The 144,179-nt window shown below is 40.4% G+C and overlaps 1 protein-coding gene across 3 annotated transcripts; it reads right to left on the reverse strand.

Moving 5' to 3' along the window:
* Positions 1 to 6,413: 6,413 nt before the first annotated feature.
* ERG (ETS transcription factor ERG) lies at positions 6,414 to 113,291 on the reverse strand (the record flags this gene model as incomplete). 3 transcript variants are annotated; one of them, XM_080613145.1, is made up of 10 exons in its annotated part: positions 6,414 to 7,859; positions 10,654 to 10,701; positions 12,588 to 12,644; positions 13,009 to 13,077; positions 17,920 to 17,991; positions 20,112 to 20,192; positions 21,138 to 21,341; positions 24,287 to 24,438; positions 38,385 to 38,602; positions 113,241 to 113,291. In XM_080613145.1, the coding sequence occupies 10 exons, from the start codon at positions 113,277 to 113,279 to the stop codon at positions 7,339 to 7,341; spliced, it is 1,461 nt and encodes a 486-aa protein (XP_080469271.1). In that variant the 3' UTR covers positions 6,414 to 7,338. The 3 variants fall into 3 exon arrangements, with proteins under 3 accessions (XP_080469271.1, XP_080469269.1, XP_080469270.1); XM_080613143.1 differs by lacking the exon at positions 113,241 to 113,291 and adding an exon at positions 69,043 to 69,769; XM_080613144.1 differs by lacking the exon at positions 17,920 to 17,991 and having other exon boundaries at positions 113,241 to 113,279.
* Between the last annotated feature and the right edge of the window lie 30,888 nt (positions 113,292 to 144,179).

Here is a 144,179-nt window from a genome sequence, read left to right on the forward strand (position 1 = left end):
CAATCTGCATTTTCACACCTGTTTTGAGAATCAAGCCCTGCTGTGCTCCAATGGCTTTGTGGTACTTTCTTCAGTTCTGATTTTCTGTCTTGTCCTTGGAAACTGGTGGTGGGAAGCTTACAACTTGCTTACAACCATACAGAGCTACTTACAACTTTTCCATAGTTGTACCCAGCAGTCATTCAGGGCAACAGGAGACACTTCAGTCCCTTAGGGAGCCAGGCTATGAGCCTATGTGTCAGGATATGATCCCATTGGAATGTGCAAGCACCTTCTACACATTTCCTGGATTTACCCTCAGAACATGTTAGAAGAAAAAATACAATCCTACCCTCCCTCCTTGAAGAAAGAGCTGAAATGGAAAATGTTCAGCTAGTCTTGGTTGAAAATACAGCCTCTTCCAGCATTTATTAGTCTTGTGTATTTAAAGATATGAGCACTTCAAAGCAACATCTGTTAGTCATGATCTCTATTTACCATATCCAGCACAACAGGATCCGACTCATGGCTGGGTCATATGAACGCCATTCTCATCCCAGGAAACTGAAATATACTGATGTGTCAGACTAGTGTTTCTGGGAACCAGACAGCATGGGGTGATTTTTCAACCATAAAACAAATGAATATTTTGACTTTCGCCTTTCTCTTTTTCCTTCCTCTTGTATTTTGACTACAGTAACTCAGGTGAACATACCCCCCCCAAACCTTAAGGGAAAAGGAATATTATTTTTAACCACCATTTCAGTGGTCAGTGCTGTTGCAGATGTACTGGAGGGCTTCACAAGCTCTCCAGCACTTCTTCAGAAGGCTGTACGAAGGCGGACCTCGACACCCTATATGATTCCCGGAAGTCCTGAGCTCATGCCTCAGGCAACTAAGGGTCTACATGGCTTGTTTGCTGATACAAACAGTTAATTTTGCAAAAATTGTATGAAAGAATTGAGTGAAAGACCTGTCTAAAACTTAATACTTGTCTTTCATTTCCTTTTAGGGCTGCTTTGAAGCCCAAAAGTACCATTGCAATCTTTCACTCAAGTGCCTGTGCTTGTTTTAAGAACCCTGTATCTGTTTTCTGCTGAGCAGCTTTCGATTTTCCATAATGAAGAAAACTGGAAATGCATAGGCACTGTTTTTGGCAGTATTACTCATGATTATCTAGTATTAAGAGCATCACACTACTGGGTGCTCTGTGGATGTGAATTTTCTGTCTGAAGCAGCTTTCAGCCTGCCTGGGACACAGACAGAAAAAGTCCAGAATAAACACTGCGCATTTGGGTGAAATGAGCTGAAGGAATTGGCACAGCCAGTTCAAAACAGTAGTTTGGAAAAACATCCCTAGTGGCGTGTTGGTGGAGAGATCTGAGGAAGGGATGGTTTTCAGGTCATGAGAAAGATGCTGCTCCAAAGGACATGGATGTTGGGTCAGAGCTGAAGAGATGAAGGGTTTTTTTAGCTGCTCAAGGAAGACCTTTCAGCCAGGTGAGGCTACAAGCACATTAGGTACTTGAGTGGGGTGAGCGGCAGACTCCAGAGGGAAGGAAGTGGCAGGCAGAGAAATCATAGATGGAATTCGTTTAGGCAGCAGGAGACATCTGGGCTGCCTGTGTGCACACAGAAAAAAAAAAAAAAGAAAGAAAAAAAAAAGAAGAAAAATAAAAAGGGCCCATTAACAATTATCAGAGAAGAAGAGGGGTAAGTTTGTGAAGTGGAATACGTCTAAGCTTGGCTAACATCCAGTCAAAGGGAGCGTGATAACAAACTACAAATATTTGGAAAGCTGTAAACATGAAGGCAGGCTGGAAACTCCGGACTGTGATGCATGGGGAGTGTAATCAGAAGAAATTGCAAAATACAAAAATAGCAGGAACACAAAAAAGCTTTGATGACGACATGTATTGACCTCTGTGTTAAGGGAATGGGTGGAAATACCCTCGAGTTGAGACCTTTTCAAATGAGAATAAGGTTAAAGAAACATCAGTAACTACACAATAGAAAATAATTCCGTAATAGCGAGGGGCATGGATGAGGTTTCTCAAGTGGCCTTCCTCACAACTTCTCCTAGGATTGTACATAGGAAACTGTTCTGTCCCTTACTCTTTTATAAAATATATATGGCCCAATATTCTGGCACACAAACCACGAAATTTTCCAAGCGTTGGTCTGAGAAGTCCTCACTCCACTGATTTAAAAGTACATCTCAGGGCAATTCCTAGCCTAAACCATCCTGTCTGTTTTCTTCAGTCTTCTTGAAAATATGTGCATTTTTAAACAATGAAAGCCATTACATTTTGAAACAATTTTCCACATTCTGATTGGCTTAATATCCTCATTTACCAGCTCACCAAGTACTTCCCCTTCTTCAACAAGGTCTCGCTGGGTCATGCCTCTGATGTAATCCCAGCTGCCAGTGCCTTGAAGGAGTGGTCACAGCACCCTGAGGGCAGTGATGGAGCAAAGCCACTTCAGAGGTTGCAGCTGAAGGTTGGAAACAAGTAGGGAGCCAGGACAGCCTTCTGAGCAGCCTCATCTGCTTGATGAAAATGGTGTGGCTTACTCAGACTTCATTTTCATGTTTTCTCTTGCCAGATTCCTGGTGTGACCCTCTCGTGTGGTCTGCACAGAGGTCAAGATATAACCAGAGGAGGAGAGAAGTGAGGGAGTGCACAGCCAAGAGCTTCATGCCTTGACCTGTTGTGTGTATATGCAGTCATTATGGAGGGAGGGCCACAGTGCTAATTAACCAAGGAGAAGACTTCATGGACTTTTTAGCCCTTGCCTCCCTTGGTGTAATGCCAAGTGCTAGAGGGTAGCCTTCTCTGAACTGTAAAGTCTGTGAGCTCTTAGCAGAGGTCTTATGAGGAAGGGCTCTTTGAACAGCCCAGCACAGTGAGGGATGTGACAATTCCAGTGAGCCCCCACAGTAGCAACTCATCTCCTTAAGTACGGATGCAAGGGCATGGAGTTTCTGCTGTGAAGATATCAGAAGGCTCCCTCCACAGACCAGATAGGGAATGAAGCACTTGTGTTGCATCAGGAGGCAGTTAAAATTTAGGCATGAGTTACCTGAATCCTTTGGATAGATGAGGCACCAATCTGACTTACTAGTGATTTAGGTAAGCAGAGACTATTCTCAGGGCCATTCCCCTGATGTGACCAAAACTTGAAAAGATGGCACAGAAAAAGGTCATGGGATCATTAAGCATACAGCATAAGGTAGAGTGGTTTTCTTACCTTCCTTTTATGCATCTGCAAATAACAATTCTGGTGTAAGAAACAGTCTGAGCAAGAAGAGTTTGCAGAAAAAGAAGTCCAAATCACTGCTGATCCCTGTGTTTCTGTGAGCAGTTTAAAAAGCGTGTGGTGTTTGAGGTACCCAATCTGGAGTCTTCTGAATGAGGAAAGTGTGGGGAATGAAGGAGTTCAGTACAGTTGGTGCTTTGCTGTTCTAATCTCTCTCTGAGTCCCTTAAGATTCACAAGCCTTTCAAAAGCATTTTGTATATACTTACCAAACCCAATTTTATATCAGGGGAAATATTGAGAACAGTGATATTTGAGGTTCCTAATTTAACTTTTAAAACTTTTCTCACCTTCGCTTCCCATGTTAGCGTAGCTTCTCAGGCAGATATGTATTTCTTGGTGAAAGATAACTACCCATGTATATCTCTAAATTTCAGGAAAAATAAAGCTTCTACTTTCAAAGCAGTCCTCAGTGTGCTGCAATAAGGTATGAGACTTATGACCAACTTGTGCAAATGTGGACTCATCAGGGCCACATTGTCCATGCATCCAGGTGTTTAAATGGCGAACAGATGGCATGTTCAGCTGAGCTCTTGGGGCCTAGCTGAGCCTTACATGAATGGCTCTCATGGTATGGACAGAGAGTTGCTCATCTTCCTTGAGCATTTTGTCTGTACTGGGTCCATCCCTTGTCATGGTCTGCACCAGCCCTAAAATTCTGGCCTCACTCTGGTCTTCTTAGCACCTAGTGGCAGGCCCAGATTGGGTAGCAGGCTGTGAGCAGCAGAAACACTACCAGCAGAAATAAACCACTGCCTGTTTTAACTCTGCCAGTGCCCTGAGACACTGGGATGGTCCTTGCCCTCCAGCAGGAAGACCCTGTGGGGTAACTGCTGCCCATGGGGTAAGGAAGGCCCTGCAAGTAGCAGAGCCATCCATTTCAATGCAGCAGCTGTAGGGTCTCTCCATCTTTCACCCTCCTCTTCATCCTTATGGTTGCAAAATCCAGGTTTTCCAAGGCTCCTGTAAAACTGTGAGCTGGTCCTGGGGAAAGATATAGTTCTAAGACAGGTGTCCTGGACTGGTTCACCTATGAGCAATCCATGGGCTACTGTACGATTTTGCTCTTCATCATGAGGGGTCTGCACCACACTATCTGCTGTGATGCCACCTCGGTCCCAGGATTTGGACCCTTTCTTTTAATGTCAGGATGTTGTTCATTGCACATGATAGCAGCCAGGCAACACAATCTGGAAATCCTGCAGTCAGCTCTATGAGCACTGAGGATGCTTTGGAGGCCTCCAGACATGTTCTTGCCAATCTAAACAAAGATGGTTGTTTTATCTGGATTTTTAAGTGTTTAATTAAAAGACGGTTCAACAATACACTTACCGTTTTTGAGTTGGAAGTGCACATGAAGTATATAGCAAGCATGTGTAGAGGTATTTCCACTGAAAGGCAAACTATTATTCTGATAGCCAGCATGTAGGTGTGCCTGCCATAACTTTCTAAACAGTGACTAACCTTTTCCAAGAGTTCAGTTTTTCTAACCTTTCCATAAGTTTTTATTTTTTAAGAGATATAGACCCTACAGTGCTTATTTCCTATCACAAGGCTTAACGATGCCACTGCTCAGGTCTCAAACATTAGTAATATAATCCTATGTTTATAAACTGCCACCAAGACACCCGTAACACGGGAGTCTGGCAAGTAGGCTCCCATTGCACAGCACTGATTAATGCTCCACAGAACGGATACGCGGAACACTTGTAATAAAACTTGAAACCACACCCATTTTGTCTGAAAAAAAGAGACAAAAGAACAGCAAAAAAGCGGGATACAGTTGGAGGTCTGAGCTGTCTGGGGTCTCTGCAGTAAAATGCTGCCTGCTGTGGAGAGTCACTCATAAATGTCAGTGCTGATTTCCCAGACCAGTTCTTCAGCTGGTGTTGCAAAAAAAAATGGAGTCATGCCATTAGTCACCAGATGTAGTTTTGGGGCCCTGGGTACAGAATGGGAAGCCTCTAAATCTAGAAGAGAAAGAAAACATCCTGCCCTTTGTAAACAGTCAGGATGGACTGCAATGACAAATTAATAAGCTACCATACACTCCATTCTAAAGTGAGGAATAATGGAAGTTATTCATTATTCACTTTATTTACTAATAATCATACAGTATGTATTAATAGCAAGGGGGCATGGTAATTGAACATATGATTCAGTATGAAAATACATCTCAGGCTGAGATTATACTGCATAATCTGATGGCAACAAAAGATAATTTCTGGGTATCATCAGTATTCTTCCTAGAGGCCTCCTTTAGACTTCATTTTCAAACTTGGCCATGAAGTTATCAAAGAATTGGGCATGGTTGCAATCTCTGGGCAAAAGAAGCTCAGGACAGGAATGGGAAGGCACTGTTAGAGAAGGGTGGCAAGTATTTTAGCAGAACTGTCTGGAAAAGAAGATAACACAGCACCTGTCCACTTTGAACTTAGGCTAAGCATTGTTATTTGGTCCTACATTTTTAATGATTGCCAGATTTGGTAAAACAGTTTTTTAAAACAAATATTTTAACATGTTGAGTAGGAGATCTGATAGCCATGTCAGGAACTAAAAACGGAAATGCAAATGCAAACTACAGTGTCAATCTGAATTGCCATGCTAGGCCAAGCTTATTTTATTACATACATTCTGCATCCTAAGTACTAATATGTTCATAATGTAAACATTAAGCATACAGAGTTAAAATTCAAGGCCACAATATTTTTGATTGTCCCTTTTTTGTGTCTTTGGTTGGCCGAGATCAACTCGTAGTGTATAAATGCATAAGTTATATAATAATTATATAAAAAGGAAAAAATAACATTGACTTGTATACTTCATTCTGACAAACGCACAGCGTTCGCGACTCAATAAAGAAAAACTGGCGCCCGCCTAACAAAAATACTTCGATGATTTCTGATTTTGGCAGTCAGGGGTTGTCTCTTGCTTTAACCAATAGAAAACAAACTCCCTTAATAACAATGAGGTTCTAACTGGTAACTTTTTAAATATCAGACACAATTCCAGTTTTACTTTTTTAAAAAAAGAGATGCATATTTTGATTTCTGAATTCTTCTGCTTTTCTCTTTTTCCACCTTTTTTTTATTACTATAAAATCAAGTTTGTTCCTCCTGTAATACTGGGAATGGTATGATACTGAGCAATATGTTTCAGAAGTCCAAACAAGTTTTTCTTCATAGTCCCAACACTACTAAGTTTTCAGTCTTTTCAGTTTCAACTGGTAAAGAAGTTTCTTTTCTCGCATTGTCACCACCTTCGTCCTCCTCTTTCTCCTTTCTGCTTCCTCTGTCAGGTGCAGGCCTCTGATCTACAATCATACACTTGCCCTTCAGCACATTCTCATTTCCAATGTTTGGCTCAGGGTTCCTGTAATACTGTTAAGGAATCTTAAAGTTTGGGTTGTCTTCACAGTTTGAGTAGCTGCTAACACTCTCATGAATGGAATTAATTTTATTTTAACTAAAACAATGCCGTTATATCCCAAATCAGCTTCCACAGTAAACCAATCTCTTTGGTTGATATGTTTCCATTTTTTAAATACAGGTAGGGTTTTTTCCCCCTTGTTTTTACCTTCCCCCTCCCTCTTTTGTAATGTTTCATATATTGTATGTTAGGTCACTATAGACTTATCCTTATATTGCTGTAGTATTGTCCCAGTTTTGCACTAGCAAGATATCCAACTTTACACGTAAGCTTATCAACTTTTTAAGACCACTAGCTTTCGTAGGTTTTCCTCATCATTTCATGCTTTTACCTACAATAGTCTATTGTTGTTTGGTCCACAGAGTCGATGCCCATATACATTACATTTTAGTATCTTAATACTTCTTGAATATCTCCTTTAAATCCCTACTACAAAGAGTCTTATTTTTTTAATGTTTGTTTTTTTTTTTTTTCCTAGCCAACCCTTCACTTGTCTCTTTAGGCACTTTTAATTCATGGACTCCAATAGAGTTCATTGCAATTCATCAGGGACTGTATCCCAGCAAGAAGTGTCTTTGTTTGCTTTTTCTGATGTTTCTTTTTTCTCCACTTAGTAGTAGGTGCCAAGATGAGAAGGCATATGAGCAGCTGGCAGCCTGGTATTGGGATAGATACCTCCAGTTGGTGAATTCCAGTATGGATTAGGGGTAGCAAAAAAGCTGGACGATGTTACAGGCAAAGCAGGGGGGTGGGGAGCTACAAAGTTCATCTTCTGAGGATGCGCATGGTAAGAGCTCATGTAGGGGAGGTCTGATGGGTATTTGTACATGGATGACTCTGGAGGGTGAGGCTGGAGAGCCTGAGCAATTCCGTGGAAGTCAAATTTGTAGGCGTAGCGCTTACCATGAACCTTAGTCATAATATTTTTATCATAGTAGTAGCGAAGCGCACGGCTGAGTTTGTCATAGTTCATGTTAGGCTTGCTTTTCCGCTCCCCCCAGCGCCGAGCCACTTCATCCGGGTCAGTCATCTTGAACTCGCCATTGGTGCCCTCCCAGGTGATGCAGTTGGAGTTGGAGCTGTCTGAGAGGAGTTCCAGCAGGAACTGCCATAGCTGTATCTGCCCACTTCCTGTGGGGGGGGGGGGGGGGAAACAAAAAGGAAATGTCAGGACTATAGATTAATAATGTTAATACTGCAGTTCTTACAGGCTCTCATATAGAACTCTATTAGGAAATGTTATTCTGACTTCTTACTCTGAAATAGCTGTCCTCTTTCTCCCAGTCCTGTCTCATGAAATCCTGAAGAGCAGAGATAATGGTAATGTGTCATGTTTTCCCCCATCTGAGTGGCAGAATGCCATTACATGGAGATTTGATAGTTACCTAATGTCATTCCATGTAGACAACTGATGGGGAAATAATACAGCGCTTATTTAGGAAACTAATCTCTAAAGTTCAGGACAAACAGCTTTCACTTGCGTAACATTTTGCTTGTTCTCACAGCATTATGTTGCAACTGCATGTTCTCTGCTATGGAATAAGCCTACACAAAATGGAGAAGTTTAGAGAAAGCTGGGTTCATGCCAAACCATATCATCCATTTGCAGCATTTGGGGAAATGCAGAACGGAAACTTATTAGCTTGCTGTTGCACTGCATACAACCATAGGGCAAAACATTTGCAAGAACAGTGAAAAGGTCCATAAAATACATTCTTGTTATCATTTTGTGTCAAATAAGTTTCAATTATTATTGAAGTTAAGACTTAAAACTTTTTTTTTTCTCATTCCTTTGCCAATGTCATCTTCAAAAGAAGATAATTAGTCTGCTGTCAACTTTGCAGAAGTGTGTTACCCAGAGTTATAGGAATGAAATTTGACCATTTTAGGCAGTTGAAAGTAGATTTCAAAGGGCCTTGCCACTGATATTCATGCTAAAAGCTTAGCATTTCTTAATAAAGAAGCACTGAAATGATGCAAAATACAGCTGAAGCAGCTTGCAAGGCAATCTGTTTCACAAGCACAATGTCAGCAGAATTTGCCAACCAGCTTGTATGTGCTAACATCTAAGTACATCTCTGACCAGGAATAGGTTGGGTTTCTTTTTCTTTTCCAAACCAGATATGTGGGTATAATAAACATGCTTTCCTTTAGAAAGCTTATAGTAGCGAATTATAATATCAAGCTAGAGTAGCATCTGAAATCCATTAGCAGTTTATACTTCAGTGCAACTGAAACCCATATTCTTTTAAATGATATTTATCCAAACTATCCTTAATGAATTTCTTCTGTTCCATTAACATGCATTAAGTAAACAAACAAACAAAAGAATCCATGGTATGAGCAAGGCATGCAAGTTTTAATACACAAAACATAACAAGAGGATTAGCCTTTGAAAATCAATAAACAGTTCAGCACTGGACGAAACACAACTTTTTGAATAAGCAATCCAACATATGTTCTAACATAAACACTTGCCTTCCAAATGTAATATATAGTCCTATGAAAATAAATGGTTGCTGTCAATTTCCTTTTAATGAGAGAGTAATTCCACCAATTTATAAACACAGAAAACATGTTAAAGCACAGGAATGATGGTGTGTAAGAGTTCTGTATCTAAATGTTAATAGAGTATCCTAATCCAGATCATGTTAGTGTCTTCCACAGTAATAAAGTCTACCAAACGGATGCTTGACAAAATTGTAAAAGCTGGGGTTTATGAACAAATTAAAGGGAGGCAGGCCCCCACTTCCAGTTAATATCAGCGTCACCTGGAAACCCACCGCCTTATGCCATTTGGAAAATTTTATTCTTAATGTTTAATTGCTTTCTTATGCCATGCAAACCTGTTTGGTTTAGCCTACAAATAAGCTAATCCAGAACTGTACTCGATATCACTTGGGAAAAAGTGAAAGGAAATGGCTAAGTACTTTACTTTGGCAATTTCACGTCATGAAAAACCATAGAATGGTTGTAAGAAGACATGTTGTTACTGGGGGTTTAGGAGACCTGCAATGTGGAACAAGGAACATGGTGCTCTGTGGCTGTTAAACCAAGGGAAATAGGAAGTGGATTTACAGCATCAAGCCATTATGGCAGATTATGATGTTGATTATGGTGATGTACAGCCACAGTGTGTCCTCTGGGTTCAGAGCAGAAACAGTAAATCTGCACAGCTCACAATCAGTGCTATTAACTCACCAAGAAGGTCCGCCATCTTTAGCTAAAATGTGCTACAAGTCCCTGTCCAGAGTGCACCCTGTTGCCTTCTTCTTAAAGTGGGAGAATATTTTTTAAATGTTTAACCCAATTATTCTTTGCAAATAGATTATGCTTTCCTGGCTTTCTCCCTATATAATTTATTAATCTCAATATTTTTTGTCAAGGTCATTATGGCATTGTTTTGTGTATTAACAAAATGTGGGACACATGATGCAGATTGGTAAAAGACTCATGCCCTTCTGGAGGGGTAGCTGGAGGCCAGATGGGGTATCTTACAGCACTTAACAAAATCCTGATGTTTTGGCAACTGAAGAGAAATCCTATTGATATGAGAAGTTCAAATACCTCTAATGAGGTATCTGAGTGACTGAATGTAACATCTATTTGAGAATTATTTGAATAGCTCTCTACAGAGAGCTATATTAACAATGTCTCCAATGAATATAACAGGAAATAAGATACCTAGCTTATATGTAGATGCTTACAGTAAGATACGTGACCTTCCGTGTCTTAATCTGTGACCTCAGTTCCACCACTGTTTAATTTAGAAACCTAATCCTGCAACACACTGGGTATAATCAGCTTCCACTGAGTCATACAGAAGAGTGGTAAAATCTGTCACATCATCTTCCAGGTCTGGCTTAAAACTGAAGTGGAGATACTAGCAGTGAAAGAAAATTAAATCAGCAAAATCTCTTCTCACCTGGATTTGCAAGTCTGCTGCTGGTCGGTCCAAGAATCTGATATGGATCTACAAAATTGTGAAAGAAAGATTTAAAATCATGTAGCAATGATTTCAAATATTTTAGGTGATACTTTTTATTTTTAACCTTTTAAGGAGCAGTGTAAACTGCCTGATGGGACAGCAGGTCCAACACTGAAGAAAGGGGTTCCTTTCTCAGCATTGCAATATTTGCATGTTTTGCCTTGAAATTGGGTATGCAAGTAAACAATTGCAAGGATAAACATTTGCCTTTTATACTGTATTAGTGTGCACAAGCATACAGTTGGATGCACCAACCGGTACCCTTTGATACTCTCAACTCTTGCAGTGTGTCAGGGCGTGCAGGCACAGGTGGGTAATGGGGTAAAAGTCCCCTTCAGAAAGGACAGTGGCCTCTCTTCTTGTGAGGCCACAGTTATTTTCCCACACCATTGCTAACTCTTTCTGTGCCAAAACAACCTCAAGAAGAGGGCTGAGAGTGCATGGCGAACCCAGGCAACGTGGCTGGGTCAATTCTTTGTCGCTGTAGTCTAGTAAGAGATCCCTGTATTAACTTTGCAACCAGGATTTTCAGAAGAGCCTGTGTCAGCCACCCAATGCCCACAGCATCTCAATGTTTTCCTCAAAGGATTCCATCCAGAAGTGAAAACTTAATTTCCTTCAGCACAACAGAAAAAAAGGGAAAGCTGTGGCAGAAGTACAAAAGCCAAAGTGATGGGCTGCAAGCACAGCCCAGAGCGCCTCTCTGAATGACCCTATTGCTGGGCTGCCTCATCTCTGGAAGGATGCTCTCAAATGGCTGCCCATTTTACAGCCAAGAAGATAATCAGGTTACATTCTTTATACATGTAAAAGGTTACATTCCTTATACATTTAAATAATCTGTGCAACTCACACACAGCCATTAAATGGTCCTAAGGACTTACATAAATCATCAGTATATTTCTTGAAAGATTCTCATGGTTGGAAGGCCAGATTAGATAAAACGCTATTTGGGCAAAAAGCAGCACAATACTTCCCAGGCAGCATGCATATGAGTTAATAAGATGTAGTCATGCACACAATCTTATTTAGATACGACAAAAAAATAGAATAATGATTTGAAATCCATGTGATAAAACCAGGCTCAGTCTTCTGAGCTAAGAATATCCTCCAAATCTCTTTTATTTCCCACTTCTACCCTTCTGCTGTTAAGAAAAGCTATAATTGACTCAGAATCTCTGAGGTGCTAGGAGTGCACAGTCAAATTCACAATAAAGGACTAGGTCCTACCCCATGGATTGGCTGCTTTGAAAACAGAAGATGCACCCATTTTGCAAAACCACTAGCCTACAAACATAAACTTCTGCTTTCTCCTCAGTTTCCCGATAGACTGAGAATCCTTCAAATTTTCCTGTTTAACTTCCAAAAGCCCAGTCCAAATAAATTTCTCTATGCTGTAATCCATTTTCATTTCTTTGTTCATGCACGTTTTCCAACTGCTAGCCTTCAGCTACTGTAGAGTAGATGGTCTTTTGACATCCTTACCTTCTACCTTTTATAGACCCATAGAATGGTTAGGGTTGGAAAGGACCTTAAGATCATCTAGTTATAACCCCCCTGCCATGGGCAGGGATGCCTCACACTAGACTATTGTGCTCTGTTTAACAGTTTTTTCACTCTGCAAGGTAATCAGTGCCATTAAACATCACTAAAAGCATTTGTCAGTGGTCATGGGAGACTTCATCTCAGATCCAGCTGTAGAGCCAACTCATACACATCTGGGTACTTAGTGGCTGCCAGCTGGAGATACCACTTGTGGTCTAAATCAGATGTTGCAATTTGCTTCTGGTTGGTAGATGAGAGCTGTCCTTCTCATCATGCTCAGCAAACTCCATCAGACCCCGGCATAATTCAAACAAAATAACACCCACCTAACTGAGGACGCTGGTCTTCTGTTTTGGGAACTGTTGAGGGTGATGGCTGAGTAGCTGAAAATGGAAAAACCATGTAGTTATTTTTCCAGTTTGGAAGCTGGTCACCAAACCTGTGACAGATCACAGGCCAAGGACTCCTGCTGCTCACCACTCAATGATGGTCACAATAGGATTTAGCTTTATAAAACTATAAGGTCAGGGACTTGATGAAGCCTGAGTTCAAGGAAGAATGTGGCTGCCCCAGTGACTCTACCCTGTATTGTCTATACAGAGCCAACAGGCTTTCCAGACAAGGCACAGGTAAAAATCCTTCAGAGCTGAATGCTGAGGTAGCTTCTATCACCTCACTTTAGAGTCTATCCAGGTTGCACCAGATGTGCATTAGGCCCACAGGCTAGACATCTGCAGATGCTTTTACCTTTTGACTGAGGACTGGGGTGGGTGTGACTCGTCCATGCTGATCTCCTGGCTTGCTCATAAGGCAAGTCTGCAAAAGAAAGATGCACTGGTTAATGCAGATATGGAATAAAGTTTTTACGTCCATGAGGGGCACATTTCTAGGGGACTTACAGGATTGAAAAAGATACTGAAATAAGAAGGATATTCCTTGTTAAGAACCGTTATTGTCTTTATTGCCTCCAAAAATAACAGCATCACATTGTCCTCTGCATTGCTCTTTAGAGAAGCCCATTCTTGTTAGATGTCTGAATGGAACTGAAAAAGCTGGCAAAAATACTCATACAGTCTATAATTTCCAAAGGCTCAGAGTGCTCCCTTTGGTCCCCTTCCTCAGCCTGGAGCACCAAGGAATGACACACTCTGTACATCATGGACAATTTATGCTAGAGTCTTGCAAGGAAAAGTCCCCCAAGAGGTCAGAGCTCAGATTAAGCATAAACTGTGTACCATTTCCTCCCAATATCAGCACGTAACAGTATTTTCTTTTAAGACAGATTTTAGTTTTAGAAACATAGCATGTGAAAACATCTTAAATCGTAAACATGCCTAAATGTTAAACATATATATCCATACATATATTTCTTAGAAAAAGTGGACTGCTTTTTCCCTGCTTCATCTATTTAAACATTCCTTTCTGCTTCTTGGGACAAGCTCCTTAACTTTATGTATCTAAATTTTTGTTTGCCTTTTCTTTCATCTGCTCATTACTTCTATTTCATTTCAATGCTTTAGCACATAAAATGCATAAACTAAAATAAAAGTTTTCTTCATAAAGTATATGTAATAAATTCAAATGTTTGTTTTACCCTTTGAAATCTTCTGCAATTGCCTGTGCTTTTCTATGGCCATTAATACATTAGCTAAAATTGCTGCCAAAATCAGAGACTTCTGTAGACTGCCCAGGATCTCAGGAAAGGAGCAGTACCCACCTAGTACTAAGTTGTTGTGGATGACTTTATTCTTAACAATGCTTGTGCTTTATTTTAGAAATGATATCTGGAAATTAAACCACTTATGAAGCAAAGAAAGAGTCACAGATTGGCTCTGTGAAAACAGATGTATCTCTGCCCATTCTCAAGTGCTATGAGCAAAAATATCAGTGGAAATAAAGTGTAATGTGAAATTCACAACCAAATTGCCTTTAATTTATTCAGTCTGTTTGGCTTGTGGAGCAGACTGGCACTACCAGTGCTGTCGTCTCACGGAATCTTACACTTTGAAAACTTTCGTTTTGCTGAGATATGCAATTTATCTTTGCATTGCAGTTGAGTAACTTGTGATCTTTTATCCCTGATTTCTTGAGAACTATACCACAATCTTGTCCTTCAGAAACTTGGCAAAAATAAAGTGAATTGTACAAGTGCCCATCTCTGAGCAGAATACTGGTGTGCAGGTGAATCACTGTAACATGCAGCTGTCCTGACCAGGTTGAGATTGGCACTGTTATTAGCTGTTGCAGTTACAGATAACTCATGGTCTGAGGAATTCATCTTCTGTCAAAAAAAAAATAAATAAATGTTCAGACTGACTCTGGTCATGTTTCCAGGGGGTTCTCAGTTCTGTCTGTACAGAGGGGTACAGGGCTCGGCTGTGGGATGCTTGCATGTGTCTTGTCCTGTTCTGCCATGCCTGGCCAGTACTCTACCTCCATGGCAGCCTTGCCAGGGAGATTCTGGTGACATAAGGAACCTATTTTTTCTGCCCTCCCCCCCCCCCCCCCCCCCCGAAAAATCTCCTTTGCTCTGCTCTGCATTGCTCTTCCTCTCTCCTTTTTGTAGGTCTTCAAATTGTCAGACACCTGTACAGGGAGAGGGCTGTGTGATGCCGTGTGCTTGTACTTGGTGGCACTTGCAGTCTTGAAATGTATTCGGTACAAATTTAGGACTATGAGAAAACTTTTGCCTTTCAACTCAACACATCTTCTGGTTTTCTGACTACACTCTCTTCACTGAAAGAAAAATCCAGCTATCAGCCTTTCTTGAAATAGCACCAAATTCCAACTTCATTCTTAGTTCAATATTGTGTCTTTATAAACATGTTGCTATCCTAGATAAGCAGATCTGTTCTTATTCATGAGATATTAGTTCAACATGTCCTTATCTTGGACAGATCTTTGATGGGAATGCTCCTGTTTGATGAGAGATGTAGACAAACCCATATTAAGTTTTCCTGAGCTCCAGATAGCTTCATTGTATTACTTACAGCTTGCTGAAACCTCATGTTCTGTTGTAAAGGTGACTGAAGAAATACGCCTTTGTCATTGTAGTTGATTATGAGCCCTGCTCATTTCCCATTTTATATTGTACTGCCTTAACAATGGCAATGCTTAAATACTTTCTCCAGAATTGCTTACCAGGATTTGGCTAATTCCCATTTAAGATTATGTATTCCCACCTCTCATTTTGGACCTTTTTCATGTCATCAAGTGATTGTCCCTGGGGTCTGCCATTGCTCTCACATGAAGGGAAATTCGTAATGGAAAAGCTGCCCTGCAGTCTAGTTGAAATATGACATTTAACTAAAAGTAAAGCCACCGAATAAGCCAACAAAACAGTCTCTTGAGAGAAAACTGAAACTCTGCAAAAAAGATCCTATTTCTTTATGAATGAAAATTCTGAGTTTAAAGATGTTTGTCAACTTCCAATTGTAAAAGATAAAATAATACTTTCAAAATCACATGATAGCTTGCTGTAAGAAATGTTTAGTTAGGATATACTCTTTTACACAGAAGAATAGAGACACCCAACATCCTAACTACAACTCTTACAAGTAATTGTGTAAACACAGGAAGATGTTGACATAAAACACTTAGTTTTGTAAGTGTCACTGTAAATGTGATTTAGATAAAAATAATGAAATTAAGGAATTCACCATGTCTGATATGTGGTTTAGAAATTTTTACTTCAGAGAAAACTGCCTTAATGTTTCATGAAAATGTCTAACTTCTTTTTGAATATCCTTACTTCTAATATTGAGACTAAGCAGCTATTCTGTGACACACTTTATTTTGATAATTATATCCTGTTTCCTCATTCCCAGGCCCTGACTTGAACAATTCTAAGCTTATTATATTTCAACATGCTCAAAAGATTTTCCATATTTACATGGCTTGCTCTAAGAACCTTCTAACTCTGTAAATGGCTTTTTTGACAAGGAATAATTCACACAGTTTTCTGTACAAGGCCACACTGCTGATTTGTTTAATGGTACAGTCAGATTTCCCACATGATCTTCCACTGTGTTTCTTCATCTGTTTACATTTTTTTTATACTTTGTCAAGCAACTATAGCAATGGCTTTCATTGTGCCACAAAGAAAGATGCCTATGTTAAGTTCTTCTTTCTTAAGTGAAGATGGTTAATTTGAAATCAGTAAGATAGGCAAGTAACTTGTGTCTTTTTATCAACTTGTATTTTCAGCTGTTAACGTATCGCCAGCTCCTTTCCTTATTGAAGCTTTTGGGCACCTGCACAGCAATCCTTCAGAGGAACCTCTGATTCTAAGTAATGACAAAATCACATGACATCTCTATGTGTTATACCAAATATATTGTGTCCTTTTCTCAATTATTAATAACTACAAATCTTGGCAGAGAATGCTAAAGCGCCCATGACTTAAGATGTCCATTTTTTAATCTTGGTAATGGGTTAATTAGCCAGTTCTTAATCTTTTTCTTATGATATGCTCATTTAACTTTTATTGTAAATAGTTGCTGGGGCACTTTGGCAAATGCCTTATGAAAACCAAATGCCAAATGTGCGCACTGGATCAGCGGTTTCTTTTTTATTCACTATTATAGACAAATAAATGTAGCAGAAGATTGTGTTTTCCTAGAAACTAACCAGGGTGGATTTGGTCATGTAATAGCCTGGTAGGTTTCCCTACCTATCTTTTTAAAATTGTCAATTAAGAAATCTACAGAGAAGTATATACAAGCGTATATGAAATAGTTACTTATATGTATTGTTCTGGATTATACCCTAGAGCATTGACAAAAGATATATATAATATTTGCTGTCCAAAACCCTCTCTGTTTTTAATGAGATAATGCACCTTTTCACAAGAGCTCAGTTAATTCAAGTGTCCTTTTAGTACACTTTTAGTACACTTTTAGTAATTGATTTCCTTTAAATTTAGGATTTTGCTGAAAATCCTTTTGATGTCTCACAGTACTTTGCACTTATCAATGGAAAAGTAAATGTTCACATGAGTAATTTTCCAGCATCTTTAGAGATGAAGTGTGATATTAAGAAAATCTTTAGCTCCATAGCAATGCCCTCATCTTCTTTATTCCCTTTAGCCTCTCACATACCAGCACACCCACGACACTTCCATGGGCTTCAAGCTTCTGAACAATAAGAATTTTCTTATATTTTGATTTTACTTTAACCTTTTAAAGTCACAGGCAGATGTTGTGGCATTTGTTTGCGTCTAACATAAATAAAACCTAGGTAGCATTTTTAGAGAACTTTTTCCCAATATACGTCAAATAGCATGATAAAAAAGGGCATTCTTGCCTCAGTTTACAGACAGAGAGCTGAAGCACATTGAAAAGTGATTGTGCTGGAACAGTGCTACAGTATCCATGACTAGAACTCAGGTCTTCTGATTCTCTGGTGCTTTAAATAGTAGACAGCATTGCTTCAAATACAGAGATGATACGTAGAAGAAACAGATTTATTAAACAGCTCTAATTATATCACTCTACACAATGATACATAGACACATATATACAATATACGTATATGTGTGTGCGTTCAAAATACAATCTAATATTTATGAAAAGAGAGTAGAATGAGAAAAAGAATGAGATACTTCAAGGGATAAAATGAGCAAGATCACAGCATACAAAAGGTGGTCATTGTTCATACCTGGCCTGGTTGTAATTCTCTGTGCTGCTTCTGGATAAACTGATGTATTTGGAAAAATAAAAGTGGCACCTCCTAAAGAGAAAGAAGATGACATGACATCTAAAGATTCATATTCACAACCCCTAAGTCAACTGATATTTTCCTTTTTGTAGTGTGTCTGAATGAAGACTATGAATGACTAATTTTTATCTTAGGACTATCATATACAAAAGTTAATTCAGATAGCTTTTGCACCTGTATTAAATCCTTTCAAATCACTGGATAAAAGTCTGCAAAATCTATGTTAAAGGAGGAGACAGTCAAGTTCAGGAAATCCCTTCTACCTTCATCACAATCACCTCCACCTGGGCAAGCGGATTCGTATTTTCTGAAATGAAACTTCTTTGCCTTCTTTTCATTAGTGCATGCACTTCCCAAACAGCTTCATATTTTCAACAGAGACTGTAGGTCTGGGCCAAAGCCTATTGGTGTGCCTGTGGGAATCTTCTCAAAGACTTTGGCGGGCTTTGGGTCAGACCCTCAGAAATCCCATTCTCTTCACAGAGTGAAAAAAAATAAAAATATTGAGGTTGATATAGAAAATGGTATCTCATCTCACACACTGAAACTGCTCTCACTACATCAGCAGACTTCTAATGACCATCCCTAAGAACATGAAAAGGGTTACATGGATTTGTGCAGTTACTGCTGAGTTCAAGAACTTTTTCCTAACTCTTTTTGGGTCCTTTGAAAACCCTACTCCAAAGATCTTATGCCAAAGGAACAACTGATTTTCCTTATGCTGATGAACAGCATTATATTATTCACACTTCCAATGAAAACTTCCAACAGAAATGCAGACAATCTCATTTTGTTGAAATGAATTTCAGATTATCATTGTCAGTGCACACATATAGAAAAAGATAACACATAGAACTGCTGAACAACACTTGGATAATTGTATATCAAAACTGCTTGGCAAATTAGAATCTGGAAAGCCACAGATGGAAAAGACCATCAAGTCCATCCATTTTTAAAAAGAGCTTAAATCTTATTTGAAACGCCATCAAAGCCAATGGAAAAAAAACCCTGCTTTTTTTTGGTGGGGTTTGCAGCAGGCCTACAACTTCCAGCAGAACTTCGTGTCAAGTGGCAAACATATGATCTCAGGGAGGGATCTTCTAATACAGCTAATTTTGCTGGGATACTCACTGCTATTTACCACAGTGAAAAACTAAATGAAATATGAAAGAGGCATCACAGTCTAAGTTTTTGTAGTTGTTGTTGCTGTTCTGCATTTTTGTTTGGTTTTTGTTGGGGTTTTTTGCTCTTTTTTTTTTTTTTTTTTTTTAATTATCCTTTGTATTATCTTTTTAATTTCTAATAAAGAATTGTTATTTCTGGTCACTGTTGGTAACTAATACCCTCAGGCATGATCATGAAATATTCCAAACATATTTAATCAGTATGTATATCATACTATGCATATGATTTCATGCCATCTTCTGTAGCATAACTGTGAGAATAAGATCAAATGTATTCTGAATTGTTTTCATAAATATTTTCAATCATATTCTGAAAGAAAGGTGCTTTAGAGGCATGTATTGTATCATTCTCCTACCTACACTCAATACTTTCCTGGGCCAAATTCACAGGAGGGTGAATATTCAGTTCAGACTTAGTAGAGATTACAACTAACATAATGGAGTTTACAGCTCAAGTCCCATATAGCTGACAAAGGAGATGAGCTAACTGCCTAAATAGCAATTTTACTGAATTATACACTATATTGCATGGGAGGGAAGACAGTCACCATTCAACAGAGCCCACAACACTGAAGCAAACGCTAAAGCACTTTTGAGCTCCACAAACCTTCTAGGGATTCATGGAGTAGGTCTGACAGTACAATGAGATAGAATGAGAAAAAAACTCCTCAGAAACAAAGGCTCCGAGCCTTCAACTTATCTTGGCTCAGGGACCCCTTTCTCTTGTAGAACACAAGAAAATACCAGTAAGGAGACCATTTTTGCACCATCTGGCCCTGCACATTTTTCCTGTGTGTCTGTTCATAAAACTCACACACATACATCAAGGAGAGGATATACTTGTCTCCCTCCTGATTTACCATTTCCATTTTTAGCAAGCAACCCATAAAAAGGAATTCTGTGCTTTTAAAAGATGACCTGTAGCAATGGGAGCAGTGCCAGTATTACCTGTGTTTCTAGCATGCATTAACCGTGGAGAGTTTTGTAAGGCCTTATCAACATCATCTGAAGTCAAATGTGGAAGAGGAGCTACAAAACAAAACAAAAAGCAACACCAAAATGAAAAAAAATTTGTGAATTATCTTTTTAAACCATATTTTCCCCTGACAGGATTGTGTGAATGCGAGTCTACTGACAGTTTCAGCCTGCAGTTTGGAGGAAGGCGTGCGTGCTACAACTTAAACTCGGGCATTCATGTATTCAACATTATGAATGCATAATTTTTCTGACTGATATTGACAGTGTGCGTGTGGAGAAGACTGCACCGCACTGGTGTTGCAATGCCTGTTTTTCTTTTCTTTGAAAAACCATGTTTGCCTTAACTTTGTTAAGCTGAGGCAAACCTGCAAAATTTCCTCAAGCTTTAAGTAAAAGCCCTCAAGCCAGGAATTTGCTAGTCCCCTCCTTCCCTTTGAAATGCTAGCCATGCACTATAAGTAATTTGTATTTGGACTTCAGGGACTGTTCTTTTTTCCCCATGAATTTACAGAACTTTTATTCAATTCACTGAAATCTTCCTGATCCTATTCAGAGTAGAGCAAACTGCTGTCAGTCCTTACAATCATGCCTGGAATTCACTTTATGAATCACTGTTTGCACTCTCATTTAGCATTCTCATTATTAAAATGGAAAGAAATGAGTATGTGACCAGAAAAAACATTAGCACTGAATCCCATATGATTTTCTTCTTACAGTATGCTGGGTTTCAATTTCATATTTCTCTGATACGGACATAAACAAATATTCCCTGTTTTCTTCAATGAACATGAGTGAAAGTCAACTGAAATTAATGGGCATCTTTCCATCAAACTCAAAAGGCTTTGGATCAGGATTCTTAGGAAGAGCAAAATTTACAACAGCCATTTGAAAACCCAGCGGAGTGTATCCACACCATTAAATCTAAGGCTGATATCCTTAGACAACAATCCACAGACTGATTGCAGCCACTACCATAATGACAGAAAATTAGCTTACTTTCTCTGAGGTAGTGTAGGTGTGACAGGAGGATATCTGCATTATAGCTTGGAGTGAGTCTCTGGAAGTCGTCTTTGGTCATTTTACACAGCTCCTTCCCATCGATGTTCTGGAACAACAGGATGTCCACATCCGGGAGACCATACTCCTTCACTGCCCATTCCAGCCACTGGCGTACATGGTCTGTGCTCCATAACGTAGGATCTGGTGGTATCCCAAAGCATAAAATTAGGCAGAGAGGGGAGAGCGTTTATGCCCTGGACCAGTACAAAATAAATGTAGACCACAGCTGTACTGGAAAGAACTTAATTCCCTGTTTACTGACTGCTGGAAATACAGGACAAATTAATTTGGTCTGTTGAGTGCAAAGGAGAATAATTGTCTGTGAAAACCTATTAAGGAAGAGCTGTGAGCTCTGATTATTAACAACAAATCCTCTGCTGTTGAGTTCCTTCTACCATTTAGCTCTTTTGTCTTGCTATTTTTATGTCTCTGTCCTTATGCAGAGAATCCTCTTTAGAAAAGTATTTAAGAAATCCCACTAACAGCACTGTAACTTTATCTGGACAATTTTCAAAGCTCTTTGTTGAATTTTTGTCTTTATTCAAGTGAAATTTCCACTCAAGTCAGAAGTACTGTTCCTTGTGCACAGGCTAAGTAAGCACGCACAGATTTGGTTAGTTATTTAATAAACTAGAATGGGTCATATTAAAATATTCTGCATTTCCTTTGCTAGACTGCTGTGTTGCATTGCTGCACATTGCTACACCTGCATGATTACTTAGTACCTGAAGTACTGGCATAACCACCTGGGAAAAAAATCCAGATTTTTAGCAAAGCAGAGAGCCAAATACCATGTGGTTTTGGATGAATCCTTGATTTTGACTTTAATTCTTTTTGGTTTTTTTTTTTTTTTCCTCTGAACTCCTTGTTTTCTGTTTCTCTTCCATTCTACTTCTCCCTCTTCTTGAGTTGCAGTTAGCACTCATCAACCTGAATCCATCCCTAAGAACCTGCAGTACACATCCCCATAATGTAAGACAACTCTTACCATGAAGAATTCTTTTTTTTTTTTTGCAGTGAAAAGATTAAAGCCAAGGGGAAATGAACTCCTCAAGAGTTTGTGCCTTCCAACCTAAATGACTCGGTGGTTCTGTGATATCCTGAAGACTGAGAACTGAGCACACAGAGGTCAAATGGCTATAGTCCATCATGTGAAAGTCAGTAGAAGGCCTGGGACTTGAATGACAGCCTAAATAGCTTTTCTATGATGTAACTTCAGCACCATTCCCTCTCTTTTGTCTGTCCTTCAGGCTGGTCTGAAAGAGGTGGGAACCTCTTTCCATAGGCTTTTAGAGACTGTCATGCTCTTGCTCACTCCCAATCCTTCACCCAATAGTGCCTTCACCTTTCTGATGCTTCTCTTGATATTTTAAGCTCTGGCAAATCAGAATATTTATCTTCTGGAGCTTCAGAGGCCTTCTCTGTTCTCTGAAGTGTACCAAAAAACACTTAAAAGAACACCTCAATCTGGTATGAAATATGTAGCAAACTAGAGGGATGCAAGTCTGGTGGTAAACCTAGGGTCTGTATGAGATTTCCCACACCTACAACAGAGAACTCCAACGATTACATTCAGTTTGCTTTGAAGTAAACCAGCAAACACCAAGAATTTAAAAAAACATTTTGATGATGCTTATAATTTTTAAATTATTCTTATTTATGATAACTAGAAAATTAGCACAGCTGGAAATGTGAGTTTTGCTTTTTTTACTCCTAAACATTGCCACTTGAGCTGCACAGTGCTACACGGTAGTCAAAGAAAACCAAGCGATTTTTACCGATACATTTCTTCTAGGAACCTCAAAATAGAAAGGCTGTGACTGTGACCATCTTGTTCCCTGAACGTCACTCAAATCCACCTAAAAATTGTTATTCTAGACACACCTCCAGGAATACACTGAGAGAGAAAGATCTGTGTGAGCTAACCAATCTAAGGGTTACTAAAAGACAAAAAAAAGTGCCAAAACACCAAAAGACAAATGTTTTAGAGGAACATTCAAATGTCATGAATGTCAGTGCAATCTGCTTCCAGTTGGCAGGATACTTCATTATTCAGTGCATCCCTCTTCTGTCTTCAGAACAGAACTGTCAATACCATTGCAGAGGATACTGCAACATTATTTGTCCACACATATCTTGACAAATAACTGAAATAATCACATCTTGCAAAATGTGGCCACAGTTAGTACTCTTGCATATCTTAGCAACTGAAAAACTGTAAGAATATTAGGCAACATAGCAGTAGCAGAAATGTTTCAGATAGGCACATCTCTGTTGGAAATGAACTAGCAGCAAAACATTCCTTTCTGTTTGCAGATTATAGGTGGTGTGTCTATGCTATGTACAGCCAGTGGTTTATAAATTCACATAGGTCATGATGATAGTCTAATGCTTTGACTTCAGAAACAGGCATGCTAATTACTCTGCAAACCAAAGCAACAAACCATTCAGCAGAGGTTTATTTGGAGGACAAGGCACACAAGAGTGAATTTCTTCTTGTTCACTTAACTGATGAATTCCACAACCAAGCTTGCCAAGACTAACCAAGAATTTCTCAATTGTGCTCTTACATTGCTGAAGAGTTGTCAGCTTGCTTATTAAAATATTTTACACCACCCAAACTCAGGGGATAACCTGCATAAATGCTTTTCATGCACTGTTTGATTTTACAGAAGCAATTGTGGTTTTAGCATGCTGGGGGCCAGACTGCACTTGGTATTTGTAGGAATATCATGCAGTACAGTGAGCCTTTCTCTTCCCACACACTTTGCACGCAGCTAGTCCATAGTGTTAGGAAATGGAAGTGGCTCTTCATTTTGCCCACTTAAGGGCTAGAGAAGTCAGATAACATCTGAGTGCCTGTAATCTGACAGTTATGCTGCTGAAATGGGAGGAACAGGCTGGGGAGATGGCTTCACTATGATATTTCTCAGCTCTTTCCCTTAATAACCCTGGGAAATTACTGCTCTTTTCTTCCTGATAACTTGTATTGCATTGCCACTGTTCTCCAAATCCTCTTAAATAATGTTAGTAGACTTAGGGGAAATGTATTTTTTTGCTTTGAATTTTTGTGTAGAGGATCTAACCTGCTGGCACAATGACTCTTCGTTCATTGGTAGTCATATTTGGGGGAGGAACATGCTTCTCTTCCATGTAATTTCCATAGTTCATCCCAACATTGTCTGAGCCGCTAACCATCTTCCCGCCTTTTGCCACGCTGCAGTCATCAGGAGAATTCCTAGAAAGAGAAGAGAGGTGTGGTTCTATTATTATTCCAGTCCCCACTAATATCCTCAGCAAAGAATCACACTGAATGAAATGGAAAAAACAAGACTCAAGCACCAGGGTTGGGATATTGCTGGAAAACTCAGCACCTACCACCCAAAGACAGCTAATTTCTTCAGTTGCCCCAGAAAAAATGACCAGTCAGTGGACCATATATTTATTTTTATTTTCAAAGGATCAGGCTCTTATATATCTCCAAACACATAAACACTAACGATTTAATTCCGGTGACCAGATGAGAATGGAGGCTTGCTCATGAGCTTGCTGAGCCTGCTGGCTGCAAGTACTTGCGCTTCTCTCTCCAATCATCTCACAGACAACTCAGCAAACATAAAGATATACTTAATGCAAATTATCTGAAGGAAAACTAGTATTAGCTGTCATTGTCCAAGCCTTGGACAAGGCTTGTCCAAGCCTTGGGCAGCTTTTCATCTGCACTGCTGTCACTGTTTCATGTGGGCCATGCTCAGTTGCTCTTTATGTCATGCAATGTAGACATACTTCTATGTATGGCTTACAGAAAAGGAACATTTGCCAAAGCCATGATTCAAAATACCACACGCATGACTGGAAAAACCTTTCAGCTCCTCACTAGCACAGTCTCCATGGTACTGTAGTCAAGAAATGGAAATCTGCAGAGGATCTGCAACCAGACACCTCTTTAATTTTGGCTTTGCTTTCTGAATAGAGTCTTTTGGTTTAACATCCCACAGGGGGTTCCCTAATGGCATTTTAATTGCATCACAGTTTTCTTTCTGGCAGACACAGACATATTTGTCCCTTAATTTAATGTCTACAACGTGTTTCATCAGAGAGAGAAAAATTGTTACAAAAATCAAAATAAAGAACAGAGCTACAGGGAATACCTTTAAATTTAAAGAGGCTGTTTGGCAAGGGAAAGAGGGTGTTAGTTGGGTTTTTGTTTCTCTAGTGAAACTAAATTACTAACAAGTTTTCTTTTTGTCCTGCCATTTAACTCCTGAAACTGTACTGTGGTCTTACTAAACAGGCAAGCAGTCAGGTTGCAATGCTTCATTTAGGTTCCTTGCAAACTGCCTAATTTGCAGTCCGGAGAACTGAGACATCCTCCAAGACCCAGACTCTGGATCTATCCCCTGCCCTCCAACATGTGTTTCACCCATAGCCTCTTGCTCTCTGCAGCTCGGAAATCCCAGCTTCTGCTGCAAGCTTTGGGCAGCAGTGTCACTGTAAGTACACCAGTGGTCAGAATACAGATGCTTCCCGACAAGAGTTCTGCTATTGTTTAAGGAGAAAAGAAGAAAAATAACACACAGTTTGGACCACTGTCTGCTCAGCACATGTCAAAAACGTGGCAGATGTTTCATCCAATGCCCAAGTGACTCGTTTGAGTTGAATCCTCAGCACTACCATGGGTCAGGAACTAAACCAGTTATAATTCTCACATGTGTGTTTTAAAAAATAACTAGCACTTGGAAAGCTGTGAAGATTTAGAATACTAAACATTAAATACTAAATATTAAATATTAAATACTAAAAGTACATAGTATCACTTTTTTTCCACCCAGTGTTACTACTAATTTTACCATGCTGTGTTAATGTATGAGTTAAAAACAAAATTAACTGCTGAGGGCTTTCAGTTTAAAAACAAAACATATCACAGAAACCACTCAATGGGTACTGTCATCTGCTTTAGGAGAAGGAACAGGGCCTTAAATGTTGCCTGGGAAATGTTGGCTTCACATACCTTTTCCAGGTATAAAATATCTTGTGTGCTGCATAACATATTACATATGAAATCTGCATTGTGTAAAGATCCTACAACTCCTTGTCAGCCACAGGACTGAATAATAACCACAAGGGAAGATGCAGCCACCACCTGGTCTTGTCTGTCATTGAGTGGTGGTGAATTTAGCCTTTCTTCTCAGAACTAGAGTACTTGGGCATATTCTCTCAGGTTTAGCTTTTCTATCCCACTACATACCCTTAAAGATAATTCTGGGATGCACTTATTTCTTGTCTACACACAGCTAAGCAAAAAAAAAGTAACTTTTTCTTTCAGACATAAAAAAGAGCTTTTGTGATGATTGCTTGTGACTAGAATGTTGGCTTTTCCCATTTACCCTTAACAAATACAAATGGCATATATGTAAAAATGAGTCTGCCTACTAAATCACATATATTTGGAAACATCATCAAACTGCTGACCTTACACCTATGCAGATGCTCACCCGGACTTCTAAGGTCAGTTATATTACAAAGACAAAAGAAAGAAACATTTGGCCCATTTGCTGACTTTTTAGAGATGTGTTTGGGAAACAGAGCTAGCAGCATCCTTTGGCCTAACTGGCACAGTTACTTCATTTTGTTTTTCTGTGAAAAGGAACTTGGCATGTAGGGACATGAATGTCTTGCTGCCGACATGAAATATCACATCAGTATTAGCCTTCACCACTGTTATGGGCAATTATGCATTAAAACCACTCTTGTAAACACTGAACAGTAAATGATGTGAAAGATCCAGTAGCACACTGCTTTTGGCAATCTGACAGGGCTTCTGAGCTGGTTTTCTGATCTGAATATACACAGATGGGGGTGAGGAAGAAGATCATAAATAAGTAATAACTTTTCATTAAAACCCAGAAGCAGATGGTCAAGGGTTTTGTCCTGTTAAGTTATTGGGTGAACAAGCAAATCCCCAGTTCAGCAAATATTCTAAGACCATGCTTAACCTCAAGCACGTGTGGAAGCAGCTCCATGGCAGCTAACAGGACTACTCAGGTACTTCAAATTAAGCATGTGCTCACGCATTCCACTGAAGCAAGGCTTTAATTCAAATGGCTGGAACCAACTTCTACGGTATAGAAAGCAAAGCTGAAAATGCAAGCAGACATGGTAATTTTAGTGCCCAGAACAAGAGAGGGATTGTCTGCAAAGGCTTTTTTTAGGATTTGCTGTGTGTCTGCTTTATTTCTGAACCACCAGGGGAACAGGGGCAGTGGAAAATCAGCTTTCAGAAAGTGTGCCCAGCATAAAGGGTGCAGCTTTGCAGTGATTCATCCTCAGGTCTGAAATGAAACCCAAGATGTTTTTCTTCACAGCTGCATGTTATTTTTACCCTTTGTAAATATACTGTATTACACCTGGAATTTACACAAAAAAGAAAAACAACCCCCCAAAATGTGGAAATACTACAATCGTGCTACTCAAGAGCACTTTGTCCAGTCCCGATCTGATTCTGCTCTGATTGCTGATAAATGACTGTTGAAGAAAATATTTCTCCATGGATCCTTGGACCTGGAAGCCCTGCCTTTGTTCAGGGTTATTTAGAATCAAACTGATTTAATGGTTAAATTTAGCGCCCATTCCTACTGAAGTCCATTGGAGTTTTGCCAACCATTGCCTGTGATGAAAGCAGACGTAAGTTCATAAGTAAGTGTACGAAACACATTTTTTCCTCTTCAGTATGCTGCTATTTTCCCCATGTGATATAAAACACCTGTGTTCTCTTAAAATGCAAGGTGTCAGAGAAACGCAGATTAGGAATCAGCAAAATTTTACATGATTTCTGTGACACTCCCATAATGTAACCCCCTCGATTTGATGTGCCTGAATTTCAGAGAGAAATAAATGAGAAAAATTGTATTTTGCAAATATTTACATATCTTTGTAAGTTTACGTAATAAGCACAGCTTATAAGCTTGGATAACTTCCTTACAGAGGCAACTTAGAGAAAAGAGGTCTCAGGAGTGGTGTAAGGATATCTTTGGAGTTTTCCACGCATGGCCCCCATCCAGTCCATGGCTGGTTAGGTCAGAGAACACGCTGAGCTATCAGAGCTTTTCTTCTGTGAGGCTTTGGCAAACAAAACATGACAGTGTCCTGGAGGACGCAGATTTCTCTCCCACTTCATAATGCAGGTGATCTGAGAAAGAGGGGAGCAAGCTTGCAATGTCCCACCTTGTCCTCATGTACAAGAGGGAGAGCTCTGCAAAGCCAGCACCCTCAGATAATTTGGGCCAAGATACGTAAATTTATATTTAACCGGAACAACGTCATGTAGAGGTCAGTTCATAGCGAGTATATGGCAAAGCATACTCATGTTAATCTCCATTCACTGCAGCTACTCAAGTTGTGGTGAATTTGGTCAGCACTTCCCTCCCGGGATGGTTTGTCACTGAAAAAGTGGTCCATGAAGAAAAAAAATATAAAACCCCTGAGAGCTGCAGGTACACTGCAGTTTCCTAAAGCACACCTGACATACTTTACTCCACAATATCAGTTCCAAGGGCTACACAGCCGCAGCTCTAAATTCTCTTCCCTGCCCCTCTCCACACCTTCTTCTTCATGAATGAGTGGGATTCACATCTGCTGAGACCTGCCACAGAAGTGACATGCAATGAGGGGGTCCTGCAATTGCCCCTTTCGGTTCGCCCCTGGCACCAATCACTGGGGACAGCCCAACCCTCCCTGGTGAGAAGCCCAGGCTTTCCAGCTGCCAGAGCAGGACTGTGGCTGCACCAGCAGCTTTGCAGGCCCCCAAGGGCTGCTTCCTTGGCACCAGTAGGGATCCCCATGGGTGCTAAGTGAGACTTTGAAAAGTGCTTTCAGCAGTGGTATCAGAGGCCCCAACACTTGCTTTGACAGAGCTCAGTTTCCATCACACACACTCATCACCTAGCACCATAGCTGGATGCGGCTGCCCAGCTTCTTCTGTGCATACACCAGGCCAAGCCCTGCAAGTGCATCAAGCCCTCTGCTTTTGTGCAGGCACCTGCCTTTAAATCTGCTGAGTGAGCACTACTACCCTTAACCTGCTGAAAAGAAAACACGGGTTTTATTTTCCCTTCCAAGGCTTCTTATGAAAGCAGTGAAAGTCCACAGAGGGCTTCAGCGTAACAGAGGCATTAAAATGCCAGAAAATGCACAGAGGTTGAAATATCCCTGGAGTGCTCACACAGGTTTTCATGCAACTGCTTAGCAAACTGGACTGGGAAGCTTCCCTAGCAAGTAGAATCATAGAATCATGAAGTATACAAATAAGTAAATAAAATGGCTGGGTGGGTAAGTAACTTAGTGCTTAGCTACAACCTGAGTCATTCCCCCACCCATGTGGGGCAGCTGTGTGAAGGTGATGCTTGCCCACAGGAAAGGGGATAGCCAGGGTGGGAGTGAGCTGATGAGGTCTGGGGAAAGGAGGGAAGATCCTCAGGACCTGTGCCATCAGTTAAAGCTGACTTAAGTTGATGCTGAAGCCACAGTGACAGTCTGTTTATCTTTGCTGTAAGGTGAATGCCAAAATCAGTCCTAAGAAGACAAAAGGAAAAAAAGGAAAACTGAAGTCCTCACTGGGCCATGCAGTCATGGAAGTGACTTCATGTGGGGTTAAGCAGGAGCAACCAAAACCGTCTTCAACAGCCCCAACGGACCAGGGCTATGGAGGGGCTGGGATTGGAGCAGTCCCATGCTAATACACCCAGCAGCATCCAAAACAGGGGCAGACACCACTCTGTGGGGTGCCGGGGGCTCAGTAGGTGCTCAGTGTCGCATGGGGCTGTCCCAGATATGTTACAGTGTGGCACTTAGAAGCACATCCAGTTCCTTTCTCCAGCAAAAGGAAAAAGCAAAGGCCACATGCCACCACATGCAATGTTGTTGGCTTTCTGTAAGCAAAATAAAAGATGCTTGTTTATTGAGTTGTATACACAGCAGCCGTTCATTTTCAATCAAACAATAACTTTTGCTAATTGAAACAATCTTTTCCTTTTTTTCTTTTTGTTTTTTTTTTTCTAACTTTCCCTGGCTATCTTGAAGTCCACAGCTGCTTGTTACTTAGCCTTAAGGCCAACATGGCAAATTAAGGCAGTCAGCGTCTGGCTCACTAGAGGCCAGTCAAGCTATAAATATTACCAGCCTGGCTCTTTGTGTTCACAGTGCAGGGAAACAGCTGGTTTAAGTTTGACTGCACGTTGTCATTTCTCCATTAGTGCAAACACTTCAATATTTCTTATGTGTCAGGTTAGAGTGAAGAAAGGCAAAGAAGGGAAGGGGGTCACTAAAAGCCAAAGCTAAGAAATGATGTTCTGTATATACATAATTTACAATTAGATTGCTGCCTGGGAGAAGGCTGAAGTCTGACATGGTGATAGCTAGGCCAAAGCCACAATGACTTCCCAGTTGGCCTATAACTTTCAGGACCTATTTTCTCTCGTTTTTCTTTTCTTATTTTCATAGAAATTCTATTATAATGGTAATTGATTGCATTTCTCAACTTGTATTTCATTTCAAGAGCTTGTAAGACTGTTGTATTTGTGGTTTCATAAAATATGAAATACCAGGAGAGAGGGCCCTCCCCAAACCAGATATGCCTTCTTTTACGGGCAGGGATTATACAGAAAGTTAGCAAAGTAGAGCATGCCAGGCATAAACAAAAATGACATCTTGCATGGAAACCATAATCCCCATGTCTATGGAATGTCTGCTGAGTTTTGTGATTCGCATTATTGAGCTGTGAGGCTGATGGTTGCCAAATGGCAAAGCAAATGATGAGCCACTCTTCTTTTTCTTACAAACTTTCTGCTTTGTCTTAAAATACTATTCCCAAGCTTTAAATACTGAACACTCCACTGATATCACCCTGATCAAAATAAAACTTCTAATAAAGGGGGAGAGGAGAAGACTCATCTTCAAATGTGCTGGGTTAGAGACAACCTACCTACTGACAGTGCCTGTGCCATGCCAGCCAGAAGGAAACACCACAACCAGTGGCTCTAAATGCTCTAGACATAGTAAATACTGTACTGGAAATAAAGTAGTAATAATAGTAATAGTCAGAAATAATGACAGTGATCATAACTCTTGTGGGGGCCTATGTTATTATTTGGAAACTGATTGTATATTTCACTACCCATATGCAAGCTTTTGGCTGCTTAGCACTTTTGAAACTCATCTCCTTAAACTCCTGAAGCTAAGCACACAATTTAAGCATCAGTGGTCAATCCAAAATGTAACCATGCCAATTATGAATGAACCCATTATCCCAGAGTGGAAAGCTTCTTAGCTGGTAGTTGTCAGTCCAGCAGCCTCAAAAAAAGCTGCAAAAAAAGGGTTTTTTTAGTCTTTGGCAACATGTTTGCCTCATAAAAAGAGCCAAACCATGCACGCACACACACACACATGCACTGCTGTTAAGCTGATGTATTTTCAGAGCAAAAAGCGACTTCTTGAAGTAGTCACACATAAAACCTTACACGCACAAGATCCTGAATTTGCAGGTTTTCCAGTTTGGTAAGCAGCCACTTCACCAACCACCCAGTCAGTGGGAAAAAAGATTGAGTCTCAGATAACTAAAATCATGGCTTTTTACCTAAGATTAATGTTACTTTATAAAGGCAGCACCAGTATGTGCATTAGGAAAGTCATCCTCTTAAGACAGATCTCACAGCTTTGCTGAGGACTGATGGAGGGGCTGACTCAAACCCTTTTGGAGACAGAGGAGAGAGTCCCATTGATTGCAGTGGGTTTTGGACCATGCTTGTTGTTTAGTCTGAGCTGAGGTTTACCAAGAATACCAGGGCTGCATGCCGGTGGTACACCGCTAGAAGTGGAAGGGATGGCACTGTGCCTCAGCAGTGGGGTTGTGCTCCAGGGACGGAAAAAGCCATTCCCCTGAAAAACAAGTGATGTCAGGGTGATTACTGCAGATCAACCCTGTTTCTCCATGTGCTAGACACACACAAGGTGTGCAAATGCTCTAAGCAGGTCTACCAGTATCATACCACAGACTGGAGCATAATGCAGAGGTGCCTCATGTAGCTTAAAGCATGTCAGCCTGGATCCTGGGAGCAGGATGGTTCTGTGGTGATGGCAACACAGAGATCCATATGAATGAATGAACCCTCCTTAGAAGCTGCACCTCAACTGGCACACGGATAGACTGTGCAAGGTACTTCAGGTGCTACCCATTCAAATTTGCTGGTTTGTATAGCAAAACAGCTACCACTTAGGAGGCTTACAATAAAGGGAAAACTAAAAAAAAAAAAAAAAGACCAAAAAAAAAAAAAAAAAAAAAAGACAAAAAAAAAGACAAAAAACTTGAGGTCACTTGGAAATCCGAAAAGTCCTCCTGTGTGTCAGAAGCACTCAACCCAGCTGGTACAGAGGCTCTTTGATGAGAACTTAGAACAGTAACATGCAAAGAAAAATGGTATTTCCCAAAAGAGCCAGCACAAAAGATGTATTAAGTGGTAATTTCATTCTCAAATGGTTTTCGAGCAACAATTGGTAGCACTTAAATCAATATTTTGCACATGATTAAATCTTAATGACAACTAATTATTTCTGGCATTTCTTTAAAACTCAGTATCAGCCAAGCTGATGTTGGAAAAATTCTGCTGTGCTTTCACTGCAGCTAACTTTCAAAATGCTTTTTCAAAGAAATCATCACACTGCTCACGGCAAGTGAAATTTATCTGTGACCTGAATAAGACTCTGTGTTCCACTTCAGCCTCCCTTAAAAAGATTGGTTACCCACCAGTAAATGTAGTTCTTCCAAGCTACCTTTTTTTAGTCCCACCCATGGGCATGATGGAGTCGCATGGGTGAGTGTACTCAGAGACCACCAAGAAATCCAAGGATTTAAATGTTGTTCAAGAAGTACCTAGGGCCTCATGAGAGCATTTTCACAGCAGTGAATTCCATTATAACTGCATAACATGACTTGAATTCCTTCATTGTAATAGAATTGTTCATACTTAATTTGATAAAATATGTAAAGAAGAACAAACAAAAGTAAGTAACAGTATGACATATGCAATCTCTAGATTTATATTATAGCGCCTTACTATAACAGGGTGAATCTTTTGGTCTGACTCAAGAGCAATAAATAGCAGGAAATAATAGTATTACATTCAGGTGAAAGATTGACAATATGGTGGCACAAAGGGCTCATTAGATTTATGTACCTGGAAGAAATATAATGGCTGCACCAACGTAATGGATTTAAAGAAACTCAATTTGATACCATCTGTGACAATCTGCATTATATATACAACAACAGCAAGGTAAATGACAGCTTGAATTTAAACTTTGCTTGCTTTATTTAATTTAAGGTAGGCCCTTAGGCTATATTTTCTGGTGCTGTACAGCAGAGTCTAGCTTTAAAAATACCATTATTGTTAAACAAACCCATGTAGCTAATCCCTCTGCAGCCCACTGAAAATAACCCTTTAATTTCATTCTAATGTTATTGCTTCAGTATTCACAGGAATGCCAGTTCTGAGACTGTTATGAGTTTTAATGTGGTGCAATTACAGCCAAAGTGTATCTGGGGAAAGTCCTAGCAGAGTGAGTCCATTTCTGCCTTGAGTGGGTACTTAATTGTTGATGTGTAAGGGGTTCAGTAGGCTCCTAAAATTTTATACGCCTTTCCAGACAGCAGAATATATGGCCAGGAAGTAGCCTAACACACTGAGAAGGGAGAGCTGGACAGCAAAAAACTGCAATGTTAACTGTTCTCTGGTTGCTATTTTGTGGGGTCTATTACCCTGCTTTGTATCCTCTTTACACACAGACCTAGGATCCACATAGGAAGATAATTACAGAGGATATTCTAGAGATCCTAGAGGTAGCACTTCTGTGGCTCTGCAATGTGGCTGTGGTATTTCAGACTCCTTTGGGACAACTCAGATTTTAAAATAGGTGTAAACAGATCAGGTACAGTTTTACTAAAAATGAAAAGCAGCTCTAGCTACTGCATGTGTTAACTTGTAACATATGAAGCATTTTTAAGAACTGAGCATTTCATTCAAGGAAATAAATTTATGGACTTCAAATGAGCAAGGTGAGGAAGGCTTCTGCAGAAAAGAAAATGTGAAGCAACCTGCAGAATGGCAGGGAACCTCTAGTCTGTGCATAGAAAGTGTGACCAACACTATGTATGTGACGAACAGCACATAATCTGTCAGGAAACCAGTGAAACACCAACATCAAATGGCAAAGACCTAGCAGGACTTGGGGACAGAATAAATGGTTTTAGATTTGTAATAGGTGTATAAATTGCATTGACCTGTAGTGACATCCATATTGACAGTACTCATCAGTATCATATCAGAATATTTTACATGATTAAGAATAATTTATTTCTGATAAATACTTTTTTAATGCAATGTTTGAGTCATACACGTTTTTCTGCAACAAGCAGGAATATCATGTACTAGGAAGTCTTCCAATTCCTGAAGTATAATGACACTATATATATTACATGCACATATGTGAGTGAGTTTTAGAAATGCCACAACATATTTACATTTGCTACTTGGCAGTGTTAGTTCTCTATTAAGAGTGTAATATCTAGATCTATTTTTTAGGCACGTGTTAGACCTTATAAAATAATAGTTCTTTGATGCAATAAATAGTGTATCTTAATTAAAAAATATACTTTTTTTAATTTTTATGTTACGTACAAGCATGCAATATATGCATTTTTTTTTTTTAATTCTGTTAATCTATTCTTTTTTTGGTAGTCTGTAAGTGGTTTGTTTTTTGTTTTTTTTTTTTTTTTTTTAAATGTAGTTTATTTTTCAGTCTTAGGAATTATAGTGAAGTATTAATTTTCCTTGTTTTCTCCAGTTAACAACTCTGCATTGATCTGTCAATAGGGCAGGCTGTCAAATCCAAGATTAATAAACAAACCTCTGCTTCCAGTGCCTCAGGTTATTTTAATTCAATATAGAAAGAATTACATTTCTTCCCATTATATTTTCAGCCAGAACATGCCTTTTAGAAAATCAGTGTTCTGATCAAAACCATTTTGCAGTTCAGAGCAGTAACTTGTACAGCCTCTTCCAGCAGCATAGCTCATGTGCCAGCTCACATGCTTGTTCATATTAGGAAAGAATGGCCACCCCTGGGCTGTTCATTTTCTAGTGATGGACACATTAAGCATCTCTGAGTGATGCTGTCCAGAGAAAAATGAAGAACTTAGTTTTCATGTGCTGCTCAGCTGATTTGCACTAAACTCCAAGTCCAACTGATGGAGCAGATAGACCTAATGCTATTATTTTTACAGAAGAGGCACACAAAATTGCTTCCTTTCATCCCTTCTGTAATGGTGGTAAAGGTGGTCAGGATAGTGCAAAACCATGTTACTGGGGTTCCAGATGCCTTGGCAACTCTTGGGTTTCATGTCTTTATGAAATTAACAGCTCTGCTGGAAAAGTATGAATCAAAATTATGCCTCATGACTAATCAAAATAGATTGATTTAAGGACAATTCCCCAGTGCTCAGATTATACATCCTTGCAAAAGTAGATGCCTGTTCTGCTAGTAACAGATAGTGTGGAGACCGGGATACCTCTGAATGAAGGGCAGATATTTCTCTTCACAAAGGGCAACTCAGGCAGCCTAAACCAGCAGCCACTTCCTGTCTATTGACTGTGCAGGTAGCCAGAGTGTCACCTTAAGGTGATATTAATAGAAACTAGCATACACTAATCAAAAATAGCACAAAGGAAGGAGAAATTATAGGCATTAGAAGATATGTCCAAATAGCCTGTTTAATTCAGGGCTTCGGAATGCTTATCCATCCGTGAAAAGTTCACACATAGAAGGTGAACATACCTTAGATTGGAGAGATATGGGTGCCAAATCCCCCTCTTGGCCCCCAGATTCATGACCCCAGCCAGCAGGTTGTAAAACATGCTGAACACAAGCCTGCCCTCCCCTGCCTGCTGAAGTCGAGCTGCCAGGCAGGCAGCAAAATGCAAACTGAGGGCTCAGGTGAGAGATGAAGAGCCTAACTCCAGCCCCGCAGCTGCGATACACTGCTCTCATGGCTCCACTGCAGCTCCTCACTCTCTGGATTACTTCTGCGTTTATTCAACAATGGCACAGCCCCCAGGACAGAAGCAAAAGCCCTAAGCACAGGATCTCTTCCAGCTGCACACCCAAACACACATCTATCCACAACAGCACTTTCAGGCCTCTCTGGATAGCAAGGCAGGGCTTGTCTGAATTCCTAAATCAGAGTATAATCCTTACCAGTGTTGCTACCAAGGATTAGACAGGACACTGTTTCAGCTAATAGAAGACAGAATTACTGCACACAATTTTGTCCCTAAACCACTACAGAAACAGCCAAATACTTGTGATTCATGAACTGAGCATTAATATTCAGGTTAGGTATGTATTTCAGGAATCCACGACAGCAAATGCAAGATTCTGGCTTGATGACTTTAAAAATGTGATTGCAACACTTGCAAACGGATCTGTATAATCTAGACTCTTCCTTAATATCTGGCAGTACGTCAAAATAGGAGTATGTGAATGACTGACTTTAGTTATGTACAGCATTACAAATTATTACCACTAATCTCAATAACCATTAGCATTAATAATCTACTCTCATGCACCTAATGACATTTACACTTGAAATACTATGATTAGTTCTCTTAAAGAAATGCCAGCACAGATACTTAGAGGTAAGCTTTAGGAAGCAGGTGAACCTGATTTTGAATGAATACTCCATTTGTGATTACATCTGTGCATTTGCTCAGCATGAAAAAAAATAAATAAAAAGAAAAAAGAAAAAAACCCACTCACTGAAACTGTGAATAAATTTCTGAATAAGAAGAGTTACAAGAAGACTTCTCTAATTCTCTGTAACTTCAGAGAATTATTTCTTTGTATCTCAAATCTTTGACTATTCACTAGAAATTCTGACTTGACTTCAGCACAATTTCCATCCTCACTGGTGAAAGGTGTAGGTGTGATAAGCTGTCAACCACTTTGCCCTGCTTGTGGTGCTCATCACATTAGCACAGCAAGTGTGAACAGTAACCACAGTGCTCATGGTTGAGGTTTTTCTAAACAACTGATCCTGGGAGATGAGATCAGTAGGCAGCTGTTTGTGGCAGAGAGATGTGAAGCACAGCCTTCACTGGTACATCACCAACAATCGCGAGCAACCGACTCTCTGGACCTCTGCCCTTCAGCAACACCAAAGGAAAACCGTTTTGACAGTCAGGCATTTGAAACAGGAAAGCACTTGTTTGGATAGTTTCCTTGGAAAAAAAAAAAAATCTTCATTGTGCTTTTCAGATGGAAGAAATCCATAGAATGCTCCTATGCTTGGGGGAGCTACCAGCCAATATACACAACTTCACTGCATTACTTTCCACTTAATCAATTCAATTCTCATTCATAGAGAAACTGATTAAAAAACTGTCCCAAGATAAAGTTAAAGCACTGACATGCTGTGGCTGCTGCCTGTTGAACTGAGTAATTTCTTTTCTTGTTCCTTTCTACTCCCCTGCTTGTCTTCATGCATATGCTTTTTCTTCTTAAATCCAAATCCACGGTTATGTTTTTTGGCACAGTTTACATTAAATATAAAAGTAAAGATAGATAGCTCACTCCCTCTGCCACTACAAGAATTTACTTCCTGTGCTTCTCTGCTTGATTATATTTAGAGCAAAAGGCAACTGCCCAAGTTACTGTATTTTCAGAGCTTCCATTGAGTGTTATTTCACATACATCCACCCTTACATGGATTAGTGCTGCTGGGCCAGATTACAGCAAACTCACATTTTGCTAACTTTAATACATACTCTTTCACTTAGCATGCAATGCAAGTTCACATCCAAGATTACCCTCAGTAAGAAGAAACACAGTAAGGTATTGCACAAGCTCATGAAAAGACTGTGCCTGTAGCACCATATGAAACCCTCACAACACCTGAATAGGGCTGCCAGGTGTGACCCACAACATGCAGCAGACCTGTAGGCTTCTAGGACAGCAGCTGGTGGCTAGGTGGGGTACCTTAGGGCATCTGAAATGCTTCTAGATTCAGATTTAGACAACTGAGCTAGACCCATCTTTAGAAAAAGTAAACTTGAGCCACGCTAACACTGGCCTTGTTACCTTGACCCATTAACTTGGTTTGGGTTACACTCCATCTTGATGGTGACTCTGGCTGGGGGCTGTGATAACCAGTCTTGCTGGGGAACACGCGGACTCATCTTTGATGTCTGCCCATATTCACTGGAGGAGGAGGCTGTCATCTCTGTCTTCGCAAGGTGGGGTGATCCGTAGGCACACTCAAACAAGGACTGGTCTTCACTCACTACTGATAACGCTTCCTGCAAACCAGAGAAGAGCAGTCAGCACGACCATGTTTCAGAGTAAAGGGCTTGTCTATCGCATGAGAAGATGAACAGCTGGTCATTACTTTTTAGGCACGCTACTGCTGTCAGTGGAGGTGAGGATTCATGGTGCCAGACATGCCATCAGCATATGGCAGGAAGGCAACCTCTTCCCTGGGAAGACCCTTCCCACCAGTGGCTGAGAAGATGCACAAACACACGCTACCAAACACTTAGGAATAGTGGCCCTAGGATAGGAGCTGGGAGGAAGGAGAGGGCAGGACAGACAGCAAATCTGAGACCTCTGGCATCCCAGGTAGGAATGCAGAGGTCCAGATATGCCAGCGTAGTAAGCAAGCTGCCATCTCTGCTTTAACTACCCCTGGAAGGAGCGACCAAAGCCAGGCCTTGCTTACTCACTGGGAGCTCCTCTTCCCTCCTTTGGGACCCAGGCCAAGTCCCTTCTGGACAGGGAGCCAAGACAGCTGGGTACAACCTCCAGTCCAGGGACCCTGCTCTTTCTGCCAGCATCTGCTGCCAGCTTCGGCAGAGGTTCCTGCCACCAGCCCTGAAGAGATACCATGCTCACCAACCACCTTTCTCTCATGGCAATCCTTCCTGGTGGACCTCCTGGCTGGGCATCCCGCTCTGGCACTGTGGGAAGGGCTTCCCTAGCCACCTTCCTGTGGCAGCACTGCAGCTATGGCCCTCAAAGGTAGCAGGTTTCACCAGGCCTGTCAGTGGCAGGGTGGCTGCCATCATGGCTACATGCCACAGGGAGAAAAGGCCACCTTCTCTCCCTACCACTATGCATTCACATTGGCACCAATTCCTTCCCCATGTTGTTTGGAGCCAAGTGAAGGCAGTGAGGCAGTGCCTGGGCCTGGCTCAGGCAGCCATCATGCCATTGGGAAGCTACAGGAAGGGCTGATACTGTCAAAGGGGCCCTCCTGCCTGAGCCAAGGCTCCCTAGGCATGCAACTGGTCTGGGCTCCCACCCTCCTGCTGGCCCCCAGCACCACACAGGCTCAGGGGTCACCCTTCCAAAAGCAGCCTTCCAAGGAAAGCCTCCCTGTCCAGGAGCTACTTATGGTGAACATAGGACATAGGAGATCTAAACAGACAGTAACCCAAACAGTGACTCCCTCCTCCCACCCTAGTGCTATGGCTTTGTCCTATGATGAAGTGGAACATGGGTGCAGTCTGACACTTCCCTCTCTACCAAATATGGTCCCTCCCAGCACCGTGGAGCAAGCCCCAGCACCAGGCTGGTGGAGGAAGCTCAGTGTGCAGCACACCAGATGACAGCTGCCATGGAGACGGCCAGTTGGCCATGGCTGGAGGTGCAGGGGCCAAGAATAGGGGTGTGAACTGAAGCCAGATTTGGGGTAGGATGCTTGCGAGGCAGCTTGTGTGGGCCTGTGCTGCTGCCAGCCCTGCGCTGACAGCCGATGGGAGGACAATAAAACCGTGTGGCTCTGTCAGCAGAGGAGGATGTGGTGGAGAAGGAAGAGGGGAAAGAGAGAGCGATGGGAAGCTGGGTGGCTGCCTGCAGGCTCCTTCCTTCCTTGGCTACCAGGAAAGGATTTGCACAAGCTCCAGCAGTTGCGCGCTGCCCTAAAAATCAGCAGTTGTATTTGTTCATTTTAAGGGGGTACGCATTTATCATTCCTTTTACTTGCCTGGTTTGTGAGCCCTTGGGGCGCACTTCGTTAATATGACCTATAAAGTTTTCTCTGCAACCTCTTCTTATTACTTCTGATGAAAACTGAGATCACCCCTTAACCTCTGGACTTGAGGAAGGGGATCTCAAGCAGCCCTTCAAATGCCACAAGACTTGTGACTGAATCACTAACACTAACGCTTCCCACTACAGAGCAGGATGCAAAATTCAGGCAGCTATCTGCACCATTTCATTAGTGCTTTCCAGATATCATCCAAGTGCAAAGGTCACCCACCAGGCTGTCACCATTAGCTCCCCAGTTAACACCCCTGCTTTGTACACTCTTCTGCCAACCTGCACCCAGCTACTGAACTGCTGCCTCTTGGGTCTCTGGGGATATGAATATGCTTCTGCAAGACAGAAGGGATGCCAGAACAACACTTCTTCTTTTTCCCATGCTTCTCAGACTCCCGTGTGTCTCTGGCCTGCTAAAAGCTGTTGCTGGTGGTGGTCTGAAGCTTTTGTGACAAGCTATTTCTGGGAAAGCCTGCAGACGGCTCTTGCTTTTCAAAGAGGAGCAACGTGAGGTGGCTGCTGGTCCCTTGCTCCCCAAAGATTGCTCCCTGGCTACAAAGCCCTGAGAGACAGCAGGAGGACTTGATGTGCTTGGATAGCAAAGTAGCATGGATCATACCACAAGAACTAAAGAAAGAAAATATTACACTAGAAGGAAAATAGAAATTTCTTTCTTAGCAGTCCATAACTGTTTTCCCAGGTGATCACAATGCATCCCATGCCTGAGACTATTTACTGCACAGTTCCCTCTTTTCTGCCTCACTGTAGAGCTAATACATGAGCCAAAACCCGTGAAATAAAATGTTAATTTTGGAAGAGCTAGCTCCAGTGTATGCATGAATGTGTGAATTATACAGGACAAAGTAGATACAAGGTTGCAAATACAACAGGCAGAATGCTATTTTACTCTGTAAATCATTTACTAATAGACCTTTTCAAAACAGGCTTCAATCACTATATAATGGATATTATTTCTGATCCTCCCACACATATGTGAAACAAAGCAAATTTATTCTGGTTCCTATTAAACTTGACTTCACCTAATGTAAGTTAATTTATGAATATTTAGGGTAGAGTATAACTGTAAACAACAACAAAAAAGGTTTTTCTATTTATTTGCATTACTAATGACAGTATATATTGCTTGTGCTATGAATGCCTATTATATTGCACAAATAGATAAAGTACACACATTTTAACTTCCTCAGGAGAACAACAAATGCTGCAAATATGATCCCAATTATTAAGGGTTATGTGAACATCTGAAGACTATGACAAAAACAAGACAAACATAAACGAACCCAAGAGACAGGCTCAGACTTCATTCACATTTCATGAAAAAAAAGCCTCATTATTCACGGAGAAATAAAAAAAATCTCATTTTGCTAGCTGGAGTTTTGTTCTGATTTAATAGCAAACGCTCATCTGTACTCCATCCTGCTAGTTATCAGTTAGTGCACACTGACAGGTCTGTAAAAGCTCTGTAGGAGTAACTGAGTTTCTGCCAACTTTGCACACTGTTGGGTCGGCCCTTATGTGGAAGACTTATTAATGTGCACTCTATGATAGTGAGTATCTCTGATAATTTACTCCAAGTTCTTACTGATCTTTGCTGGCCAGTCTTGAAGGACAGCAGGACATGCATCACCCCTCTGCACCACCCCTCCCTTGAGCACATTACAAAAGCTGAACTGGCCATCTAAGCTTTTGCACAATTTTGAGGAGTCAGCATAACCAAAGAACATTGTCTAAACTAGAATTAGCCTTACTTCCTCTTTAACCATCTTTCCTCTCTCACATAAGTGAGATTGAGGTTTCAATGTGGGAAACATGGGAACTATGTGCAACATCTGCTCTGCTATTCATCTTGCCAGCCAGGACTCAGGCATACTGTCCTTCAAATGCAGCTAGGACCACTGATGTCAATTTACCAACAACCCCTACAGGTGATATATCTGGTCCTTGAATATTCAAGGAAAACACGTTCTGCAACAGACAGGTGGGAGCTGTGTGTCCACGATTGGCAGCTCCTGCCTGTCTTCCTCGTAGTGATCTTAAAAGCTGAGGATTTCTGGTGCAGGCTTTTCTGAATCCAGTGACCTTGCAAGACACGGTGATGCTGAACCATCAGACTTCATACAACCCAATACAACCTCATGTGAAATTTGTATTGTGGAAAGCATGAAAATAGCATCAAGAAGTACAAAACATTGCTCAGCTATACAAGAATGTGACATAATATGATATCCCCCAAAACAGACAGAAAATGTCCTTCAGCTGCTGCTTCCATGCATCCTTTCAATTTTGTCTTTCCTTGATTTCACCTTAGTAATTAAAGCCTTCAAGCCTTAACCCTACATAAGCTATGAAACAAAAGCAATAACAGCAAACTACTTTACTGAACAGCTGACAGAAAGCAGTATGGGTATTTATTTCTTAAACACAGGGACTTAAAAATGTGCTTTTTCTTATAATTCTAAATGCAAGCTTTTGGACCAAATGTAATATAAATACTGTCAGCATTCACTGTTATAAAGAACAGTCACATGGTCTAGCCATATATAAACTAGACAAAACTATCATACTGACAAGTTTTTTGGCAAGGTTTTTTTACATATGGATACCAGTTCTATTTCTAGTAAATACTTTTCATTAGTCATTTTCTCTTTTTTTATCATCCATTATAATGCTGTTTCTGGAGCAGTCTGGCAACATTAAGCAGTGAGTGGGCTAAAGCAAGGTGAACATTTATAAATATTATAAAGTAGATGCTGCTTTTAATCTCACCAAGTTTTGTACCTTTATGGTAATAATTTTAGTACTGGATGGGTGATCTTGGATTTCACATGACAATAATATATTGTTATGACAGCTCAGAAATGAAGCCTTTTATGTCTAGTAGTCAGTGTCTGGGATAATGTTATATGAACAAAGCAACACATACAACTTACAGTGACGGCTGGGAAAGGTCTTTCATGCAAGTTGGTAAAGTAGAGCTGTTGGTATTATCTGAGCTCAATATTGGGCATGGATTTTCTTTATTTCATCTTCCTTTCTTTCTGCACATACTCTTATGACATCACCAGCAAAACATAAAAATCTTTTCCTTCATTAAGAGTTTTTTATTCTTTTCACCACTTGTACTTCTTACTCGGACTTTCCGTACTAATGATAAAAAGAACAAAATGACTTCTCTATTTGGTTTTGACCTACACTTCACTGATAAGTAAAAATGAAAGAATAACGGACTGACAATTTGTAGAACAATAGGTACAGCAACGCCTTTAAAGCAGGCATAAAGTCATGAGGACAAAGGTGTTTACTTAATCAAATGCAAGATTGCTTGGCCTACAAGCATGAAATTACAGGAAATGTGACTGAAGTAGCTCCCATCAGTATATGAAAGCTGGCTTGTCTTTTATATGCAATGTCAGGATTTAAGGACAAAGACTTTTTTTCCTAAAGTTTGATCAAAATTAAGAAATGCTTAAAGGTGGCAATAAGGTGTGCAATTGTCTTGCATAATTTGTGCTCATGGTTACTGGGTTAAGAATACTTCAGCAGTATTTTAAAAGATTTTGGAGGCCATTCTAACCTGGAGGTGCTTTTTCTCAAGTTAATTCTGATTAGGGAACATGCCGTTTTGTGCATGACATACATTTGTTTGCTGTCCCTCCATGTCATCAACCCAGCTTCCACTTTAGACATATCATTTCCACTTGTTTGTACAGCAATCAAATGGAATCGTATCTCCAGGAGACGCACTCGTTGTATGTGTGTGTATACGTATATCTCAAAATATTAAGCTCTGGGTTTTGTTTTTTTTCTTTTTTTTTTTCATTTCTTATAATATTTACATGGTTTATTGCTTAATCCCTACAGCAGAAAAGGTTTAGTAGATCTTTGTTTATGCCAATTGTCTCCCCAAAATCTATCAAATGATTTGCTGCTCAAAAAAATGTTTCGAGAACGTTGACAATCAGGAGCGTACTGGCCAGCGCTGTCAAAATCCTAGCAGGCAATAGCACAGTAGTAGGATGAAAAATATTGACTTCAAACCAGTTGGATACTGGGAATGAACTACACATGAAGAGGAGGATGCATGAGGAGAAACAAATTAAGCAACAACCCTCATTGTGCACTGGGAGATGCTGCAGACAGTAAAACATATTTATTACTTGTAGAGTCATCTTGTTGGAGTCAGCAATCCCACACACCAAAACAGGCCTGTTCCCCTTGACTATGAGTGGCTCGCAATAACATTGCAATTGAGAAATTTTAATTAGCTTTGCCATATGTCATTGCATTTATATAATCTATTTTTTGTCATTGCATTTATATTTTTTGAAACACAATAGTTTTGCGATATTTCTCCTCATTAATGTAATTAGCTTCTAGTTCTTCTCTAATTTGATTTCATGATAATATATACACAAGCACAAGCTTAGACCTCCATACAGCCACAATCCATTCAGACACAGGCTGTTTCCTGTCACTTGTCAGATGTCTACAGTTGGTCAGAAAAAATAATTCTCCATTCTATGAAGAACTCTGATATACTGGGACTTATTTTCATCTTAAATTAGACACAAACCTGTTATATGAAAACTTTTACCAAAACATTTATTAAAAGGAAGAATTGTAACACACTGGCGTGTGTTCTGCAGATGTCAAAATATTCTAATAAACAGTTATATTTGGAGAGGACCTGCACTTTCTGAAGGAAGATTGTTCTGATTAAGATCCCACAATTAGCTCTATTAAGCATTCCCATGCTTTTTTGCACTCACTATCCCTTGTGTACTTGTTGAAATTGTGTGTGATCCAATTACATACAATTGTAACTGAAAGAAAGAACAGGCAAAAGTGTGCAAGAGAGCACATGGTATGCACCTTGCTACACAGCCACTCCACACTTTACCAAGTCACTCTTCTGGCTTGCTACTCTTCTTTCTATTCTTCCCCAGACTGCATCTTCTGATGCTCCAGGAAGCTGTTATCCAGACTGAAAGCCTAATTTCAAACAGGCCAGGAATGTCATTTCCATGCTGGAACAGAGACCATACATGAGGATGGACTTCCAGTCTGAAACTCTGCTCATGTCTGCAACAGGCATCGCACGATAAAGCAAGCTGTGGTTGAACTGCTTAAAGAGCTTCTAGCTGAAATTTGCAGTCCTGCTTTAAAGCCAAGTCTTTAAGCCTTGGATTCATTGCATCTAGCAATAATCAGTGAAACAACAGGCAAATGATTGATGTTTCAGCCTTACTATACCTTATTAATCATGATGCTCTTACAACTCTCTTCTGACCATTCACTAAAGAAGCAGTTTTGTAAGATATTCAATATGGTGTGTGGAAAATACTGGAAAAGGTTACTACTTAAAATGCAGTCACCTGAGTCAGGAATTGTAGCACACATCTGGAATATGTTTTCCTTCTAAATTTCTGAGTCTTGGATTCATTAGATCAGACAAAACCCCACATATTATATTCATGAGAGAGTTCAGGAACAGCAAAAAGCCTTGGCAAGTACAAGATAGGAAAGACAGATGTTGTCCTCACCTCCACCCATGAGAATCGTATTGCCAGCTCAACTAACATCCTTCACGTATTTGCAAAGAGCACTTAGGTAGTCAGTGTTAATCCAAACACAGGCCCCAGTGCTGCCACTTATCTGATTACCTTCACCTCTTGCTGAGAGAAATACAAAGGATGTTTGGAAGCAAAGGACAGACACTGCCACGGTCTCACTTGAATACAGGAATAATCAAACATCCATCAAAATAATGTTATGAAATTGCAGGCTAGATTCATTTCTGGGAAACAATAGCAGATGTTTAAGGACTGATCCTGCAGCCCTCTGTGTAAGTCATCCTCCTGGCTTCACCAGGACTAGTAATGTGAATAGAGGTCTCACGGCTAAGCCCAAAGGTTTAACATTTTGTGTCTTAATGAACAAATTCTGAAACATTATAAATTAAAATGTAGACTGTGGTGCTTTATCATCATTTCTAATATACAGTCATTACTGAAATGTAAGCAAACCCTATTTTTGCCCAAGCTATTTTAGATACCTCCTTTCATCATAGGGTAGTATCTGTAGCATGAGGCATTCACTCCAGTTGCTCAAGTGCTGCATAAAATAAGAAAAAAAATCATCATTCCACTAATGCAGATGGGGAACCTTTTGTAAAAATGGATAAAATTGGGTTTTTGCTTAGAAAGCATATCCCCTTCATTCCAAGCTCCACGCCATATTTGGGACTACCCTGCATCTGACACACTAAAATTATCACACCAAGTACAGTTGATGAAACACTAACTTCCAGAGATCAGGAAGTGTCCATGAGCATCTGATTTAAAGAGCTGCAATTTCATAATTATTTCATCTGCAGTCTTTAACTAGCAGTAAAATGCAAATGAACAGTTTAACCCCTAACCAAGAGTTAATAAATGGAAATAGGAAACTTTCATGTATGTCTCATGCCCTGGGCACCATCAAAGCAATGCAGCGGGTTTGTTCAAATGCAGTGATGAAAGCCTCCACCCTGCATCTGCTTCAGTGCGTGTTCAGTGCAAAACTGACTTCAAGAGGGGTATGCCTGGAAGCAGTTCTGCACATGCACAACCACCAAAGAACTGCACCAGGCTTCTGAATGAAAGTGGACCTCAAAATTCACAAGACTGTATCAAAAAGCCTAGAAAACGAAGCAGACAAGCTAGTGCTACACAGTGATGAATCTGATTCTGATTTTCCTTATGCATGAGCAGAGTCCTGGCAAGCTACTCAGAGGCTGAGGCAACACCATGTTTTATCTGCTGCACCAGCAGCTGAATGAACAGGGTAGGTGGCTGTAGGGCTGGAGCAGCACAATGATCGGTTGGGCTCAGAATACTTATTCCTGAATAATTATGTCAACTTTAATTCACCAGTGGTAAAAACAATACAATTGTATCCTGCAGATTGTATATTGTATGCACATTTTTAAGAAACTGTAGCTTTGTATGCTTATTTTAGCACTTCCATGTACATAAAGAGCTGTAACACTAAAGTTTGAATGACTTTTTTCAGTCAATACAATAGACTTTTCTTCCTTTTAATTTTGATAGTATTGGCAGTTATGAACTTGAAGTTTTTTCCTTCTTGCCTGTTAACCTCTAGGGCTTCAAAATGCCTAGAAAACTGGGAAAACTTGGATATAAAATTCCATTTCTGCCTCAGCCCAGGACTATCCTGTTGCTTCTACTTTGCCTTTCTAGTACAGGACTTTATTACTCTGAAGGAACAGCTAATATTCTACTTTGTTAAAAAATATAAACATCTGGGGGCTTTTTCAGAAATTTTTCAAGCAAAGATTTCTTTGGCAAAACAGGTGGTAGGTTTCTAAAGTGGCCAGCAGCCCAATTGGAAGTGAACTGAGGCTGCATGCCACACCCACTATGAACTTTTGCTATTAGATCAAAATAATATTGGGAAAGAGTCTTGGGACCAAAGCAGCTGCCCAAACCAAGACACCGATCCCACACTAGGCATACAAGTCTATCCTTTCCTTGGTTCCTCTTAAAATCTTTGGCATCATGGGCAGTTTGAATGGGATGTCTTCAAGGATTACCACGCATTTACTGGAGTTAGTCATTTGTCCAGAACTAAAAGCTTTGCTTGAACATGGTGACTGCTCTGGTTCTTTGGTTTTGGAAACTTTATTGAGAAAACTCTTAACATAAAGATACCACATGATTATTTTCTGCCTTATTCAAAAGACTTGTCCAGTGTTATCACAAAAGGGTAACATTTCCAGTTCTTTTTCCTGCCATTTAGCCCAAACTGCAAGATTATACATTACATTTATACTAAGTTCAATATTTGTTAACTGTGGTGGGTTGACCCACCACATATTTATTTCTATACATAATTATGTATGCCTATTTTGTATATATATATGCACACATAAGTATATGTACACACACATTTTTAGATAATCCCTCCTCAATTTCTGCACAAATTTTAAAGTAAAAATAATTCAGGTATTAAAACACTTTTCTATAAGGCATACTATGTACCAAAGATAAACTCATCAGCAGAGTAATGAGAAATGTATAGAAGGAATGGAGAGATCATTACAGCCATTGAATCGATGAAACAATTAAAAATTGGGTAAAACTGAAAAGAGCATCTAAATTAGTTTCCTTTGCAGTGAACCTTTGGCTTTTATAAATGTCTAACAGCATTAAGGAAATAACAATTGGATAATGGCCATGAACTGAGCTTCTAGGTGACCCATCACTTCCCTGTAGTGCCTCTGTGTGTGGTGTTTTTGCACGTGCGCACACGTGTGTGCATGTGTGTGATGAGTCACATTCTGCTTGGAAAGACCGCAGTTATGGAGGACCCTAGCTCCAAATGTACCTTTAGCTACCCCAAAGAAATAGTGAGAAAGCAAACTGGGCATGTTCTCCATTAAATCTGGGTGGTCCTCCCAAACCAGCAGCTGGGCTCAGCAATCAGCCTCGGGAGAGGGGGAACACTTCCTGGGCATCTGCAAGGGTGCTTTCCTGCAACTCAACTTCCTCTTCAGGGACCCCCTGGAGCTGGAGATCCTCTTGCCAGCTGCATCAGGCTGACAAAGTCTCAGATGCTCCCTCATGTTCACCTTCCCACAAATTTAAAATTCTTACCTTCCTATTTAAAGAATAGTTATTGCATCCAACAGTTACTAATTTCTTGTTTGATAGCTCTTGCAAACTGCTTAAGCCATCTTTATTTGTATGGATGCTTTTATTTACTTCCAAGTGTATTTGTCTTGATATTTTTTGCTGACTTCTCTGCATTAGATAACTGGAATTAAAATGCAAATTGCTATTGCTTTTTTAAAAACTCACTACATTAAGGAGTGCTCTCCATTTTTGCATAACACTAGAGAAAGTGGTTTTGTTTACATTATTCTTCCCTTTCCTCAGCCACCTTTTATTCTGGATCTTCCATGTATACGCTGAACATATTCATATATAGCGTTATAAGTTTCTCATGGTAATCTCCATTTTATGAACACATAGAATATTGCTTAGATGGACAACCTTTCTAAATTCGGAATGAACTTTCCAAGTATGCCCACTGTGTATGTAAAATATGACTTCCTGTCACGATAACCTTTACAGTGTATAGCCTCACATACCTTCCTGTAATTGTTTATAATGAATATCTTGCTTCATACTCCAGCATACGTTATTTTAGTCATTTGCCACAAAGCATGACTAATGAAATTAATATGGGGTTGAATGTCACACACAGTATTATGTCATTTCTGTGTATGCAAAGATTAACACAGGAGAGTGCTTAGTAAAATAACAATAAAGTGTGTGCCTATGTTTAAGCACACTTAACTTGCTCTGCTGAACCAGTATAAGGTAAAGATATTGTTATGTTTAGCTCAAACATTAACTATGAAATCAGTCAAAGAGACTGGTATGGTTTTCAATGTATTGCAGTCAGACAGGTAGCCAAACCAATGGATCAGAAGAAAAAATTGTTTCATACCTCTGACAGACAAAGGTTGGGGTGAATGTTCTTTGTTTGTCCCAAAACAAATAAAACAGAACAACCACAACACGAAAACCTCACATACAAAGAAAAAATTGCTTTGTGATAGTAAAAAAAAAAATTAATCCCAAATACACCTGTGATTTTCCTGTTAAACTTATTAATTCATTTAAGCAATTTAAGCAATGTCTTTCTAGACAAAATCACCAATCCAAAATCACAAAATATTAATTACTCAGAAAATTAAATTTTATCTTTTTTTTTTCCTTTTTTTATGAGAATTACCTCACAAATTCAACTTTCATCTTTATTGTGCAACTTGTGGCTCTGCAACCATGCTTTCTGTTGAATCTCATATGCAGCTGAAACAGGTTGTGGCCAATTTTTAATTGTACATGTGAAAAAGAAAAGGAAAACACACATGGCAATATCTTTGATGTGGCAACAAGAAAAATCCTGCAGTTCTTCCCTGTAGCAAAATCTTTTCGTAACTACTGATTACCAACATTACCGCTCTTATGAAAACTATGCCCTGCAGCTCTGACACTGACTGCATTTTTCAGTGATACCAACGTTAGCTCCAGAAGGAAAAGGCCACCTGCTGCCATTGATGAAAAGCGAGCAGAGAAATCGATGAAATTAAGACAATCTCAAGTCCAGAACCCTGAAAGACTCATTTACTACAGTAGTAGAAAATATTAAGATGTTTTTCTCCATACCTTGATAGTAAGACCAAGTGTCTAATAAGCATTACTATATTAAGTGAAACTGTGTGAATGCAAAACTTAAGGTATGCTAAAAGAAAAGATTTTGATTTATTTTTCTTTGGTCTGCATTAAAAATGACCCTCGAAATGCCTTTATATACTGTGTGCCATGCCTTCAAACATACAGGAGAGGCATGCAGGCTGTTTCTCTTTTATTGTTTCCCCAAACAAACTCATTTCCTATAAGCTATTCCCGTATCTTTCGTGCCACATCCAGCTTCCAGAAAAACAGCAGGAAAACAAAGTGTGAACTCAAAACAACACATTTCCACAGAACAATGTCCCATATCAAGGAGAGAGAGAGCTAGAGTGGAGAGGGCTGAGGACAGGGGAAAGAGAGAGAGGGATTGATGTTTTGATGCTGCCAAAGGACTTAAAGGAGAAAGGAAGGAGGAACTTTTAAAAGTCACAGAGAGGAAGAGTTGTGTAACTGTAAATATGCAACAGGCAAGTTGCCAACTATTTCAAAGGATTTGAGGTTTCAAAATCATCGAGAAGACTAACTGATTTGCACTCTGGGTTTTGAGCTTCCAGGAACACCTTTATATGTCTGAAAGCAAGAAACTACTGTATCTTTTTATAGACTACTCAAGCCATACTTGGTCATAATTTCAAGTTGAATCAGTAAGGAATGTAAACAGACACTGTTAATGCTTCTCTGCAATCTAATAAAATGAAAGCATGGACTAAATAAAGCAAAATGATACATGTCGTTCTGTAAGAAGGGAAAACCAGAAGATCATGTCGATTTAGTTGCTGTCTGACCTGAGCAATCTCCAAAGTTCCCAGTATTCAGTAAACCAAGCAAACCCATACACTAAACTCCCACAGGTGTAGTGCATAAAGCTCACTGAAACGCACGTGGTAGAAGTCAATGATAAATGTCACTATGCCATTTTAAAATTCTGCTTCCATATTGGGCTTGTCAAGGATATAAAAGCAGAAAGAAGGAATAAAAGTAAGACAGGAACAAATTATTTCAGCTTTGCTGTCCATGACAATTACACAAGTAAGAAAGAAATATTATACACAAGTTCTTGCACAAGTAAGAAAGAACCAATACAACAACTAGAATGCTTTTCCCAAAATCAAGAATCTATCAGCTTTGAAATCTTTGGGTAGGGAGACACTGCTTTTGCAGTGAAAAAAAGAAAAAGTAGCTAATTCCTTTTTTCTGTTGGTAAAAGATGCAAAACCACAGACTTTGCAGTCACTTGTAATTAAAACCCACAGTCCAAAACACTACCATGTGTCAGCAAGACCTGGCATTACTACGAAAGGTATACTCTACAGAGAAGGAGATATGGGGCAACACTCATGTCATGGTACAATGACTTCCTACTGCAGACTTATAAACTGCCATAGTACTGCAGCAGAAAGGATCTTTCAAAGGCCTCAATAGTATTTACTAACCATGACTGTTATGCAGTGCTAGATGCAAGAAGTAAATGAACTGCTATCTTAGGCACAGAACTAAGGCAAAGCAGTAGTTAGAGTTTGTCACAAAACACTTGCAGCTAACACAGAAGAGACACAAGTTGAGGGCAATAAATACAAAGCACAAGTTAAGTGCATGGCGTGACCAGTGTGACTGTCACAGCTGTGCCAGAAGTTATTTTTCAATTAGAATGAACTACACTGAAGGAAGATATCGAAAAATGAAAGGATACTATGCATGTCAGGCAAGAAGTGGAGTCGAGGTGAAGAGATTGAGGAAGGGGGAGGGAAAAGCAAAGAGCCATTCAGTCTGAAGCAAACCCAGCTAAAACCATACAAGCGACTTATACTTGTCGTGTCTCTCTCTGCAGCAGTTTTCTCTGGCTCTGCCCTAGCTATCTCCCTCTCTGTGTCAACATCATGGTGGCAAAGGGGGAACTGGATGGATCTCTCCATGTTTAAATGTCTTTCGATGGCCCAGAACCACTCCTGGACCTCACAGTGGACAGAACATGCAGGAGTGCAATATGCAATAGTGATGGTGCCCTCCTGCTCCCCCCTGTCAGCTGCAAACCCTCCCTGCGATAGATACCCGTACAGGGTGGGAGGGAATATCCCTGCATGCTCCAGCTGCTGGGCAAATTCTCTAATGCATCACATCCCACCAAAGGGAAGATGGAACTTATTCCTCTTGTGCAGAATCCTCCTGCCCTACTGCAACACTGGGGCTTGGCTTTTGATAATGTCAGGAACTGCCAACAGCTGAGGTAAGCCAAAGGCAACAGTAAGCTGGTAACAGCACTTGACATGAGCACAGGAAGGTGGGCTTATTTTCCCCCCGAGAGCTTGACAGACTGAAGATTGGAATTTGAGCAAGGAAATTCTTATATATTTTCTTATATATTCTTAATATATCGTTCAATTTGCCTGGAACACATCCAGTTAATGAGGCTTTTGTAGCGATGGGTGTTCAATACATTTGCAAGTCAAGCAAATAATTACACACGTAAGCGCTCAGCCTCAAGTATCCATGTTTGCACTAGGCATCTGTTCAAAGCATGAATTTCTGAAGATTTTAATTCTGCAGCCAGAGAAATATAAACTGATTGCTGAGGATTTCAAACACTAATTTTACCAAACAAAATTATTATTCAAGGCAAACTAATTTTGTTCATCAGGGTTAACAGAAACACATAATTGGTTTCAGTAAGAGAACTCTGGCTCTTCTGAATGTCTTATAAATACACAAAATCTTTCTTATAAGACACTTCCAGAAAGACAAAAATCTAAACCAGATCTTCAGAAACCAATTCTTTTGTAAGGATATGGAAAACAGATCTAAGGCTTCAGGAAGATTTTTGCTTCCTCATGTAGTGCATTTCATCACTGACCTGGCATGTTTTAAAGCTGTTTATTACCCTCTGAAGTTTCAGACTTCAGTCACGACTATGGAAAAAATGTTTGCTAGAAACAGATAAAATTCCTGCTGCATCTTTTTGTATTCTATTTTTTCTACAAATAGGCTTTGTATGTTAAGTGCACTAAATATTACGTTTGTCACATGCACAAATATTTTTTTAATCAGTTATTTTAAAATTCACTTCTTGTTTACCCAGTTCTCAAAGTCCAGAGTTTCTGGTTCATCATTTCTAGTAAGATCCCTGAGGATATTTTTCTAACTCTTACAATACTTTTTAGGTTTCAGTGAAATTGTCAATTCTTGCACTAAAAACTACAATTCTTGCACTGAAAACTGTTAGCTAAAAATTTTGCATTGGACACTGATCCTTAATATGAGCACTTCTATTGACATAAATAGAACTATTTGCAAGTAAGTGCTAATAGCCTTTAATTTATAGGTGTTCCTCTAAGCACTAGAATAACTTCAGCATTAACTGAGCTTTGTGGCAGCCTGTGAAATTTTAGCAACTGAGTAATATAATGTCCTATTTCATGCCAGATTAAAAGTGCAGAGAGGTTAGTAATGACACCAATTCTGTGGGAAATAGAGAAGCTCTGAAAATCACAATGAAAGTGTCTCAGATGGGAACCTGAAAAAAAGCAGCTGTTTCTGAAAATAGCAATTTTTTCAAAGTATACTGTGAATCTTCAAATATAACTGAAAAGCCTCCTTTCTAGTGCTCTGCCCAAGTCATTAGCAATAGGATCATGCATGGACAAAACTTGCTGTGATTCATTGGTGGTACATAACTCTCTGTTCCCCCTGGGCTTAAAACATGAGAATTAAAAAAGGTAAAATGCGCTGTACTTAGCCAGCAACAACAGGAGCAATTAGCAGATTACTGATTATACTTTATTATCATTATTTAGAGGGAAAGGTACTCCGAAACAAGCAAGCTACTTTTACAAGCGTTTCAACAAGACCTAAATTTGCAGAGTCAGGTAACTGTGTTTCTGGTGGAAAGGAGTGTAAGATATTTCTGCGAAGATAGAACCAGTGTGAAACCAGTGCTGTCCTTCAGAAACATGTGTTTAGAAGTTGAAGGCAACTGAGGATTACATAAAGCAGAGAAATTGCAATCTGAGTGAAAAAGAAAAGAGACGAAGAGATGGAGCATTACTAAAGGAGATCAAAGAAATCTAGAGAAGAAAAGAATATGGATGATTATAAAAAGTCTGAAGTCTGTGAGACTGGAGGATTCTGCTGTTGGCTGGAGTACAACAAAGTCAAATAGAGAAACTGAGAAAGTCAGTCAGTCAAGGTAATGGTCATGAGGACTTTGGTGTGCTGAAGATATCCACAGTGGTTACCATTTTTATGACAGAGCACCCATCACTTAGCTTTGTAAGACTTCAATATATGGAGACAAATGAGGTGTGATTTTTTTGGGGCAGTGTACAAAACCAACGTTAAAAAAAAAATTAATTTTATTTTTAGTTCAGAGATATGTTTTGACATTTGATCAGCAAACCCACAGGTTGTAGGAAGCTTAGAAAGTGAATCAGAAAGGAATACTAAAAAAGAAAGGAGAAATAAAAAGATATTGAAGGTGAGGGAACTGAACACTTTTATTGCAAGCTTCTGCATTAAATTTCCTGTGTCACCTAAAAGAAGATAGATAGAATCAGAGTTTTTTATTTAGGGGACATGTTGGGTAACAGACTGGAATACAAACGATAGATATTAACACATTCATACTACAGCAAATACAGAAGATATAGCTTAGGAAAACACAGTGGCTGGTTGAACACATTATTCATGCCAGCTCTGCTGGGGCTTTTTAGGAGTAGCACAAACCAGGGATTCACAATGGTTTCTTTCAGAGCCAGATGAGCTTACAAATAGTCTTACATAAATCTCTTACATGTTATCTAAGCCTTTTGCAAAATGACCTCCTTGTAAACAATACGTGTGATAAGGAGAACGCATTCACATGTATCAGCTGAGGACTACTTGTGTATTATTTCCACGGTTGTGTTGGGACCACCACAGGCATCACATCCCTTAGGACAGAGAGATTACTTGCTTTGCCATTTGCTAATGACAAGGCAGGTAGGGAAGTGCTTGCCTTTGTCCTGACACTATGTGTAAAGGAAGTAAGGCATTTCCTCGTCGCAGAGGGCAGCACCGCTGGCAGTGGTGATCTCCCATAGCATGGCAGTGGCCTTAGCACAGTGTCCCTGGCTGAAGAGTGCAATAGAGCTCTCTGCTTCGGCTCCAGCATATTAAATAAGAGAAGGTTAGGGTCTTTGCACAAAAAAGTCTTCTGTAACAGCCAACTGTTCTGTAAAAGCAAATGCAAATTTATAGCTTTACTTTGGGCTTTAGATTCTCTGTGCATTTGTCTCTGTTCTTCTTTGCTTGGCCACATTCTCATTTATTTATACAAGACTGGTGCTTGGAAATGGTCTTCGAAGTACTGGAGATTACAGCTTATACTTACCATGATGAAAATTCAGAGTATAATGACTGTTTTTTCTGCTAGTGCCCCTTGTATACTAAGTGGATAGTTTCAATAAGCCTAAAACTTTGTCTTCCTTAGGATACTCCATGATGCAAAGTACTTCCTTGACAGATTTTGTTTTCCACCTTTCACTTTGCTTTTTTCAGCACTGACTGGCACTGACTATTGTTGCTCCAGTTGCGTATGCCATAGTTTGTAAATTGTTTTGAAGCCAATTGCGTTGTTCCTGCTTCTGCTCAGCTTCTAGTCTTAGTGTCATTATCAGACTTAGAAGTTTCAATCACAGCATCATCCCAATCCTATTTATATTATCTTATGTAACTAAGATTTTAAGAGAGTTAATTCTAAGGATTTATCAAGCTTCCTTTCTAACAACAGTAGCTGCCAACTTTCATGATCTTGCTGAACCTTAGCTCCTTTTGACCTAAATTCTAGAGTCAGCTGAAAACCTAAGGCTGTTATCATTTTAGCTAAAAAAAATAATTGTGAATTTCAAGGTTTGGAAGGTAGATAAGACAAACAATATAAAATACATTATTCCCTGAAATTCCTGAAATTATTTTTAAGCTATAATCTCATGAATTCTGAATATCTTTACTGAAAAAAACAAAAAAAACACAAAACATTCCTTATTGTCACCTTAATTTCATTATCATGCCCCACTTCTATCTCCCTCCACCTTGAAACTTTCATATAGAACCTTTTGTAATATTTTGTCTTCTTATTGAACCTTCTGAATTTCTCTGAGTCTTCCTCTTTTCATTAAAGAAAGGAACAGAAGAGCAGCTAGGAAAAAAAACCCAACCAATGCCTTGGGGCTCACAGACACCCCATGTAACACGGACCTTTCTCAACAAATCTACCAGCCTCCGTAATTGATCCTTTACAGTGTTATAAAAGCCTTCAAGCCCCCTAAACTGCAATATTTGGAGAGAAAATTGCTACTAAGATATATAGATGTGCATTTTTACTTGTGATATTATAAACATTAGATATTTGCATATTTTAAAAAATGAGCTGAGGCTTTTGTCAGTTACCATATAGAAAATACATTTCTCACTTTTATTTCTGTACAGCTTCAGGATTAAGACAATATTGGACATCTGATGACAAGAATTCATCAGAATCCCAGTTTACAAACCAGAAACACGTGTAGATGAGGCCCTCAGTGATATGGCTTAGTAGTGGTCTTGGAAGTCCTGCGGTAATGGTTGGACTTGATCTTAAAGGTCTTTTCCAACCAAGTTGATTCTACGATTCTATGACAAGAATGTATTGATACATTATTTTTATTAATTAAATAGCACACCCTAAAATGCCAAGTTACTGTTTATCTTCATCAGACCCTTTGGCAAGGTGCTAATTCTGTGTGACATCTGCCTCTGCACACAGGATGAGGTCAAGACCTAAGTGGTACTAATGGGACATGCAGGCCCTTAAGAAGCATGTAAGCAATGTCCAGGCAGCATGCGTAGTTCTGCAGGGCCTCTCCACCCTGTGCTGAGTTAAGGCCTATTACATAAAATGTTCCAAGTCTTTAAGTCAGGCCTCAGAAATAGAGAGCACTTAAAAGCAGTGCACTTCAGATCTGCCTCCTGGCTTTTAAGCCTTTAGTATAGATTCTGTAGTACTAAAGTCTTTTGTCAATGAAAACTGAAGTCCTCATGCATTCATATAATTTAAGAAACTGCCCTTTAAAAAAACCGCTAAATATCAAGAGATTCCCGATAAAACTTGTGAGAGTTGGCAAGAACTGTATCCTCCAAAAAGCAGCTGAGACTGACAGATATTGAGGCCAAACAAAAGGAAAGGAAAGAGTAAAACAGTCCTGTGAAAGCCCAAGCTTAGAAGGCAAACATTCTTCAGATTGAATTTGGTCTCACCTGGCTTCTAAAAAGTTAGATTAAGTATGTGATGAAGATGTGGGAGAAAAAAGTGAATCTCAAGGCAGATAAGATTTAACATTCACATCAATTGGAAAGGACCTGAGCACCATTACAAAGAAAGGATTTATGCAAAACGAGTTAAAAGTGAACAATTTACACATACATTTTGTAGACTGTGTTTTACTTCGACAGATTTGTGACATCTATTTTAATGCACTTTTCAAAAAGGTTTTATAGTTATCAAGTCTGCAACACATTTGCCCACCAAGCAGTTTTGCAATTTATTGTTCATCAGTATCCCATTTTTGAATGCTTGGAGCTAAAGCTTCCCATTCTAAGCAAGCAAACAAAATGCAAAAGCGTTGCATGAGTAGCAATAGTTATAGGCAATTTTTTGTCCTAAAGTATGTCATTGATAAAAGTGTAAATAAAAACCTAACACAACATCATCAAACAGAAGGTCTGAAGAGTTTAAAAGGGAACAGTTGCTACTTTCCAAAACAAAACCAACTCTTGTCTTGTATATTAAAGGTGGGAGGGAAAATAAAGAAGAGGTTTTGCAAAACTGCAGTTTTCCACCATTTCAGCTGGTTAAAACTACAGGTTGGGAGGAGTAACAAGAAATATAAGTACAGCAAAGCCACTTTGCCCAAATTCATCTCCTGACTGTCTTCAACTTTCAATTATATTATTTTACTAAACCAACACTTTTCTTAAGAAAAAAAAATATCTAACCACTTTAAATTTTCCTTCATTTTCTAGAAAGGTAGCATTGACAAGTAGCTTTTTTTTTTTTTTTTTTTTTTCTTTTTTTAAATCAGATACATCCAAAGTCTCTGTTTTCTTTCAGCAGAAACAGTGGGAACTCTCAAGGTGATCAGCACCTTGGAAAATCAAGATCTTTATTCAGGGCTCTAAACAGATTTAACAACCTACTTTACGTACTTTCCTGGGCTCCCCCCTCCCCTCCCGCCCTGTAAATTTCAACCTGGTCCACTTAAAGACTTTCTGCTAAACTTGCCTCCTTTGGCATAAAGCACTAATGATTTAGTTGGGATTGTAAAGATTTACTATGCACTTTTCCTATCTTATTAGAACCAGTAATGGAATCCACTTACTTGAGTTTCCTTGGCTCTGAATGCATACTGCTGAAGAGTATGACATCCAGAGGTTACATTCCTGTCTATCTTTCATTTCAGCTTTATAACTGTAGTGAGTACATTTCTTTAAAACCTGTGGATACTAAATCAAAGGAGAATCTATTTTTAGTCTCGCCAGTATTTAAAACCCCTAAGAATTCAGCAGTAAGGTTATTAGACTACTTTGATGATTAAAACAAAAAAGAAAATTAAGAAATTGTCAGAAGCTTGTAGATGATAGATATTTTCTAACAAAACCCTATTTTTTATATAACTTGTTAGTTTTGTAAAATGTTTATAAACCAGAAATTAAAAAATAAACAGTTTCAGTTAAGTCCTTCAGTGAAACATTTTCAGGAGAATAACTGTTTCTTGACCAATACTGTAAATACAAACTTACTCTTTTCATTATGTAGGAGCCTCATGCATGGGAACAATGACAAATTTTTAGCTGTGCATTTATCAGATAAAGGTGATGATCTTCCCCTTTGTATCTTTTTCCTATATTCTCACTATAAAGCCAGAAGAAATAACATGATTTTCTGGTGTCTCCTTAGACAAAAGTCTCCTCACTACTTAACCTGTCTAATGCTGTACACATGCAGACACCTTTGTCCTTACAGGTGTACGAAATGTGCTGGATTTGTATCATTACTTCAACAAAAATAAAGTGGCTGACATCACCTCGCCATTGCAGAGCCCAGCACAGTAAGGCACATTGGCACACTCTTAATCTAAAACATCAGTGGAATAGCTCAGACACTTTCAGTTTAGCATGCATTTGTGCAGTTCGATGGATCACATCTACAACAACCATTCAGTGAATACTGTGCTGCCTGCGACCCTCCACAGAGCTTTATTTTTTGGCTGAGGCAACCCAGCCTGATTCAAAGTTCACTGAAGTCAACGGAGAGACTCAGCACCATCAACAGAATTGTGCTGATCCAAAGCCAGGACAGGAAACTGAGGAAACATAAGAGCTACCCTGTTTGTTGCCTTGAATATTTGTTTAGTGTTTTGGAATTTACTGACTAAAGCTGCATGGAAGAAACCTGGCAGCCAGAGACTTCTGCCAAGTTCTGTTATTTTGGTTGTATCAGAACTCCTGAAATAAACCCAGAACTCCAGTGAGACATTTGTGTTCATGCTGTAGCTTCCTTGAACTCAGTCCATCCAACCGTTCAGGATCAGAATAGAGCAGACTGGCAGATCTGCTTCAATCTTGACTAGTAAGGCAATATTACGCTAAGAATATGATGTGCCCGGTTCTCCTCTCACTTTACATCCATCTTATACCTCTGTAGCCCATTGCATATAGTGGATCCAGTTCTGATTTACTCCAGCTTAGAGAAAGAGGAAATTTCAACAGGTTTACTATAGAGCCCAAAAGAAAACTCCCAAAGTTTGAAATTTCTTTAAGTGTGCACCATGATATATTTCCTCTCACTGAAAAAACCGTTAACCAAAGTGGCCATATCCATCAGTAAATCAACTGGACAAAAGTGTCCTGGATTCCACACTCACAAGTGGCTACTTTTTCAACAGAAATTACACCTTTGGAACTAAAAAAATACCGCATTTAGAAGAGAATGCACATGAAAAGTAAGCCTGCAGATGGTTAGCTGGAGTTTGTGTTCATTAAGAGGGTTAATATAAATGTTCCTGATTGTTTCTTGTTGTTTATGAATCTCGACCTTCAGAACAGCACTGAAATGTGCTGTCTCCTAAAGATGTTCCCTACCGATATGACACACACTTTGTATTGTTTCACTGCACATAAGCATTAATATCCCAGAGGTAACCCACCCTTCTTTTAACGGCTGGTGACAGGTCCAATGGCTGAGCAAAAATCAGTTGAAGGAAAGGGAAGTCTTGTCGGAAATGAGATTAATCTTGTAACGAGTGTTCAGCCCTGATAACCCATCTGTGCAGAGAACTGCTTTAACTGGAGAGCAATTAACCTTCACCTGACAAGCTCTGTCCAACTGTTATAAACAACATTAAAGGCACAGGATCCCCCTCTTTTTTCCCTCTTTACGTAGACTAAACAATCAGATTCTGAATTCCATGAAAATGGTACATGTAATGGTGCCTTGATGACAAATTGCAGGAAAATTTTTTAAAAGGTAATGGCTGTATGGAAATAATGTGAAAAATGTCTGTGGCCACCACTTTAGTGAGTTGATCTGATTAATAAGAAGCAACAAGTTTGAGCACTTCCAAGGGAATACCTTACGCATGAGGGAAGCTGATGTGAATAAGCCAAAGATTAACAATAATAAAAATGTATGCAAGTAGATAAGAGCTGACTAACCACGTCCAAGGAACATTGCTTTCAGAACAAAGCATGTGTTTCCCCAACACTTCTGTGAACCCAAAGCCAAGGGGCTACTTCCTAGAGCTTCTTCATCCGTGGCCTTGTGGAAGTTACTTGTCAAAACTAACATCAACTTGCAGAAACAATCTGCAGTAACTGGCTTTTGGGTCCAGTCCCCGCCTGACCTGCTCTCCCATTTGACAGCCAGTGCTCCAAGTGATGTATTCACCACTGTCTCTGGAAAGGTCTGTAAATCCAGCCTCAGATTCCCAGCCTGTAGTAACACAACTGTAGCACAGTAGTCTGGGAAGATAACTGAATCATAGAATCATAGAATAGTCAGGGTTGGAACGGACCTTAAGATCATCCAGTTTCAACCCCCCTGAACATTGTCTCTTCTTCAAATATGAAAAGGTACAACATATATGAAGCCAGAATAGCAAAGGACTACTCAACTCTATGCAGAAGGGCCAAGATAGCAATCTCAGTCACAGTGGCAGAAAACTAGAATGGCTCCAAAGGAATCAGTGGCAAAACAACACACAAAATTTGGGAGAAGCTCCTGAATAATTTGAGTAAAAGCCTGGCCCCAGTCAAGCCATTGGCCAAATACTTTTAACTTCATTTTGGCCAGTTTCACTTCAGGTTTTGTAAATCCTCATTCATTCTATTCATGTGCCTGAAAGCAATTACCCTGAAGTTATGATTAGCAATGGAGGCTTTCTGTCTTTGTTTACTTTTCTCCTGCTGTAGGTTTCTCTTTTTCCTAGCAGAAGTTCAAACATACAGGTTAGTCATGGTTTTATTTCCCTGTAGAGCAAGGCAAAATTTCCATTTCAGTCATTTTGGTTGAATATATATGTCACTGTGGATTGGAAGAGATGGCTGTGACTCTTAAATATATCTAGAATATGCTCTCAACTATTTGTTGGAGTAGTCTTCCTCAAGGGCTAGTGAAACATGTATTTTCTTTGGTGATGTATACAGATAAGGAAAGGACACAGACAACAAGGATTTGAAGGGCGGTTGCTTGCTTTTCATCTGACAGAATGACGATGTATTTTGAAGCATCCTGATTTGCAGTAGTAGAAAATGTGACAAAAAAACCCCAACCTGGCTATTTCATAGTCCAATGTAAGAGCTTTGGCCTTAAAGTTTTACACCACAGATGTGTTGTACTGTGGCTGTTTAATGTTTAAATAGTAACAGGTAGAACATTACCTTTATATCAAACAAGAAGGGCTTAGATCTTTTCAGTGAATTAGATATTAACAGATAGGAAGTTCCTATTGAAAGCATTTCCTGTATTGGTAGTCCCTGATTTTGGCGACTTATCTGGGCAGGAAATGAACACAGGAAGTATCTGTCTACAGACTCTTTATCATCAAGGTAATTGCTGTGGCAGCATTTTACTGTTTATCAAGGTAATAAACATAAAGTCTAAAAAAAGATGTTTTTCAACTCTAAAGAATGAGGTTTAAAAAAATCTTATAGACTCTCATTGCAGTTATGCAAAATCTTTCATGTAGAGTTAATCTGCTGCTACTCTTTTCTCTCAACATAACTGTAATTAGGGATTTGTCAAACAAAACATTTTCAGTTTCCTGTGGCTTTTTTCTCAGTCACAGCACTGTTTCTCTGTACCTTGCTTTCTCATCTCTCTTCAGTCAGGTAGGTCATTATAGAGTTCTGCCAATTCCCATAAGCAGTGAACCACCCCTTCCTGCAGGTATTTGCATATACCCAGGCCTTGTAAATTGTTGCATTTCCTTCCCATCTATCAGGCACTGCTTAACCTGGCTACACACACAATTAACTAAGCAAGTCAGAACTTTTCCTAGTGTGAAAAGGTTACGCCAGCTAGTGGCACCATTTCCCACACATCAGCTGAGATATACACTCCAAATAAATACATATGGCAAGTGAAGGGAGGCATATCACATGCATTCCTTCCACTCATTAATTTCCAAAATCCACCATTCCAAAAGACCATTGGCCTAGTCCACTGTATGTGGGCGACTGCTTGGTGTGTCCTTCAGCCTAGCCTTAAAAATTTGTTGTTAGTCATGATTCTTTTTTACCTTTTAATGTTCAATGATATTTTTTATAACAATAATTGTAATTTTATTCCTTTTACTTTGCAGCAAATTTGATTTATGACATAGTAATTACCAGAAGTGGTAATCACTGGTTCGTACACAGTAGTTATTAAAACCTATTACTAATACTAATTGTTCATCAGCCACTAACATCCCCTTCCTGAAAGCAATGTCTGATCTTTCTAATAGGATGACTATATGCATAGCAAAAATTAACAACCCAGTGCCTAAGGATTCATGCCAAGGAGAGAGGTAACTTCCCTGTGATACAGGCTTGCAACCTGAATCTCACCAGATTTCCTGGCACAACTGCTCCCTCTATTCACTGTGACGAGTTGTTTACAGGGTTACACAGCCCTTCTTTTAAGGGGAGCCGGGAGGGAGGGATGAAACGAACTGAGGGACACAGCACTACTCAGCCTGAGGCAGGCTTGGTTACGACATTTAAATAAACCCCTTTGACCATAAAAACACATCCACCTTTTAAAGAAAGGATTGATACCATTTTCATACGAGTGCTTCAAAGTTTGCATTTTGCTGTTGTATTTTGAACACAGTCAACATTTCTTCTGTAATACGCAACTATATGCTAAGGACAGCAAGATGACTTGCAGAACGCATGCCATCTTGTCCAACCATTGTTTTTATATCACTGACAATTTGAAAAGCTGCTAGTATTTCTCTACTGCATGATTATCTATCAAAATGAATTATTTATAACTAATGTATAGTTAATGACGAATCTCATAGAAACCACACTGCAGTCAGTGAAAAGATTTTTGTTAATTTGACATGGTTTGGCACTGCATGTGATATTTTCTACAGTATCACCTTTACTTTGTTAAAATTGGTAATACAAGTGATACAAACCCAATTTTTTTTTTTCTTTTCTCTACTTTGCTGATTTTCAAAATAATTGTCTTGGCTTGACTTAGAAACTTGCATTATGAAGCCTCTGGATTTTTTGAGTGAACAGCATTATATATTTTCACTGGATTCTAAACTGTCATTTGGAAAATAAATATCTTCTTTTGGCATCCACATTTCTCAAAACTACTTCTGTATTTATCTTTCAGCAAGTCATCCTCCAAGAGTACTTATTCATTAAACATTATTTCTTAAAGGCCTTTTGTAACTCATGGAACTTGCTGAAAAACATTTTGTTAAGAGATAATACAGTTCTATGTTAAGAAAACAAACAAACAAACAAACCCACTCAGACAGTCAAACATATGCATTTTCCAGCTGTTGTTCCTTGCCTGGGGACTTAATTCTAGAAAGCAAAATCCTTATATTTGACTTCATTTTGGCATATGTAGCCACAAACCAGATTGAGTTAAATGACTGCTGATTAAAAGCAAAAGAAAACAACACCAAAATCACTCAAATGTCTTCTGTTCTTGTATGACTATTTCTTCCTTGAAATTGTACATTTGTATTTGAGTCAGAAATACTATTTTACCTGGAAATAATTATAGGTCTGATAATGCTGCCTTTATTGGAACAAGATCTTCATGAAATTGCTGGAAACTTTGAATTACGGAGTGCAAGATCAGGCTAAGTGGTTTAAGGCACTCTTGCTGTTCTTGCTTCTGATTCAACAGAGCACTCAGGTGTGTGCTTAGCTTTAAGAGGCTTGTGTCATATCACTAAAGCCAATGGAAGCATTTACAGGCTTAAAGTTAAATACACCACTGGATCATTTGCTAACTAAGATGAGAACAAAAAGAGAATAATCTTTATAACATTTTTAATGCAAGGAACAGAAGTACAAATTACTGTATTAGTTCTGTTGGATTCAGTGCAGATGCAGTCCTCTAAACAAAGACTTAAACATTTCCATATGCCAAGAACAGATTTTTTTTAACTGTCTCCAGCTTTCCTTGGCTTTAGAAGTATTGAGTGAGGGCTTAGATTTTCTAAAAGAAAGTGAGAGGAAAGTAATACTGTAGAGAGAAGCACAGACTAAGATTCTTCACAGAAGAAAAATATCTTGCCACTATACACTGCTTTAATCAGTATATCCATACTATTTCAAACCTCAGAAACCACAAGGATTCCCCCGTCCTTTATCAAATACATAGACTTTTTCTCACAGAAATTATGGCTTTCATGTGAACAGCACTTTACAAATCAATAATAAAAAGTGGACATGCACATATTTAGAAGTAAATTAGAGTAAAAGTAATAACAAGAAGTGTAATCAATAAGCCATTGTAAAGTCAAGATAAGAGCTTTTCTAAGGAGAAGTGTAATTGCATTCACAGACAGGGAGAGAAATGTAACAAGGCTTGCTACATGCCAAGGAAGTATGATTCTAGTTGTGTTTTTCTATTTAATGTTATTTCCTCCACTATAGGATAATGGGAAAACAAACAAAATGACCTTCAGGATAAGTATTTTTACTTCATCCCAAGGTAACACTTAAGTAATTTTTTCTCCATTCGATTAAAAAAAACCCAGCAACCAAAAACCAACACAAAAAAGACAGATGCTTAATTCAGATGCTTTTGATATTTTCTAAAATTGTATTTTCAGTAAATAGTGGGATGCTTATAATTAGCAGTGCTGTTTTGATTTGATATTTTCAGCTTCAGTGCTCTGCACCATTGTGCTACTGCATATAGCTGTCAGATACTACTTGTCAGTAGTAATCACCTTAGAGCTGAAATCCTGACTGTGAGGAGACTTTTTCCACTAGAAAATAACATTTTATCCTTCAAACACCCAAAAACATAGCAGTGAGGTCAGACCGGTGCGTACCAGGTATAGGGAAGTGAATGCATTAGAAGTATCAGATGCCTGACTGCGTACCAAAACCAAAATTCTGGCTGTGGAGGCACACACCTTCTCCCACCACTTTCACCAGTTTCTTATGCTGCCTTCCACAGCAGCTGGCCCTGCTCCTGGTCAGAGGGAGAGGATCCCAGCCTGAGTGAGGGAAGCCTCTCCTACAGTATAAAGGTCAGAATTAAAGTAAGCCATTCATGTTAGAGCCTAGGAAAAAGGCACTGCTGTGTCCTTCTTAGAAAAAACCTTCCACTGTGGTGCTCTCCTCAGGATGGGGAAAAAGGGGAAGGGGGCAGCAGAAGGAGGGAATGGGACAAGAAGAGACATATATTCCAGTAAAGCCACGTTTGTGATGTCAAACCCAGCACCATAAAACTTACACAAATGCCTTCATAGTTATCAATTAGCCCCAGTTAAGCCAGCCTGGTTTCTCATGACCCCAGAGTCCCATGGGTCTGTCTGCAGGTTTGTGAGAAGAAAATGGATGAATCAAATAGTCTTACTGTAAGTAAACCTATACCTCTGCATGACTGTAAGTTTAGAGCAATTTCTACCTGTTTATCAACAGATATATAGCCATTTGCAATCCAATTTTGACATTCTGTGACTCCAGTTTCCCAAAAGAAGAAAGTGAATTCCTGGCACACGGACCCCAGATTAGGCTCTCCACCTTCCCTGGCTAGTGTCTCTTGTCACCTGCATCAGGATAGGTAGGCTACACATTGCCAGCAGACAACACAGGCCATTATATTGCAATTGTAAAGAAACATTTGCTGAATGTAAATGTTTAGCAAAAGCACAAACACCCCTTTGGCCTTCAAATGCAATTTCTTTATTTCAGTAACCTCCAGGTTAAATGACTTCCTTATATATTCATTATAGAAGAGAAATTGAACCTCTTTGGACTAGCTTAGCTTCATGTAGGAGCACATTTTCTGCATCTAGAGTACAAAGCACCTGTCATTTCTTTCCAGTCATTTTACATTTTGCACTTGCATAAATAAAATCCTTGCTTCAGCATATAAAGCCTTCCCAGGGCCCCAGACACCAAAATCCTCAATATTGTGGGGTGCCTATTTCTCCCCGCAAGTTTTACACTCTCAGATAAGGAGACAATAATGTACATTTTTCCACCTTGAAGGCTTTGCTGACCTCCCTTTGCTGACTGCATTACATCGCCGGGCTGTACAATACACAGCTGCACACAGTCTCTTCTCACCTTTGTAAGTGTAAGGTGGAGGTATAATAATAACAATGATAAGGTATTGTTTACAATCATTTTCCCTATTATAATTCAGTAAATAAATCTACATCAAAAAATAAGAGCTACTCAAAATGCATGCAATATCTAATCTCATTGTACCATCATTTCTGGAAAAAAAAATCCCATCAACATTAATAGTTCATTCCCATTGATAAAGACAAGAACCAGTGTTACTATCTCAGCACATAGCCGCTCTTTTAGCAATGCAAAACTTGACTCCCTGAACCTCAAGATTTTCATAGAACGTCTGTCATATCCTGCGTGCTCTGAAATGTGCAGCAAACCCAAGGGGAATTCAGCTGTTTCAGGACCTACTTAGCATATAATACATACTGGTCAGCAATGCAGATGCAATTGAGATCTTAGAAAGCATCAAAAAGAGATGGTCCATTAGTCTTTTTAATACCATTGTCTTCAGGTAAGACTTTCAGATTCCAAAAACCATAACAAAAAGCATCAAATAATCCTTCAAATGTAAACAGTTAAGCAGAAGTTACTGAGAAATCAAACTGCAACTCCACTTAGCTAATGGCCAGGCACTGCTGCTATTCCATATCTCTTACTAAATCTCTGGCATAATTAGAAAAGTACAGAAATACACAATACCATGAAGAAAACAAATACCTTGACACCAAATCTGGTAATACAATGCCGCAGAGTCCTCACTGTACATGCTGGTTTGCTCTTTATGTAAAATTAGTTTCACTCTCACAAAGTGTTTAGTTACAGTTATACTTCTGCAATTAATCACAGCTATTGCTATATCTGTAACTGCTATCTATTGCAACATACAGCGAAGCAAAAACTAGACAGATAGACATATAGATTTATTCAACATTCTAAGTGACACACCTGAAAAACTCAGCATCAAGCCATCCTTGAAAAAACCAAACCATGCACTGAGATCAATTTATAAGCCAGTAAGAGAATTTTATTGTCCAAAAAATTAAAACAAAAAAGAACACACCCATGAGATCTTGCCGCCACCATTAAAATAACATTGAGAAAGGTCCCGAGTATAAGGATAAGAGTTTATAGAAAAGCACATAATTAACACCTGTACAAAAGAGAAACAAGAGCTGGTGCCTCTCAATCCCGCTTGCTAATATTTGTGTCCCCATCAGCAAGAGAAATGTTTAAAAGTATCCAAAAGGTTAGTGCCCTTAGGAACCGGGTTTTTTCCTTCCAGTGCACACCCTCGCCCCTTATGGCAGTCCACAAACACATCCAAGTTGTCAGAATGATACCTACAAGAAATTTCAGAAGCTCTCATAAAGGGCTTCGCATATGCAATCCACAGCACTGAAGAGTGAATTTAAAAAACCCAATTTTTTTTCCGAGTTTGAAGTTTTTAAGCCTTGCGGATGGTTGGAGTAGGAAAAAGGAAATTTACTAGGCAGTACAAAGGAAATCTTGTTGTCCTCTATTGTGGCAGTGGGGGTGTTGCCCAATTCTAACTTATCTAGGTTGATAAAGGAAACCAAAGAACACGCCACTGAAAAAAAATGCCAACAAAAAAGGTACCCCTTTCTTACCTTAATAGTGCTTGCCATAATGTGATCAAGATTATTGATCGCTAATAATTGCTAATAATAATTATTGCTTCGCTCTGACCAGAAAGAAGTTTTGATGAGGTTGTTTAGAGCGGATGAGATTGTGCTAACTCTGGGAAATGAAGTCAGCCAATGGCAGGAAGAGGTTTCTATTGGTCCTGGCCACTGCAGCTCGAAGAAACAGGATATTTGGGAGTGAAGAGATAAGAGTCCTAAAACAATGTTGTTTTTCTTGATGATATGTGACTACATTTTTTTTTTTTTTTTTTTTTTTTTAACAAAAAAGTCAATTGCCTGTGACTGCCTGGGCAGGTGTGATCTGATGTGCAGTAAGTGTGACATGCCACTTTGAGGCAGGATGCAGATGTCAGATGAAATGGGCCAAATTCGGCACTAGTTTCATGCAGTCTGTTCACTGGGGAATTGCTGATTCAGGGCTGAAGCCAGACTTGGTATAAGCGGGTGTAACTCCAAATATGTTAATGAAGCCTAGCCCCACTTATACCACATCTGTATTTGTCTGCAAACCTCATTCCTGAATTCTTGAGCTATTGACACTTTCTCGCCTGTGGGATCTAGCACATTCTTTTTCTTAGAGAAGCAGCAAGTGGATTGGGTATAATAATTTCTTCTTGATGCCTCTTTCTTACTGAGGAAAGGAAGTCACAAAACCCCATACATTTCAAAAGCAAATGCCTGAATGCCATGAAGAGTCTTAAATTTTCCACACTATTCCTTTACTTCACAGCTCTATCCATGCATAGAAATGAGATGGTTTCACTGGCGATTCCCTTCCTGGCTGCAGTGTGACAGTCATTTTTTATTCAGTGTTACATTTTTATTTGTCCTTTTGTAGCACTTGGCAGTCACAGGGCACCCCAAAACTACCAGCTGTGCAAACAAAATACTGTCCCTGTCCCAGCCCCTTGCTTAGGAGTGCTGAACTAAAAAAATCCCAAAGGATGGGAATAAGAAAGGCAGTTTTTCCACAGTATCAGCCAGTGTAAAAATCCATATGTAAAGAACCACTCAGGATCCAATGCTGGCACAACCCTCTCGCTCTTATGAGTCTCACAACATTTTATTTTTTTGTGAAACACGTAGTTCTTGGTGTCAAGAGATTCTGAGCTATTAGCTAGAAGAACTTGAAAATAGGACCTCCAAAAACTGAAGGAAAAAATAAAAGAAGTCAGAATGTATTAATTTTTTAATGACCTTGTAATTACAGCTGATTTCTCAATGCTTCCTATAACAACATCAAACCATGGACATGTTGCTTGAAAGCACTGCAGCACTGGGTAGATAATTCCCACTCTAATAAGGCCCTGCTCTCTGACCAGGGACTCTAGTATGATAAAAAGAACAAGAATAGTGATGGCTTGTTGTAGCATTACTTAGTGGAAGCAGATGACCTCACCCTCTCCTAATGCCTTCCTCTCCTGCTCCTTAGGAAAAGAAAGGAAATGGAGCACTGTTCTGTAACTGGTGATGACTGCTGGCATTTGGCATGCATTTTTTTCCAGCTGGTACACAATGACAGCAGTAAGTCCCAGTTCACTCTACCCCTCCTACACTGACCCAAAGGCGAAAAGTGGCCATGCACTTTTCCAGAGGTGCACCCTGGGGCATTCATCCTGTAGGCACTGACCCATTTCACCCAAGGCAGGGTAGAGGAAAGGGTCACCCACCCGCTCCTGCTCACATGAATGGCTCTGCCATCCACTAGGTCCTGAAAAATCCTCATTTCCAAGTTCCTCACAGGGACTTCAGAGCTGGAAATACCTCAATACAACAGAACAACACAGAACAAATGCAATTGGGATCCAGTAGAGCTGCCTCTGGGAAGACCCTGTTTCAAGTTTGGTGGTGTGTCACCGAGCTGAACCTGTGTCTCAACACATCTCCAGCTGCCTCACAAGCAGATCAAACACTGGGAAGGGCAGAGCAAACACCCTACTTTTCCTCCTGCTCTGGATCCTAAAGTGCTACAGGATCAACTCCCTGTACAAATTTAGCTTGATTTTATAGTTAATAACATCTGGTTTCTTCCACTGTAAAGATGACTTCAGGACACTTCAGGGCAATCCAGAGTCAGCACTGCTGTACAATAGTTTATATTGTCCATTAGTTGGTTCATTTAGAAATCTGGTGTTCCACTGGTGAATGTCTTGTTGTAGTCTGCATCCACCAAATTACTGTGCTTCTGCGGAGCAGGTAACTTCTGGTAACTTTCCTATTTTCATTACAAACCATATGAAAAGAAAGCAATTTACAGTAATTGTATTTCATGGGGATGTTGATTTCCTCCCTTTTCATCTCCAAACAATGAGCAAGACAGCCAAAAGATTAGAACCTTTTTCTTGAAATTTCAAAGCATTGTATAATGTTTCAGCTGGGTGACTTCCACTCCAGTTAAGCCCATGATATTTTGGTTTTTTTCTCTCAAATATGTTGAGAGGCTTGAAGTATCAGTTCCAGCTCTCCAGTGGATGGGATCTAACAAATTCATTCACAAACAGGTTTTAGTAATGACTCTTCTCCAGCCTACTTCCATACAGACATACCTCCTTTTGATTTATACCAGGCTTTTGGAAGCATAACGCAGGCAGTATCAGACTCTGCTGAGCTCTGTTATCATTATTATATAAGTCTTAGAGAGCCCAAAGCCCAGTAAGGGTTTTGCCATTTTAAACTGGCACATATTCTGTGCCAAAGAATTCAATGAAGTTTATTTGACTTTCAAACTAATACCCACAGGCAGACTTCTGAGCGCTTATGCTTCTGTCGTTCCAATTCCAAGACAGAGCCTTAGTATTGTAAGGAAAGGAAAATATTGGGTTATCAAATCACCATCATCCAGTTGCAAAAGAAAAATAGTACAAACACTTCTACTATTTTTCTCTTTTCTGCATTTGGTAAGGTTAAATAGAAAAAAAAATAAGTTTTTGTTATGCTAGGCACCTGTGTGCTATTGTCTGAAATAATGCTGTGTGAGCTTGAAAAAATGTGGCTTGGTCAAAAACCAGAATGAAAACACAAAAAAGTATTAAAAATCCACACAAGTCACCTAACACTCCCTTCCCCCTAAATTTCTCTCTCAAGCTTGTAACCCCAATTTGTCTAGGCTCCTTCCTGTTGGAATTTTCTTCTACATTCAAGCCTGCATCTTGAAATAACAGAGCGACAAAACACTACCGAGTGTGTTAACTTTATACATGTGCTGAAGTTTCTTGATGAAAACAGGGGGGTTGCACATGCTTTAGAATTACAGCTGTGCTTAAGTTCTTTCCTAAATACAGATAGGCTTAAACATTGCTTTAAGTGTCTTCTACCTTTGGGAATAAAGAGCTCTCTCTTTAGAAAAAAGCCTTCTAAACTGGAGAGGAAGGATCCAATCTAAGCTGATCTAAGCCTGCTTAAACCAACAGGGCCCTGTACAGACCTAAAGATTTGGTCTGACCATGAAAAAGAAGTGATTAGACTAGGTCCTAAACAAAAAAGATGAGCTGCCAAAGTTGTTTTGCTTGTTGCACCCTTTCTAGGATGTACTAGAAATATTTCCAAAGAGACCATTTCTCATGCTATTTGAAACACCACTACTAACTCTAAAAAGGAATCCTGTCCTCAGATATTTCATATCATATCCACTATGGTGTTAGGCTGTAGGAAATATATTGCAATATTCCCCCTGTAAACAGATCTGCAATCCATCTTGCTGTCTGCAAAGCAAACCAAGAGCACTGCTCTCAGCCTAGGCTGACCAGGAGACTAGAGGTGCATTTTGCTATCCTCACTAGTGCCACTATGTCTTTTACTTTCACAGTGCTCATTCAGCAGACTGCTTGGATAGCTTCTTTCCATTTTGCTTTCAAAATGTTGACAGTACTGCTAATAATGTGGCCTTCATCCCTTTAACTGTACAAATTTCTTTACATTATAAATAACTCCGAATAAATAATTTGGGAAGCTGGAGACACATTCACCTTGCGTGTTTTGCTTAGCATGTGTACATACAGTGTTTATATGAGGGTATTAAAAGAAAAGAAGAGAGATGAGAAAAAAATGTGAGCTCTGTTCCTCTTACCAGCACTGCAGGTAAAAAGGAGGTTCTCCTCCAGGTAGAACTATGCTACAAGTCAAAAAACTTGAGCACAATATAAGACTTTACATTGCAGGTTTTGGAAGCAGATTTTAAGAAATTTAGGCAAATTAAGGCTGCTTTATGGAACATGAAGATATATGTGTAAAGGTCTTAATCATCAAAAAAAGATGCAGCATTTAGCTTAAATGTAGCTCCAAACATCAGTTTGGCCGTGCTTGGCTCGGTGTGAGGGCCAAGTACACTCTTACAAGTTGTCAGCAGGCCCTTCAGCAGAACTTCCTCCCTTTAATTCACAGCTTTCAGCTGGCTCTGAAGAAAACATCAGTAAATCTGCTCACAGAGAGGAAAACTCTCCCCTCACCACAAAGAAAGCTCTCAGAAATAGGCTTTTAGAGTGGAACCAATGGGTGTGCTCAGAAAAGAACGGAGTTTCACAACCTGGCCCAAGGGGCTGCGAGGCCAGGAGCTCAGGCGCTGCCCTCCAGGATGAGGGACTCTTACTACCCATCCCCAGGACTGTTGGGCCTTCAGAGCTGCTGAAGGGACCTCTTCCTTCCACACCTGAGTGGGCTGGAAGCCGCACCAGGTCTGAGGGCACAGAACAGATTCCATCCTGGGAAAAATAGGGTCCAATTCTGGGGTTGGCTCTGCCCATTGACCCATGGCTGCAAATGTGGGAGTAAGGTGCTGCTCTCAGTGAAGTGGAGCATTTGCGAATGTCAAACTCCAATTACTATATCAAAGCAAGCAGCCCATGTAAAGCAGCATAATTAATACTTATTATCACTACCTGGCCATTGGCACAATGCAGCATGCATCTCATGAAAGGCACCCTTTCCTCCAGCACTGTTTCCAAGCTTTTGTGATTCTTTTATCCCTTACTACCAGGTCTCACACCACAGTGGCTGTAGCAGGACCATGCCCTCATCCCTTTGACGTTCCCCAGCTGGTGCTGAGCACTGGGAGCACCCCTGGGAGCCAGGGGCACTTTGGCACCAGTGGTCACTAGAGGGTGCTCCGTGCACCTATAAAGGAGAGCTGCTGGCCGCCGGGATGCATCGTTTCCTCCAACACGATGCAATGAACAGCTCATTCCAAAGACAGAAATTACTTCTTTTCATAAAAAAAGTACTTTAACAGAAGCAGATAAAAGAGATTTCTTCCTGCTGCGGTGGCACCCACCGTTGGCTTTGCCCTCAGGGCTGGTTATGTCTTCCCACTCTCCCATCTCTGCTTTCTTTCCATCACCCCGTATGCTATCTTCAGCTGCTCCAAGCTGTTTGGCCAGTTAGTCTCTGCATCTCTTTCCCCTATCCCCACCTTCCTTCCTGTCATAGCAATGAATTCATTTCACTTGCTAACAGGGCTGAAAAGTTGGGAAAGGGCCTGATTCAAGAGCAACACTGTTTTATTTAAACTTTATTTAATGGAACAACAGCAATCAAGAATGGATTGTTTTCCAACGGACAAAGTTTTACAGAAATGAAATGTTGGACATTTTCAAAGTGAAAGTCAAAGTATTTAATTTACTGACTTTGAGTCCCCGTTATTCAAGCTATTTAAGCTTCTATCAGCAAAAATATTTTTGGTGACTACGCCACTGTTTTCCCATCTTTTCTGTTCTGATCATCTTTGGAGACCAGCTATACTCTCTACATAAACAAAATACCACAGAAACTGGAAATTAAATGGGAGCTCTGTTACTATGAATTACATTGGCAGAGTCACAATTCTATTGACAGTGGATTTATTTGCAATAGTCGGTAACAGGGAAGTGCTGACATACTTGCAGATAGGGAGCTGAATCACTGTCTGCTGAAGTAGGATTCACTTATCAGGCTTCAACGATTTTAAATGCAAGTGTCAAGACTACGCTAATTCTTCAAGACTTCTTCTGCAGTTCCCAATACAACTATCTCCATCATGTCAATCAGTCTCACCTATAACAGCTACTTACAAGAGGTGAGATAAATTGCACCTTTAAAGTACTTCACTCTATTACCTACAATGGAAACCTGCACAATTACCTGACATAGCCAGCTTTTAGATTAACTCCGCTTATGTCAGATGAATCTCACCTAAACATTCCTTTCATTCTTCCTTAGTTTTCCCATCTGTAACACATTAACAGTAGTACCACCAAATGTTGAAGAAGTGCTGCATGGACTAATAATTAAAGTGCACCAAAACTTTTGGCTGAAAGTTGCCACTGATACGACAGGTATCTGTTTTAAATTTGATGCTAATTTAAAGCTGGGTAAGTGACAATGATACCACAGGACACAAAAAAAAAAAAAAAAAACTCCAAACCAACAAAACAACCAAAACCAAAATCCAAAACAACAAAGCAAAACACTTCAAAAAAGCAACTTCTCTGCAAGGAAAAAATAAGTAACTGTGAAGGCAAAAGCCAACATTTTTCATCACTCTTTTCTAAATGTCTTAGGTAATTTTAACTGAACTACACAACAGTTTGAACTGGTTATTACAGAACTATCCTTCAAGATCCTACTATCCCTAGATTGATGGCCATTGCACACAGCAAGTATGTCTGGCATATTGTATTTCTACACTATGTTAGTGAGGCTGTTTCAAGATTTTCATCAAGAATGGAACCTATTAAAGTGTCTCTCACACTCTTCTGGCTTTTATAGCATGCTCTGGAGGACTGCACAGTCTTTTTTTCCCCTCCATGACCAGGAAGTCTATAGAAAATGCTTTCAACTGTTTTATTTGACCTTTCACCTCTAGTGTTGTGCCTAATCTGCAAATTTGAATAAGAGGTATAGCTGTGCCTTTCCCCCCCCCCCCCCCTTCTCTAAGTAACTAGCTCAATTCCTTAAGGGACCAGACATCTAAAACTGGGACTCTTTTGGTATTGTACTTCTTTGTTAGTGGCTGTGAACAAGAAACAGATGTGAAATATCTGTGTTTGAAACTTCCTGACCCAGAAAGACCAGGGCTAATCCAGATCATTCTTAATAACTGAAATCTGCCACCCTTTGACCACCTTGAGATACATACACACACTCAGAAATATCCCCCCCCAGCAGACAGACAGACACAAATAGAAACCCTCACTACATTTCTACATCTTTATGCTAATTACGAACTCAGATGTAGTTCAAGATTTGAACAAAAAAAGGATCAACCATTGATCATTTTCCCTAGTATCAATCAGCCTCCTTCCATTTAGATAGCTATCTTCCACTGAAGGTGAATTCTTCAGCAGTAGGGAAGAGAGGAAATATAAAAGAAATTATAGATATACAAACAAAACTTTGGTCTACTCAGTTCATCTCAATTCGTGTCAGGTATTTCACGGTATCTAATGTTACAACTGAAAAAATTGCCCTGTCTGGAGTAGGCAACATTTGCCTACTCCAGACACCCTTGGCTGTGTGTGACAGGGCACAAACAGAAGAGCAGTGGGGTGGGGGTTGATGGAGCAATGCACTACTTAGACTCCTCCAAGAACATCTTCTTTTGTCAGTTATGAAGAAGAAATTCAGGTTGCAGGAGATGTCATTTCTGTCATTGTTTCCATATACTAAATGCACACTGGATACATATATAGTAAAAGCAAACTACTTCCACAGGTAACTTGCTTTTCTTTTTTTCTTTTCTTTTCTTTTCTTTTCTTTTCTTTTCTTTTCTTTTCTTTTCTTTTCTTTTCTTTTCTTTTGTTTTCTTTTGTTTTCTTTTCTTTTCTGTCCAGGACAGAAGAATAAATTTAGCTGTTTCTTTTAAATACTGAAAACATGAAAAAAATAATAAGTGAAAAAGTATTTTGCAATAAGATTAAAAAAAAAAAAACAAGAAATCAAACACTTGGAAAATGTGATAGTACATCTTGCAGGAGTACTCCAAAGGCTAGGCTGTGTGGTCCAAAAAGGGTAAGATTCACACATTTCTGTAATTGTCTGATATTTCTGTCTCTCTCTAAGACTCAGCAATACCATATGCCTTTTGAGGAAAAAAAATAAAAAAATCACTGTTAGCTAACACTGGTCTTGAATCTCAGGTATACAATTCAGAAAAAAAATATTTATCACCTTTTTGAAGAGCAGAACAAATATCTAGAGAGGAAATAATTACCAAAAATGCCTGTAGAGACTGCAGTTTTCTTGTGGCTTTCTGAAGAGCAGAGAAGGTAAGTCTCAAATCACAGCATGATGATGTGCTTCAAATAGCTCACTTATTTCTCAGGCAGTGAAACCACTCATTCCTCTCTTCTGCTAAACCCCATGTTTGGGAGCTTTATCTGCAGTGCTGGTCATGCAGGATTGTCTGAGTAGGAGAAAGTACCTTTGTTTGAAAACCAGGTGATCCCAGGAACTGCCTTTTGGCAGCTCTCTACCTTTGGCGTTATTCAAGCAGTTTATAAAATAAATTTTTACTACCAGAATGAAACGTGCCTGAGAACTCTTCTAAAAAGTAACAGTGTACCTTGGATCTCTAATGCTTGATGGCAAATAACAAGTATTTCCAACACCCAAGAAATGCTAAGTTGATAAAGTCCTACCATGTCTGATTTCCATTTGACCACATTTCTAAAGCTCAGTACATTTAGAGAAATGCATTTCCAACAACATACCAGAAAATTACATTATTATCTTAAAAGTACTACAGTGAAATCACAGGACTTGGCAATGATAAACCAAATATTTTCTCTTGGGGACTAAACACACTGGCAAGAAAGAAAGCAAAGGAGTTCTCAACTACTTTAATGGATAAAAACTGCAGACATAAAATGCTTACCATATTGGAAAAAAGCTTTGAATGTAATTAATTGCCATTGCAATTCTAACTCAGATTTTTTACAAACCTGGAATTTGTCATCATCATCACCACAATCTTTTTACCAATATCTAAAAGCACTTTGTAGGTTTCACAGTGTTTTAAGAAAAATAAAGAATGTCCTGCTTCTACCAACATGGATGGCAAAACTCATTTTGCTTCAATGGGACTAAGGTTTCAACCCATTGAGAATTGAACAAAATTACACATTATCACAGTTTCCTGCAAACTGGAAATTCTGAGTTTCAAAGGCCCTATGTAGGTCATATTACAAGACACAAAAGTTACTGTCCAATAACAAAAAATCAACAGAAGTGGAAACAGAGAAGGAACCAATAATTGGTAGGATTTAATGCATGATTTAAGGTCCAGGAAAGAATCCCTAAAACCTTCCCCTACTATGAAAGGCTTGCCAGACGTGTGAAAAACTTGATAAAACATGTGTATTGAATTACCTTGGTGGCATGTGACTTACCCAACAACCATTCACAATTAGCTGGGATCCAGTAAAACAGAAATTAAGTTTTGTATGCAGCAGTAGTCTGGTAGCACGAGGCACTTATTTTAAGATGACTGTATTTTGGGCTTTGCCCTAGAAGATGCCAGACTTTTCCAGTTCATGGCACTCAACTGCATGAGGTGTCTACTTCATCTCTATCTTCTCAAAAGACTGTGTCAACTGAAAGATAAATATTTAAACTATCCCTTTTTCTATTGGGCTGGATCTGACTTTGAGTGACTTGATCTTGCTCTAGAATTAGCCTGGTATTTCCCACAACATACTGTGACTAGTCAACAGAAGCTCTTTGTTAGAACATTTCTATGTAAGTGCTACTGCATTTCTCAAAAAGGAGCTGTGGCATTAAGACAGTTTGGTTTTCTTTTCATCTTAGAATCATAGAATAGTTAGGGTTGGAAAGGACCTTAAGTACATTTATTTCCAACCCCCCTGCCATGGGCAGGGACAGCTCATGCTAAACCATGTCATTCAAGACTCTCTCCAGCCTGGCCTTGAACACTGCCAGGGATTGAGCATTCACAGCTTCCTTGGGCATCCCATTCCAGTGCCTCACCACCCTCACAGTAATGAACTTCCTTGTATCTAACTTCAGCTTCCCCGATTTAAGTTTGAACCTGCTACCCCTTTTCCTGTTGCTACAGTCCCTAGTGAAGAGCGCCTCTCCAGCATCCTGCAGGCCCCCTTCAGATACTGGAAAACTGCTATGAGGTCTCCATGCAGCCTTCTCTTCTCCAGGCTGAACAGCCCCAACTTTCTCAGCCTGTCTTCATACGGGAGGTGCTCCAGTCCCCTGATCATCCTCGTGGCCCTCCTCTGGACTTGTTCCAACAGTTCCATGTCCTTTTTATGTTGAGGACACCAGAACTGCACACAATACTTCAAGTGAGATCTCACGAGAGCAGAGTAGAGGGGCAGCATCACCTCCTTCGACCTGCTGGTCACGCTCCTCTTGATGCAGCCCAGGATGCGGTTGGCTTTCTGGGCTGCGAGGGCACACTGAAGCTGGCTCATGTTCATTTTCTCATCTACCAACACCCCCAAGTCCTTCTCTGCAGGGCTGCTCTGAATCTCTTCTCTGCCCAACCTGTAGCTGTGCCTGGGATTGCTCTGACCCAGGTGTAGGACCTTGCACTTGGCTTGGTTGAACTTCATGAGGGTGGCATCAGCCCACCTCACAAGCGTGTCAAGGTCCTCTTCCCTCCAGCATATCAACCGAACCACACAGCTTGGTGTCGTTGGCAAACTTGCTGAGGGCACACTCAATCCCACTGTCCGTATCGCTGACAAAGATGTTGAACAAGATCAGTCCCAACACCAATTCCCGAGAGACACCACTTGTTACTGACTCCAGCCAGACATTGAGCTATTGACCACAGCTTTTTGCATGTGGCCATCCAGCCAGTTCTTTATCCACCAAGAGGTCCATCTATCTAATTGATGTCTCTCCAATTTAGAGACAGTGATGTTGTGCGGGACAGTGTTAAACGCTTTGCACAAGTCCAGGTAGATGACGTCAACTGCTTTGCCCCTATACATCAGTTCTGTAGCCCCATAACAGAAGGCCACCAAATTGGTGAGACAGGATTTCCCCTTAGTGAAGCCATGCTGGCTGTCACCAACCACCTCATTGTTTTTCATGTGCCTTAGCATGTGTTCCAGGAGAATCTGCTCCAAGATTTTGCCAGGCACAGAGGTGAGACTGACTGGTCTGTAGTTCCCTGGCTCTTCCATTTTCCCCTTCTTGAAAATTGGGGGTTATATTTCCCTTTTTCCAGTTGTTAGGAACTTCACCTGACTGCCATGATTTTTCATGTATGTGACAGCGGCTTAGCAACTTCATTCACCAGCTCCTTCAGCAGCTGTGGATGGATTTCATCAGGTCCCATGCACCTGTGCACATTCAGGTTTTTAAGATGATCCTCTCCTACAGTGGGCCTAAGGTCTTCATTCTCACAGTCCCTGCATCTGCCTTCCAAGACTTCCGCGGTGTGGTCAGAGCATTTGCCAGTGAAGACTGAGGCAAAGAAGTCATTGAGAGCCTCAGCCTTCCCCAAATCCAGAGTTGTTGTTACTTAAAAACTAGAACTGTTGGATTTCTTTTAATGATCTCATTTTGGGTTTAAACCATAGATGTGAACTTCAGTCCTGCAAAGACTTATATATGAGCTGATCTTTACACAGTTGAACCCTGCATTCTCACTGACTTCAATGAAGACTACATAAAATGTAAGAAACAAATTTATGAATGTGGTTTTGCAGGCTTGATACTTCATTTTTTTCATTTTTACTTTTCCTGAGAAGTTTAGTTCTATCTGTAACTATGCCTTTATTCATGCCTTCACCTACTGTAGGTACAAATGCTTGAAGCCACCGGTGTGCATGTCCAATGTAGGTCAGTCAACTGCAAGACTTACCAGTGTAGTCAAATATCCAGAGTTTTAGGAGACCTAAGCAGCATGTGAAAAAAATGCAGGCAATTTTCAGAAAACCTGTACTTTCCTGTTCGATGTGGAAGATAGTCTTCAACAGACTTCTTATAGATATGATATTGACAATGGTCTTACCAAGAATACAGAAAAATATTACTTGAAAAACAGTCCTGTATAGATGGATTGACCTTCCCACTGACAGTGGGAGCAGCTGACACTACTATTAGTGCCAACACTCCATAAGGAGTTACTTAGCGTATCAACCTACTTCACCACCTAACCAGAGGTATTTAAGACAGCCAGGTGGTTTAACACCCTAGCACTCAAGCACACGGCTTGTTCCCCTGCAATGCCAAGCTGCAGTTCCAGTCTTGGAAAGATCTCTTACCATATGCTTAATCTCCATCACAGTTCGGTGAAACTGTATTTATTTATGGGCAATGTGGTTATGTGCCAAAGAATGTGGTTGGGGGACTGCTGAAGCCGTTTGCTACTTCAGGACAAACTTGCTGAGTAGTTTTGGCCTGAACAAAAAAAAGTAGCAGGCTTCTAAAACATTGGACATTCCCTTGAACAGGTATTTCAAGTAGTTTCAATGCTTTGTTTTCAGGGCACTTTCGTGTCATGAAAGCAAAGGAAGGAAAAAGCACAGTTCTTGACATTTTCAAGGAGGGAAAGCCCTCCCTCTTTTCTCCACGGGAGGCCAGCATGTGCCCAGACACAGGACTCAGATCACCCCCATCCCTCACCAGTGGGATTTGCTACTTGCCAAGGCAGTCCCTTCATCATTCAGTCACTCATTTCCCAGCTCAGCCTCTTGCCTGCTCTTTAGTTGTCCTGTGCAAAGTGGGACAGAAGTAATTACAAGCAACTGAACTGCGATATAACACTTGGTCAGATGCTTTCTTGGATCAGGATCTTCAATCATAAACCCCTCCCAGGCCCTGCACAATGGCAGTCCCATATCTGTGGGTTGGGGAAGCTTTGTTTGCTGTTGGAGTACAACCAACACATAAGAATAATGTTAAAAAAGAATGTACTTCTCTCAAAGTTATGTTTGTGTAGGCTTTGTTCAAGCCAAGCATATGCAGAATGAAAGCTGTATATCTGCCAATATCACAAGTATGATCCAAGCAAGTCCATCAAGATACTGCCAGCCACGCAGCTCCCTCCATGAGGAAAGCATTTGGAATGTATTATTTAACACAGAACGATATAATTGCAGTATCAAGAATTATAGTAAATGGTTCTAATCAACTGCCAAGAAGTGGGATATTTTTCTGGCTTGAGCTTCTAATAGAAAAGCAAATGTTACAGCAAGTCTTGTGTTACTAAGATTTCATTCTAGAAATAGTCCTTTGAAACAAAATTAATAACAAATAAAATGATACGTTAGTTCAAGTAAGGTTGGAAAACAAGCAGATCGCTTTTGCAAGCTTCCTATACCAAACAACAGAACTTTGTGCAGTATGGATAACCAGGCTCATACATGGTAAATTATGTTATTAATTTTAAAGACTGTACAAAAGAAGTCAAAACAGTTGACTTTTTAATTACAATGGTGATTTTTGTGTGTTCAGCTCTAACAAAATATTTTTAGTTCATTCAGCTCTGAACAAAATACTCAGCTGCTATGGGTGAAGTTTCATTCAAGGGGTTTAATTTTAATTGTGGTTTTGTTGTTTTTCTGGGGGTTTTTTACGGTTGGTTTTTTGTTTGTGGGGTGTTTTGTTTGTTTTGGTTTGGGTTTTTTAATTTTTTTTTTTATTTTAAGTTATGCTGCCATTTTCAAGCTGGAACACCTAGAGGTTAAAATAAATCTCATGCATTGAAGTATAGTATTTTGGGCTTCAATCTCATTCATTGCATGGTGATTCACTGGGCAAAACATGGAAACAACCCTCTTCTCCAAATATTTAGATGTACTAAGGAAATGAAAAGGATACAGTAGGGTGCTAAACATGCTTATGAACTAGATAAATTAAGCGAAGTAAAGCAGATAGGGAGTAAGACTTACTGTGTTAATATTTTTTGAGGAGAAGTGAAAACATCTCATAATGGGGATATTGTTCCCACATTTTGGGGAGCAGAGAATAATATATCCTTTATAAAATACAATTCTGAGCCATCTGAAATATTTGCAAATTTGCATTTAATTCCATTAATTGCTTTGGATTATTAATTACAAAAGAGGGAAAATTAGGAAAAGTCAAAATATTCCACATTTCTGAACCAAAATTATTTTAGTCAGAAAGCTGCATCCCATTTACAATAATGTGCCACAAGTAAAAATAACAGTGCATATCTCCCATATTACATTTATATGGTGCAGTGCTGTGTACTGACACTGTATTTCTTCCCTTTTCTAAGTTCTCACTGTGTTGCTTGCCCAAGGAAGAAGAGTCATGGGAATGCATGTGTCCCTTGCCCTTCTTGTCCTCTTTCTGTTTTACAGTATTTGTGGTTTACTGTCTTGTGCCTATTTCTTGAGTCTTGGAGTTTTGGGCTTCATCTGACAACTTCCACTTTCAAAAAGCTAGCACACAAGCCCAGCCTGTATTCACAAAGGGGGTTATCTGCATGGAGTCACACCAGCTTCTTATGTGTGAGCAGTTGGGTAGATCTCTTACCTATACAACCAAAAGACTATGAAAAAAGACACAAATACTCTTGCAGCACAAGTAGCTGACCAACAATATCAAAGCAGCAGACTGAAAGTGAAGGAAACTTGTGGTTTCTTTATGACTCGGAGATGAATTCTTTCATCAGATTAACCACTTCTGAAAACATCCGGCATGTCTAACATAATCAAGGGGCAGCCAGGATCTATTCTAAGGCAATGCATGCAGGGTCTGACTCGGGGGAACATCCTTATTCAGGAAGGACGTTTACTTTTAGGTTTCACTTTAAGGACATGCTTAAATCCCATTAAAATCGGTAAAATTGAAACTTATCCTCAAAGTTAAGCACGCACTTAGGCAATTTCCTGAATCCAAGGTCAGTAGGCAAATACAGGTAGAAATGTAGGTTGCTACTGGTAAATTGAGAAACTAGTGGAAGAAAAAAAAATCCAACAGCTCAGATGGGGAACTAATAAAATGCCAGTTATTAATAGGAAAGCTTCTACAAAACAAGAAGGAAAACCCAAGTGAGCAGGACTGAAAGTGGTCTCCTACCCAAAGTCACAAATATCATGTGATATTCACATGCCATTAAAAGAACAGCAGAACAGAGATGCACTGTGCTGCCACAAGCTGATTTGTAGGAGATACCTGATCACACCCATCAATCAGCTGGTGCTTATTGCCTTTGCGCAGAGATAAAAGGGCTGTCATGGTGCAGACTCAGTTCCAAGCTGTGCTGAGAATGCCATCTCTGAAATCAGGGTGTATCCTGAGGCCTTAGCACCTCTCTAGGTCTGACCCTGAGAGAGTTACCGCTGAAGGCCTTGATAAATGAAGAGTACATCCTTTCTTTATAAAAGTTAAGCTTATATATAAGGACATTTTGCTGGAAAATGCTCAAATCTGAGAAGGGCTTGGACATTCTCCAGTGCTTACAGAACAGCAAATCAGGTATCAAATGCATGTAAGTCAGAAGAAAAATAGCTTTGTCAGACTCCAACCATACGAGATTCGGTGACCAACATTAGAGTTAAAAACTCAGAGAAGCATTCAGGTAAGTGGAAAAATTCACCAAAAAATGTCTGAATATGAAAAGAGTCAAATTATTTTGGTATCATTGCAAAGTTAATTATTTTGGGAAACTGTTGTTTATCTGGTTGTGCTAAAGAAGCAATGCTGATCATGCTAAAATATAGCACTATGTCTTGAGAAGAAAGGTTCCTATTTGAAACATTCTTAGCCAAGCATGACTTCACGTAACGAATCAAGGCCCTGTGCTGCCCATGTGTGAGAGCAGCTGAAAGAACCAGACCTGAGTGTTGCTGTCAAGTTCTAGATTCAGGCTTTGCAGCCTTCTAAGATGGAGTGGGCATTTATGTTTTTCTGGAGACCAACCATATCTCTGTTTTCAATCCCATGGTTTGCAAAACCTGGCTTAATTGCAGATCTTGAATTTTTTTCTGGGTAATGGACAAGTAAATATGGCCAGTAACTTGCCAACAAGGTAACATCTCATAGGCCAATAAAGCAACTGAAAACAAAATAAAGCAGTGTGAATGTGCAATCTTATTAAACAGTGTGAAACTATACACTTGAGGCAGCAGCATGCGCTCAGCCCGGCAGTGCTATGCCTGTGCTCCCTGCATGTCTTGGGGTAGCGTGTGGCTCTCAGGAGTGGTGCTCCACAAGCAAGATTTCATCCCAGACCTTCCTATGCAGACAACTGCTGCAACCTTGAAACCAAGACAGAACTATTAAACTCTCTGCCTAAAGTTCTTTCCCTGCAGTTCACTGAAGGAGGGTGCTGCCCCTTGGGTCTGCCCCAGTGGTGCACTCCTGTTAACTGCAGAAGATGATAGCATGGGGATTTCAGAAAAGGTACTGCAGGCTAAAGGTGGGAGAAGGGAACTACTTCATTTTTCAGAGCAGCAGAGCTATTATAATGGAAATAATATTAGCTAATATTTCCATTAGCAATTTTCATACCCTCTGTGGATAGAGGAGGAGATGTTGTCTTGTAAGAGAAGGCGAGTTGCTGTCACCTTACACCCTGAAGAATTTTGTTGTCTCCTGTGAGGAGCACAGAATTGCTCACCAACGTTTTAGAACTACAGCACAATCTAACATGCGATGCAAAAGGGATGGGAGAAATGTTATTAGAAGATTGTTTTCTTAACTGATTTATATCAGAATTGCTTCAATTCTTATGGCTCCAAAATTGTGGAAAGCATGTTGGGGAAAACAGTAGACTGTTTTCTAAAGTATATAGCAAAAGCTTGTTTTCTGTTCTAAAATAATCTTTGCATTATAAGTATAGAGACAGACTGTCAGACCCTGGTCAGGTCATTCATAATGTATCAGATAGGGGTTTTTTTGACCTGTGCCTTTCCTTAAAGGGTTCACTGAAGATTTCTTTTGCTGTAGAAGACAACTTGGGTTGCTGAGAATCAGTGCTCACCCCAGACAGCATGAGAAGAAATCCTGAGAACACTTCAAGCTGTGTCAGGGTTGTCTGTAGGTTGCCCCACACCCAAGTGAAAACGAGGACACCCAGGTGAGCAGGAAAGCAATCTTATTCCTCCATCAGCTCTTCACAGTAGTTGTTATTGTCTGTGCCTTTTGGTGAAATATATGATGGCTTTGTAGGAAGCATAATCTAATAACAGGAAGCCTACTATCACACAAGTTGCTGGTCTCTTTGTGGGACTCAATTTTCCTTAACATCAACTGCTGGAAAGGATGTTACATGCTGTTTTCAGCTTCAGTGGGTTCCCAGAGCTCTGCTTCATGGAATACTAAAGTGCAAAGGTATTTTCCAGGATAAGATGATACCATTTTTTTATCAAGTGAAATCAATACAGAATATTTTTTTAAGAAGTGATCACACTCATTCTTCTCCACTTCAGAGGGAAAATGTCACCAGTTTGCCAAGTGGGAAGAGATGCAATTAGCTGAGGGAAATAGATTTTGAAGAAGCCCAACACAGTATGACCACAATAATGACCGAGTTTGCAAGAGTAAACAGCAGCCAGTAGTCTTATCTGGCAAAGAATGGAAACTGGTGGTTAGCAAGCCATTTGGGGAAGTAATTGTGGACATGACTAAAATTTATTAAAAGGATTTACTAATGGAAAGTATATTACTGTTCTGCCACAAGGATATGAGTATTTGTGAAAAAGTTAGGGTAAAGTTAACAGAGGAGAGCTTAGAGTAAATATCTTGAAAAAAACCACTGTTCGGAGGAGGTAGCTTTTTGTATTACAATCTTCATTTCATTCAACCTCCAGGAAAGGTCATTGATTTAATCAAAAGCTTTTTTCCTTTGGTTAGACTCCCAAATGTACATACCATCAAGATCTGGTGCACAGGAATAATTTGAAGCAAATCTTCTAAAAAAGGTTTTGAAGATGCTTGCCAGTAAAACATTGTGCCTCACAGCTATAATATCAGAAAAAGCCATTCAATTTAAATTAATATATTTGGCCAGACAGCTATATTAAAATTCTTGTTGTTTTTTCTGTTATAATGGTAGCCTGTGGTATGACTAGCCTTCTTCAAAAATCTGTATAGTTATTGCCTTTCTTTTGCCTAGGGTGCATCATATGTTTTTGATTTTGATGAGCTGCATTGCACTACCTCATTAAAACAAACATGCAAAACAAAAGGCTGTGTATCACAGCACAGGGCATGTAAGCCAGCTTTGAAGGCTGCACTGTTTCAAAAGCATGTTTCAAAGGAGAACTTCCGTCGACCCAGCTACACTTGTGTTTAACATTTGTGGATGATGTCAGACACACTCAGTACTTTCTTAGCCCCTGCGAACACGGAGGCTTCAAAAGCAATGTTGGCTGCAGCTGTAAAGCATGCAAGTGCAGTGCCCGCTTGCTGGTGGAAGGGAAAGGTAGGACTTTCTTCTCATGTGTCTGTCTTCTCTGAAGCTCAGTCAGCAGTGCCGGCACTGCTGGACAGCTCCACTTCTCTGGGGACATAGGCCTGTGGACAACCCTTCCCTCCTCCCAAAAGCCTCCACCTTTTGCAGATGCCTCCTCGTTCAGTAAGATACTTTTCTAGAGCATCTCGTGGGAATCAGGAGGACTGTAATCCATATGAATATTTTTCTGTTTAATTTTCAGCAACTGCTTTCAGCCGAGATTATTTTTGCCTGTAAAAATGGCTGGTTCCCTCCCACTGAAGAGTAAAGGGAGCTTAAATGCAGACATACAAATGGCTGAAGTTAGGTGAGATGAAGCCCATCAAAAAAGCTGAGATATGTAACTTTGCTCTGTATACTTTTTTGGTGGCTTTTTCAAAATACTTGAGTGCCAATGTTGATGTTTTTCATCCAAATCTCTTAATCTGTTTACAAGGCAAATTACATCAGAGCTACTACTAGCTTAAAGTTTACATCAGCTAGATTTTGAAAGGTCATCAAGATGTTATAGAACCTCAGTGATTATTGTGGTTTTGTATAATGTGTTCCTCATGCTAGTGCTTTCTTCATTATGTGTCAAAATACTTAGATTAATGCAAGCATTGGTGCAAATATTTGCATACTTCTAAAAATGTTCACTGTTTGGCATTTCTGATACACCACAAGCTCATTTGTAATCACTTCTCTTTGAGATTCAGTAACAACTGCTAGTATAGTTCAACTGGATTTTCTGTGAACTCCCTTAAAATGTAGCACCGTTAGTTATTGTAGTTGTAACTCAACACAATAAAGGAATTACCCAGCTGTGTGCTACATCAACCTTTCAAAATAACTATTGCTAATCCATATATTCTACAGCTGTGAAGTTACTGACATGAAATTATGACAAGATTGTGGTGCTTTGTAAGCTAAGGATACAAGTGTCTTTCCAATGTGTATTCCTGGAGGTTCTGTACTAAAGGATGAGTGCAGTGAAAGACAATTGAGCATTGCCAGATTTGTTCCTGGCCCTGCAGCTTAGACAGTTTTGATTATCTATTCAGAAAATGTACTACAGGACATGCACGGAGCAGACTGGTCGTACAGTTCCAGTACAGGTTTTTAAATCAACATAGTAAATTCAGAGCTTCTGAGCAAGCCACAGCCCGAGTGCATTGATGCAATGTGTGAATTGCTTGAAAGGGCATGCAAATGCATGGAAAACAATTCTATGCTCATGGACAGCTATCAAAGAAAAAAAAACCAGACCAAAAAAAAAACCAAAACAAAAACCAAACCCCAAATAGCATTTAGAATTTGAATAGTTTGTTAAAAAAACTCAAACACTTTGCCTTATGGAGAGTCCTACTTAACAGTTTATCTTGCCATCTCCCTCTGGATGGCTCTACTGTTCCCTATTTCTAGTATCTCAATACAGCAATTTTTTAAAACAGACTAATTATCTTTAAAAGTCAGTATTTAATTTCCTTGTACAAAGCTAACAACTTCAAAAAATACAAACTATCATTTAGCATTAGAATCTGGCAAAATAAAATAGCAAAAAATCATACATTTCATAACCAATATAAGTATATACATACAGCTTAAAAAATGGGGGGGGGGGAAAGGTGAGGGTTAAATCTTGTCTCCATTGAAGCCAGGGGAGTTTTGTCACTGTCTTCCTTAGAGCCTGCACTTCATCCTAGCTACTCATAACACTTTTCATATTTGATAGGGAACAATTTAAAGTGATAAATTGCAGCCAAAATGCATGTGTGTGTGAGAGGGGAGAGATTTAAAAAAAGCCTCAGTGCTGAAAGTAAACTTCTGGCAGTGTTGAGATTTTTTTGGCCTACCAGGCTAAATCTACATTTAAGTAGGGGATACATTTCTGCTTATGCTAGCTATCTGAGAGCTCTAGGCTAGTCAGACTGGCTCCCTCTGAAGACACTGGAGTCCCTCTGGAATAATCTTCTAAGATGTTAAGTTCAGGCTGCCCAGATGTAAAAAAAAAAAAAAAAAAAGACAAGTGCCACCAAACCACATAAGTGACCTTCACTGAGAAAATGATTTCTATTTATGTGCCTACATACTGCTAAAGATTTAGTTTCACATGATTCTGAAAGAACTTTACACCACAAACCAGAAACTTTTTCCTCATTTCCTATCGGTAGAAACTTTACTGGGATGTCCTGAACCTGTAGTCACATCTGCAATGACTGTATCTCTGTGAGATCTGGCTGCAAAACTTTATCTTTGAGACTTAGTACCCACTGATGTTGATCATTGCCACAAGGTGCAGTGAGAATGGTTAAATCACAGAATCACAGAATGGTTAGGGTTGGAAAAGGCCTTAAGATCATCTAGTTCCAACCCCCTGCCATGGGCAGGGATGCCTCACACTAGACTGTGTCACCCAGGGCTCTGTCCAGTCTGGCCCTGAACATTGCCGGGGATAAACCCTGCGTGAGAGGGGGGGCTCAACCTCACTGGGAAGGAAAGCATTTCTCCTGCCACCCTGCTTTCCTCTCCATCACATCCTAAGCCTTCCTGTGACCCTGCAGTTGGAACAATATTCTGGGGAGGGTAACAGACAGCATTTAAATGCCCTCATGTTAAAGAGCAGCGCAATCCAGGCTTGCTGGGAGAATGCTTTTCCCACCCTGAAACAGTATGAGAGAGCAAGACCTGTTTAAGGTCAGGCAACTTCTCAGAGAAGAAACATTTCTGCTTTAGACCGATCTGGGTGCAGAGTCCTCTGCTCTGGAACGGGGCAGCACTCTCCACCTCCCTCCCCCCAGCGCCACTGCTTCCCTGCTCTTCTGCAGCGGGACTGTTACATGCCCAGCTCCACTTCTGCATGTTAGATCTTTGCACCCAAGAGGGTGGCCTTTGGAGTTAAAAGTGTCTGATCAGAGGCAGCCTTGGGATGGTTTCCCTGGGCTGTGGCCACACAATATGCTCCAAGGCATACTAGTGCTGAGCTCCCCTGCAGGTGCATGGAGGTTATGCTTATGTGGGTTGCACCTCATCAGCAACCCTGCTCCTTACCTAGGGCAGGTGCCAGCTTGGCAGCCTCTCCAGGGTGCCTCTGTTCTGTTTTTTGTCATTTTGTGGTTGCATCTCAGAAGTATGAAGCCAGTGTGTAAGAAAGAAGACTGCGTATATTACAGTAGATTGCATGTGACTGTGTTTTCTTGTGAAATGTCTTAAAGTAAGAATTGTGAAGTTATTTTGCATCTTCTTTTATTTCCTTGACAGGTTTCCAAGGTATTTCTTCTACATTACTGCAATTTTACTCTGTTCAGAGAGCAGAACTCCCCAGAGCAAGGAAGTATAACATTTTGTATTGCTCTCCTGTATTCAATGTGTTCAGTGATATATAGCTTAAAATGGTAATATTCATATACTCTGTTTCTTCCAAATGATATGTAATTCTTTTCTTAAAAAAAAAAAACAAACAAACAAAACAAAAAAACACACACACACACACAAAAAACCCTCAAAAAAACAAAAAAACCCAAACAACCCATCAAAAGCCCCAAACCACAAAATCCCAACCCTAACGTAAAGATATTTCTTATAGAGTTTTGTTTTCAAATGTAAATACAAATGGACACAGAAACATTTTAATGCTTCATAGTAATGCAGCCAACAGACTATTTGAAAATGGATTGTTGATTTGCTACCTGAATATGAAAATCATTAAAAATGGATGTTGGCATAAATGGAAGTTATATAATTACAGATTCCTTCCTTTTTTCTAAGCAGCTCTCCTTACAAAATAAAAGTTTCTCATGCTCCTGTCAGTGAAATATTTCAGGAAACTCCCTCACAACTTTTCTCTGGAAGAAGAAGGAATGTGATGTGCAATAAGTTATGCCTACATGTGCGAAGCCGATCTTTGTCTCTCCCATCCAAGTCAATTTTAAGCCCAAACTGTTTGCCTGTCACAGAGGAAATAATGGTTTCAAGTTATAGCCACATGCAGAGCAAGACAGATAGAAGAGATGCTACCCCCTCTCAAGCCTGTCAGATGTCTGGCTCTAGAAAGACTTTTCCTGTGTTGGCCATGCCAAAACCAGTAATATTAACAGTGCTGCTATTACAGCCAGCACTTCCAAAACTGCCTTCTCATTAAAGTCTATCTCATTCAAAACAATAAAAATGTTCTTTATCTAAACCACATGAGAGTATGTAACAGGGGGGCTAGGCGTCATCTGAACCTCACCCAGCAGAAAGGCAGCCTGGTTTGCTCATCAAGATCACCAGCCATATCTAGTAAAGTATCTGAAATCACAACCCCACTGCCCAGTTCCCTGGAAAAAATACTGTCAGACACACGCTTTCTCCCACACAACTCCACCCATAACGTCATGGCCCTCATTTTTATCGTATTTTTCAGAAAAGCCCAGCTGATGCCATGGGAAGTCCCGCACTACCGGATCCCAGGGTTCACATTAAACCTGTCTTGGAGCCTCTAGTTAAGGCATGTGCTCTTAAGATCACAAGAATCTGCACATCTTAAAGACAAAACCCGTTATGTCGGAGCTACTGTTTCATTTCTTCAGTGTGAGATTTCCTTTTGACAAAGGGTGCTGTGCATGCCGGACAGATCCTATGGCTCTGACTCAAGCAAGCACCCCACAGATTTTAAGAGGGGCTTTTGACTGCACAAGAAGATAATTTCCTTTCAAAACCTCTCATAGAGGAAATCTCTAACTTTATTTGTCTTAAGTGACGGCAGAAAGCCATCATATCTAGCTTTAGGCATCTGAGATGGACTTGTATTGTTTGCCTCAGGAATTTTACCTGGTGTTTGCTTGGTTTTAACTTATGTATTCACCTTGCAGCTCTTTGCGTTATTTCATTAATTTACCCTCATCACAGACGAGTGAAGTGGGAAAATACTGCTGCCTCCTTTGTTGCTGGTGAGATGCTATCTTCCCACTGCAGAGCAGGAGACTGAAGCAGAAGGAGACTTCATGCTACTCTTCGGATTGAACAAGCAACTGGCAGAACTGCTGTACCTATCAGAAGACCAACAAACACAGGCCACCTAGGTGGTTACCTCCACCTGGTGCTGGCTATAAGGATAAGCCAAGGATAAAGCTGTTTTTTCTTCCCACCACCCTGAAGTGAGAAGGGTGCAGGGCCTGCACCAACTGCAGTTTATTGCTCTGCAAAGGTAGGGAGGTCAGTGAGCAGCAGGACCATGGAACGGCAGTGCTGGTGTGCCCTCTGGATGATGCTGGATACTTCCTCTGACAGCTGCTGCTTCAAGATTTAGAAAGTGGGAAATCACACAAAAGTGGCTTGTGTGTAATCAAGGCTTCAGAGAGTGAAAAGCGCACAGGAAGGGCCAGGTTTGCAACTCTGCAAACACCAGTGAAGCCAGAACATTAATTTTCGTACTGAGGACCTGGTCTCCCATGACCGATGTCATAAAACATACTGACATTTTGCAAAACGGTCTCCAGTTTTTCACAAATGCTGCAGTGGTAACTCCGGTTACCACTGAATGGTTGCTGTGTTTTACCCCAGCACTGGCTCCACCTCAGTGATGAGTGAAGTGACTCCTACAAAAATAGTTTGAAAAGCACACAGGGCTCCCTCATGCTAGAAGCTGCAGGCTGGACTAGATGACCTCTTGTGGTCCCTTCCAGCCTCAAAGCATTCTGTGGTTCTCAAGCATTTTGTGATTTACCATATGGCGCAGACAGCCATGAATGCTGTGCTACCTTGTCAGCGAAAGCGAAAATCTGCAAGAGGCACAGGGATCCTAGCTAGGAATGATAGCATCAACTAGGGTAATAGGGTCGTGTTGTGGTTTAAGCCCAGTCGGCAATTCAGCCACACAGCTGCTTGCTCACTTCCCCCCCCCGCTCCTCCCCCCTGCTCCCAGAGGGACGGGGAGGAGAATCGAAAGAATGTAACTCCCACGGGTTGAGATAAGAACAGTTTAATAACTAAGGTATAACACAAATCACTACTGCTACCACCAATAATAATAATGATAAGGGAAATAACAAGGGAAGGGAATACAACCACTCACCACCTGCCAACTGATACCCAGCCTGACCCGAGCAGTGATCTAACCCTTCCGGGTAACTGATCCGAGTTTATATACTGGGCAGGATGTGCTGTGGTATGGAATAACTCTTTGGTTAGTTTGGGTCAGGTGTCCTGTCTCTAATTCCTCCCGTCTTCCCCTCCTCCCTGGCAGAGCATGAGACTCAGAAAGTCCTTGGTCAGAGTAAACATTACTGATCAGCAACTAAAAACATCAGTGTTATCAGCGCTGTTCCCAGGCTGAAAGTCAAAACCACAGCACTGCACCAGCTACTAAGAAGGCGTAAAATGACTGCTACTGCTGAACCCAGGACAGGTCGTCACTCTGATCCTGTTTCAAAAGAACCTCTTACTGAGGCAGGGAAAAATAAAGATTAACATGTGTTTAATTTTTAGGCAGAGCCAAGCAGACACAAAGCAATCAGGCAAAGTATTTCACCATACTCCTAAGGAGATAGGATTAAATATACTCTTTAAATTATGTGTAATCCTGTGACACAAAAACTAACATACAAAAGTGAATTATGAAACTTCCAAAAAGTCACAATCTGACGAGGCCATGAACTGCTTTTGCCCTCCCACCCCCAAAAGAAACCATAAAAAAATCCAAATTGCTAATCCCTGTACCTCTGATGCCTTTAACTGGGTACTAGAACTACCCAAGATAGCAGTTTGAAACATATTTGGTAGAACGTTTTTTTTTGATCCATTATTATAAAGTTGGTGCTTGATTTTTATTTTAAGTTTGAGGAGACTTTTCAAGCCTGTGAATGCACCATTTCACTGCAGAATCAAAAAGCAGCAATGTATGCAAATCCTTTAGCAAGATTATCTTTACCTTACATTACCTTCCCAAAAGTTTGACATCTAGACTAAATATTTGCCAAGGCTCCTTTGAAATCCATTTTAAAATGGGATTAAATACCCTCAGGATATGCCTGTATTTTCATTAGCTCTGAAGAAAGGTTTAGCTTTCAGACAAGTAAAGTTAGGTGAGATGAATTTTGACCCTAGTGACATAAAGTAATGAAGACATGGTATGTACATCAGAGGAAGATTTCATAGACTATACATACAGGACATCAGGAAGAGAGAAATAATGGAAAGGCAGACGCACTTCCTGCAGAATGCATGGTACTTGGCAAACAGTGCCAGCCACACCAGCTCCCTGATCTAAGGCAACTAAAGAGCACTGAGATCTCACTGACATAAGCGAGAACTGGACTTGGCATGCTTTGCACGAACTGATACTAATGGAAACTCTGAAAGAGGTATGTGGCAACTGCATTATGTAGTTCCCCAAGTAAAGATATGTCTGGGAGCATGGGAGAGCTAAGGAAACTGTAAATAGAAACTGGGTCATCCACATTTCCATCTTAAATCCAGCTCAGCTCAGAAACAACCAGAAGTGATCACCACCAGACAGGTGGTTATTTAGTGGTGGTTTTAATCCAGGTCCCAAAAAATAAGACATTGACCACACCTCAGGTTACACCCATGCATGGCTATTAACCTTGGCAGTCTCCTCTGGAAAGGAGAAGGCTTCCTGGAGGACAGAGACCAAATTATTCTCTCATCTTGCAAGTGAATATTCGAGGCCATGCCTCAAGGGCATGATGGGGAGGATGCTCATCCAACTTCCTCCTGCTCTGTACTGTTCTCCTGGGCAAAAGGGGCCACGAGCCATCAGGACCCACAGTCCCTTTACAGTGCCTAATCCTCACACAAATGCAGACATGATGCCAGAGTAGAAACTTCACAGAATAATAAAACATCTTGAAGGGGCCACAGACAACCTTGAGGCTCACTAAAAGCATTTTCCCAAGGACATCACTCAACAATATCACTAGGGGCCTCAGAACAAGGGAGATTTCCTTGGCCAGGGAAGAGTTACAGAGAGGGTTTCTAGTATGTCACTAAGCACCAACTCTTCTGTATTTCTTTTTCATATTCCGTTTCTCTATTCCTGAAATCACTGAATTTCTCTCATTTCTTTTAATGGAAGTTGAAAAATTAACATTTTATTCTGCAAGAGACAGTAAATGTAAGCCAGCTAAAAATGTTTTATACAGGTATTAAAGCAAAAAAAAAATACAGATACCAAATTCTCTACCAAACCCAACAGCAGCAGCACTAAGGATGATTCTGTGGAGAAGCAGTACCAGGACACATGTTAATCCTGTATCAACCCCAGCCACGATGCTCAGTCACAAGAGCAGAGCATCAACAGCTGATTATGGTATTAATTACCATCACTGGCATTTGTCAGCCACTGCACCACATGGATTACTTGCTAGTCCAAACAGAATACAAATGTACCAGAGCTCAGGACTTTCTGTAGAATAACTTTAAGAAAGTTATCAAAGAGTAACCGTTGTCACAGGATGCAGGTTCATATTTCAGCATAAATTAGAAACTGATAAGCAAAGAGTAGGAGGCCAGTTTTCAGCATGGAAGAAGATTAATGCAGAGTGTCTCAAAAGTGGTAATCAGTATATTTAATCACAGTGCTAGTTATTCAATGGCATATGTTTTTTCCTACCTACATTACTTTTTCATACGCATTTTCATATCAATTTGTCATAGCACAATATTTTCCACTTAGCTTGGTAAAACATTCCATATTTCCTTAAGCTTGTCTTGAATAACCTAAAAAACACACGAACATAAATATCATCTCTAATCTGATTGGGGCTTCACTTCCTGTTTTCCAGCTCATTACTAAATGTATTAAACAATGCCAGATTTAGGATGCATTTTGAGACAGACACCCTGCTGCTGATCCAGGGCATCAGGCTGAAAACTGAATATTTACTATTATTTTCTTACTTTCTCTTTCCTATCCATTTTTAATGGATGTCTGATTGTCACTTCTTCCCTTGACAAGAAATCTCCTTCAGCTTTTTTTCTTTTTAAATTGACCTGTTCTTCCAAATCTGCTTTTTTTTTGTGCATTCTAAAAATTGTGGTAGTACGGTGACTTCTAATTTTCCTTTAGAAAATGCATCCCACTTCATCTCTTTCATATCACTGATGTAGGAGGTGTATTTGTAACTTTGCCATTGTTTATTATTGCAACTAGGTAGGTGTTACTTTTACCCCACAGTAAGGCTCGGAGGTGCTTCCCAGCGCTGCTCTCATGTTTGTTTTTAAAAGTACAAAGACTGTCACTCCTAAGTTCCCTGCTTCCCTTGAGTTCCTACTTTTCTGTTGTGAGCAGCTCAGGCACATCATTCTTCAGGCCCTTCACAACTCCTGCATTAATACCATCAGGTCTGGGTAACTTGTTGCTATTTAATTTATCAGTTTGTTCCAGCACCTCGTCTGTTGATCCTGGAATAGAAGCAAAATGCTTTAAGGGCACCTCTAGAGCAGATAGCTAAAGCAACTCACACACACGTCCCTTAAAAAAGCACCACTCCAGCAGCCAGAATTACAGATTACATCCTGGTTCATGGACACAAGCCACGCCAGACCAAATGGAGAATTCAAATAACCTGGTCTTTCTGCCGCTAAACATATGGTACCACAGCAAACCTCTTTATAATTAGCACAATCTATAAGAGACTTTCCCTCCACCACCAACACTTTATTCAGCTAAGGTGGCTGCTGGTCTGCTTCCAGCTGTGTGTGTGAGCTCTGTCTGTGTGTGTGCACACATGTGCACATATTGCAGACGAACCTGACCCACAATGCAGGTGAACACCTGGTGACATCACTACTGTCTCTATGTATAATCCCAAAAGTGCCTACCTACCTCAGGTAACACACACATTAATTCAACCACACTGCAATGCAGACCAGCTAGCTACAAATGCCACTTCTTTGCCTGAAAACCATGCCAGTGAGAGCAAACCGAGGCACCAGCCATGCTTGGGCACCTCTCTGTTTACACAAAGACCAAGAGCTGCCTGGAGACAGATGAACCCGGGGGAGCTGACCTGCTGGCAGCCCCCTCACCCTTTTCCCCCCACCACACTGTTATAAGGGCTGCAATGGGATCCATGTGTGAATGCCGGCCGGCCCACATGTGCACGCGCTTCCTGCGCTCCCAGCCCTGCCGGGGCTGGGGTTTTAAATGACAGCGTTATATTTATATATCTGCTGCCAGAGGCCCGCGAAGGCTTGGCTAATTCTGGACACCTGCAAGGTCCATGAAGCGGGCGGCCTGCCGACACTAGGGCAAGCAGCAGCTCCAGGGAGGAAAAGTGTCAGGAGGAGGGAAGAGCAGCGCCAGCCCCAGGACCCAAGTGCTTTGGAGCACACCCTGATGTTTTCCAAGACCAGACCCAAACCTCATTAAATCTGGAGTCTGAGTTAGCCACGGCTGCATGAGCAGGTCCTCGCTCCTGCTGCGGGGGGCTGCAGGTCACCCCAGCACAGGGCAGAGCCCAGGCAAACAACCTGGTGTTAGAGACCAGGCTGTACAAAAGCTCTGTGCTTTGGGTTCCTTCCACCTTGAGCACATTAAACCAACCACAGCCAAACAAAGGTGGGGGAGGATCAAATCTGTGCTGAGCAAACAAACAAAAATGCTTTCTCCAAAGCCCGCCTGATAGATTTAATATGACTGGGTTTTGAAGGCTATCTGTCACTTTTGTTTGGCATTAACATAAATCAAATAATCCCTTGATCCCAGTAAGGCACTGAGGAGACGCAGTCAAACCTCTAGAAGGGATGTGCTCCTTAACTTGGAAAGTTGGCAGATAATTTAATTTTGTTAGCAAATTTGACAGTGCCATAGGAATTTTCCAAAATCAAAGAGCCCTTTCATAGGCTTCTCTACTCAATACTCAATCCAGTGTCTAAGAATAACATTCAGCCCTCATTAATTAATGATATCAGTCCGAATAATGTCAGATTGCCTCAGAGACCTTGCTGGGATGGATGAATCACACCCTGCTGGCTCCAAGGCTCTCATTCTGACAAACTGCAGTGTGCAATGACAGGCTGCTTAGCCTGGAAAACTCTCACCCACGGAGCCCCAGCAACTCTCAACCCACCCTGTCTGAGGCGTGTGCTCAACGCCAGGGCAGACCGTGAGTGAGGTTAATGGCTGGCTGAGATAACACTCGGCTCCTCAAGGACCTGCAGGGCAGGGGCTGGCAGCCATGGGCCCCTTCTTCCCTGTCCCAGGGCAAGAGGGGCTGCTGAATACAAAGAGTGTGACTGCCAAGCAGGGTGAGCTAGCGAGCTGGCAGCATCGCAACAGCATGCCTCTGCTGTGGGCAGCACCACAGCTGGCCCATCCTTGCCTGGCTCGGTTATCTCTGCTGGGCACTCAGAGCTACACCCTGCCTATATCAGGAAGGAAAATATTATTTCTTTTCAGCCCGGTCAAGTGGTGCTGCACCTCCCCATGTACTTTGTGTGACAGATGCAAGAATGAACTGCAGAGGTTCGCTAACTTTCGAGGTTCACAGCAGAGTCAAGATGCTATTCCAATGGTGAAATGCCACAAAGAAATCTACATCTGTGAGCCTGGCTTTTACCAAAACTACAAACTGAGATTTTTCACAAGACCTACTCAGCTGATACTACTCCAACATGGGAAAAGACACACCAGCTGTCTCCATAAATTTACTATTTCACTGAACCTACAATTATGTATGAAAACATCCAGACTGCTTCCAAAGTGCACTGTACTAATATTGATACAAAATTGCCTTGTTTCTATTTGCAACATAATCACAAATCCACGCATCAAGTTTTCACATATCCACATTCTGCTTTCTGTGACAGCTGAAAAAAGTGACTCCTTATCAGTCATGAATACGAGGTTTAGTAACATTTGCATATCACCATCTCTTTATGTAAATGCTGCACTCCTGAGGCTTCATGAAACATTTCCAAGCAAGAACAACAACTGCATTGTTTAAAACATTCAAATAAATGTTTGTTCACAGATGCTCTGCCTTTCCCCTTGTGATGACCATGGCTGGTCAGGCATGAACATTGCCTCCTATCTCTGCACCCCAGTTTCTCATAGAACACCCTGATCCTGCCATGTGTAGACAAGATCAGCACAGGGCTGAGCCAAGCCCAACGTAAACACAAGCTCAGCAGAAACACACATGTGGCGTTCATTGTGGGGTCCCGGTCACAGAGACAAAGTGTCAGAGAGACAAAGCTGGGACTTGTCTTTTTGTGCAGTGTTTGTTTATATGCCGCACACGTTATGCCCAGTAACATGAAGCCATCAGTTTCAAGTTACAAATATACCATAAATGCCATAAGTAATTTATTTTTCTGCTGTGCCTAGGAAAGTAAATTTGGGATTTTTAAAAAATCACATTTGATCCTGATGTATTCTGATTGCCACTGCAAATATATATGCTTTTATTATGCACAAGCACAATTCTGATGTGATTTCTAAAGATCTCTCAGGGTTTGACGCGAAGGAGTGGTGCCTTCAGAAAGTCCCCATTGGACTTCGGGACCCCCTCCACAAACAATTTTCAGCCCCGTAGGACTGGTTTACGAAAAATTTTAATGTGCTGTTTACTCTAAGGCATCTTGGTTCTAAAAGCAATTGGCAAGTTTTGCACATGTATGCTTGAGTGTGGAAGAGGCACTGCCAAAGAAGCCCGTAAAAAGCATTACATCTAGAGCTCGCTATTTTACTAAAGCATTCTGAAAAATTACACTAGTGATTGCATTTGAAAAATCTGGTAACGTTAATTTCACCACTGAAATATGATTTCTTTTAAAAGCCTTCTCCTTCATGGTCCCTGCCATAGGATCAACCCCAACATCTGGATAACAGAATCCAGGCTTACAGACTAATGCACATGTGGAGGAGTGTGTCTGCTACTTTGCTGCTTCTCAGGACAGACACATTGTCTCCCTCTCCTTCTGCCTGTCCCCTCCTTTTCTTTTCCTTTCTTATTTCTTTTTTTTTTTTTCTTCCTTTAATAAGACTGCACATGTCTTCCAGCTCTCTGCTGAGAATGTGACCAGTATGCAATATTGCCTTGCACCGACACAGAACGTCTGGCTTAGGTGATACCAAGTGGTTACTGCCCTGGCTTCGAATGCTTGCTAGGTTATTAACCAGTACATCTGGCTCTCTCCCTAGGAGGGTGAGTTCTGCAGTGCCCCAGGAATTTCTTTCATACACCACTTTTATTAGCTTTTCAAAAGAATACGGATTACCACTGGAAAGGCCATTTGCAAGCATATTGGTCTCCAACCTGTTTACCATGTTTAAAAAGCAACAATAACCAAAACTCATTATTCGATATTCAGAATTAATCTCTCCTCATTTTAGCACAGTCCTATTGTTCTTGTATTTGAAAGGTCTGCTTTACTGAAAAAAGGTGGCTGATGATTTGTGATAGAATTAATAAAAAAGTTTCAGAAAGGCACAAAAATAGCAGTTTAGAAATAAAGCCCCCAAACCATTAATTGCTAATTCTGCTCTTCCTGCAGACTTCAGTCCATCAGCACAGGGGGAGAGAGAAAAGTTTTTCAGGCTTAACCAAAAGAAAGAAGCGCATGTGTAGCTCCAGAGAGCAAATTTATCTCCTTTGCCCACACATGGAAGTTACACAGGACGTGAAGTTTGAATGCAAGAATTGTATTACTATAATTTCCCATCTGGACATCCCTATTTCAGTAATGTCAGAGTGGCCTTTTCTGGTTTTGTTTATGTCACTTCCAAAGCAGTTTAAGACAAATGGGAAAACTGCTTTTGTTTTCTTACTGAAGAAAGATCCAAGCGGAGGAGTTACAGAGGTAGCTCTCCAGGGCTTTCCTTCTACCTGCCTAGCAAAGTTCAACACTCCAGGCCAAAGCTCTCCTGAAGCAAAGCTGGCAAAAAGCTGCCTGCCCACCTAGCTACCTGCCTACCTACTGACCTGCCTGGAACTCCACCTTCCCAGGAGGAACCTTCCTCTTAGAGCATCACCTGCAACTGCTGCGAACACTCCAAATGCAGATAATATTCCCCATGCAGAGCTAAGCAAGTGCAGAAAAAACACACAGTTTGCTAGACTTGCTAATCAATCTCTTTTGAAGCCATGTGAGGCCAGATTTTCAGAAGCTGTCAGCACGCCCCAGCTTCCATTGTTCTAAGTGGGAGCTGTTTGGCACTCACAGCTTTCGAAGGGCCAATATTTCGTGTAGGTGTCTAAGTAGGAGCTCTTCACTAACCTTTTGCAATTGCTTTTGGCTAGACTGATCATCCAGAAATATCACACTGCAAAAAGCAATGCAAGCACTCACAGAAAGCGTATTTTAAAATTACGTATAAATAGCCCATACTCCTCCAGCCAGGAAAAAAAACCAGCATTCTGTGATTTCCCCAACCAAGGGAGACAGCCAGGCAAAAAGTTCACAAACTTCAGTAAGTTCATACAATGAAAACAAAAACAAAACAAAAGTTCCTAATTATGTAAATGAAAACAGTGAATGTTTTCAAGAATGTTGCACTCTTACTTGGAGATTTCTGCCAAGCAGAACAAGAGTTTAAGTCTGTCAGATAAAATCCTGATTCCTTTAGTTCAATATCAAAACAAGTATCAAAACAAAAGGGGTGTCTAGTCAAACCTCTAAGCCATACATCCATACACAATAACATCAAATAAATTACAGCCAACAGAACATAAAGGTCTTCTCACCTCCTCAGGTCTGAATCTTCTGAAAAGCCCACTTTGGCAGCATTAGACTTGGCATTATTCAGTCAGCTCCAATCTTAAAAATAACCACAAGTCATTTGATCCACTAAAGTTCATGGAAATCCTTACAGCGGTTTTTGCTGCACTTGCTCATAAATTGCATTGTCTTCTTAAGGCTTCCTGTCCTGCAAACAGAGGCACTAGCACAGAGATTCAACTGAGATTGCTTTCCCCCTCTTCTGCTGCTTTTATTTAACCAAAAAAAAAAAAAAAAAAGGAGAGAGAGAACTGGTAGAAGTTCCTTACAGGAGTTGGAAGAGGACATCTGCAGGCAATTTAACATGAGGGCTTGTTTCTGTGTTAGCTGGCAACCCCTGGATAACTCTGTCATGTAACTTACATGCTAAAACATGATGTAGGACAACCAGTGAGATTGGGTAAATATGGCAGCACATCAGTTTTATTTGATTAAGATTTACACTTTTTCAAAGGGATCGGCCCTGCCCTAAACTATGAAAACAAATACAGCCCTGCCATCGAATGTCCCACCCTGCCCCAGCAACACTGAGCTTCATCAAACCCACCTGCTGCAGCCCAGGACAGTCTCTCCCTTTCTTCCCATGCAATTTGAAGAGCAACAGAAAACAGGCCTTTTCTAGATGAGGACAGGAATCTCTCCATTCCTTCACAGCAGCCCTCTCTTGATTCAATAAGGACCCAGCTTACCCTCCTGTGCAGGCAACAGCAGCAGAATGTGGAAGGGCTCATGCAAGCATGAGGCCGAGCTTGCAATCTGTGCGTCAGTTCCCTGCTTCCTGTGGACTCTGAAAGGCTGTTCAGGAACATAGACTGGTATCTAAAGGGAGATCTGGAGATAACCCAGCTCAGAAACTTTCCCTGCTCCATGTGTTTAACTTCCTCCCAATTAGAAGAATCTGGTCAAGTGAGGAATGCTCATCCATTCTGGTTCCACTTCTGGTCTTGCATGAGATCTTACGTGTTTTGACATTTATAGCTACACATTTGACTGAGGCACTGATTAGATTCAATTGTTACAATTACCTTTCTCCCTTTTCTTCTTTCTGTGCATGCTTTGGTTTGAATTATTAGCAATTTAAAAATCAATCTTGTAGTTAAATGCTTAATGATATAATTGCTTCTGTTGCCTAAATTTGTTTAGTTTGTGCTTTTTTAGCATGTAATAACTGAAAGTATATTTTCCTCTGTCCAAGTTAATAAGTCATCTGCAATGGCTCACGTGCTGTTAGCCGACTGGCTGCAGGTCTGGGACAGCTCAGACAGAACTGGAAAGATTTTCTGAACCTATAACTAAGGAATAAGTGGCTTCCCTTAACTGAATGAATCTGAATTCTCAGATGGCCTCCACTTAAGTTTTAAAGTTTTTGTTCATTCTGTGTTCATTTTGAGGGCCTCTGAGTCTAAATGCTGGGCAGGGAATCTCTGCTGTCCCAGACCTGGACATGTGTGCCAGCTGGGTCTGTGCCATGCAGCACACTGTGCTCTGTAGCCCTTCTCCCCAGATCTCCATAGAGGAGTCCTACAGGAGCCACCTGCTCACCTAAACAGGTTCCTTTGCAAGGAAGCTTGGAGGCTGGGAGAGAGGCAGCTTAGACCATTTCCTGTGCCCCAAGTGTCTTCTGACATCACCTGCGGTCCTGCCACACAAATCTCTGTCCCACCCTGCCATCCAGAGATATTAACTCAGGTTTGGGGCATGGCTGCTCCTGCATGGCCTGCCATCTGCTCCCTGCATTCCAAAGGATTACTTGTGTAAAATGTCATCTTGATGTGATTATATTCCTTTTGGATTTGGAGCTGGCTTATTTTGAAAAAGCCTGAGTGTACCCCTAGTCCTCTGTTACATATTGAAGATAACGGCATGTGGATGGGATTCAGTCCATATAATTAAGAGCTACCTACAAGTCCCCCTGTGCTTAATGTACTCTGAGTCCCCATGTAAGCAGTGGAAAGATACTGGTGCTCCCCAAGGACAATTCACCCCTTCCCAATATAGGTCTCCCCTATTTTTTAAACAGGGGACCCAGAAACTGCTTAAACTAAATACCAGCCAAAAAGCATGTAAAGTTAGGTGCGTGTTTCATCCAGCATATCCTCAGGCTCTCCCATTAAAATCTTCCATTTTAATGCTATCCCACCTTATCCTATTTTTCCTCCCCACATGTCATGAAGCAAGTGTTACCATTCACAATGCCAGGCCCCATGGCAGAGCAGAAAACATAAAAAAACAGAGGTCAAAAGGGTTGCACAAAGCTCCCTTTCCTATTCCCAGCTGCTCTCTTAAGGACAGCAGCAACAATGTTTGGTGCATGTTCATATTTCTGCTGCAGTGAGACTGCCATTGATTTAAGCCAACATACCGCACTGCTCCTTCTGACACCTACCCAAGAAGAGCAGGCAGCGCTCGGCCCACGGGCTGGCCATGCTGGACACAAGATTTCTCACGTTTGCAGGATTCCTCCTGCATTATTCACAGCCCTGACATGCCAGGTTTCTGGGTTCTTGGAAAATCTCTATATATGACTGAGGCAGTATGGACAAATAATTATGTCAGCTCACCCTGGAAGGCTCACAGCACATTGCAGACTTATCTACCTCCTTTCGAAGGCTACTTTGCTGAATTTGAAATAGCAGGTTACAGTATCCTACCAAACCTTTACTGCTCTGCAAGGACGTGATAATGACTGCCATCAAGTTTATATTCGGTAGCTAATCACATTTATATATGGAATATATCATGCAAATGCCAAACACTCTTTGCAGGCCTCAGAAGCAGAATAAACTGATCCCTTTCAGGTCACCAAAAAAGCACTAGAAACAACAGAAGTACTGGCCTAGGGATGTAGGGGATGTAACACAGTAAAACTTAACCACATTGAATTCAGACACGTGGTAAATATGGAAGTAACACTTGGGTTTTGCAGGCTATTAGGCAATAAAAAACCTGCATTTCAGAGAACGACTTGCTAGTGAATATAGCACACTGTAGAGCCTATTGGGAACAGAGCTTGCTAGTAGGTCAGATGTGGGAATTTAGGGGAACAGCAGTCCTGTCATCCTTTCTGTTCTTCTATGGCAAAAAAGGACAGGATGGACTTTCGGATAAATAAACAAAATTGCACCGAGAACATACATATGGTATAGGATCAGTTTCCTTTTCTGATGAAACATGCCTGGAAGTACCCAAATATTAGCTACTGACTTGAGCCAAAGAAAAAATATTTTTCACAACAGGAACTTGAATTGTCTTGGGAAAGAAGACTAAGAGTCTGAAAATGTCCTACAGAATAACGGGCAAAGACTTACTGCAAATGATAAAATAGCAAGTTCATGGAAAGTATCTAATCAAGTGCCCATAACTGTTTATGAGGTAATGTCTGTATTAAAATTCTAAAGAAGGGGATTAAACAACACATCGGCAAAAGATATTATACCCTAAAGTCAACTTTGGGACACCAACGGGATTGGTGAAATAATCCAAAAGGGACTTGAGGAGACTAGAACATGGGCTGGAAATAATGAAATAAGATTTCAGATTTAAGGAGATGGGCTGTCAGTACAAGTATTTGATATGAGATTTTTAGCTGGGGGAGAGGAAGGGGACAGGCAAGGGAGGAAGAGTGAGAGAGGTAAGAGGTAAGAGATCACTTCCGGAGCAGACAAAACACACACCACAGCCCAGGAGAAGCCTCTCTCCCTGTCTGTAGTCTACTGGAACAAGAACCCCTGGAGTATGCCTTTTAGCTCTAGAAGGCATTGTCAGAAGGGTAACAACGTGATGATTCGTGACCAGGCAACAAGTACAGCTGAATGCAGCTTCAGTACTGAGATGGAAAAGGCTGCCTGGCCCCCATCACCTGAAACAGACTGTGACCAGAACTAATGAGGACAGGCTGTAGGATGCTTGGCAACCTCCTGTGAGATCTCTCCATAAATCTCCCTCTTCAGGAAGGTGAGGAGGAACAAAAGTACTGTGAAATTAAGGAGTTTGGATCTGTACAGAGCAGATAAATACAAGCCGGTTAAAGAGGGGAGCAGAGTGGCTGAATATGAAAAGATGCTTCACAATAATGAGTCATGGGGAATAATGTCTCAAAAAAGTTTAAACACGACCCATTGTTTGGGATATTTGTGGCCAGATCCAGGGAAAATGCAAACGTACATTAAACAGTAATCTCTGACTCACTGGGAGATAATCTCTACACATCTTTAGCATTTGCACTGTAGATTTGTGTGAGGATATTCCTGGGCAGGTTGTTTCTGTAACCACTTGTCAGAGAAGGAGGAGACTGACATTACAGTCTCTCAGGAGTCCCAAGGCTGCCCAAGTACCGCACTGGTGGAACTACCGAGGCAGACTTTCTTGCACCCCTTCCCTTCATCACCCTCACTGTGGCCACATGCAAAAGGCAGGGCCTTGAAGGCATGTAACACAGCATGGACACAGACACATGGAGTTGCTGGCCCTGTCTATTGGGATAGCTAAGACCTAAGGACCACCTACTTTGGCAGTGGCTTGAGAGAGATTTACAGGCAGCAAAACAAGCCTGAGATCTGGGAGCCCTCAGTCCCAACTCAGACTCTTTAACAAGGAAGAGGAAGTGTAGGAATTTTATTTTGCACTTTCTCTAAAGCCTACCTCTTATTGTTCTGTACCTGTCTGTCTTGCCTGCTCTTCCCAACTTCTTGTAACTTCTCCTCACCCTCATCTTGCCACTCTGGCTCTAGCTTCCATGACCACCAATTTTTTGATTTCTACCCATCAGCAGTAGTAATGTCCAGACTTTTAATGATCTGGCAGACTGCAGAAATGAGATTTAAACACATCTGACTCCACATAACAAAGAGTTAGTATAAAGCATATATATCAGCCGAAGCGTTGAAAATGCATTTGGTACTCTTTAGTTTGCTCTTTCCTGCTTATGGAAAAAGACAATTTTTGTTTAAAAATGGCTTCACTTAAGGAATTATCCATGCCATTAGTCCCCAGAACAATAGAGATTAAAGTCTCTAAACCATCCCCTATCAAAACAACATACTTTTCTTTGAACATGTCATTAACACTGTTTTCCATCTGGCTGTTGGCAGCAATCTTGGATTTGCTCCGAATTGCTGAAAGTTCATTAATTATAGTACACAGAAGCCATTATCTCTCGTTTGCTTTAGCAAGGAGGTATTTGCTCAGGCAGAGAGAAGAGGTAAAGTTCAAGAGAAAAGGGAAAAAAAAACCCCTTTATTCATATAAACTCTATGACAATCATTTGGTTGCAGTCCAGAATTCTAAATTTCTGAAAAGTAAATCACAAGTTCTGCTTATCAGGAGATTCTATCATTCAAATACAGTAGTGATTCTGGCATTGTTACAGGTAACTGATGTATGCTGACAGCGGATGGAAATAACGCATCAGATTTTTAAGCCTGCTGGTTTGGGGCCACAGTGAATGAGTGCTAGCGTGGAGGAGTGTCAGCCACATTTATGATAAACTTAGTTCCTTTATTTTATGAGGAACCCAGAGTAAACCATGGCTATCATTCAAACAAGACTTAGCAACTATGATTCAGCTAGCATAATTAGTAAGAAACTGAAACAGTGGTGTTACCCTGTCAGTACAAAAGCAGAGGAAGAGCGTTTAAAGTTTTGCTAGAATAATGAATGAAGTACACAGTGAGGGGTAAGCAAAGGGGATGGGACTTACAGCTACTCAGCTTTGGGGACTGCTGATACTGATGCTTTTCACATCTGTTACCAAGGGACATTTGTAACCCATGAGATGACAGCCTGCATGCAGCAGTTTTACCAGAGCAGCTGTCAGGCAGCAAGTTTGCAGCCCAGATAACTCAAAGTAGCTTGTTCACCTCTGTGCGTTGGCGCTAAAGGCACTTTCTCATGCCTGCTCATATTGCCTTTGCAGGCAATATGCCCATGGGGTGATCACCAGTTCCTAGCTGTAGGAGGTTCGGCTCATTAGCCAACAACTATCAGGAGGAGTTATTCCATATTTTTTTGGAGGGAATGGGAGTATGTTATCAAATTGACTCCAGTGGTGACATACAGTGATACAGTAGCATTACATACTCCATATGGATTGCCTACTAAACTATGCTGCAATGTGTCTGCCATTAGCTAACTTCACATGTGACTTCGGGCAAAGCCCTTTGCATCTTTGGCTTAGATTTCCATGCTCTCACTCTTAGCTGAGCTGCCCAAATACAATTTTATAAGCAATGAAAGAAGTGCTTTAGCAATGCAAAGAATCTACAAAGACTAGGCTCCTGGCTTAGTTGAGACTCTAAAAAGATGTGGGAGGAAAAGCCTGGCTTTATCCTCCTTATCCTAGAGGATAATAGTAATTCTATCCTCCTTTCCTTCTTGTCCCCCTTGCCTATTCAGGCAGAGACTGTATTGTGCATACAAAACTCACAGCATAATGAAGTCTTGGATCCTATTTAGAGGCTCTACAATTCCAGGAAAAATAACAGATTATATCAGACCCAGACTATGCTCCTTAATGAATAATACCAGTTTAAAAAAAAAACAACAACAAAACAAATCAAAACAAAAACCAAACAGATTTAACCATAACACAACAGAATAGGTACATCCAGCAGCATCTTTAAATTGCCACAATTTGAAATCCAACATACTCTTTGGCCAACAAAGGAGCTCTAGGATCAGGTTTTGTAATCTTTCCAATGACAATATAGGATGCTGTGCGTGGAAACGTGCATATGCCACCCAATTAACAGGCCAGGCACACAAGTGCTAAATATAGGAGTAGTTTTCAGAAACAGCTATGGAGTAATTCTTGTATTTCTTCTGAGAAACCAGGTTTTTCTTCACTGTAATATTAGGTATAGCTTTCAGATTTGATACCCCAATTTTATAGATTCAGAGGGAACAATCTCTATTTACATCCACATAACAAATAAGGTTTTACAATCACAAACCAGCTGAATTTGGCTCAAAGTGCTTGATGCCCTTTGAGAAATTTTTATAAAAATTGTCCTCTTTGCTTAAGCTCTCTGGGACATAAAGTGTCCCTGTTCTTCAGCTTCCAGAAGGCAAAGGCACCTATGGAATCCACAAGCATCGCTGTTCAGCTGCTGACATTCACCTGTCTGTTCAGTCTCCCCATACCTCAAAATCATTACGAAGGAACAGAAAAATCAGACCATCTACATATACACAGACCAAATCTTCCAGGTTAGACACCATTTCTGATAAATACAGTAATTTCTTACAAGCCGTACCCTGGACTCTTTTTCCTCTCCCAGTGAGGGGCAAAGGAATAGCGGTAACTCATATTTTCCTGAGAAATGGTTCCACAAAATCTCCATACAGTGATGGCAAAAGCTGAATAAAGTCATACAAGCCTTTGATCTTTGCAAATAAGGATGCTGAAAGCAGATTTTAACCCTTAAAAAAATTAAAAGTGTTACTGAATAGTCAGTATTCACAAAGTGATTCGCAAAAATCACTAAAAATAAATAGTGATTCGCAAAAATCACTAAAACCAAATCATGCATAGCTCAGGTAGCATTTGCACAGTGTTTCTGTGACTGCTGTTGTAAGAACTAGTTTGATGAGTAACAGAACAACAAAAATAAATGACAGTCAGTCTTGCCCATACAAAAGTGCATTTCTAGAAGTGACCCTTGCTGTACATAGGATAGAGATCAACTTTGTCTGCCATGAAAACAGTATTTGAAAACTTCTGTGGTGACAAAAAGACCTTCATCCCCTGACACCATAAACAAAATTCTTATTATTATGCTTAATATTGATTTTTTTTTTTATCTCCCAATTAAAACAATAGCCCCTTTCAGTGGCATGGGCAGGGTGAGAGGTGAGGACAGAGCTGGTTACAAAGTCCTGCCTACAAACTCCTCTCCAGCGTGCAGACTCTTTAGAGAAAACCCATTCTGGAAGAGTGAGGGAATACACAAAGCTCAGTATAAATGTGAGCATCTTGTACCCAAGCCCTTTCAACTACCAAAAACTGCCCCAAAATAATTTCTTCATTCTAATTAGGGACACTGGATAGCAAGAATTAATTTGTCTTGCTTTAAATCAAATTAATTCTTATTTTCTTAACAGTTTGCCACTACTCCAAACTAATGACACTATTTTGAGCCTTAGGAGTAGCAAATCTTATTAAACTAAGGTGCTGGTCTCACAAACCATTGGGGCACACTGAATTTTATTAATGTGAGTTGTCTTGCTTATCTCAGCCCTCTCACAGGCACTAAACGTGTAGAATTGATCAAAAATCAGGGTCAAAATTCCCCACATTTTGCTGAACTGGAACTAAAAGTCCTTTTTTGCTCATCCACATCAAATGTTTCTTTCCTTCACACTTGGGCAAAACGTGAGACTGTGACTGAAGTGAAAACTGTACATTAGGGAGCAACAGGAACACAAGTTCACTGTATCAATTATGGATGCTTCATTCAAGCTGAAGAATGTAAAGTTTAAACTTCAGTAGCTATGGAATGAAGCTGCCCAACCGGAATGAGGACATACACATTGAGACTTTCAAAACATTTTCCCAAAACTGGACAGGATCTGCCTGGGTGTTGGAATTTGGCTGTTACCATTTCTCATTCAGGAATGGAGCACACAACCTGTGAGTGGTTACATTTTCTTCTGGTAGTGGGAAAGGCTGATTTCAGAATAGCACACATAAAAATTCATATAAATGCAAATGAAATCATCCTTTCTGCAAGAAAGATGTCTCTGAATATTCATTTTATCATATTCATGTCTCTTTCACATTAATTTTCTGCACATGTTCAGGCAGAAAACTGAAATCTTAAAATCTGTCAAATCTTAATAATTCAGACACTTCCTAGAAAGCAATCTTCAATATTACAGCTCTAAGTGTGCATGAATGAGGCTGTGTCTGCTTATTTGAGAAAATAGAAAAAGCAATGCCATATGACTACCTGATGCAGTACAGTTAATTAAACAAAACCGTACCGAAGATGACTGTAATGAACCCAGTCTGTGCCTTCTATATCACCACAGCAATGAGAGAAAGAAAAGGCCATCACACCAAATAGTCTTTCCCACATCTTATGCACTATATTTTTTTATGACTTATTTTTAAAGACCACAGTTATGTCTATTCTTAAAGCCAGAACAGAGCATCCATGGTGGCTTTCTGAAGAATGTGTTTAGACTGAAGTGGACCCTAATGACATAAACAGAAATGTGAAGGATTTGATGTCTAGTTGGCTAGCTTTCCTATCCCAAACACAGTATTAAAGTAATTGCCTTCCTCCCACCCTTTTCAATGTAAGAGCAACTTCTGTGTGATGATCTGCTGAAAATAGGCTTCTGCAAGTTCCCTTGAACGCAGCATTACAGAGATTTTTATAAGGCTCTTTTACATGCTGTAGTAAGATGCATGCATACCCAGCCCTGCCATACCCACCATACCCCTGCCTTCTCAAACTCTATCTCCCATAGTTAAAAACCCCAACTACTTCAGACACCAGTTTTGGCAGAAAGCATGAAAGTGAGTTCTTCTTAATGTTATTTCTGGTACCGCAGACATGCAGCATGAAGAGGTACTAAATCCTCTTCAATTTTTTGAAGTCTTACTGGTTGAAATCCAGGTGACGAGACATGTTGAAGCAAGACTGCTTATGGGGGGAGTGTGTGTGTTTTTCTGCACTTTCCATAAAAACAACTGAGGACCAGAAGGCTGTGAAAGTGCCGGGTTTTTGAGAGAGGGAAGGGATGAGCTCTCCCACTGCTGCCAATCATCTTAGCATCTAAACACAATCCAAAACTGTTGCAGGAAGATATACAGAGTGGTTCTTTCATTCACTACCCTTTCATAGGAAAAATGAGTTGTTTAAAATAATATTTCATTTTTATTCAGTTAAATATAAGTTGTAAAATTAAGTTTTTCTATAGGGAGCTGCTGACTGGTAGATGGAAATCAATTGGAAAGAAACTCCGTGAAAGAAGATGAGAAATTGGAGAAAATGTAACCTCAAGAAAAGACAGAAAGATAGAGAAAAAGGCAGTCAGAAAGAATAAAAGAAAACTTTTCACTTACAGCCCACTTAACATGGCTGATCTATTTATTTGATTACAGCAATCTTATTACACCAGAAGTATCTTCAGATGGCAAAATCCATGTGAATGAGAAGCATGCAGTTTGTATATAAGGATCAGATGGCTCTTCCCACCTAAGACATTGCTATACGAGTGTCTTTTTACTTTGCAAGAGAATTACTGTTCTTCTCTAGAAACAGTCAGGAAACTGTTTCCAAACAAAACCTCTAGATGATGAAAGTCATCTTGATGAAAGTGACATCACACTAGTGAGTCAGGAATAGTGACCCCCAAATCAGTCACTTTGAGAGGCTCAGATGTTGTTTACGTACAACACCCCAAAATGTCTTGTTCTTAGCAACACAACGTTAGCTGCACCTGCTAAGGCTAGCAGGTTCCTAATCTCCACTGAAGAATGATAGGAAAAACACAGTAACATAAGTAATAGTAATAATAATAGTAACAATACCAGAAAAACAGTATGCCACCTTCTGAAATGTAGCAGAACAATGTGGTTTTTAAGGCAACACCACAGTTCAATATCTATTCTCCTATGACTTACATAAAATAATGCACTGAATCTTTTCAAAGGGATGCTTGTTTGCCTTTGAATTGTTGCATTATGCTCATTTTCACTCTCCAGTGCAAGTTACTGTCTGCCACTTGCTTCCATGGCACAGAACTGGGGATATATGAATTTAGCATTTTTCAAGTGGGTGTATTTTATCAAGCGTACTAAATATAAAAGGACCATCAAGGGGTTTTAATGTTAGAAGAACTTATCCTTAAAATCTCCACATACTTCAGAGCACATCAGTACAGGTGTCAGCAACAAAGTCTGCAGGACTGACTCAGACAATAACATATAAATATTGAGTAATGAAAGAGCCAATTTTGTGCAGTAGCACAATTTATAAACATGCAAGAAAATCTATGGTATGTATACATATTCTTTAATCTTATGACTCTGAGGACTCATAATAAACAGGAAACTAACCTTGATGTGAGCTGCTGGATCTGGGACAGTCTGAATCATGTCCTTTAATAGGCCAATGTGTTTACCAGGAGCTCAGATCCCAAGGCAGCTGCATAAGCAAAGAAACAGAAGTCATATGATTATATTTTAAAAGCTTATTTTCAATAGAAATCTCTTTATCTTTTTATAGACTGATAAGCATCTTTCCTTGCCCAGACCTACTTGAGGACCAGTACAGTTGAAACTCCAAGGTGTTTCTGTTTCTATACCATCTGTTTAGAATGTATTTCATACAGGAGAAAACGGCCCTGAAATTCTCCTGCAAAATCGGTCTTTATCTGTAATTCAGGATTTTCCCAAAATAAGAACTTTGGGATGTACTCTGCCCTGCACAGCCCCATTATTCACTCAAGATATCAGGAATTTCCACAATCCCTTCTTCCGAACTTAGAAATATACAGCAGGATTGGAACAGATCTGGAGCTGATATAAATAAATATCATTTCATTGAAGTTGTGCCCATTTACAAGAGCTGCAAATCTCATCCATCCGCTCAATTAACAGCACTTCAGAGCATGAATCTTCTTGGATCCCTTATCCATGTCCAGTCATAAAATACCAAGAGGTTTGGGCAGGCAGGGTGCATTTGTCTGTATGTGCAAGGGTGGGTGACCATTAAAATGATTTAATAACAATATACACTATAAACAGAGTACTTCTGAGTAACTACAACATCAAATAACTGCTAAAAAATTGAGATTGATAAGTCAGGGAACTAGTAAGCATGGAAAAATGTAGGAACGTGCATATCACTTGGAGTAATCTGGCTTTTTCTGCATTCTCCCTAAAAACCTGAAAATTCCCATTTCTCATGCAAGAGGTTTCCTTTTGCCCATGACCCTGAACTTCTTTCATGTTTTAAAGCAGTAAGCCACTATCAGAAAAAAAATTCTCTTTCCTCAGCATTGGCTATTTTATTTCATTATCTGTCCTCACATCTACACTAGCTTACAAGTCAAATTGCAGATAGCTTTTACCTATTTACTCAGGAGAAATATTGATAAGGTGACTAACACTGAGTTGCAGCTTGCCCCAGAAGCAGTCTTCATGATATAAGGGAACCATCTATAAACGACAGCACTACACAGTGCAATTAAAGGTATCACGATTTAGATCTTGGTGCACTTCTCCCATACTATTTAGAAAAGCCAGCTTTTTGCACCCCCTTCAAATCCATGAAAACTAAGTACTCAATTTGATGGCCTATTATAGAAACCCCAAAACAGGCCAAATTCCCATCTTCCTCAGCTACCTGTGAGTATCAAATGCAATACTGGTGTAATGGTTTTAATAGAAGATTTTTCTTTCCATAGGCTTAAATATCTTCAAAAGCAATAGACACTTGTTTTGGTAAAAGCAAACTTTCAACAGCAATGTTGTTCAGATTTAAGTAATAGAAACCCTAACAGCACTGACAGGCCTTTCAGTTCCTTTCCTCCCTTCTCTAGTAAATCCACGCCTGCCATGTTATTCATTGGATTTATGGGATTCGTATTTTAAGCTTTCAAAACACCATGCACAGGATCTGGAAACTACTAAATTTCACTTAAACTGAACAGAAAAATATTTTGAACCCAGTGTTAGATCATGTTTTCACAGTTTGCATACTTTCATCACTGTGTTGCCATAACGGTACCTCACCCCCAGCAAAGAAGCTTACCCAGGGAAGTGGGCACTTGTGCCTCATCAGCGTCTATTTCTGTCCCTCTAAGTCTTTGCTCAGCCTGCAAGTATGCACTGTGTCTCTCCTTCCTTCTGATGTATTTTACTCCATTAACCCAGGTCTCAGAAGAGAGGTGGGTTTAGATACGATTCAGGAAACAACTTCCCACAACTAGACACAGAGAAGGGGCTCCGATGCTTCTTGCAGAGCTGGTTACCTCCACCCCTTTTTGTCCCCCCAGAATGCTGCCTGTACCCTGTCCTGAAGCCTGTCCCCTTACCAGGACCAACTACGTGCCACCTCGCATCGTGGTGAAGATGGAGCATGCAAGACTCCTAGCCTTCTACAGCCGCTGAGCTGGGAATACCTTACCTTGCTGCGGGGATTTCTGCCTCTCCTGAGCTCTCCCTACCCGGGTGGTTCACCCAACAAAAGCAGGAGTTTGTGCTTATTGGTGTGTAAGAGAAGTTGTTTGAGCTACGCCAGGCCCATTCTTATAGCATCTTTTCCCCAAGAAGACGGATTCTTTATAGAAGAGAAAATGATGGACAACATTTGCAAAACAGTTGCCAACTCTACACCACATGGTATGGGAATCGAAGACAAGCAAATCTTAGTCAATATGAGTTGGAAAGATGCATATGCAACTGTTCTGGCTACCTGACTTTTCCCCATACTGCTGTGTAGCAGTGATCCTAAAAGGGAGAATTCTGCTTTAAACACAACCTTTGGCAGTGTGTTCTTTCTCACCTGGATATTCATCTCTAACTAGCCTAAAGTAGGACATGTTCTAGTTTGCAAAAAGCATGACTTTTGCCCTTTTACTTCTGGAAATGATTGTTAAAAACGCTTTTCTTGCCTTTTCCAAGCAGAAATATAATTTTAATTATTTCAGCTCCACCTTTACTGGCTGGAATTGGAAGCTTCCAGACATCTGGTACTAACTTGCTGAACCAGATGGTATTTATTGCCACAACCTCCCCCACCCCCAGCCCAAATTTCATGCTGGTCATGTTTGTGCTTGACAGTTTGTCACAGGGTCTACACGTGGCTGTGTAGATTTTGCCATGCATCCACTGGCTAGCATGACTCTAATGTAAGAGCCAAAATGACACTAAAGCCTGGTTTACGGAGACATCTCTTTCCAGGAAACTGAAGCAAGGAAATGATAACACAAACTGAAAGTAAAGCACTTCATTAAGTGACTTCCTGATATAGGGTTTAGCCCTGGAAGGATATATTTGTAGCCATAGAGAGCAGAGAGACAGCAGTAGTCCTCCTGGCAGCACCCAAAGGATGGACCCTGCTGCTCCTGCTGGTGTGTGGCCAGATGCAAGCCCATCATACGATTGAAAAGGAAACAGGCCCTGTTGCATAACAGGAAACCTGCCCACCACGTAAGACAAATAACAGGTCATTAGGTCAGTATAACCAGTGGGACTGTGCATACCTGTTCACCCAACCAGAGCTGCAGAGCTGCTGTGGGCTACAGAGCAGCATGGACAGGCAAGAAATGGCTTCTCGGTGGAGTTGGAATGCATGTGCACTCCCACCAAGTGAAAAGAAGCTGTGTTTTAGTTATATGTGGGGACAGAGCATGTACTGAGCATGCCCCAAGGGCGCTGGGAGAGAAGGCACCAAAGGAAAGGCAGGAGACTGCTGGGACAGTAGACCAGGCACATGCCCTGCCAATATCCTCAGGAAAAGAGGGTAGCTGGCATCAGGTTGTGGACAGTACTAATTACGCACAACAGGATATGGCTTTTGGTACTGGTTTCCATCCCCTAACCCATTGAAAGTATGATACAAGAACAATAGCAAGAGTAGCAATGTTGCTCATGAGACAGGAGGCACAAAATCCCCTCCGGTGTTCAGGACAGGTTAAAATATCAAGATAAACCCATGTTATTTTAAGAGACCAGCCAGAACTGGGTATGCCTGTGTTACCCCACACAGGAGGACACAGATAGGCAATGGAGTCTCTTGTCTTTCCGTGCACGCATGCATGCAACCCAAGTTTTTGGAGTTATGTAAATACATCAAAGGGTCACAGAATTATGTACAGCTTTGGAGTTCACCAGATGTGATTACATTGTTTTTCCTTTTCATAGTCGTATCCAAAGGATGAGACTTTTTAGTGTACACACATACTGCCAATTTACTGAGAAGCTGAAAGTCCCCTCTGTATGGGGGGCAGCACACACACCTCTCTCATATATTCACACTTATGTTACCTTGCAGACAGGTATGTAGTTCCATTTTCCATAATTTGGCATTCTGTGCTCACCTAAATAAATAAAGCAAGTTCCTCATAATGTGTTCTACACCCTGCATTAAAGCCCTATGAGACAGCATGACCAGGCAGTCAGCTTTGGAAAAAGGCTCCAGGCAAAACTCCTGGCAAAGCAATGCCATGGAGCAGAGCTTGGCTCCAGCAAATAAAGAAACGTGGTCCATGCTGCTGCTCCGCCAGGGATGAATGCAGCCCGAGGTACTTATCCACAAAGGGAATGCTTTTCAAAATACATCCACAGTGTGTATCCGATACCAGAAAATGAAGGGCTAATTAATCAATGGCAAATGAGATGCCAGATATCTGGTGCAGCAAAAACAAGGACGATATGAAATGGTTACCCAAGCATCGGCTGCATGAGAGAGAGCAGCACCAATGTTCTGCCTGCAGGACAGTGGCTCTCTCCGAAGAGCCGTGTGTCACTACTGCTGAGACACTAAGGGCCTGCACGTTACAAATATGTGAATAGCACAAAAAGCTATGAATGGCGCACAGCACTGGAGAGTTACACACACACACACACAGACACACACTGACACACACACACGCTCTGCTACAATGACTAATACAGAGTGGCATTGCGGTGCATTTCTACCAGCATGACTTTAGGATGTTTACCATTACTCACAGGAGGTGAATCCCTGAACAGTTATGCAGACTATCTCAAGTGAGTGCCAGCAGGACTTTCAGACCCCTCATACTGTCATGCAACTGTACTTACCACATATTTTATAAGAACTGATGCTTTTCAGCTGTTGGAGAACTTTTGAGACATCCACTTCTTGATTGATTTTTCAGGAAATCTTTTTGTGCATCTGGGTCCTACCAGCACTCGTGATAGTGTGTAAGAGAGAGAGAAAGGCTGTGATAGTCAAAAGGAAGAAGGACTATAAGCCTGTGCTCAGTGGTGCTTACTGCTGTAGCTTACAGATGCACTTTTTTGGTAGATGAATGCCCCAGATGTGATTTTCAGATTTCTGTGATTTGTGGACACCTAAAATCATTCCAGTTATGGTGGGAGCCTTTGTATACCAAATTTAAGCAAACTTTAGCTTTAGTAGTCTACAAATCTGAGGAGCTGCAAAGACCATTAACTGAAAACCAGCATGCAATCATTCATTTCTCTGGCGCTGTTGCTGTTTTATTCCTACCATACAGCTTTACTGAAATTAAGTCATTAAGTTATTAAGTTCTTTAAATTAAGTCTTTAACAGGACTAAGAAGAGAGGAGGTGAAATCCTCATCCACTGATTATCCACAGTTTATTAACTGGACTTTTGCCACTGTCTGAAGCAGGCCAGTAATACACGCACTCTGCCTTAGCTGATCTGTGCAAAACTCAGAAGCAGAAGATTGTTACAAGGATGCAAGTTGGACACTGCTGAACAAACAAACAAAACAAGAAGCTTCTTGCACAGCATGGTACTGTAAGCTCATGCCTCCCCTTCTATAGTACTTCCACGTTTAGAAGAAGTTACTATAGAGGCAGGTCCTGCCGGTACCTGAGCTTTGCTGCGGACCTTGAGGGGAGCCCTGCCAGAGGCTGGGGCAGACCATGCCCCACTCTGTACTGCAGATGTGGGGGAAATGTCTCAAAGAGCAAAACCCAGTAGTACCTACTGAAGAAGAACTGAAGTGCCCAGAACTGAAGTCACAGGAGTGTTTATAATTCAGCATTTATAAACTAGGGCTCCCATGAGCAGACTGTGACATAGCAACTCTTCCAATCCAAGGCCAATATGAACAGTTAGCTATTACATAGCAGAGCTGCTTGACATGAGCTTAAAGCTTTTGTGTTTAACTTGTGGTTGGGTATAATCATTTTAGGTTTTGGTTTGGGGTTGGTATTTTTTTGTTTTCCTTCTTTTGTTGTAACCTTTCTGCATTTCAACGGTCTCAACAATAAAACCCTGAGGAAAGATCCTGCTGCACTTACAAAATGCTGCTTACTGCCAAGGCAGCTCACCTGAAGTCAGTGTGTATTTGCTGTTTGGGTAAAACTTCACTACTACAGGAGGATAACATGAATAAAACAACAGTAAAGTGCAAGAAAATCAAAATAGGAAAAGATGTGTCAATCAACCTCTCTACAACTTTCCATTCTCAATGAAAATTTTTTGTACTTATCCTACCCTTGCAAGACTGAAATAAATGGATGAGTTGTGCACCATCCAATGTGCTTAGCTGCAGGAGTGAAGTGATGGAATTGGTTGGTAGAGTGGTAAATTAGGATTAATAGTTCTGGGATAGGAGAGGTTCCTAACCTGTGAATTTAGTACACTTGTGTACTTAAGAACACATTAAATAAATGGTAACTTCTTTAGAAGCAATTTAAATAGAAGAATAACTCACTGATAATTTTCCAGTTACATTGCCTTGATAGTTTTTAGTAACATGCCATTATTTGTTTAAAAAAATCAGTGAGAAAAACAACAGCTGTGTGGCTGGTTGGTTGATGGGTTTGAATTCTGGCAGCTAGAAACGTAAAGATTTTTCACTTTTCTTTTTCTGGAAATAAAGAAAAATCCACTGCCCAGCCCTCCTCCTGAAAAGCCTCCTGAGGTTTTGGTTTTATGACCAACTCACGCTGATAAGTTTTCCCTCACACAATGTTAACACTATTTCTGTCAGTCAGATCAGAGCGCTGGTCTAACTGGCAGCAAATCACCTTTATGATGGGACTCCCTTCCAGCAACCCAGGCTCTCCAATGCAGCAAGTCATGGTGCCCTGGAGTAACACACAGCAGGAGGGAACCTGTACCAGCTCAGGGTGGTGGGTACATAAGGCTTGCCCCTGTCGGCAGCGGACGTGGGCTTGGTGTGGTTCAAGCTAACCGTGAAACCACAACTTGAATAATATCGTAAGTAAGTCAGTAACTGAAGGATAAGCCATGTGTCACCACTGTTTATGAAGGCACAGATGTCTGGGGTTTACAGTTAGCGCTATACTAATAGCAATACTCCAGGTCTGTGAAGGCAAAGGGACGCATCTATCTTAAGATACGTCTATGCCATCTGTGTCTTTGTCTGTCTCTCCTGGAGTTCATCAAAACTGAAGCTGGAAGAAGGATATTCTTTTAGGATACAGATCTAATCTGCATTCATTTTTCTTGGAGGCATCAATCTTTCTACAGGGAAAAGCCAGAAAATGTTCCCCCCCTCCTTCCCTTTGGATGCGGACCTGATGGAGAAGGCACATTTCCCTGCTACCACCCAAAAGTATCTGTGCAGCTACTGCTTATCTCACGTTCCAGCCTATGATCTCACAGGAGGATACAGCCCTAAATTAGCTCATTTACAGTAGGAACTTTAGACTACAGCCAAAAATATTTGTTTTTATTAGTACTCCCTATATAGTACGCCTCTGACCAATAACTTTTTTTATTTATTTTTTTGGCGAATTACCATGTTCTTATTCAAAGCAATAATGAGGATTATATATCAATGTGGAATGCAGAGCAGCTATTCCTGAAACTCCCAAATGCATATAAAAAGAGTTTGGAATTCCCCAAACGCTATCTCTTCAGTCCAGGCCACTTACAAATGTGGTTAACATGAATGAAGTAATATCTTTAGAAAGGAAGGAGACTTTTGAGTCACGTCTGACACATTTAACTACACCGACCACTTTCCGTAGCTCATGGTTCTGACTGTCTATCTTAATACCATGCAGGGGTATTTGATAATGATTACTCCCTGATGCTTATCCTGTTGCAGGATACTTATACACATGCACAGGGTATGAAGGAGAGAGCTAATGAATGAGTTCAAGACTTTGTGCTCTCCAAATGCAAAACCACAGAGGTCACCAGAAAAGGTCCCATATCAAGTCAAATTGCTGCTTGGTGTACTTTGCTGCCTTTTGGTTTCATGCTAGAGCTGCCTTGTTGGATTTCTGCATTTAACTATTCAAACTCAGTTCAACTCCATGCTTAACTGTAGGTGTCCACCAGTCAGCTCTGCAAGAGCAAGACACATGGCCACAAAGTAACTACCACATAATTTCTGCCTGGAGATTATAATTGTGGACCCTAGTGCTCTACAGAAATATGGCTTTCTGAAGAAAAACAGGATGACATCAGGAGAGATATATGGTGACAAATAGTAGTTTCTAATTTACATTCATTCCACTGTTAAAGCCCAAGCCTCTTTCAAGCATTTTAACTGATGATCCACTTAAAACTACATCTGTGGAAAGATGCACTCACTGCTATCGAAAGAATTAATAACAAATTACTCTGAGGATGAAGACACAAGCTAAGGAAAACTAGTATCTCTTTCTGAAAGATAAAAGCAAATGAAAATATTTTAGAAAGTAAAATAACAACAACCTGTTCAATAATAACAAATTACATATCAATCTCCCTTGGTGCATGTTACCAGCTCCTTCAGCCCTTCCTTGGCCATTGCCTCTTGGACTTTAAGACCACTTGTTTGAGAAAGATTTGCAGATTACCCAATGCTGGCATTCTACACTCAGTTCAGGTGCCTGAACTTTCTAGGTCAGAATTAGCTGTGAGAACCTTAAGGACAGATGATGTACAGGAGATTAGACTAGATGCTCTAGCTGCCCTCTAGCTGTCAAAAATGCCTCTATGTTTAATTTTGTTCACAAGAGATCTGTTTCTAGTAAGCCCATGGATTCTTGCTAGGCAAGAATCAGTGTAAGTTTTGCACCATACACAGCATTCGGGTGAGACATTCACATTTTCAAACACATGTAAGCATCTAGTACAAACTGATGGAATATACATAATAAGCAAAAAGCAGTAGTATTTCTAAAAACTCACAAATAATTGTGTGAACACCTCACAGATCTTTCAAGGATAACTACTTGATTAAATTTGCATAACAGAAATTGCATACACCATATGCTTTCAATAGTTACTGAGTACATTAGACTAATATATTATTTACTGTAGATTATCCAACAGTTTTGCCAAACCTAGAAAAGTCCTGAATTGTTACAGGTAAAAACAATATTTAAAATCTAAAGAATCTTAAACTAGATTTTTGAGAGAACTGAAGTGTAATGCCACTTAGCTTAGAAATATATGAGCAAGGAATGAAAAATAGTTAATATTTTCTCTGCTTTCAATACATTTCTTTGGTTGTCATATTCAAGAAACATATATGCTGTTCAGGAACAGAATGTACTGGCAACAAATCTGTTGCATGCAAGCGCTTACTTTGGAGATGCAAGAAATGTTTCCGTAATATGTACTGTGAAGTTGTCCTCCTTTTTCTCCCACTAGGTTTCTCAGAGGGAGCTTCTTGTTCTAATTGAGGAAAACCTTTGTTTTAATTCACATTAAAAGCATGTTTATGTGCATTTTAAACAGTAAAATGCACATTTTACTGTTTTTTTCCTGTGTGTATGGACTCTTGTAAGTCCAGGGTGCTGCAAGAGGAGAGGCAGCTATGTGCCCTGGGGAACTCACCCATGAGACAGCTCAATTGAATGCCTTCTTTGAAGCTGTCTCAGAGCATCAGTGGGAAGAAACTGCTGTAGTTGCTCAGCCTCCTCCTGTACACCCCAGTCATGACCCACCAACCCTTTTCTTTTGCTGTGGCACCTCACTGTGGGGCTCCCAGTGCCAAATTCGCTCAGCTGCCCACTGACTGCTTCCACCCACGAAACAGGAAATTCTGGGCCTGGAGGGAGAGCAAAGATCACATCAAGCCCTAAGGTGGGCTCCACAAGAACTTTTCTGAAGAGAGATAAATCAAAAGCAGACTGTTTGAGTGTAAACTACGTGGCACAGCCACTCACTGATGTCTACTGACAATTTATTGCAGAGAAAATGCCCACAGAGATTCGGGCACATCCAAGCCATTAGCTTTGTAAACCTAAGGTGTTCCAGGGAGTGTGAAATACGGTCCCATATGTGGAAACTTTCCACAAGGAGGCCTGACCTAGTCATGGATACTCACTGAAAGTGAAACAACACTTGCCCAAATAGTCAGATGAGGTGTCTGAACTGTATTTCTCCAGCACAGCTTTGTTTTCAAAGACATTTGTGGTGCCTGCTTCCCTCCTACAGCCATGTATGGGCATCCCCTGCATCAACAAAAAAGTGGGGATCAGCTCACAGGATGTCAGCATCAGAAAGAACGGGTAAGCGCTCTATTTAGGGATAAGTAAAACATGATAGAGAGGGTTTTGGTGGATGACTGTTCACAACCCCTTGCAGGATTTCTCTTGCTTTCAAACTCCACCCTAAGAATGGTAAAAGGGCTCTATGAGAAACAATATTAACCCAACCAACATGACTGGCAACACCATTCTTATCCTAGAGTATGCTTAAGACAAAGTGTAAACACATGTAGTGATCCTTCTGCAGCATATTAGTAAATTAGTAAATTCCACTAGCTTCCACTTGAAATGATCATTTGACTATAGAACAAAACTAAGGAGTCTTTGAAGTTCTTCTGACCAATTTTCCTTTATGTTACTAAATGCTTTTTATTCCTTTTGTATGTCCTTGGCATAAAATCCTTTTTTTCTATTGGTTTAATGTCTCTTTTTACTTGTGGCACTTTCATTTCAGATGTTGTGAAGTAAAAGAAAAAAATAGGAACAGATGTATAAACACGAGCTATTTAAGAAATAAAGTGACTTCCATTAAGTGTTGACTTGCCCTGCAAAAAGGGCTTCAAAAGAACATATCAGAAAGGCTGGCACTTCCACTGCAACTTGAATCTTGCTTTATCAATAAAAAATGATAAAGCATTATAAAAATAGAAATACAACATATCCTTAGCAAGAAAGTACCTTGGAAGGATGTAAGTCATCTTCAATAATGCTTTGATTTGTGACCTTCACAGCTTTGTTTTTCTTTTTATTTTAAATGCATCAGAAGAATGTCTATAAATAGCTAATACTGACTGAATGTATAATTTTAGGCTCTTTTTTTCAGCATCTGGCTTTGGCAGTAGTTTGCTAGATGAAACACAGACCTGTCACTTGTGAAACTATAAAGTCTAAAGTTAAGTGTTTAGAAAAATAATATTTGGTGGTTCTAAATGTATTTCCTAATAGTGAGTGTAAAGCTGTAACATAAAATTTACAACACATTATTGAACCTGTGCTAAGCAAAGATGCAACTTTGACTTAGAAATGTGAAGAAACAAATTTCACACAGAAAAGACACTCATTAAGATCAACCGAAAACTCATAGAATGTTTATTTCTCTATATTGCAAAGGAAATGTTTGTATTCCTCCTCACACACTATTTAAAAACAGAGTGAAGAGGAATGCATTTAGCTCACCAGTTCTGATTACACAGAGGCAAAAAGTGCAGCAAAAGTAACACATGGGGTTTTGCATGTGGATAAATGAAAGAAATATTAACAATTACAGTGCATTTTCTTTAGAGCTGGAGAACAAAAGTGATTGCAGGGTTAAGGAAGGCTTCACTCACCTGGTGTGCTTTTCCAGCAGAAACTTGGAAAGCCCCAGTGTAATTAAGAGTTACAGATGCAACCACCTCTGGACTTTGGAAGTAGTTCCATCAAAGGAAACAGCACTAGTTTTAATGTATAAAGACATGAATAGGCCTTTGCAAGGATAAGGCTGCAGTTATCTTCTTGCTTAGATTCAAAATCAGGACTTAACGCAACAAATACAGCTTATTGACCAGATTTTCCATAGATGTAATAGGAAGTTTGGGAATGGGATACAGGAGGATTTTCTTAAGCAGTGAGGCCCTTCATATTTAGTTATTCTGTAATCAGTTGGTTTTATTGACATACGGTGTACAGATGGGCTTATACATAGCTGTAGAAACGGCCAAAGTTTATTATCTTACTACATTTATTGCTGTGCCTTCCATCAAGACGTTTCACAAAAGCACACAACTAGCACAGGACCCAATTCCATTTACATTAAACAGCAAAACTATCACAGATTTCAGCCATGCAGGATCAGACTTCCACCACTATATGGGCACACACATGTGTTTCACCCACTTCTAAAGGGGTTTGTACCAGGAAGGAAGCAGGAACTCTGATAGCAGAGAATGCTGCTGCAGAAACCAGCTAATTCCCAGAATCAGCAGAAATAGATGGCAATTTTAAGAGACAGGAATAATTCAGATTGTTTCTTTAGGAAGGGAAGGCCAAATAATGCCTTGGCCCTATGAAACTGGCACATTTTGGATGGTATTTGAGGGCTGCTACCTTTGCATGGGAATTTAACACACATTGCCTGCACCCCAGGATGGGCATCCCTCTTTATTTTGGTTCAGCCACACATAAGATACTTTGTCACCACAGACCTAACCTGAAATGGCTTAGCACTCAAGAAAAGGTTCTTCCAGTGTTTTTGTAATCAAAGCTTTTCCTTTGTTCTCTTTCTCGAAAGCAACAGATCCCATCTCAAATTATCCTGCTAAAAATTGCTGAGACATAGGTAACAATTGTGAGATTTTATGGTGTTCAAAACCTGACTGTAGAATCCAAATTTAGAATACATTTTCATTCCTCTACATGTTTGTTTGGATTTCAGTCACTCTTCCTCAAAGGTGCAACCTTAAGCAAGACCCATTAGTATGTTTGAATACAACAAATAATTCCCTTTCTTTTTTCTTCCTGCCCTCACCACCGCTCTATACATTTTCCCAGCTCCCACGACACCTAGGAACTGCTTGTATTTTTTTGCAGTGTTTATGTCTAAAATATCCTAATTTCCAGGTCTCAGTCCTATTCCTATGTTCAGTGAGAGCAGACAAGTATTTCATCCAAAACTCATTCAACCTTTTCCAACACTTTTTTCTTTCAAATCCCTGCTGACTCTCCTGTGCTCATTCTGACCAGTTCCAAAAACAATCAACAGTACTGATGGTGATGTGAGCATGTGGCGTTTGTGTCAGCTGCAGAGATGCTGCCAACAGAGACAGCATATCCAGCGGGACTCCAAACACAGCGCTGCCCTGAGGTCTCCAGTTTGGTGAACTCCAGACCCACCATGGAGATCTAGCAAAGGAGAACTAATTTAGATGGCAGAGACTACCAAAATAACTGTGGTGTTGAACTGTGACCCTTTAAACTGCTTTCTGTTTGACACGAACTTAAAGTGTAGGCTGAGTTTTACTTCTCCTTGTATCTTCTTAATATGGTCCTCCAGAAACCCTTCGTACTCCATATGAATGGAAACTCTCCACAAGATAGCACAAATGCACAAGACAGCAAACAGTACCAAGTTCATCTCCACCTGCCAGAGCACACAAGAAAATCCCACCTCATGCTGGGAGAAGATGCTGTACTCATTTGGCAATGCCTCCTGACTCTACCACGTGCTCCCTGCAGCACCTCCATGTTCATATAGTGGAGGTAAGCTCTGGGGCAGGAGAACCACAGAACAACCACAGTTGGATGAGACATGTGGAGTCATTGTGCCCAACCTCTGCCCAAAGCAGGACCAATTACAGCAGGTTTCTCAGGAGCCTGCCTGGTTGAGCTCTAAATATCTCCCAGGCCAGAACTGCACCACTGCTCTGGCCACCCATTCCAGTGCGTGGCCACCCTTCCAGCAATTATTCTTTTCTTTTTTTCCAGCCACACTTCCCACTGCTGCAACTTAGACAGCAATCCCTTGGCCTTTTGCTGCACACCTCTGAGAATAGTGTAGCTCCATCTTCTCTATACCTTCCCAAAGACCTTCCTAGCCAAAGACTGCAATGGTATTATTTTTGTCTATTCTGCAAATTTTGGACCTTTTTCATCCATGCTTTTGATCTCTTGCTCAGTGTTATACTGGCTTGCTACAATAGTATGGTACTAGGGCAGTTCTGTTCAGTGAAGCAAGAGATTTCATGTCCATCCCTGTGGATGTGCCTGTAGCTGTGTGTAGTGTTACAAGTGAAGGCATTATTTCAAGAGCATATGAACCTTTATGAAGGGAAGTTAGGAACTGTTTCATTTTTGAGGGTCAAATAGGCATTGCAGGTATCTCATACTGACTTCTCATACTGACACGTCAAAATTCCTTTTGGCCATCCACCAGTAAAGTAAAAAGAATAGGCACGTGGCCGCATGTTCTTCAAACCATTGGCTTGCCGTGTCACAACCAATGTATAATTATACCTTTAGTAAGTATTCAAAGCCCTGGTGTGGCTCTAAAAGTTCATTTTGTGTTCTCTAAAATTATCAACCTTTAGAAAAAGTCATATATGTCAGTATTAAAGAGCTGGTTTAGACATGTTAGCATGTAGATTAAGATTTATGTTTTCTGTAACATCGGTCTCGCATTTCCTTTAAAGAAATGTACTCCTAAAAGAAAAAAAATAAAAAAATAAAAAAGCAAGCTGCAAGTTCAAAGAATTTAACTGAGTGATGCAAAATATTTCCCTTAAATGTAGATCCAATTTCTTCCACCTTTTTATGTGCCAGGTGTGTATAAATATCAACTACCAGATCTATAACAGCAACAACTCTGCTTTGTCTGTAGAATTTTAAAAGTAAATCACTATTCTTTACACCCCAAGCTTTGACTCATCTTTGCACAGCTTGCTAATGACATATAGTTGGGATGAAAAAGAAACAAATCAGCACTGTCGCTTCCACTGTCTTTGATGCCTGAAGTTGCAATGTGCCATAATTTTAAACATAGCAACTGGGAAGTTTACTTTTTGCATGTTTGCAGGACTGGTTGTATATTATTCATGTGCGTCATCTTCAAGCAGCTCATACCTTGCAGAGGAACCCCTTGAGTGGCTAACTGACTCAGTCGCAGATATGAACTACAAAGATCAAAGGCCCAGATCCTGCTCAGTTCCCATTCATGTCAGTGGGCTGCAGATTTGACCTGAGCTAACATGGAAATGACAATGGAGAGAGCACTCCAAGACTGGTCAATACACCAAAATGAGTAAATCAAAAAAAGCAAACAAATTCCATTGTCGCAGAAGTATGTGCATAGCAGGGAATGTTAACTAGGATGGTGTTAGTAACGGGTATGATGCTCTTCCTTTATGGTATACAGAAGTTGTACATATTTCCTAAGGACTCAGTGGTACACATGAATTTCTTGTAAAGAGCTGGGTTTTGAGTGTCAGGTAACTTAAAAATTACTCAGGATTTCCCCACCACAATGTCACAACACCTCTGATTGTATAACATTAATTCCATTTGCCTCAGTTAACTGGCCCCAAAATCCTTTTTCTCCTCTCCTTGCAGAAAAGCAGGAGGAGACAAGAGTTGGAGTTTTCACAAGTGAACAATGATTCGAAAATCTTCATCCCACTTGTGAGGTCTGTAGGGCAGCTGGGGACTCACATACTACCATCTCAGGGAGACCATTGTCACCACCAATGGAAAAATAATACGTTCCAAATATCTTCCCTTTTCCACTGGCTACAGATTGTAGTCCTGATGGACTTTAATGGAGACAAAACACCCTTCACAGGGGTTCTGCTTAGCTGGGACTAAGCAGGGCACTGTAGTCAGGAGGCAACGAACAATTAGGCCTACTTTATATTTGTGAAACAATTAGTCATTAATTAGGCCAGTTTCACATTTGGAAAAGGGGAATAGCTTTAATTAGAGTGGAATTATATCCCTCAGACAGACTTCAGAGAGAACTCTAATGGCAGGATGCAAACTATAAAGTCTGCCAGGCTTTTACAGCATTTAATAGCTTATGGAGCATATTGTAAGTATACAGGCCTTTCAATATGTATAACAACCATCTGCAACAAAACCCCAGGTCTCTGCCAGGATCAGAGCTACTAAATGGGGGAAAAAAAGTATTTTAAAACAGTAACCAAATCCCCAGCTGGGATCCAGGATCTTCATAACTACATTTGGGCAGCTTCCCTCCCTGATCTACAAACTTATTTTTCTCCCATGGAATTCTTGCCACAAAATATCAAGAAAATATGAAGTGCCACTTCAGGAGATAAATATTTAATGTCTAGCTACAAAGTATAGTTTTCCCTCTCAGTCATACTTTTGTTTAGCTATTAACTAGAGAAAGGGTCTGCACATGAACTTGCATCTAAATAAGTAAAATGAATTTAATTGATGCCTTCTGTTACTCATATTGGGGCTAAAAATGGGTGTTGGTCTCAACATGAAAGTTTGAGCTGCAATTGTTCTGCAACTAGGTTCCATTGACTTAGCTTAAAACCCCTTATATGGGGATAAACATCAAATCTTCCATTGCAAGCTGTGGGATCACTTGGATAGAGTACAAAAAGAACTGTCTTTGAGGCAGGACAGTACAATGAAAGATATTTATTTAAAAATATTCCCATCCCAGTAGGTCCTGCTCTACCTTGTGCCACAGCCCAAACTTCATGGGAGCAAGGTCCAAGGGATGTGCAATGGAATAGTCAAAAACACAATAAGCTTTTTAACTGTTCCTTTTGGCAATGTTTTGCTTTACATAAATAATTAGCCATTTGCTGTAGCAGGGATTAGCATGGCTGTGTCCTATTTTCCATATGTTTCAACTATGGAGCTACAGTTTTTTTCACTCTATGCCTAAACATTTTACTCAAAAAAGGACCCACTCCTACAGAGGGGAGGGAAACCGATCCAACAGCACCCTTTAATACTATAATGAGGATACCTCAAACAGGAAGATCCCATTTTACATATGCACTCTACTTAAACCACAGTAGGGATTTAAACTAAAGTCTGAGTGTTTCAGAGCACCCTGAAAAATGCACTTCCATGGACCAGCAAGGGACTGAAATTCGTAAACTTTTAAGGATGAAACAGAAAGAGCTTGGGGACAACACTTCCAATGGTCAGATTCACAATAGTGCCGAGGAAGCATGGAGAAGAAAAAAGTATTATCCTAACTGCTTTAAAACATGATTGTGGACACCCACCCAGTGCTGCGCAAGTCTGTGAAACAAATGAAAGGGATTTAAAAATAATAATTTGGGCTTAGGAACAAGAACTATTTACAGAGAATTTCCTGCCCCTATAAATGCTCCCTCTTCTCATCAAAACTGTGGAAAAATGTGATACTTCTTGTAACTGAATCTCAAATTATTCAGGACTACAGATTTAAACCAACACCTTAGGTACCAGTTACAAGCATATTGGAAACTAACATGGGTGATGCCCCAGCCCCCCCAGCCAGCAACCTCTTCCTGCAAGCACTCATACGAATTACAGGTAAACAGTGCACCCACAGTGCATAGTTGTTATTTTCCATAATCACTGGAAAAAAAACCTCATTCTGGGGGTAATTTCATAGACAGATTCCCTGCTCAACTAACATGCCCTCAGGATACCGGCTGCCTCTAACAGAGTCATCAGGTGAAAGGCATATAATGGAAAAGGGTGCAACATGTACACAAAGAGCATAACAGGAACACAGAGGCAAGTAAGAAGACAATTTGTTTCCTAAAAGAAAATGTTGATTTCCACAGGAAAGAAGAGATAACGGCCAAGGGAGAGCAGAATAACACATTGGCCAGCTGTCATGTTCGACGATACAGGAGGATAACCAATATCCTACTTTGTACCAGTCTCCTTTTTACTATACCCCTTAGAATAAAGACAGCACACACTGTCCTATATATCCAGGTTGCCAAAGGGTTATTATGATCACCATGACCTTTTAAATCCTCTGCTACTTTGGAAAACAACTGTTACTTTATGGCAGGCCTGTAGAAAAGAAGCATAGCAGAGGGCATGACAGAAGTCACCATATAGTTCAATACAACAGAAAAGCAGCTCTGCACTACCGGCACATAGGAGGAAGTTCCCTGTTGCATTAAAACAGAGTGGACAGACAGCTATGTCCATGCAGACTCTTTGCAAGAAAAGACAAAGTTGCCTCACATTTACCTACAGATATGCATGTATTTAGGTTGGTTTATTATCATTTTGATCCAAATAATTTTTTTTCATATTTTTTTATATTGTCATTGTATTTTTCACCCTTAGGTACAATACTTTTCATCTTTATCACCATCACCTGCATGCCTTGATGCATCATCTACATTTGCTTGTGGAAAATGTATCATTTTGTTGCAAATACTCATATTACTGTCATTCAATTATTCAGAGTGTTCTTAATTCTCACTTTATTGTTATTAAAGTTGAAAGAAATACTATAGCAGCATTCCCTAATCACCTTTAGTTTTCAAAAAAAACATTGTCTGCCTGTCATTCCACTTCAGTAGTGGTGATATTGCAAGGAAAGACAAAGATAACATCAGTAGAAATATTTTCTGAGGATATTGTTTCTTCCTATGACAGCAAGAAGCACAGGCGACTGTTTTCCAATAGGCTAGTGATTTTGTCAGCCTAACCAAAACAAGGAAGAGACCAGATCTTCAGAAACTGCTCAGTGTTCATCTGCTAAAAGTAAGACTCAAAAGGAAACAAGGAACACCCAAGCTCATTCATTATTTGGAATAGCTCAATTACATTTCATGAAAGAAAAATTACTCTAATTAATATTATTATGATCTGCTTAATATTTACCCACTTGGCTTACATAAATTTGTGTTTGAATGTAGCTGTATTTTTCTTGCACTTTGCATGAAACAATCACAGAATCATGGAATGGTTTCGATTGGAAGGGACCTTAAAGATCATCTATTTCCAACCCCTTCCTGCCACAAGCAGGACACCTTCCACTAGACCAGGTTGCTCAAAGTCCCATCTAACATGACCTTGAACACTGCCAGGATGGGGCATCCAGAATCATGAACAAATCATGAAATAAAATAATTTAGTAGAGAAGCACACAAACTCAGGCTGACACATACACCCTTAAACATGCAGGCTTCTTACCCATAAACAACTTGAAAGAGCTGAAAGGCTAAGAGAATATAGACAACCATCTGGTCCTAATTTCTTTCTCCAATTCATGCCACACATCTCTTCCAGTTCTGGTTTGATACATATACATATATATTCTATATAATAATAAGGCTTATATATCTGAGTTCTTCTCCTTGATATAAAAAGCAGTAAGTCCTCAACAACATCAGTAAATTGGACATTCCTTCTGAGCCTTTTCTTTCTAATGGCTATGCTGCCACTCAATTTTCCAGGCTTTCTCTCACTGTTGGGAGCATGAGACATCTAAAGTCATTAATAGTGGCAACGGAGGAAGATGGGTGGCCAGTGAGCTCCTGCAGTAAAGGCTAATTGTGACAGTGACAAATCTCTGGAAAATACCCATCAATCGGCTGGAAGGTCAAAGTAAAACACCCTGGTCTGTGATCACCAAGCCCGTTTGGAGCTACCAGCATTCCTGGTAGGTTAGTACCAGCAGACACGCTCAGCAATACACTAAGCTGATGGCATCCCTTTGCTTGACATTTAACAGCATTTAAGAGTCTTCATGTAGCATTGTCTGTAGCTGGCCTCTTTATATACTGAGGTCTTGCATTGGTGAGATCTGTCTGGATGGTTTCTGCATGGTATGAAAACAGAAAGTTCTTATAAAGTCCAGACAAATTTATGTCGGGACGAGGAATTTTTTCCCTTGAAATTCCTGTTCTTACGTTTGCCTCCGCCTGAGACTTTATCTCTTCTGCTCATCTTGGGGAAGCCACAGGAATGAAAAAAAAAAACCAGGAGACTTTGTCAAGAGCAAGACTGGACTGTTAATCAGCAAAATAAATGAACCTATAAAATTCATATAACCTTGCAGTACATAAAGTAAAACTGCCCTGGTGGTGACAGTTTAATTCTACCTACTCTGCCAAGGTTTTATTCTGGGTATGAATACACAGGTTGTCCAAAGAAGTAGCATATGCCCCTTCTTTCCTGATTTTGAGACACTTCTTTCAATGCACATAGTTCAAGATAAATCAGATGTTAAAGGAGATATTTATGATCTCCATAACTCAATACACTGCATTTACACTTACAGTACCTTGGCTCTTTCTGGGCTGAAAAGACCATAAGACCTCACGTATAGTTGTATAAATAAATGAGTATATGAAATATAGTAACAGGAGCTCTTGCGACCCATAGGAGTCTTTGGAGAAATCCCCACTAATCTATTAATAATAAAGAATCTGTAATGCTAAAATTGCAAACCCTAGCACGTCCCTTCTTCATAGCATACCAGAGAGACTTTTTTTCTGGTAACAGTAGCATATTGAAGACAGCACAGGATTGACACAAGCCTAGTTCAAATCTGGAAGCCAAATACCTAGAATTAAGAGCATTCCCATGCAAGATATTGGATATTCAGCAAAATTCTCAGCTCAATGTAAAAAGCTAATATTTTTAAATGAGATAAGTATGAAAGCTCCCAGTACAATGAATCAGGGCAGAACTCCTAGCATTACTGGACTGGGTACCAAATTGTCTCCACTTCTTGCTGCTCCTAAGTTAGAAATTCAGAGTATAACAAACATGCATTTAAATGCAGATGATGATGATACAGTGGGAAGCTGGAATCTCTGGCACAGATGAAGGTGTTGCTGCTAGTCCTGATACCAAACATTCAACTAGGACATAATTTACAGTATTGACTTTACTTTTTACACACTAGGATTAGGTTTCAGAATTATACCCCATGGATAAATCAAGTGCTCTCTGCTTTGAAGAATTTTCTTCCCAACCTGTCTACAGATATACAGATGTGACAGAGTCAGACGGATTAAATTTCAAGGGTTCCTTTACTGGCACTTTGTCTAGGGACCTAAAGTTCTGATTGTGCAGCACAGTTTCTCCTACAAGAGGTGATTTCTGGAGCCAGCTACACATCCAAGAAATTCAGCAGCAGTTCATAGAGCTCTGTACCCCAAAGGGCACTGTCTGCCACTCTTGCACTGAACTTTAGTACAGAAAACACATAGATTGCTTCTTACTTTCTGTCTGTTCTGTTTCTGAGCACCAATATGACCACCCCTTCTCATATTTCGAGGTTTCTAAATTGGACAAATAACATGACTGTAAAAATACATATAATATTTCATCAACCATTAAAGGAACAGTGCTGTGACTGGGAGGCCTAAATTCCTTTCTTCTCTTCTTTGTTAGTCTTTGTGTATGTTTTATTTTTTATACAGTACTTCAGGCATCACTCAACAAATGATAATCTCTCTACACAGAGTCACAGTACAATAAACAAAGCTAGGTGGAGAAGATCCATTTAGCAAGGAGACCACAGTTATTCCATTTTCAGCTTAGTTCTTTGAGCAACAAGACTTTAGATATCATACTGTGCTTGTATATGAATGTTTCTTGACATTTTCTTCCATCAGCTTAGGAATCATTGCCTGGTTTTCCCCAAATTTAACGAGGTTAATAGCCTTGAAAATACTATGTTGCATAAAGAGTGAGGGAAGCAAACAGCTGGGTGAAGCAGGGAAATGTTGTTAGTGCCTCCACTGAGGGGAAAGGTAAAAAGAAGCAATCTTAATTAGACTTCAGAGAACCCACACAGGACAGCACTGCCAAAGGGGGATGATTCACTTCACAGCTCACAGTCTGCTGGCATCTGTGGATCAGGATCATTAAACACATGAATTTGCCCATCTGTGCCTGTGGTCCTGCCCGCCAGCAAGGACAGATGCTTCCTAAGTGACAAGTTCATGCCATCATCTGAGCACTACTAGCACATGCTATGGTTGTCACCAATAGGTTCAGCTGACGACTACTTATGCAAGCCAGCTGATGGATCATCAAAGCTAGATCTTGGAGGAAAGCCCTGGTCCGACACATGTGTCAGTCTAAGAAGAAATGCTTTTGCTCCTTCAACATGCCATCTCCTGTCTAGAGAAGAAATGCTTGCTCCTTCAACATGCCATCTCTTAGCAGCGTTTTTCCCCTTTTTGCAAACTGCAAATGGCAGTAATATTATATACACCCTGTATCTTGAATTAAACTTCCTGTCACTGTACTCTGCAGATGAAAAAGTCCCTTGCCAACTGCCACGTACCTTCCTGATTTGACACAGAGCCGTTAAAACATTACCAATTCATTCAGGCAGGAAATACACTCAGAAAGACGGTGCTTTGTGGAGGTACAAGATACACTCAGGCACCTCTACAGTATCCAAATCTGTGATTTGGATGGGTCAAGAATTTTACCAGGTTAACAACAAAAACAAGAAATCTAGCAGAGAGACAAAGAAAGCTGTAAACTTCTCATAGTATTTTAGGCTCCAGTTTCTCCTTACATACACATTTTTGAATGCTATATAAATCTCAGTAACAGAAGTGCTCCATGCTGAATGCAAATACCCTTTTGCCCAAAGACCAAGGCACTTCTGCACTAATACTTACACTTGATTCACATGATAAACCCATTTTTTGTGACAACTTTATTTATTGTTTGTCCTTAGTAAAGTTTATGAAGAAAAAAGACAAGCTAGGGGTCATTTATGCTCAGAATAATATAGGAAACTTTAATGATACTGTACATGAAACAAATGCTGCTCCATGAGAATATGGTTAGCAGAAGCTGCCCTCAAGAAAATTAGCGCTGTTTGCAGCTAAATAATGTATTTGAACAAGAAGGGGAAGAAAACGTTTGTATACAGATAACCTGAAATATTTTCAGCTTGCACAGAAATGTGTTAGCTCCGTTTATCCAGGGGTTTTCTTTTAAACAGGAATTGTATAAAACCTGATTTTAAACTATTAATGTTTTAGTGGCGGCAGACAGGTTAACGTTTTTCCTAATCCATAGAGTAACAACCTTTTCTCTAACAAAAATTTTGACAAAAGAATAAACTACAGATGTCTACTTAACAGCCTTCAGAAAAAACCCACCAAAAACGTCTGAGCAACTGAAAGCTCGAAAATCGCCAGAGAGAATTATGACCAAATGCCACATATTAAAAAGTTCTCCACATGTGGCACAGAAAGAAACAGTCAATTCACTGCAATTGTCTGCTTAACAGGTTGAGCCTCTATCCAACTGGTAGCAATCAGGCAGGACACTAGAGTGGGCAGGAAATCTAAAATTAGGTTTTACTACCTATAATGGAGGATTTATGGGATAATTTAATTGGCAGTCTTGGGACTGAAACCTAAGGTGGGGGAACAAAAACATCTTTCTGGATATACTCTATGAACCCTTACTGTAATGGGCTGAAAAATAAAAGTACTGAGGAAATAACCTAGAGATGAAATATCTCCTTTCTAGTGATAAGTAGGAGACGCATGAATACATTTGTGGGTATATGGGGGGTGGGGTAAACCAGAGATAGTAGGAAGTCATACACTGATATAAACTGACTTTTCTTCTTTTTAGGAGAATGCCCTGTGAATTGCTTCTTGTAGTGAAACATGTCTCCAACTACTCAAGGGATGATAAACAGTCCCGGAGTAAACAGAAGGCTGCAATTCACTCCAGTGCTCTTCTGACATCGCAGAGCATGAAAGCGCAGCACAAAGTTTATTGACTGCAGCAGATTGAACCCAGCCTTGTATTCACTCACCCCAGGACAGCCATTGACATCTACAATACTTGCTGAGCCACTTGTCCTTTTATTTCCCCATGGCTCTTCTATGCTTATACAGACTTTTTTTAAGTCAAACCTCAGTGAAGTAAGTAGCATTTTATTGCCTTCTCCCTGTTCACCAGGAGAGCTTTGAAAGGGTTAACATTTAGTTCTCTGCTTGCTGAAAGGTTGTGCAGCTGAACAGGGGGTAACAGGATCCCCTTCTCCATCCTCATGTGTGTTCCACCCATGTCAGCACATGCTACCAATGCATTTTCCATGGCTTATTGCATTTATTAGATGGGCTTCATGCCAGCTTGGGAGGTTCAGAGAGAGGAGCATAGACACTGACCACTGTCACCTAGCAAGGAGGGATGCACTCCTACAATGCCACTGGCAGGTGATTCCTAGTCACTTCGCCATTTCTACTTGCTGTAAGGTCCTTGAACAGCATGGATCCCCAACTTCATAACTGACTGGGATTTACAGACCTACATCAGTATCGGGAAACAACACACCTACCTACCCCTTTCAGAGCACATCTCCTAACTCTTTTTAATACCATGACCAAATCTGCTCACAGTTTCCAAAATTTACTGCAGAGACTCCTTTTATTATTTTTTTTTCCTTTTGGCAAAGCTAATACTATTTAAAAATGGCAGTCACTCATCTCCACTCCCAGCTACCAGAGCCAAAGACTACCCATGCCAACATTTTTCAGTAATGGGATCTCCATTGCAGATCTTTATGAAAACATTATAGCATTTGGCAAATGCCTTTACCTTTAAACTCCATGCACAGTCACATGTCTATCCAACGGTGACAAGTTTTGAGAGGATGACAGAACATGCCTAGTATTATTACCTCTAGCTTATCACTGGCAGCGCCAAAAGGAAATGTAAACAATCAAGTCAGCATAGAAATTCTTGGTTATTATTCTTAGAATAGCAATGACATTAAGTTATAAGCTAACATAAATTTTAAAAAACAAAAAAAAGCATTCCCATTTATTTCAGAAAGTGACATGAAGGAATAGGCTGAAAAATTCCAAGTCGGCCTCAAAAATTTCTCTCAACACATTTCAAACTTGATTGGTATGACACAAAAAAGTCCCAGAAAAAAGATAAAATCAACAGATTCCAGAAATCAACCTTTGCAAGAGCCCTGCTGATAGGCTGTAAGTCTACAGTAAAATCAGTCAGGCCGTTTGGAAACCAGCCCATTGAGAAGGCTACAACATCTCCAAAAAAGGTGTTTATGTAGATCTAAGTGTGGCATTTCAAGTATGGGCTGATGTTTTTACCATTTGCTTTTTTTTGAACACTAATATTGATCATCCTTTATTTCTTGCTTTTTAAATTGTTCTCCTAATCTTGATTCTACAAACGTGAAGAAGAAAAATCCCACTGCCACCAGCAGGGAAAAGATTTTTGCAGTTTTAAAGCCACTCCTGCTCCTCCACCACACAGTCTGACACAGACGGACTTACAAGTTATTCTTATGGCTAGGATGCTGTTGAAAGGCCATGTCAGTATTTTTCATGATACTGAAAATTTCCTTTCTCATAGATCAATTTACTTTATATCTCAAATTATATTTGAAGTTTACCTTATATTTGAAATGTCTCTTCCATAAACTTTTTTATTTTCCCTTGGCTTCCATTTTCCACCTTTGGGGATAACATAGTTACATTGAAGTAAAGAAAACCTTTGTGCGTTAAATACAGCCTCTCTGTTGCCTAAACTAAAATCCCTGAAAAGTTTACAGACCTTGACAGATTCAGGGTGTGGTACATCACACTCCTTCATGCAAACACAGCCGACATCTGCAAGTAAGTTGCCTTTTCATGGAAATACTATTCAGAGAGCATTTCCATAAAAATCCACCCTGGCACTGTTCTGTTGGTCTTGACATTCACCCAGCTGTGTTCCTTCCTTGACTGACTTTTCATTTTGAGTAAGGCACAACAGTCATTTTCATGGGGGAAGCTGGGGAAATTTTCCATTTTTACGTAAGAGTAAACGCTGTAGTCAACCTAATAGGGCTGCATGAAGCATCAATAAAACCCAGCGTAGTTGTATTTACAATCAAACATAGTCTGAGAAAACACTTCAACCTCCAGCTGCCCTTACTAAAGATGAAGCTAGAATACTATGATTTTATGATTCTAATACAGCATGCGGAGTCCTAAATTTAACTTTCCCAGGAGAAAACACCAGGTTTTCTTGAGGGTTTGAGTCAGGCCTGGCAGAGGTCAACACAAGTCCTTTCACTAACCTGAGCAGGGGACAAGGTCCAGCCTAGTTTGCCCAGGCAGAAATGGGGCACAGAAGAATAGGAAGGGGCCATTTCTTCCACCAGCACCCTGAAATTTAACCATTTCTGGAAAATTTAACTACTCTGGCAGCAGGCCATGCCAGGGCCAATGCAGAAAGGACCCCAGGATGTCCTCACATACCCGCTGAGCACCGCATCATCACCAAGCATAGGTGAGAAAGACTTCCTCACATAGGCAAGGATCCCAAAGCAGGCTGGGAGGCAGAGGCTGTGTCCATACTGGTCCCATTGGGAGAATAAGCCAGTGTTCTATCTATCTCAGTGCCTGGGCAAGGAAACTTAGCGCTGGGCTTCCTGTGCCACACCAGAGCCAGCCGCAGCACTCCCCCTCAGCTGCAGCCACCTCGCCCCATATCACCTCATTCTCATGCGTTCAAAGGCTATGTTGACCATGTTTCCCAAACACAAATAGTAAATTCTTATTTTAAATGATGGGGTTTGTATTTTCTGAAGCATTTGCCCTATGCTGAGGCTGAAAATGGACAGTCTGTGGTCTCTTTTATGAAGTTGTTTTTATCCTTTCGGAACCTAAGTGGTAAACCACTAATAGCATGAGCATTTTTCTCATTATCAGTTACAATGTTAATGACTTGTATTCAAGAAAGCAGTATTTTAAAACCTTTCAGGCTTCTGTGTTCAGTTATTAGACCTCAGACTGTTTATTGTGTCTTCTCTTAAGAAAGTTCTTGTATGGTATAAAATGGAAGAGGCCAATTCAAGATCAGACAGCAATTTGCATGGGTAAACACTTTTAGGAACTTGTTGCTCCAGTGTCTCAGATCTGACTCATTTTCAAAATCTCTTGCCTGAAGGTTCAGTGCACTCCAGTGCTCAGGTCTTTTTGTAAATAGCTAAATGTTCAATTAGAATTGTGGTCTAGCAGCCGGAGCAAAGGCAGACTTTAACCACAATGCTAGTATCAAGCTCTGGTTTGTAGTCTTGTGCAAATTACTCAGCCCAGTCTTAGAAAACATTCACAGAAGCAAAGGGTTTCAAATTTGTTTGCCTTAACCCTCTATCTCCAGGAGTCCAAAGCTACCCAGACATCAGAGACCATAGAGGTTACTTTCACAGAAGGAGCACAAGGGACTTTTGCTGGCTTCTCTTTTTCCTCAAGTCCCATCCCAACGGAGAAAAAAAAATGCTCCATAACAGCTACCAAATGGCACTAGAGGAGAAATGTCCAGGGTTGGAATGGGAATGAGCAAGCTTAGGAAGGGTAGAATGCCAAGCATAAAGGCTCTGACACCAGAAAAATCAAAGCACATTTGTGAAACAACAGCCCAACGCTTTGAAAAGTATGAAGCACGTATTACAAAGTGGTTGCCAAAGGGTTGCTGTCATCTCCAGGAAAAGCAAGCATGCCACAGATATTTCCTGTGCACACTGATCCTGGGGGAACACTAAAAGTTGGTTATTACACAGACCTACTCTAAATGTTCTCACTTTCATAATATACATGAGTGTTTTCTCACTGCATCCATTTTTGCTCCAATCCATTGGTGGGCAGCATACCTAACTCAGCTTTTGTTTAAGTTCTTATGTTCTTCCAGGATAATTGGCCCTACGGGACTTTAATCTAAATGGAGTGTATCTTTGTAGGGACCTTGTAGAGGTATTTCTAATGTTTAATGGTCTCCTGAATTACTACTTTCCTCCCACTGTGAAGGAAATGGGCTCGCCGCCATCCATTTCCCCGCAGCATTCATTACCTCTAGCAGCATGGATGTTGAAGCAGCATCCCTCAGCCCATCCCGTGCTTCAAAAAAACACAAAAAAGAAGAGGCAAAGTATTCATCCTCCTTCACGGAGGAAGACTTGCTTCACATAGATATGATCAAGCAAAGGTTCCCCTCACATGCAATTACTCAAGTTCTATCCGTTTGGGCTCACGCCAGGGGGCTAAGGCAATTATATCCCAGCACAGTTTGCTGACTGAGGGTGACTTGCTGACACGGGCATATACCTGCCAGCGATGTGGGAATGCAAATCGGTCTATGTGGGGCTATTTCTGCCTTTTTTGTGCAGCCATTTCTCAGACCACTTTCTAATGCCTTCCAGACCACCAGCATCCCGCAGACCATATGTGGAGTAACGCTGCCATAGACTAACTGGTTAATGAGTTATTCTCACAGCCTGCAATAAGGCTCCCCTTCGGAGCTGGTAGACATCTCATTGCCTGCCAGCAGGCATAGTTGAGAACTGGTTCTCAGCTGCTGTCAATACCTAATTTAAAATGCTTGTAATTATAGCAGTACAACAGTAACATTTTGTTTACCTAAAAGCTAAGCTCCTCATTCATTCCCTCTGCCCCTGGCAAACAACTGCCAGATACTCACGCACAAAAAAAGGGGGGGGTATAACTTTAAAAACTGTAGATAGCCCTTCAGTTCATTGTGGTTACGAAATGACAGTGTACCAAACCCCACGGCTAACCCTGGCACAGCTCCAGCTGCACCCCTTTAAGGCAGGCTGTGCTCAGAGCACTGGGCACCTCAGCACCCAAGTGCTACCTCCGAACCCAGTCTGACGGCAGGTGAATGAACGTGCTTCATTACACCCTGTGTTTTGTCATGCTGCCTCCTGCTTGGGTGAGCTTGTCTTTTGGAACTGTTTTATGGCTGGTAAGAGAAAGCACACAGGTTTTCTGAAGACAGAAAGCTTCTAAACCAGCTCTATTTCAAAACTGGGGTTTAGGGTTTCCCCATAGTGGTCTCAGCTCCCTGCTAGACAATGCAAACAGGGCTGAGAGCCACCTTCACAGCCATTCAGTGTTTGGTTAGTGACAACCCTGTGAGTCCCCCAAGCCTGTTGGGCTTTTCCTCCCCATCCTGGGCCGTTGAAATCACCTGTCTCACTGCAAGAGAAGGAGCTGAAATGTAAAAGGTGATGTACTTTGGCTGTAAATGTCATCATATCCAAAACGCCTTTCAAATTTAAAACAGAAAAGGTAGGATTTCACTGCCATAAGAAGCTACTGGGCCCTGTGAGGAACTAAAACAGGAGACCTTGACAGCAAATCTTCACTGACTTCTTGCTGCCAAGGGACTGGGAGGAGGTGAGAGATGGAGCAGGACAGAATCATAAGACCTGCAGGTATATTACCCATGTCTCTTCCCCTATGAAAGATGAGCCCACACAGAGAAAGTGTAAATTCTCTGAGTTCCTCCAAGGGAAATTTTATCAAGAGAAAAAGCAGTGCCTGTTTCCTGTGCTAAAAAGACAGTGTCTTCAAATGCCACAGAAACTGGGGGAATTAAGGCTTTATGAAATCATCACAGTGAAAACACTTCCAGGGCTTTCCAGGCCCAATGGAAACATGAGGGATAAACACTTAAGCTGAAGAGCTCTGCCCTCTCAGAAGCCAATGGAGAAGCTTCAACCACTTCAGCAAGGTTCTTTCTCTGAACAGAAACTCAGAGGTTTCAGACCCTTTCATGGGTTATTCTGGAATGGAGGAGGAAAAGGAATTTATGGGTTGGTGTTTTTTTCCATGTAAAACCAACTGAAGGTGGTAAAGATGTTAAAATGGGTTTCTTGTTTTTCTTTTCAAGAGACCAATGGTCCAGGGGAGAACAACAGGACTGACAAACACCCATAAGCACATGTGGTGGAGTACACCACTGGTTTTGAGTTTCTGTGCACCAGCCAAGCTCTAGCTTCCTACCAAACCATAAAAAATCCCCCAACAAAACACTCATCCCACCAGCAAGGGGGGTACTCGCCTCTCACATGAGCGTCAACACTGCCACTTCAGGATGCTGGTTGCCAGGGATGATTTGTTTCCTCACAGGTCCATAAACACTCACAGCTTACGTCACTGTGGTTTCAGGCTCATTTTTAGCTTAGACCGCTCACCTCACATAGTCCAGTTGGAACCCAGAGTCAGCGGTCAAAAGGAGCCTCGCTGTGCTTCAGACGACTCTACTGATCTGAACTGTACTTCTGCAGGTACACGAGGATGCCAGAAATCAGTGCAGACAGCTACCCAGAATTCATCCAACCGTTAACAGGCAGGAACTAGGAATCACACTTCCACTACAAATGGTAAAGCTATCCAAGTTCAAATCCCCTCCCCACAAAATTCAAATGCCTCCTCTTTATTTTTCCTGGTGTTAAACATATGTTACATATGCCTTACAAAACTGATACGCAATTAGTCCAGTTGCAAAGCCAGGGCTGAAGTGCAGCAAACATCCTTGCTCTCACTCCCATTTCTGCTTTCCAAGAGAAGTGCCAGAGAAAGTACTCTATTTTTGTAAGAGTTTAAAGGGCATGGTCAGAAAAGTGACTATGTAAAAATGGCACCTTTTCATCCAGCAGATCTGTTCCCAGTGAGTATTCTGAGTCATGTCTGCTTACTTTAGTGACCAAAAATAGATTTTTACTACTTCTCACTCCTCTTTAGTCCTGCGGAACCAACACAGCAAAGAGGGAGTTATATAAATCCTATCCTAGACCAAAACCCATCAGGGCTCATTAACTAAGTATGAGAGGCAGAAGCAAGGGCTGGATGTGCCCCTGTGAGTGGCTGAGTGACCACTGGGTCCCCTGTCCCGTTCCAGGCACATCACATCACACAGGGTGGTGTTAACTGAGAGGGAGAGGAGAGGAGGAGAGCTATAATTCCCTTCACCCTGCCTCTTAAACCCTTCAGCAAACCGAACCTCCCATCCCACGTTACTGCTCTGCAGACCAACCACAGCCTGAGCTCCCTGGGCCCACATTTAGTTATTACTGTCTTTACTGTAAAGTGTAATGGAAATCACAAGCAAATAACACAAAGCTGGCCCTTCCCTCCCTCCTGATGGCTGTTGCAGACTGCAGCCTCAGAGGTCAGCTGCACCACTTGCAGGGACAACTTTCACGTCAAGACACCAAGCAGGGGCAAAAAACTGCTCCTGAGCCCAGGCACAAAGCTTGGACTCTCCAAAGCAAGCTTTCCACAGTTGTGCTTTGAGAGCACATATATCCACGGGTACTGTCTATGTGGTTAGTAAAACCCTTTTATACAGGATGAGATAGTGGACCAGTTAAAAAAAACAACTTACATTACAGGTTCCTTTATGAGCAGAATAGAATATTAACAGAAAGACAACAGTATTAATCCATTCCTATCTTGCCCTAATGATAAAAAAAAATGGTTAATGTTTTCATTTTTTCATTTTTTTCATTTTTTAAATGAAGTTAAAAGAGACAGCAGTGCAGAAAGCATAAAAAGG

The sequence above is a fragment of the Psittacula echo genome (assembly GCF_963264785.1).
Source record: "Psittacula echo genome assembly, chromosome: 3".
NCBI lineage: Eukaryota > Metazoa > Chordata > Aves > Psittaciformes > Psittacidae > Psittacula > Psittacula echo.